General features: G+C 34.5%; 12 protein-coding genes and 1 pseudogene across 14 annotated transcripts; 6 read left to right on the top strand and 7 right to left on the bottom strand.

The window, feature by feature from the left end:
- Positions 1-5,255: 5,255 nt before the first annotated feature.
- Positions 5,256-8,937, bottom strand: LOC110702480 (uncharacterized protein At1g65710-like). Of its 2 annotated transcripts, none has more exons than XM_021880191.1 (2): positions 7,211-8,937; positions 5,256-6,771 (listed from the first exon to the last, which is right to left on the bottom strand). In XM_021880191.1, the coding sequence occupies exons 1-2, from the start codon at positions 8,450-8,452 to the stop codon at positions 5,749-5,751; spliced, it is 2,265 nt and encodes a 754-aa protein (XP_021735883.1). In that variant the 5' UTR covers positions 8,453-8,937; the 3' UTR covers positions 5,256-5,748. The 2 variants fall into 2 exon arrangements, with proteins under 2 accessions (XP_021735883.1, XP_021735884.1); XM_021880192.1 differs by having other exon boundaries at positions 5,256-6,768.
- Positions 8,938-10,285: 1,348 nt separating this feature from the next.
- Positions 10,286-13,897, top strand: LOC110702373 (annotated as a pseudogene).
- Positions 13,898-16,127: 2,230 nt separating this feature from the next.
- LOC110702372 (thaumatin-like protein 1) lies at positions 16,128-17,121 on the bottom strand. Its single transcript, XM_021880077.1, has one exon. It carries the CDS (start codon positions 16,973-16,975, stop codon positions 16,307-16,309), a length of 669 nt encoding a protein of 222 aa, XP_021735769.1. The 5' UTR covers positions 16,976-17,121; the 3' UTR covers positions 16,128-16,306.
- A 33,332-nt stretch (positions 17,122-50,453) lies between these two features.
- On the top strand, positions 50,454-51,465 carry LOC110702479 (pathogenesis-related protein-like). The gene has a single exon (XM_021880190.1). It carries the CDS (start codon positions 50,663-50,665, stop codon positions 51,347-51,349), a length of 687 nt encoding a protein of 228 aa, XP_021735882.1. The 5' UTR covers positions 50,454-50,662; the 3' UTR covers positions 51,350-51,465.
- Positions 51,466-53,922: 2,457 nt separating this feature from the next.
- Positions 53,923-57,395, top strand: LOC110702371 (pathogenesis-related protein-like). The gene is made up of 2 exons (XM_021880076.1): positions 53,923-54,665; positions 57,131-57,395. Exons 1-2 carry the CDS (start codon positions 54,238-54,240, stop codon positions 57,393-57,395), a joined length of 693 nt encoding a protein of 230 aa, XP_021735768.1. The 5' UTR covers positions 53,923-54,237.
- Positions 57,396-60,900: 3,505 nt separating this feature from the next.
- On the top strand, positions 60,901-61,862 carry LOC110702478 (alpha-amylase/trypsin inhibitor-like). The gene has a single exon (XM_021880189.1). It carries the CDS (start codon positions 61,092-61,094, stop codon positions 61,779-61,781), a length of 690 nt encoding a protein of 229 aa, XP_021735881.1. The 5' UTR covers positions 60,901-61,091; the 3' UTR covers positions 61,782-61,862.
- Positions 61,863-63,224: 1,362 nt separating this feature from the next.
- Positions 63,225-64,298, bottom strand: LOC110702477 (osmotin-like protein OSML13). The gene has a single exon (XM_021880188.1). The coding sequence runs from the start codon at positions 64,238-64,240 to the stop codon at positions 63,569-63,571; it is 672 nt and encodes a 223-aa protein (XP_021735880.1). The 5' UTR covers positions 64,241-64,298; the 3' UTR covers positions 63,225-63,568.
- Positions 64,299-69,942: 5,644 nt separating this feature from the next.
- Positions 69,943-70,867, bottom strand: LOC110702476 (osmotin-like protein OSML13). The gene has a single exon (XM_021880186.1). It carries the CDS (start codon positions 70,806-70,808, stop codon positions 70,140-70,142), a length of 669 nt encoding a protein of 222 aa, XP_021735878.1. The 5' UTR covers positions 70,809-70,867; the 3' UTR covers positions 69,943-70,139.
- Positions 70,868-88,524: 17,657 nt separating this feature from the next.
- LOC110702286 lies at positions 88,525-90,077 on the bottom strand. Its single transcript, XM_021879989.1, has 3 exons — positions 89,853-90,077; positions 89,397-89,765; positions 88,525-89,262 (listed from the first exon to the last, which is right to left on the bottom strand). The coding sequence occupies exons 1-3, from the start codon at positions 90,075-90,077 to the stop codon at positions 88,525-88,527; spliced, it is 1,332 nt and encodes a 443-aa protein (XP_021735681.1).
- A 2,897-nt stretch (positions 90,078-92,974) lies between these two features.
- Positions 92,975-97,487, top strand: LOC110702285 (probable LRR receptor-like serine/threonine-protein kinase At1g63430). Its single transcript, XM_021879988.1, has 12 exons — positions 92,975-92,983; positions 93,130-93,228; positions 93,825-93,973; positions 94,069-94,218; positions 94,894-95,010; positions 95,103-95,167; positions 95,582-95,740; positions 95,859-96,052; positions 96,134-96,266; positions 96,370-96,521; positions 96,692-96,907; positions 97,008-97,487. The coding sequence occupies exons 1-12, from the start codon at positions 92,975-92,977 to the stop codon at positions 97,278-97,280; spliced, it is 1,716 nt and encodes a 571-aa protein (XP_021735680.1). The 3' UTR covers positions 97,281-97,487.
- Positions 97,488-98,135: 648 nt separating this feature from the next.
- Positions 98,136-101,969, bottom strand: LOC110702475 (putative F-box protein At5g55150). Its single transcript, XM_021880185.1, has 2 exons — positions 101,517-101,969; positions 98,136-99,429 (listed from the first exon to the last, which is right to left on the bottom strand). The coding sequence occupies exon 2, from the start codon at positions 98,895-98,897 to the stop codon at positions 98,226-98,228; it is 672 nt and encodes a 223-aa protein (XP_021735877.1). The 5' UTR covers positions 98,898-99,429; positions 101,517-101,969; the 3' UTR covers positions 98,136-98,225.
- Positions 101,970-108,324: 6,355 nt separating this feature from the next.
- Positions 108,325-111,951, top strand: LOC110702474 (RNA-binding protein NOB1-like). The gene is made up of 5 exons (XM_021880184.1): positions 108,325-108,767; positions 109,625-110,645; positions 110,955-111,123; positions 111,458-111,571; positions 111,649-111,951. Exons 1-5 carry the CDS (start codon positions 108,425-108,427, stop codon positions 111,802-111,804), a joined length of 1,803 nt encoding a protein of 600 aa, XP_021735876.1. The 5' UTR covers positions 108,325-108,424; the 3' UTR covers positions 111,805-111,951.
- A 1,731-nt stretch (positions 111,952-113,682) lies between these two features.
- LOC110702472 (probable LRR receptor-like serine/threonine-protein kinase At1g63430) lies at positions 113,683-118,653 on the bottom strand. Of its 2 annotated transcripts, none has more exons than XM_021880182.1 (13): positions 118,133-118,653; positions 117,806-117,944; positions 117,651-117,722; positions 117,416-117,559; positions 117,180-117,329; positions 116,260-116,376; positions 116,105-116,169; positions 115,467-115,721; positions 115,144-115,352; positions 114,930-115,062; positions 114,669-114,838; positions 114,290-114,505; positions 113,683-114,182 (listed from the first exon to the last, which is right to left on the bottom strand). In XM_021880182.1, exons 1-13 carry the CDS (start codon positions 118,215-118,217, stop codon positions 113,937-113,939), a joined length of 2,001 nt encoding a protein of 666 aa, XP_021735874.1. In that variant the 5' UTR covers positions 118,218-118,653; the 3' UTR covers positions 113,683-113,936. The 2 variants fall into 2 exon arrangements, with proteins under 2 accessions (XP_021735874.1, XP_021735875.1); XM_021880183.1 differs by having other exon boundaries at positions 115,144-115,349; positions 118,133-118,652.
- Between the last annotated feature and the right edge of the window lie 23,721 nt (positions 118,654-142,374).

The raw sequence follows: 142,374 nt of genomic DNA, 5'->3' as shown, positions 1-142,374 counted from the left end.
CAGTTCAAGGTAATGCTCATCAAACTCAAGTACAAATCAATCATCTGCTCAAGGATATGTTGAAGGATTATAGTATTCCGAATTCAAGTTCAAGTTCAAGTTCTAGTTCCAGTTCGGATCCAGATCAAGATCTAGTTTCTTCCAAAATTAATAGGATGATATCAAAATTTAACAAGTGGCATGACGAATCAAGTGATAGTCGAAGATTTAAACGTGGTCAAATTCGACGAAGGATGGAGAATTGGATGATTGATGTCATGAACCAACACGTACTAGCAGCAATGTTACAGAAGCCGAGCTCGAGTACTAGTTCCGATGATGATGATGGGGACGAGGATGAAGTTAATGGGGTATACAAGTGAAAGGATTGATGAAGATTGACATTAGCGTACAACCAGTGAACCAGCAGTTCAATAACTAGAAATTATGTATTTGTGCATTATAGGGGAGCATATTTTTGGTCCTGTGAAAGTTTAGTTGAGATCCTTATGTAGCAACTTGGAACACCTGATGTATTAGTGTATTAGTCGGTCTATGTACTATGTAATATTGTAATCTATGCATTTGCTCAACATTTTTTACCTTTCACAAGTATTTTTGGCTTTATGGTTAAATTCATGATTGCAATTACAATTACAATTGTATAATTATGTATGATTCAAGATTTTCATCTCAAAAAATAAATGATTTATGACTATGTAATAGACTAATAATAGTAGTGTAGGTGTGTAGTAACAATTATTCTTTGATAATTATTGTAAAAAGACATGCCTTTTGGCAAGTTTGTCTACTTTCTTAAGCTGCTTCAGCTAAACAAGAGTGGGATTTCAAGCAAATAATTGACATCATAATAGTCGAGTATCATTGTATCAGCACCTACTGTCTTGATGGTGGAATTGGTGCTACTATCTGTTGAGTTTGGCTTTGTATCCCAAATTCCCAATACCGAGCTGATTTCTTTGATGTCTTAGTGTTATTGTAACGAACACTGTAAAGAATGTAGACTTGAAAAGTTAGTTTATTTGTGTTGGTGTCCGGAGGGGATATCACTAATTTCAATTGACCTTGGTTCACAAATCCTCATCAACCCTTTTTATTGAACTAAAATTTGTCGGTTAACACGAGAACCTTGCCTTGTGCAATGGGTACGAGTACAACTTGTACAACACATATTTACATAGATCTACAACAAAGCCTAACTGATGCTATCATGGTACTTAGCACTGAGCTCACAGCTTTTCCTCCAACACCCAAGATTTAACTCCACTGTTTTCCAACGGCCAAAAAACAAACATTGTTTTAAAATAAAATATCAACGGCTACATTTTCTCATTCTCAGTAATTTTTAAAAAAATCCACCTTCCTTTTTGTTTCAATCAGATATCCTACTCCCTGGATTCTGCTGCATTCTCACAAGCTCAGTCCAAATATTTTCCTCAATTCAGCTTACTCTTCATTGTTCATCCCCTAAACATGAATTCAAACAATCCGAATCCTCGAAACACTCCTAATCCACAAAGAACACCAAATATTTCCCAACCTAACCCAAATTTTAATCCACAACCAAATTTTCCAATGTATTTGCAGAATACTGGAAATCATCCCAATTTCAATCCCAATTATCCTCATTATCAAAACTCAATGTTTCCCAATAACTCCCAACCAAACCCAAATTTTATTTCCAATCCTAATTTTCAAATGTATATGCCTCCCTGGATTCTGCTGCATTCTCACAAGCTCAGTCCAAATATTTTCCTCAATTCAGCTTACTCTTCATTGTTCATCCCCTAAACATGAATTCAAACAATCCGAATCCTCGAAACACTCCTAATCCACAAAGAACACCAAATATTTCCCAACCTAACCCAAATTTTAATCCACAACCAAATTTTCCAATGTATTTGCAGAATACTGGAAATCATCCCAATTTCAATCCCAATTATCCTCATTATCAAAACTCAATGTTTCCCAATAACTCCCAACCAAACCCAAATTTTATTTCCAATCCTAATTTTCAAATGTATATGCCTCCTTATTATCCTTATTTTCCAAACCATCCAAACCAAACAAATCCGAATTATTCCCAACATAATCATAATTTTCCTAATCAGAATTTCACACATTATCATCCAAACCATATAAATCCAATTAATTTCAACCCAAGCCAAAATCTTCCCAATCCAAATTTCCAACATCATCCGAATCCAAATCAATTACATCTGAATAATTTCCAACCGAATCCAAATTTTACCAATCCTTATTTCCCACATAAGCCAATTAATTTCCATCCAAACCAAATAAATCCGAATAATTTCCAAACTAATCAGAATTTTAATTTCCCCCCAAATTTTCAAATGTATATACAAAATCCGAGAACTCGTCCGAATTTTCCAAATTATCCGAACCAAAGAAATCCAAGCCCACAACAAAATTCAAGCTCTTCAGTAAATGGGAATTTAATTACTCGTACTTGTTCTGAAAGTGTTGGTGTTCCTGAAAATTCAGAAGATTCTGAGAGCACTGAACCAAGTAATGTGGCCCATAAAAATGCGATTGAAAGTGGTCTAAGAAATATAGTTAAAACATATGGTGAGAAAACTCAAATCCTAACTAGTATGCTTGAATCCAAACTTGAAAGAATGCGTAACTACAACTACTCGTATAATTATGATAGTGATTCTATTTCAAGTTCGAGTTCGAGTTCGAGTTCGGATTTTATTTGGGATTTTATGGTGTACAATTATATTATGGATTCCCAGATTGATGAAATGATCACTGGTTTAGTTAAAGAACACGTGATACCGATGATCCAGCGGCGCGGTTCGGGCAACTCTGATGATGAAGACGAGGAGAACGATGAGGAAGACGAAGGCGAGGACGAGGACGAGGATGAGGATGAGGATGAGGATGAAGAGAACAATGAAGATAACGAGGATGAGAACAACGATGGAGATAATACTTCCTCCGTTACTAAATAATTACATGATTGATTCATTTCTATTTTGTGAAGGTCAAATTTTAAAAATATTGACCTACTAATGGTATGTAAGATTTTAGTATACTAATGGTAGATTGTTACTTACTCGTATCTAATTTAAAGGTTGTTTTGTATTGCCCCTATGTAATTTACTGATTTTTTTTTTTAAATAATGTAATTTACTGACTTTGTTTAGGGGAGTGTTAAATACCGCTATCCAAAATTATCAAAACCGCCAACATTTAGTGTGAATGGACAATCATGTCCTTAGTACTTCACTACTATCTTCCCTCTTGCCATCAATCACTAACACCTTGACACCACCATCCTAATTGACGACTAACACCACCACCACCCCCACCACACTGACCGACGACGATCACCACCGCACTAGCGACCGACCACCTTCCCTCTATTTTTTTTTTTAAATTTCAGATTTTCAGGCAATCGCGGTAACCAAAGCCCAAAATCAATTACCATGTATGGTAAACGGAGCCCAAAATCGGTTACCGTGCATGGTAACCGGAGCCCAAAACCGATTACCGTGCATGGTAACCGGTAGCCCAAAACTGGTTACCATCCACGGTAACCGATTTTGGGTTCCGGTTACCACGCACGGTAACTGGTTTTGGGCTCCGGTTACCACGGTTGCCTAAAATAAATATAAAAAACACCACCTTCACGCCGACCAGGGAAGGTGGTGGGTTGTCATAGAGGAGGGTGTGGTGGGTCGACAGTCAAAAGGGGGTGTGATCGCCGGTTGGAAGGGGTTGTGGGTTGCCGGAAGGATGAAGGGGTGGTGAAGTAGTAAGGGTATGATTGTCCATTCACACCAAATGTAGGCGGTGGTGATCATTTTTGAAGGTTGTTTTGTATTGCTCCTATGTAATTTACTGTTTTTTTTTTTTTTTTGAAATAATGTAATTTACTGACTTTGCTTAATCTCAAGGTTGTTTGGTTTACGAGATTATGGGCTTATTCACATTTACTTAATTGAGCTCAACTGAACTGAACTGATTGGAGCTGAATTGAACTGAACTGAACTGAATGTTTTATGAGAGAGGGAAATTAAGAGCTGAACTAAAGTGAAATGAATTGAACTGATTGGAGCTGAACTGAAATTAAGTAAATATGAACAGATCCTATGACTATATTATAGATTGGAAATGTGCACTATGAGTACCGAGTAATGTACAACAAAACTTAATTATATACCTACCTTGGATTGAGCCAGTTTAGTGGTAGGTTTACAAAGTAATTGACAAAATGATAACCTTCAACCATAAATCAACCCGTTTGTTAAATATGCAAATTAAACTAAAAATCAGCCTAGTTTCTATGCACTAAATTCAAGTCCAAACAAACTAAATACAGGGATTGCCGTGTTGTGCTGATAATATATCACAAAATTATTGGGTTGTCGTGTTGTGTTCAGGTTTAAAATTTACTTTGTATAAGTAGTTAAAACTTTGGTCCAAGCTAGTAAATTTCTCTCTTGGCAATTGCGTGGAGATATTTGGTTGAGAGTTCATAAATTAGACTACTAGAAGGATCAAATCAGTGTTGATTTTATATACGTAGTACTAGTATATCGGCTTGATTTTGGTGTCTAAAGTCGATTGGCTTTATGTAATGACTCAAAAATATTTGAGGTGAAAAGGACCACCTTTAAGCTCCTGGAGTCGTGCAACCTAGGAGATTACCATATTGAATACGCTCTTCATTCACAAGACTTTCGAGGTTGTACTTTGACCATTGATTACTCCTTTATATATTTTGATTATACAATATTATGAAAATGCCTTTAAACAGAACTTAACTGCTTAGTAATCTTGGTATGATTTTATTTTTAATACTTTACTGATTAGCATACATCTACGAGAGATTAGTAAACAAAATTTAATCTCGAAAGTCGAAAATTGTACATAACAATGTACTCAGTAACATCTACTACTACTAGTATTACGGGGTATGTTTCATGAAGGGTAATATTTATTACTGATAAAATGAGTATATAATGAACTGTTATAGAAAACACTGTCATTACTCTTATTAGATGACTTGATTAAGCATTGAAATAAAGAATGCAATTGTTATTCTTCTCATATATGGCTGATTTCATTGGAAAATAACCAACTTAAGAAACATATTGCTTCTAGTACTCAACTTCCTACAACAAGATGTTTCATGAAATTCATGCCTAATGTTAAGTTGTTCCAAACAGTCTGTCCTTTCTATATATTTGGAGCACTTCAAAACGACGATTTTATCTACAAATATTCTTCTTTGCCACCTGATCAGATGTATTGCATCTCCCTAGCAGCATACTACATATTTTTCAACCTATCTAAAGTACTTTATGTCCTCCTTTTAGCTTTATCTTGCATCTTTATACTGTCAAAAGATGTAAACATTTTGCTGCAGTCTGCATCTGTTTCTAATGGACCAGCTGACGAGCATTTATATTATCTAGCCTTTACTCAAAAACCCATTAATCATTCTTTCTACATGATACTGCTGCGAAATCTTACCAATATAACTCATAATTCTGTAAACTGTTTGTTCTTGTAATTATTGGTCATTTATTAATGACATTGAGAAATTCAAATTAATCCGGTGAAAGGCATAATTTGCAATACCGTAAAGAAAAATTTTCTCTAAACAATCTTGATAAGAAGCTGAAAGAAAAAGAAAAACGAGTTGCAAAGTATGCAACTACTTTACAAACATAATCTTACCCTACAATGAAACTAAAACACAAAACAAACAATTTACATTGAGGCAACAGCTGCTTTTGATGCTGATGCAGTAGGAGCTCTACTGGCAATTGTCCTAACACGAGTAGCTCCTCCGTTGCTGTATTTCTTCTCAGGTTCCTCATTGATTCCACAGGCAATTTCAGATGTAGCGTGTCTTTGAAATCTTGCAGGGTTCAACTCTTCTCGGCTGTAAGACTTTGAAGTCCAAGACTCCGTTGAATCAGCTGAAGTTGGCTCCCAAGTTGAAGATGAGAGCCAATTTTGCTGACTTCCACCCACATAGCTATTGCTACCAGAAGACTCCTCGTCGTTGAAGTCTCCACCCTTCATCCTTACTGTCACATACTTGTGTAAACTCGGCTCCATCAAATCATCACTTACTTTCACTTCTGATTCAACAAAGGGGTCCTTGGACTCTAAAACCTTCTTACTACTGTTGAAAGAGAAGTTGGTTTCCTTTGGGCTTTTTCGCCTGTCATCAGAGCCAGTCATGGAGTTAAGATCTGCCACAGCTTCAACAATTGAACATGCTTTGCTGACACATGGTGGGAGTTTGTATGAATTGCTCGCCTCCATGTTAGAACTTCCAGCATTATTACTGCTACTGACATTTGCATTAGCAGTAGCATTAGTATTAGCATTCGTGTTTGAGTTTTTCTTCTGGTGGAAATTCTGAATGTCTCGAAGCAGTAGAGAGTTATAGTCAGTAGCCGGGGTAGGGGCTAAAAGAGCCTCAACACTGATGTCCAGGTCTCGTGATCGCCTTGCAGACCTACTTCTCATCAATGTTTGTGGCAACTTGAGGGTCTCAGCACCCGAGACAACAACCGGAGTCACCATGGCATCATACTCAACTGTATCTAATTGCCCCCTCTTATCCTCAATCAATTGCTCAACATTCGGCGTCTGAAGCTCATTCACTCTGCAGTAATTAGTTTTTGTAACCTCATATCCTTCAGCCCCTCTGCTTCTGCTTCTTCTATGAGTCCCCTGAATAGATGCTTTAACATTGTTTGTCTCTGCATACTTGTTCTGCTGCATCACAATTCACAACAGCAGCAACCCAGCTTATACACATGATGCAATTAAAAACAGAAATATAAATCGCAATCTCGGTCACTCTAAGGCAAGTCAATCAGCACTGCACTGATGATTACTGCATCTAGGCCTAATTTTTCAAAATTGCCTATTAATTGTACAAACAAGTGAACCTAAAATATTTGTTACATACACCACCCAATTCATATCAAATAGTTTACCATTATACACGAATTTCAAAATGTCATTTGTAGAAACAAGTGAACCTAATATATTTCACAGAAATTGCAAATAAAAAACTTTATTGTGATTGCTGAGCTAATATGCAGTAAACTAGTCATGTAAATTAGCATAAAATAGCATGTCCAATCTACTAACAATCAACAACATTAAGCACAATTAAGAGGCTAACAAATAAAAAAATACAAAAAGTTACCTGAAATCCAGAATTAATAGGCTGCTTAACAAGCACAACATCCTCCTCAATTTCCTTCCCTTTACTAACAGGCCTCTTGTTAGAAAGCGGATGAAACGGAAGCGAATTAATATCAATCTCATTCAAAGGCGTTCTCCTAAACGGCGAATGCTCGGCTTTCCTTGACCCATTCCGGCTCAACGGAGCCGAAACCGGCTGCTGCTGCCCTCCACCATTCCCTTGATTACCACCCCTTACAGGTGAACTAGCCCTTGCAGGTGAAATAGCTCTAGCAGGTGACTGAGACCGCGGCGAACCCACATTTCTCTTCACTAAAACCCTCTTCACATTCCCATCATTTCCATTTCCAACACTACCCTTTTCAACAGACAGTGAAGTCACAGTTGCAGGAACAGACACTAATTTCCCAGGCCTAACAGTCCCATTACCATTACCATTACCATTACCATTGTGTGTTTGAGTTATTGGACTTTCGGACCGTCTTCCAGGAGACCTACTAACCCTTCTACCATTACTCTGTGATCTCTCTTTACTCCCTGACCTTAATTGTTGTTGGTCCCTCTCCCTACTCCTACTCGGAGTACTCCTCCTACGATTCGAACCCCGGGACTGTCGCCTCCTGGATCGTTCATCATCATCATTCAATTCATCTTCATTCCCATTTCTCTTGGAATCCTCAATAGTATCATTCTCTCTATCGAAATCGAAACTCCGTTTCGAACCCGAATACCTTCTTCCATGCCCATTCCCATTACCATTACCATTTCCATTCCCTTTACCAGATGAACTCCTACTAAGCCTACCACATTGAATCAAAATGGCATCAACTTCTTCCTTTGTACAACTTGAAGTTCTTACTGCTTGCCCATTTGCAGCAGCTGCTAGTATATTCCTACCAATCTCTTCGGACCCGGATCCTCTACTCGGGTCACTCGAATTCGATGAATTTGAAGCTGACCCATCTGTTTCCGGTCTATTATCATTACTTTTTCTGTGTTGAATTACAAAAACCTCCTTCTTCTTCTTTGTAAAAACCTCCTTTGTTTCACTTTCTATCTCTTTTGTGCTACATTCCGGTTTCGGGGCTGCCGCCTCGAAACCGGCTAATTGCTTCTTAGGGTGCTCTAATTTAACTGTAATAGGAACCGGAACCGGTACCGGAAGTTTCTTTTTTGTATCAGTTTGTTCGATTTGTGAATGTGAATTTGAACATGGGTCGTTCTTGCTCAAACAACAACCCATCTTTAATTTTGATGGGATTAAACTAAAAATCTGAAGGATTAAAGAGAAAGAGAAAGATAAAGATAAAGGGTTAATTAAAGTAGGTGGGAGGAGCAAAATGAGAGGTAGAGAAGAAAAAGATTTGAAATTTGAGGAATTTGGAGGAGAGAGAAAAGAAAACAGGGCACAGTTTTCAAAGAAAGAAAGAAATTCAAATTTTGGGGGAAGGGCGGGCGAATGTGGAAATGTAGCCGTTAAATTAAAAGTGGGTGATTTCTGATGTGTATGTTTTGGATTATTTGTTTTAAACTCACTTCACTACTGCAGTACAGTAAGAAATGACCTTTTGTTTGAAATTACTTACCCTTTTAATTTAGAATATTTAATGTGTATGTGAATCTTTTTTTGTCACATTATGGTTTGATTTGAAATTGGAAACGGCTACTTTGTGCTGTTATGCATGTTACATTGTTAGAAAATTTTGGATTTTGCTGCTACTAGCTTTTTTGTTTAGCAATTTTGGAAAGGAATTTATTGTTTGGATGTTACAAATAAATTGACTTAATCACGGATGTTAGAGATGGAATTAGTAATCTAGGAGACTAGGATTATTAGTTTAGGGATATACTCTGTATTTTTCTTGGTGCAAAGTTTACGGATAATCAGTATTAGTAATATTGACTAAGTATGCATAAATAAAAAAAAATTACTACTCCATTCATTTCATAATGTTAATCTCATCTATGCATATCGATGTAAAATTTTGAACGCAAATATCTTTAATCTCACATTAACAAAAATTATAAAAATTAGATATGTAGGAGTCTAGATAAACTATATGGTATTTATAGTCAGGGGAGGTTGAATATTATTCAAATTGGATATGAATTTAATATGAGTCTAAGCCTCATATTAGATTTCATTTACCGTAAACCTCCTTAAATATTGTGTAATAGAGTTGTATGGAAACTATTCGAATTGAGCCAAGATTTAGCTTGTTCGAGCTAAGCTTGATAATAGTTATTATTGTTCGACCTATCTCAAGTGTGAACGATCATGTAAAAATCTTGTTTGAGCTTAGTTCGTTAAGAATGTGGCTTGTTTAAACTTTATTTCACAAAAATGCATACTTGTTTTCATTTTGAGTTTCAGATCGTACTTGATTAAATAAATAAGTCCTAACTAGTTTATCATTAAAAAAATAATTTCAATAATTTTTAATCCATCCACTTAATTTTATTTTATTTATGTCTTCATTCTTTCTATAAAGAAAAGGGAAAAAAAAAACTGATGATCACATAAATCTGATTTAAAACTAAAATACTACGTATAATTAACATGGAAATTTATCTAGAATGACTATAACACCCTTACACCCTAGCTAAGTGCAAGCTACTGCAAATTAGGACTTAACAAAATAATGATGACATTAAATGTATATAAATGCAACCGCCAACCGTTGGTACGTATACGTAGTACTCGTACAAATTGTGACGATCGCTTGAGTCCTTAGACCCTTAAAACACTGGTGGGCGCATCAAGTCCATCAATATGCCGATAATTAGCTTCAAAATGTCCATTTTTTAAAAAAATTATACTCTGTGTGTTGTTAAAACTTTTAATTTAGTCTTGACTTTGCTTAACATGTGGATGTTATATTTTTATTTCATTCTATACAGTTATACTCGTTAATTTATTGTGTATGCAATAACATTTATGGTTAATAATGTACATGAATTATTGTTTAATGCGGAGTGTTGAAATAATTATTACACACGTATGAAATTAGCTTAAACTTGTAAGTTTGGTGAAATAAAATGTCCTGGTATTTCTACATTCTACCTAGGACTCCACCATTTTCCTTGGATGTTATGATCATTTGTGACTTTTCTTCCCTTCCTTTCCTATATAAACTCAAACAAAATCTCAACTAAGTACACAAACAATCAACAAATACAAACTCCAAACATTTTTCTTTTCAATTAATTTTTCCAACATGATCACCTTTAAATCTATCTTCATTTTCTGCATCTTCATAGTTTTTGCCTCCCTAATCTCCACTCCCACCCATGCAGCCACTTTCACAATAAGAAACAACTGCCCTTACACTATTTGGGCAGCCGCAGTACCCGGTGGTGGCCGACGTTTGAATACCACCCGGTGAAACATGGACTATCACAGCCAACCCTGGACAAGATCGTGGTCGCATTTGGCCCCGTACTGGGTGCACACCCAATGGGTCAAATGGGCTTAGGTGCATCACAGGAGACTGTGGTGGGGTACTCCAATGCACAAATTATGGGACACCCCCTAACACCTTAGCTGAGTATGCCCTAAGACAATATAACAACTTGGATTTCTTTGACATCTCTTTGGTTGATGGGTTCAATGTGCCCATGAGTTTCTTGCCTGTAAGCGGGTGTAGCAAAGGACCCTCTTGCACGACTGATCTTATCGGTCCGTGCCCTGATCGGCTTAAGGCACCGGGAGGGTGTAACAACCCGTGCACGACGCTCAAAGATGATAAATATTGTTGTATAAATAATTACAGGGATAACTGTGAAAATAATATAGTGCACCCGGGTGCACCACACCCGGAAAGAACATTAGGCATATTTTAAAGAAAATGGGAAAAAAAAGAACATGCTAGTGTGTGAAAAAGAACATACCTGTGTTTGACAAAAGAACATGTTTATGTTTGACAAGAACGTGACATTACAAAGAACATAAAGTCTGTAAAAAAAGAACATGTTATTTTTCATGGTTACTTGGGTGGTTGAACGTGTTTGAAAAAGAACATTATATTTGACAAAAAAGAACATGTTCGTGTTTGACAAAGATATAGGTGATCATTGGGCGGACCGGGGCAAGGTTAAAAAATCAGCTCACTTCTCGAGTTGGGCCAAGTTTTGGGCTGAAGTTTTTGTGCCCAAACCTGCCCAAAATGGTCCGGCCGTGCGGGCTTTTCGGGTTGAGTAAAAAAAATCAACTAAAATGCATAAAAACGCAATCCCAAACTCGCCCAAAAATTTAAATTTACGGGCTGGGTCCGACCCGATTTGGGGGCAAAAAAAATCTGCCCAAAACCCGTCCAAAATCAAGTCGGGTCAGTCTAAATTTGATCACCTCTAGCCAAAGAACATAAAGGCTTTACAAAAAGAACATGATAATAAAGTAAAGAACATGTTATTTTTTCTAGTTACTCGGGTGATTTTTTTTTAAATGTACATACATTAAAGAACATATTGTATAATGTATAGAACATATATTTCAAACTCAAAGAACATAATAATCAAATTTAAAGAACATATTATGCTCATGTTCTTTATAAATATCTATAATGTTCTTTTTTTCGCCCATGTTCTTTTAAATATACCTAATGTTCTTTCTGGGTGCACCATGCGCATGGTGCACCCGGGTGCACCAACCATACATTAGATAACTGCCCTCCAACAGATTACTCTCGCTATTTTAAGAGTAGATGTCCAGATGCTTACAGTTATCCTAAGGATGATGCTACTAGCCTTTACACTTGCCCTTTTGGTACCAATTATAGGGTTACATTTTGCCTTGATTTGTATAATACTCTTCAAATCTATCTAAAAATGTACTAGGATATACTTACAATAATACTCCCTTATAAATAAATGGGATGTTGTCCTAGTATAATAAATAATAAAACGCATGTGTATATTTTTTTATTATTGTAGTGTGTTTAAGAGTGCAATGTTGTGTTTTGACTTCCAGATATCTATTTTTAAAATCTAACAAATTGATGAATGCCTTTGAAAATTGACATTTTTTGTTCTATGAAATTTATTTTAATATTAATACCATTCAACAAACTCAAGGACACTATTTTATTAGGAAATGTCACATTTGATAACGATCTCACTTTGGACACACCTCTCCTTAGCTTTACACTATCATTGCATTTTTTTTTTGGGGTGAAAGAGAGGGGCAAAAGCCCCAAAGCTAACAAATTAAAACAACATAACTTATAGAAAACAAGCAACAGATCGAAACAAACAAACAAGCAAAAACTAAAATGCCAAACTTCTTAGCACTAGAAGGGACCATAAATAAGATTTGATGATGCCAATTTGTGCAATCCTTACGCAACTTTGTGCACTCGTGTCCAAAAAATAAGTTTTGTAATGTCACACATAAGTTCTATGAAGCTAGAGAAATCCACGAGTAGATTTATATATTTCATTTCATGGCTTTCACTTTACTTTGCAATTTTGAATGAGACTTTATTTCAAACAAAATGGACTTTGAACTTTTTTTTTGAAACAAATCAATTCATTAATAAAAAGCCATCCGGCATCTACAAATGAAACCTAAATTAACAAATACATAAAATTGAATCAAATTAGGTTTTCCTTCATCAGAGCTACGGTCGTTGAAAAGATCTTGCACTGTGGTACATCTCTCGCACACATCGCTGGAATATACAGCCTTTTCGGAGAGACGGTCTAACGATTTGTTGTAGCCGTAAGGATGATTCTCATCTGATTCGCCCGAACGCATTTGAAAATTTGACAACCGTTGCGATCCCGAACAAATCTTTACCAAAGAACTGACAATAGGGCAAAAGATGATTACTTTTTTGATGAACCCTAACACACAAACAAACCCTAAACAAAAACAAACAACTAAACTAACGAAAACTAACGACTCCACCATAGGGAGACACTCCACCATAGGGAAACGGACGAAAATCTACACTGCTTGTGTAGATTTATTGAAATTCAAATTGCAAAACTAAATAATATTAAAGGAAAAGGGTCGGAAATAGTCTAATTTCCGAAGAAATTAGACTATTTCCGGCCTAAACGGCCAAGATTTTGGAGAAACCCTAGAAGATAGAAGGAGAGGAGAGGAGATGAGAAATGGACTTTGAACTGTAGCAAAGGTTCTAATTGGATAGAAGGTTTTTTATTAGTTCTAATATCTATCTATTAGTGAGATGGTTAAGCTCAAAGAAAGTCTTAGTGAGAAGAAAAAATCATGAATGCTTGGATTACAAATAGACTTAAATTCCAATCCATAACCCTAGCTAGGCGCTTCAAGTCTTATATTAATTTCTCAACTATACTTATTAACTGAAGATATTTCCATTTTATTTGGAATATTAAGAAGTTGCTTAAATGTACAAATTCTTATCAGTTGAACAAAGTTGTTTATCTTTTGAGCTGTACCCAATTAATTATTTGGGGGTATAATCGTCTTTTCAAGTGTCAGTGGAGGGGTACATGCGTCTTTTCATGTATTAGTTGAGGGGTATATGTGAATTTTCTTACTAAACAGTAAAAGCAAGTTGCAAACAGTAATAGGACAACTCACCAAAAGTACTGAATAAATGACCACGCTTTTTCAATATATTTACAAAAATGCCACCAGATTAACAAAAATTAGTTTATTTGGCAAATAAACTTGTATTTTCCCTTGTCTTTTAGTTGAATGTTGACATGAATAATATTTGATCATCATTTGATACTTCAAACTTCACATATCATAAGAAAAATAGTTTGCTAAAGATTAACAAATCTATTTTTGAGAAATTCTGCAATTAGTGGTTCATACACCCAGGTGTACCATGCGGTGTACCATGTGCCTGGATTAAAGCGGAATGAACATCGTATATAGTTATAAAGAACATTATGAATTTATAAAAGAACAATTTTTTTTTTGGTGCAAATGAGGGGCTAGACCCCGAGAGAAAAACACAAAAAAACAAACAAGTAAAAAGAACTACGGTGGGATGAAACGCGGCATAGCCACACCCACTACATCATCATGTAAAATTCTCCCTAAAGCTAAAGGGGGAACTTGAATCAACTCTATATTGTTGTTCTGAATTACTCCTTGGTTTGCTAACAAGTCTGCAGCTCTATTTGCTTCCCTATAGATGTGATGAACCTCGACTTGCCAATTTGTTTCCTCTAGCAGCTTCTTACACCTCGAAATGATGTGAATAGCTACTCCTACATACGACTGATCATTCCTCAATACTAGAACTATTGCCTGACTATCCATTTGCACTTGTAGTTTACTTGGGCCTAGTCTAGCAGCTAGTTCCAGCCCATACTCTAAAGCTCTTGCTCCAGCAACAAAAGCATTACAAGACCCCAACTTCAACGAGTAAGCATACATAAACTTACCAGTGCTATCCCTGATTAGTCCACCTCCCCCTGCAGGACCAGGTGATCCCCTCGCTGCACCGTCCGTATTTAAAACCAGCCATCCAAATGGTGGAGCTAACCATCTTACATTGGCCTCAATCCTTTGTCTCCTGCTTGGATTCAAACTTTGATCAAGATCACCAAAAGATTTCCAAGTTTCCTCAAATTTTGCTAAGAGAATAAGCCTTATATCAATAGGATTTTCATCTCCTTTACCATACACTACATTATTTCGCCACCTCCATATCCACCAAATAGCAATAGCAAAATTGAGTTTTACCAAAAATTTAATGTCAGATCATTTCAAAATATTTAGATATCAAGAATTTCTCTATCTAAAATTATTTTCACTAAAAATATAATTCAAAATTTCATTTTTAAATTTCAAAAATTCAAAATTCAAAATTTTAAAAATACTTAATTTATATACCTTGAAAAATATTGTTTGTAATATAAAGAATCTATACTTAGGACTCAAAAAAACATATTGATTAGACTCCAAAACATATTTGATTCCATATAAAAAAATGATAAAAGAACATTCATCAGAATATGAAGATTATCATCTTCAACCTTTGAAAATATTACCAAAACAGAAAAATAGTAAAAAAAAAAATATTGAAAAATACTTCTCTTTAACAACGAATTCGTCAATTACACCTTTCAATTAAAGGATTCATGGGAATGGTAAAATCAACTCCGTAATTACCTTAAATTACTTCGAAATCCAAAATTTATCATGGCTTCTCTCTCAATAAAAACTTCATTTCTCTCTATTAACAAAAAAAATGAAATTCTATATACCAAAGTAATATTGAATGTAAATAATAAATCAATTTCATAAATCAAGGAATATAAATCACAAACCAATACCTTAAATCAAGGAGGGAATCGTTTTTATTTTTCACTCGTGTACTTTGTATTTGCACACGATGTTCTTTTTGTGTTTATATAACTCTTGTATTCTAAGTGGGTGTACCATGAGCATGGCACACCTAAGTGTATGATGAAAATTTCAAAATTCTTGATGGCAAGCCTAAGTTTTGAATATAAAGCTTTGGTAGTCAAATTAAATTTTACATTTCAGTGATACTCCTGCTTCATTTATATTCTCAAGTATAACCAAAAACAATTTTAAAAATATGGATTATCATTGAGAATTAAAATTAAGTTTGGCTATTAACGAGAAAAAAAAAAAAACAAAAAAAACATTGGGCAATTTACTGCTCCATTAAAACAAAAGTTATCTATGGGCTTAAAAATGCTTATTGGGCCTAGGACTGTTCTAAATTGGCATGGTCTATATTTTGGGCTACAGATATGGATTATTAGTCTAGTTTGGTCAATTGGATCTATGAGCTTAAAAAAAAAAAAAAAAATCAATGTTTTAAAGATCCTTTGGCACTACTAGTCAGATAAAAGCTTAAAAGTTAAAACACAATATGTAGACAAAGTATAGACAAAGAATGATAAATAAACACAACATAACATATTATTATTATGATCATTATTTTCAGCTGAAAATACAGAATGCTAGAGCTGAACATTAAGACCAACTAGCTCTAGCTTATTACACATATAGTTGAATTTCCATCAATCTATAGCTTTAATTTAGCATGTATATTATGAAGTATCATCACATGTATAAGTAATAACATATCATCCTTTGTTAGTTGTTCATCAACGTTCAAGGGCAGAAAGTGAGCCTATAATTAGTTCCAGAAGGACAAGAGAAAGTGCTAGTTGGATCATCATTAGGGTAACTATAAGCATCAGGGCACCTTTGTTTGTAAAACCTAGAGTCACCATTAGCACCACATGTTCCGATACCTTGCGACGTGCAAGGACTTTTACACCCGCCGGGAACCCTCCAGTTCTGGGGGCACTGCCCGTTAATGTCAGCCGTGCACCTAATTGTACGACAATTCCCACCAAGTGCACCGGAGTTGGAAGTGGGACTGAAGGAGATTGGGATATTGAAGCCTTCGATAAGGGATATATCGATGGTGTCGGTTGGATTATTTGGTTGTGCTAGAGTATACTCGAATAGAGTCTTTGGGATTGTACCCCAATTGCCCGGGTTACACACTAGTTTACCACACCCTCCGGTTTGACAATTGCCGTTGCCATTGCCATCAAAGTTGCACCCAGTTCGGCCCCAAATACGTGCCATTTTGGTCCCGGGTGCTGGGTTTAGGTTCCATGTGTTTCCTTTATTGAGTTGTCTACCGCCTCCTGGATCGGCGGCAGCCCACACGGTGTAGTCACAGTTGTTGACTACGGTGATGGTGGTTGCATGGGTGATTGTAATGATGGACAGTAGAATTGTAACAAGAGAAAAATATATAGGACTCATAATGATGAATGGTATATTTTGGTAATATATAGTTTTTGGGAGGATAGTTTTGATGTGAGGAAATGTAGAGATGAGGGGTGTTTATATAGAGTTTTGAGGGGGCTAATCTGATCTTCTTTGCGTGCATGTTTGGTGAATTATTGGTGCAATTGTAATCTGACGGACATCTTATGGTAACAAATTGTCAATGCCAAAGGGAGTCATCATTAGACTTTTACGCATATCAACTCACAGATTTAATCATTTATTTTTTAGACAACACAACTTTAATCATAGATTTGTTTTATTATAACTTTCTAGCTCATTGCTCATAATCACATATAATTGAAATGCCATTAATCTAAAGCCTTAATTAACATGGATTATCTATCTAGAATGACTTAATAACACCATGTTAACTACCAGACGTGCAATCTACCGGAAATTATGACTACATAATGGTACGTTATTACGGTAATGGCATTGAATAAATGAATTGAATGTAAACGCAACCGTAGTACGTTGTACAAGTTAACGATCGCCAAGGTCCTGCATCAATTGTGTCATCATGCTGATAGTTAGCTTCAAAGTGCCTACAGAGTATTTTAATAACATACTCTATTCATGAATGTTACTTAAAAAACGAAGGGAGTATATGTTATTAAAACTTGACTTAGTGTTTGTTACAAACTATTAGATACTTCGTATTATTTTTATTATTTCACTTTAGACGACTCAACTCGTTCCTTTAGTATATTGACACGAAGGTAACAATTGCTAAATAGAAACTGCTGTAGCATTGTAAACTATAACTTCTATTTGATTCTTATAATTAGGAAAACTTATAACATAGAGAATTCTTTGTGCATTCTCTGTTTTAACCTTAATGTATTACATACGGAGGACTAAATAATCTACATTGCAAAATCTAGATTGCAATTTTATTGTCTCTATTTTCCCTCCTTAAAATCTTGATTGTTGAATGTAAATTTGGCTTGACAATTACGCTCTATATATGCAGGTTAATGGATAGGATTCCGCATTTGCTGCAGAGTTTTTAATTTACTCCTGCTAGATTGTTGATTTCTGAAGTGGTTCATATAGTTCTGATGTCAAATGAATCACTAAAAATTTTTGTGTTGTTTTATTTGTTTTAATTAATACTACATTACTACGTATTTGTTTTAGTTAAATTGCTGCGTTGCAATTTTGCAAAGCTTGTAATTAATATTTGTTTTATTTCTGCATCTTTTAGCATACCGTATTATATTATAACCAAAGTATATGAACATAACTTAATGCAATGCCTAATTTTCCTAAGCTTATCAATATAATTAGGCTATTATATCTAATCCACTACGATTACTTTCTAATAACATCTTTAAATATTGAGAGCCATGCGCGATCCCACAAATTTTCATAAGAAAAATAATTTGGTGAGGATGAACTTTTTAAGAAATTCAAATGATAAGCCTAAGTTTTGAATGGTTTTCTTTGGTAGTCAAACAAAATTTTAATTTTAAATAATAGTCTCCTTCATCTACATTCTTAAGTATAACACACATACACACAAAAAAAAAAAAAAAGGATTATTATCTATTAATCCTTAAAATGGAAAGTGAAATTGTGAAAAGTTAACCACCAAACCAACTTCACATATTTGTTGTGATTATAGTGATGACAATTACATCATACCATTAAAGCGTTCTTATTATTACTCTCTTAAATAAAATCACAAAAAATAACAATTTAGACAGTCACTTGATGAAAATTAAAATTAGGTTTAACGACGACTACAAAGTTTTAGTCCCTAAATGATTTGAGGGTTCCATAAGATGTGACTACGTTTTGCGCTGGCCACCATTGACCTACCACAACTCTTCTTCTTAATCAGGGCTTGAGATCGACAGTGAATGCCACAAAGTGACACTCACTGGCGGTGAATCATAACACAAAGTAGTACTCGGGTGAATACCACAAAGTGACTAGTAAAAAAAATCCAAAATATTGAATTACTACAACAATAACAACAAAAACAAAGCCTTAGGACTGTTCTCATTAACTGAACTGAACTAAACTTATTAGAGCTAAACTAAATTGAATTTATTAGAGCTGAACTGAACTTATTAGAGTTGAATTAGCTGAATTAAACAAAAAAAAATCGTATGAGAACAGACCCTTAATCCCAAAATATTGGGTTACCAATTTACTATTGTGATAATAAATTCCCGCAACATCCTAGACAATCAACACATATTTGAGCCAACTTATTGGTTGTATAACTTGTATTTGTCCCAAATTAGGAAGTATAACCACTGGGCCTAATGGACTCAAGTGCAACATTTTGAGACTAGTGGGCTGATATATATTGTGCACGCAACAAATGGAACACCCTAAACCAATTTAGTAATTTCAATTTTCAACTGTTTCAAAATTTAAGTCAATTTATTGTGTTCGTAATATTTAATAAGGTCATTTAAATTTATTTTTTTTGTGGTTCCACCCGGTTCACCCTCTGGGCTAATTCGGATTCGGAGATCAGTTCTGGGTGGTTAGGCTCCAATCCCCTCCCGATTGTTGTTGCGGGGGATCGAACACGAGTCCTCCCTACCAAGTGTAGTCCCAATCACCACTACACCAACAACCAATTGGTGTCATTTTAAAATTAATTGGTTATAGATAGAGTAGCTATTAAACATCACCCTCAATTTTTTTTAAGAGTTGGTAAATTGATTGCCGATCAAGATATCACCCTAATTTATTTATTTACTAGATATAAGCCCGTGCGATGCACGGTTTTTAAATATTTCATTTTGTATATTTTTTTTGTAATTTCTTAATATTTTTTATTTTCTATTCTATTATTTTAACATTAATTTAAGGTAAAATATTTTGTTAAGTTTTAAATTATTCTTATTCAAATTTTACGTATATAGAACTTGAATTTATAAATTGAAATAAATATTATCTCATTCATCGGATAGTTAGATAAAATCATTAAATCAAAATATATTTTTTAATTTCTAATTATTTGTTAAAATAATATAAATCCTAATGTAAAAGATAATTTTTGTTTTTTTTTCATAATTTAAATCTTAAATTACTATTTTTTTTGTTTTCAATTCTCAAATTTCATTTGTTAAATTTTTCTTAAATAGCGATGAAAATTTAAATTCTAAATTAATATATAAATCTAATTTTTCATTGGTCGAAATATTACTTTTGCTTATGTGGCGTGCGATGCACGATTTTTTATATACATTTTGTATATAAATATTTTTTTTGGTGATCTCTTAATTTTTTTTTCTTTCATTATAAGTTTTAAAATTTTGTATGAAAATATCATATCATCAGATATTTACATAAAACCATTAACATCAAATAATAATTTATATTTTTTAAATATCAAAATATAATTTTAGTTTTTTAAATAATATAAATCCTAATATCTAAAGATAATTGTTAGTTTTGTAACAAATAAAAATGATAAAATTTAGTATTCTTAAATAATTGAAATCTTAATAAATTACTATTCGTCGTTTTTACCTACGTGGCAAAAATTTAAAATTTTATTCGTCACTTTTGTTTAGGTGGCGAGCGATTTTTTTAATTCTAAAATAAAATAGATATCTAATTTTAATTGGTCGAAAATATACCTTTTCTTATGTGGAGCTCCCAATGCTCTCCAAAAATGCCTACTTTATTTATATATATTAGTTTTTTTTTAGAGAAAGGGATAGGATCCTTTGGGAGGAAAACTCTAACCATCTGATAAGGAAATTACTATGGGATCACATCTTTGCAATTCGTGTGAGCCTCATACTCCGTAATTGTAATAACAAAATTATATACTTTGGGCCTGTTCACATTTACTTATTTTCAATTAAGTTCAACTTTAATAAGTTTAGTCCAGATCCTAGTTTTTCTCTCTCCAATAATATTCATTTAAGCTCAGTTCAGTTCAGTTCAGTTCCAATTAGTTCAGATCAGTTCAGTTCAGCTCAATTCAGTAAATGTGAACAAATCTTTAATCCTTCAAACAAAAATAATGTACTTTATTTATCTATTTATTACTATTATTATTATTATTATTTTTGAAGAAATTATTATTATTATTATTATTATTATTATTATTATTATTATTATATCTCAAAAACAAAAGTCATACAACCTACAATAAATTAGTGGAAAGCCGAGATACAATCTGGGCCCCCACTCCTCTAGCAATAGCAAAGCCTACCATAGTGAATATATTATTATTATTATTATTATTATTATTATTATTATTATTATTATTATTATTATTTGAAACCATTATTAATTCTCCCTGTTATTTTATTTCTGTTTATAATTTTGCAACTATTCATAATATGAGAAAATCAACTAAGGTATTCTCTACATAAAAAAAAAATCATAATCGTGTAATGAATTACTTGATTCATCTCAATCGGTGTTTGGTTCATGGAGGCGTATGTACCAAGCATGATACATACCAGTGGCGGATCTTGAAGTTTTTTCTTTCGGGGGCTAATAAATACTAGCTTAAATGTACATCTAAGACAAGCATTTGAAAGAAAAAATTTATTATATTGGGATGGAGGCAGTATTTTTAATCAAAAGTTAATTGAGTTATTTATTAACCTTGATAACGTCTTGTCGCTTAAAATTATCAATTTGTTTTTTAGAATAGGAGAACCTGCTCTAATATCATGTTAGGATTGATCAATGAATGAGAAGGGCAACCAATTGAGCAGAGCAGGTTTGACCAATTTAAAAATCTAATTTGGGTTTTTGGTAAATAACTTATTAAAAGAACTTTTTGGTTCCAAAAAGCTCTTTTTGAAAAAGCTCATTTTAAGAGCTTTTTACAATTAGCTTATTGAAGAATTAGCTTTTTGGGTATAAATACATTGAAACAGCTAATAATAAATAGATATTTACCAAACACTTTTACACAATCAGTTATTTACAACTAGCTAGTCAAATAAGCTAATATAACTAGCTAGTCAAATCAGTTAATATAATCAGGTATATCAATTAGCTAAAAGCTAATTACCAAACAGGGCCTAGTATAGTTGAGTACGAGTATATGATATTGTTCACTTGTTCTTGGAATTTGCTCCGCCTTGTAACAATACATTGATTGAATAAACGTACAAGTATTAAAACAAGGGAAAAGGGTTGTGGGTTGTATTTAGCTTTACGCTGCTAGGAAAAGTAATTAAGAAAAGCAATTACGTACTATGTAGGTTTTTTTTTTTATTTTATTTTAATTTTTATTTTTTTATGGACCTTTACACATAATAAGGTGTTGTTTGGTTCATTTGGGAATTAGAACTTCCCATGAATTGTAAATTTATGGGAATTAAATTCCTACAATCTAAATTTATGGGAATTTTATAAAATTGTTTGGTTAACAATGAGGGAAGTAACTTCCATGGGAATTTCCACTTACCTAGGGGGGGGGGGGTTAGGTAAGTAAGTTCCTACATTTTGTGGGAACTCAAAATTCCTAGGAAATTCCACTTCCCCTATTCAACTAAATTATTGTCAACCAAACAACACACTAAAATTACAATTCCTAGGAAGTCTCACTTCCCATGTTTTTTTATGTCAAACAAACAACCCCTAAATGTAATTTTTTTTATCTCAAAAGTTATCAAGGGCCAAGCCCGGTTCAGCCTACACTATAGTACGCCCCTAATACATACGTTTCCTTAAAAAGAAAAAAGCGAAAAGAACATATTATAGAAATGTAATGAACATATAGTTACAGTGAAAAGAATTTTCTCACATATTGGGATTTGTTAAACATCGCCCACAAATTACTACATAAAGCCCACAAAATTCACTTGGTTTGCCAAAATTGCCCTTGACCTTAAAAAAAAACACTCACACTCTCATCACTCACACTCTCATTGCTCATCTTCTTTCAACCTCTCTAAATTTTTTTTTTTTTTCAAATAACGGCAATGTCGAGGCGGCAAGGCAAGGAATTGGCGGCGGCGGCGGAGGGAAGGATGTCCCAAGGAGAAAAGGTACATTTTGTTTTTTAAAAAAAAAAAAGGGAAAAACCGCCGTGACCGCGGTGGGGCGCCCTGGCTGGACGCCCAGCCAGCGGTGGTGGCGCCAGCTGCAGACGCCGCCACCAGTTGGCTGGCGCCTGGGCTTGACGCCACAGCCACGGTTGTGGCATTTATTCAAGGCGCCGCAGCCGTGGCTGTGGCGTCCAGCCCAGGCGCCAGCCAACTGGTGGCGGCGTCTGCAGCTGGCGCCACCACCGCTGGCTGGGCGTCCAGCCAGGGCGCCCCCCCCCATTTTTTTTTTTTTTTTTTTTATTTTTTAAAAAAATTGTTTTTAATTTTTTTTTTTTTGTAATATAATTTTGAATTGTTTTTATATTTTGTTGTTTATTTTTATAAATTTTTTCAATTTCGTTGTATTTTTTCTACGTTTATATTTTGTTTACAATTATTTGTATGTTTTTAGTTTATTTGATTTGCGATGATGATTATTTATCGTATAAATTTTTGTATGTTTATATATTTTAAAATTTTGTGTAGAATTCACTGGGTCGTCATGGTGCGGGGAATAATATAGAGCTTCTTAGTAGAAGTTATTCAGTGGAGAGGTCGGGGCATAGACATGTTAGATCCCGTGGTATTTCGGCCTCAGTTCGTAGAGAACGGATCCACCGTCGGGATGAGGATGACGATGACGATGATGATGTTGAGGAGGGTGACCAGGAGGAGGAGCAGGAGGAGGGCGCAGATGAGGATGAGGATGTGGACGATGGCAGTGGACCGTATGATGATTACGGTCCATTCAGTCAGAGGGTTGATGACATGTACGAGACGCATATGGTGGAGGTGCGTAAGGGTAGGGGTGGTAGGTTTGTTAGTAGATCTGGCACATCATCTGCGTCCACTGTATCTGGGGCAAGCAGGAAACGGTCGAGGGCCGGTAATGATTCTTGGGTTGTTAGGATTGAGGTGCCCGGTGGGCCTGTTGACGGGAGTGTGATTCCTAGCTTTCTAGGACACATAGCTGCCCGTATTTGGGAGGACCAGGAGAGGCCTTCAGTTACGGGGTTGTTGAAATGTCATACCAGGGAAAAGACTTGTAGCTTTTTGCGTACATGGGCTGAGGCCTGGCCGGCGGAGAGCGAGATGTTCGAGCGGCACTGGGGTGAAGCACGTTCCTGCCACCATGCACGATAAGATTGACAGTACGCTGATCACGGCTTTCATTGAGCGATGGCAGCCTGATACAAACTCTTTCCACCTTCCGTTCGGTGAGATGACGATCATGTTACATGACTTCGAGGCCATTCTGGGGATTCGTGTTGAGGGTAAACGACTTTGTGCTGTGGCTGATGCGGATCAGGCAGATTCGCTGGCGGAGTTGTTGGCGGTGGACAGGGCTGCACTGTACACCGAGGCGCTAGGTGTTTGGGAACACGGAGGTGTGAAGATCGCATCCGTGTTGCAGCGGTGTTTGTACCCGAGTGCACGTAGGACGCCCGACGCACAGCTGAGTGCTTATGTTTTTCTACTCCTCGGATGTACCTTGTTTCCGGATAAGAGCGGCGGAAACAAGCTCAGGCCACGCGACATCGTAGAGGCGTGTGACCCCGACAGTGTAGGCCAGTTTTCCTGGGGATCGGCTACGTTGGCGTATTTGTATCGCCAACTAGGATTTGCGAGTCGGGCTGACGCGGCAGGTATCACTGGGTGTTTGACTCTATTGCAGACCTGGATATACGAGTACTTTCCTGCATTGCGACCACATCGTGACCCAGTTCCTATTGATGAGGGGATGCCGCGTGCTTGTGCGTGGAGTCCGCGCTCGGAGAAGAAGTCCGTTGACCGCCTCCGATCGATATGGTTATTGCTGGACAGGCTGTCCCCCTTAGAGGTAACGTTTATTTATAGAGTCTACATTTTATTATTTGCACATATTATATTCATGTTATTAAATTTTATATGTTGTTATTGTACAGGTGAACTGGATGCCTTTCGGCCCGAACCCTAGTGTTAGGGTACCCAGGACCCTGTACACGGGACTCATTCAGTATCGTGACATCGTCGAGGCGTACATGCCCCAGCGTTGTCTTCGCCAGCTTGGATTTGTCCAAGTTGTCCCTCCTCCCCCGGCGTGCCCGATGAAGGCGGTCCGACCTGCATCGTCGAGGGACTACGTCGTGGAATGGCCGGATATCATGACCGGGACGTGGGACCAGTTTCCGATGGTGGCCCGCTTATGGACTGCGGAGTTGCAGCGGCCGCCCTCTAGGGTTACTCCCATGTGTGACCATTACTACATGGAATGGTTCAACCGGTATTCGCACCCGAGGTTGATCGCTGATCTCGACCACAACGATGATGATTATGTGCCACCGCCTACTGCCACGGAAGCGGTATGTCTTTTATTATATTTATCGTTGTCTTTTAATTAAGTTTTATTTGTTGTTATTGTATTTCATCTTCTGTTTTTTGTTGTATGCAGTGGATGGGAAAGATAATGCAGGACGTACAGAAACTCTCTCTTGAGAAGGACATCATGAGTGCAACAGGGAGAGCTGTTGTTGATAGTCTGGAACAGACCCTTGCGCAGTGGGAGTCGTCGTCGAGGAGGGATTACTGATGGTTATTGTATTTTATTTATAGAGCATTATGTTGGACATTATGTTGTAAAATTGTAACATTTTAGATTGTTCTTTTAGCTTCCAACTTAAACATATTATCAGTGCTATTTTTAAAGTTTGATATAACCGTTCGTGGATCCGCGCAACTTACCCATGCAACATATAGAATGCAGTAAGCAATACAATATAAAATATTAATGTTCTCATTAAAAGAGCAACGTACAAATAAGATTACAAATAAAGAATGTAAACATGAAAAACTAAAATGCAGCTAGGGTGTTCCATTCGTGGATCCGGTCATTATATAGCGCATCCCAACCCTCTACGCTCGCTGTGCGAATGTTGTACCACCGAGGTATAATCGGTGGCACCGGAAAATCGGTTGACATGTCTAGTCGGATGAAATGTCTGTATGACGACCCAAGAAACGCAATAGCTAGCTCTCTGACCGGTGTGGTGACAGTCTCACGCGACCGCCAAGGGAGAACCGTGGTACAAGGATAATAAGCTTGACTATGCACTCCCAGGCCGAAATGCATGACTGCGCATTTGTAAATGTTTGCAACGGCAAACAGATCTAGGGGCGCGTCAAAATAATGATTTTCGCCGCAAGGTCCACCTCCCCACCGGATACGCCGCAGAGCGCCATCCAAGTCATCCTGGTACACATGACGATAAACATTTCGGTCAGAGGCAATTTCGCTGTACATCAACTCACGCACCAAACCGTAGTTGTCTTCGCCCATTTGAAAAACATCAGCCACGACCCGGAATCCGCAGTTACCATCTCCGATTACATCATTCCACCCTTCCAAGTACGACATGATGATCGCAGGTATCCTTTCCTTGTACGGAAACTGATCAACATCGTTTCTTCCTATTTACCATATAATTATAGACAGTTAAGAAGGCAGGAGTAATACTTTAAAACTATGTGCAATAAAAACAACCAAAACGTACCAGTTCTCAGGGGCATATTCACAGACGATGAAGATTGACTACGACTAGATGACGATGTCCGACCACGAGAACGACCACGACCAAGACCACGGATATACTCAAACGCACTCCTGTTCCGCCGTTGTCGACCTCGAGGACGGTCAACTCCTTCGGGTTCCTCATAATCTAAGTTAGACGGGTGGAACATGTCATGAAGTACATGAGTAGCGTCACGAATAATAGAAGGATGGATGGAGGACACTCGGTCGTACATCGAACGGAACTGCTCCAACTCCTCCTGTTCACGGTCGGCCGTTTGATTGTCTGCATGCTCACCAATAACAAGCGTCCTCCAGAATGAATGGACCTGATCAACATGTAACGACGCCCTTTCTTCTGTAATAACGCGGTGAATGGTGCATGCGCAAGGTAATCCATGAGTTACTGAAATAGTACACCCACACCGAGTATACACTTCGTCAGCCAAGTCCCTCACCCTGTTCAGCTCAGTGAGAATCAACCCCAAGCAGTAGTGCGACACACGACCTTGGAGAATCTTAAATATAAAATGGCTATACATCGTACCATGTCGTCGTCTGGAGTACTCTAGAGAGTTCCTGATGTCGTTCTTCTGAGTTTCAATTGACTTGTTCAGTCTAGCGAACAGTGTATCCAAAGCAGCGGTCGATGAATCAATCCAGTCCTTGGTAGCTCTATGAGCGCTCTCAACTCTACATGTTGTAGTGTTCCCAAAATGAAGTACCTGGTTTGTCCAATATTTGACAAAATTTTCCCTGTGAGGGACCCATTGATGCATCACATAGTCCACCAGTGTCGGACACCACTGGTACGAATCCCTGAAGTTAGCCAATGCTCGCTCATACGCTTCCTCTGTGGTAGCCTGTAGGATCTTCCGCCACTTACCATTCACCAATCTCTCTGCCATTTCCAAATTCTTCTTGAAAAGGTTGTAGGCTTTCACTTTCACGCAGTTGTTGATGTGCCATGTGCACAATAAGTGGTTCGATTCGGGAAACAGCTCTGCTATGGGGGCAAAGAGACCTCCCTCACAGTCGCTGACGATGGATGCTGGATGAACATTAGGCCCGATGTAGTTTCTCAGCTTCTCCAACACCCAATAATAACTTGGAGCCGTCTCATCCCTGATGATTGCATGACCAATCAGAAAGTTCTGGTTCGTTGGAGCCATCCCAACCATCTCAACCAGAGGGAACTTGTACTTGTTTGTCTTGTACGTTGAGTCGATCAAAATCACAAATGGCCAAGACTTGATCATATCAGCACAATCAGGATGCACAAGGAAAAGATGAGTCACCTCCGCTGTATCTTCATCAGAATCAAACCAGAACAGGTAACCACGTGATTGTGCCTGGTGTAGCAGCTGCTGTATAGGGTTCCTTCCCTCTGACCGTTCAAACCTGAGTTGCTGTCTGACGTTGTAGATGTGTCTTCGGTTTGGATGGTCTTCTGGAAATTTCTCTAACACAGATGCTAATATTTTAGCAGGCTTCACTTGAGCATCACTCATTTCTTTCACAACTAGTTTCGCAGCAGGACTTAAGCCGCTCAGTTGTCGATGACCCTCTTCATATACTATCATCTCATGGTTGTGATACCCCCATTTAGAGTAACCTATCACTTCCCAACCGTCACGACTCCGTAGTTGTCGAACCTTTACTCTGAACTCACACCCACAACCTTTCCGCTTTGTGTCAAACCGAGTGGCTGTACGAAAATCTCTTTCTTCTCTTTTGCGATAACGGTCACATCTCAAAATGCGATCCATTCTACCATCCCGTTGAGATTTATGAGGCGCTACTACCAAGCAAAATCCAGCTGCAATTGCAACCTGTTTTGCCCAATCAATCGCCTGTTGAGCTTCTTCGAATGGACCATCATGTCCAAATATCCCACTGTAATCATTTCCGTCTCCACCATATTCCTGCATCAATTATATATTACAATAAATACATTTAACGGATAATACATTTAATTTCTATATTTACACAGAATTAACACAAAAAAAACATAATTATATATAATCAAACTTAATTTTTATAAAAACCCAATTCGAATTTTCAAACTAAATTTAAAAATATACCATTTCGAATTTTCAAATTTAATTTTAAAAAAACCTATTTCGAATTTTCAAATTTAATTTACAAAAAACCCATTTCGAATTTTTTTAAAAAATCATTTTCGATTTTTTTTTTAAAAATTAAATAAAAAACAACAACAAAATCAAAAAAGAAAAAAAAAATTAATTATTAAAGGTGGCGTCTGCCAGGGCTGCCACAGCCACTGGACTGGCGCCTGGCAGGGCCGCCTCACCCAGTGGAGTGGCGTCTGCCCAGGACGCCAGTCTGGTGGTCTGGGCGTCTGGGCTGGACGCCACTCTGGTGGTTCTGGCGTCTGGCTTGGACGTCCAAGCTTCGGTTTGGGCGTCCACCCTAGGCGCCGGAGCCACTCCGACGGTAAACCGTGAATTTTAACGGTGACTTACCTCGTTTTCCGTCAACGACGACGTACCTCCGGCGTCCCCCGCATCTCCGGCCTGCCCTCCGGTCTCCCCGGGCGAGCCAGTACGACTCCACATTTTTTACACCGAGATTATTTCAATTTTAGAAAAAGGGCATAATGGTCAAATCATATCATATTTGTGGGCTTTATATGGTAAATTGCGGGCGATGTTTAGCGTTTCACATATTAAAATGTAACGAACATATACCTCGAGTGAAAATAGCATATTGTTAAATAATGTTATTTGAATGTCAGTGTAATGTATTTTTATTTGTGACATAATATTCATTGTTTATGTGAAATGTTTTTTTTTAATTTTTTCTTTTGGTTATGGTGGGTGAATATGAATAATGTTCGTTACATAATATTATCATATTTGTTTCGGGGTTTTCTGATGTCCTGCGGGAGAGTTACAATTTCGAGACTGGATCCGTGCGCCTGTACCTGCAAAACAAACGGAGACTCCTTGTGGTAGGAGATCCGCCTCCGACGATCAAGTTAGTACTTGCTTGAGGAGTGAATAGTGCGGAAAAGTAAAGGTTGGAAGATCTGGTTCCTCTAGGTGAGGAGTGATCAATGTGTTTTGGTTTTCTCTAGGTGAGAGTCATTAATTGCTGAATCCCCTTTAATGAGGATTAATTAAGTATTTATAGTCTTGAGAAGCGTGCCAATCCTAGGTTTTGGTTAACCAGGGCAAATTGGGCTTCTCTCGGACTTTGGGCCTTGGTGGCCATTTTGCCTATTTGGCATATGGGTGGCCACGTGAAGTGGCCTGATTAGTCCATGTTGGACCTCTTAGGGTGACAAGTGGCGGACGCTGATTGGCCCACGTGGTGGACACGTGGCAGGTCCGGATTGGTCCATTTGTCATGGGTAATTTTTACCCTAAACAATATTCTTTATTAATATTACAGATGCTCTTTAGATATACAAAAAGAAGATAAAGTTGGATGTTCTTTATAAAACAACTATATGTTATTTACAAAACAACTATATATATACTTGTATGTTCATTTTTTTTTTATTTATTTAAAAAAAAATTAAAAAGGTATCATGCTTGGTACATACCCTGATACGCCTCTACGAAGAAAATTTCACCTCTCAATACCTACCGGTGTTTTATGTTTACTACGGAGCAGGTTTAAATATTGTTATATATATATATATATAGAATGTATATAATCAAATGTAACTTATTTAATAAAAAACCATTAACTTTTGGTGGGACTCGTGCCACCTAGACCTCCTTATAAATTCATCCATGCTTTTGTTATTGCCAATTACAAGTATTATAAGACCAAATAAGTGCATCAAACTAAAACTTAATGATAGATAAAGGAAAAATTGCTAAAAATAATTTAATCCTAACTTTCACGTATTCGTATTAAATAATCCCAACTTTGGGGTCATTCGCTCAAAACAATCTCATGTGACCGCTAAGCTGTTAAACAAGTATTTTTTTAAAAAAAATTAATTAACACGTGTCATCGCGTTATTGATTGAAAATATATTTAAAAAATTAAACAAAAACTAAAAACAAAGAACCCAACCCCAAGCCCTTAACCCACGACAACCATGCAACAACTAGCGTCGAACCTTCCACCCGGCCTAGCCCAAGTCCGTGGCCTTAGCTTGCTGTGGCCAGACCCCCTACCCCACGCTGCCACGCCGGCATTGCCCTAACCGGCGCCCCTTTCCCTCAAACACCAATTCCTCATGCAACCCTCGCCTGAAATCCTTGAACTACCATCCCCACCACATAAAACCTCAGCCGTCCCTCCACCACCATTAAAACCCTAGTGCTAGATTTTGGGTGGTCGTGGGTAGGATTTCAGGGGTTTTGGGCTACGGGATTGGTGGATTTGGGGGAAAGGGAGCTACCGGGGAAGAGGGTTCTCGCCGTCGCGTGAGTGGGGAAGGGGGTTTCAGTCGTCGTAGCTTTTATGGCGAACGTGGTTCGTGGGTGGTGGCTGGGTTATTATTATTTTTATTTCAATTTTTAAGTTTTTTTTATTAATATTTTAAATTTATCAACCAATTGCATGGTGACATCACCTTAACCATTTATAACAGGTAAGTAATCGGTTAGGGATTGTTTTGAGCGAATACACCCCAAAGTTGAGATTGTTTAATAATAATTCAAAGTTGGGATTATTCAAAGCGAATAAGAGAAAGTTGGGATAATTTTAACAATTTTTCCTAATATCAATCATCCTTAAGTGTATACACTTGTGCAAAAATCTAGCCGCAAATACTTTTTAAATATGTAAATTTAAAAACAATTTCATAGGAGAAAATGACAATTGATCTTCGTTCCGCTTTCGTTAACAATAATTACAAGAAGAAGTGAGGAATAGTCTAAGAGTCCTTCATTCAAGGGCACTGATCATTCGATTACGTGGATAAATCACACCGCGCCCAAACACAAGTTTCTTGTTTTCCTGTGAGTCCTAAAGTCCTGTTGTTTGGATTGGCTTTGGTTTTAGAGGTCCTATGCAAACTCTTAAACGTAAAATGTACGCATTAGCTATGAGAAGATTCAAACTTGAGACATTCGTGATATAATATTGAGTCCTTTACATGGAAGATCTTACTACATGAGACCAACTTAATTTTCTTGATTTGCATGTAATGAATATAATTAGATTAAATTTTAAGCCATTTTTAAAGGACTTATGCAGCTACCCGCCCCGTATAGGTCATGGATCGTCTTTGAACTTCACTTAATTGGGATATTTATTTACATACAAAATACAATGTTGGTTGTGGAATCACTTAAAAGAGCAAGTATTTTTATAACTATAATAATGTAATCTAGTTGATTTTATAGCTAGATAGCCAAGATAGGTTTGTATTACTCTTTGGTTTATAGTGACAAAAAAAATCATTCACTGGTCATTACATTCGAATTGTTGATCATATATAATGGAATGACTAATTAATTATTTTTTTAAAAAAGTATTTACTACAAAAATAAATAGTATCAACATTACAAGGTTTGTTTTCAATTGTTAAAATTCAAACTATACACCATTTTTCCAAATGCAGTGGAAAAAAAACCCTAGACTTTTACACCATATACATTTTAAAAAAAGGAAAAATTAGAAATAATAATCCTAACTTTCACATATTTTGTATCAATAATCCCAACTTTGGATTATTCTAGAATAGTCCGAACTTTGGGGTTGTTGATTTTCTTCAATCCCAAATATCGGTTACCTGTTGAACGGGTATTTTTTTATTTTTCTTTATATGACACTTATCGCAACATAATTGGTTAAAAAATTAAAAAAAAACAAAAATTGATTAAAACAGTAATTAAAAAAAAATTAAAAAAAACCCACCCTCCTCTCACGGTTCTCATACCAACGACCAAACCCCAACCCTAACTCCCGACGCCGGCTACCCTAACGCCTGACGCCGTCCATCCTATCATTGATGCCCGACGCTGGACGAATGATAGCCGGCCAACAATACCCCTCCATTCCCCCACCACCTCTCCTCCACGCCGATAAACCACAACCTCTTCCCATCCTTCGAAATTGCAGCCCCCCTCCTATACCTCGAAACCACCTAAACAAAAAGGGAAACCATTCTAACCCCCACCTAGGAGCAACTGGTGGCGATTTTTTGCAGTTGCGAGTTGGCTGGCGGTGGCGTGTTGTCTTTGTTGCGATTACGAGTTGGTTAGGGTGGCGGTTTAGGGTTTTTGAGAGTGGAAGAGGGGTTTTCTTGGCGGTTGTGCGCGGGAATGAGAGGGGGTTTCGGGAAGAGAAGCCAAACCGACAGCGCTAAGGGTGGGGGAGAGGCGGTGAGCCGGCGAGAGAAGGGTGTCGGGCTGGCAGCGGGGGTGGGGGAAAGGGAAGGAGCTAGTGTTTTTGTTTTTGTTTTGTTTTGTTTAATAATTTTTACTAGATTAGTACTCGTGCGATGCACGATTTAATTAGAATTAAAAAAAAAATCAATAAGAGAGTGTAAAATAATCAACCACAAAATGAGGGTTTTTGAAAAGAGAAAAGTCATTAATATGTTTTTGATTAATTGATGTCCACTCTTTTATTTATTTTTAAGAATTAGTTTTTTCGATCTTGAATTTCGAAAGACGAAAATAGGAAAAAAAAAATGATGATGTCATAAGCAAATTGGAGGGAAATTTTTTTAAATAATCCCAACTTTGGGGTCATTCGCTCAAAACAATCTCATGTGACCGCTAAGCTGTTAAACAAGTATTTTTTTTAAAAAAATTAATTAACACGTGTCATCGCGTTATTGATTGAAAATATATTTAAAAAATTAAACAAAAACTAAAAACAAAGAACCCAACCCCAAGCCCTTAACCCACGACAACCATGCAACAACTAGCGTCGAACCTTCCACCCGGCCTAGCCCAAGTCCGTGGCCTTAGCTTGCTGTGGCCAGACCCCCTACCCCACGCTGCCACGCCGGCATTGCCCTAACCGACGCCCCTTTCCCTCAAACACCAATTCCTCATGCAACCCTCGCCTGAAATCCTTGAACTACCATCCCCACCACATAAAACCTCAGCCGTCCCTCCACCACCATTAAAACCCTAGTGCTAGATTTTGGGTGGTCGTGGGTAGGATTTCAGGGGTTTTGGGCTACGGGATTGGTGGATTTGGGGGAAAGGGAGCTACCGGGGAAGAGGGTTCTCGCCGTCGCGTGAGTGGGGAAGGGGGTTTCAGTCGTCGTAGCTTTTATGGCGAACGTGGTTCGTGGGTGGTGGCTGGGTTATTATTATTTTTATTTCAATTTTTAAGTTTTTTTTATTAATATTTTAAATTTATCAACCAATTGCATGGTGACATCACCTTAACCATTTATAACAGGTAAGTAATCGGTTAGGGATTGTTTTGAGCGAATACACCCCAAAGTTGAGATTGTTTAATAATAATTCAAAGTTGGGATTATTCAAAGCGAATAAGAGAAAGTTGGGATAATTTTAACAATTTTTCCTAATATCACTCATCCTTAAGTGTATACACTTGTGCAAAAATCTAGCCGCAAATACTTTTTAAATATGTAAATTTAAAAACAATTTCATAGGAGAAAATGACAATTGATCTTCGTTCTGCTTTCGTTAACAATAATTACAAGAAGAAGTGAGGAATAGTCTAAGAGTCCTTCATTCAAGGGCACTGATCATTCGATTACGTGGATAAATCACACCGCGCCCAAACACAAGTTTCTTGTTTTCCTGTGAGTCCTAAAGTCCTGTTGTTTGGATTGGCTTTGGTTTTAGAGGTCCTATGCAAACTCTTAAACGTAAAATGTACGCATTAGCTATGAGAAGATTCAAACTTGAGACATTCGTGATATAATATTGAGTCCTTTACATGGAAGATCTTACTACATGAGACCAACTTAATTTTCTTGATTTGCATGTAATGAATATAATTAGATTAAATTTTAAGCCATTTTTAAAGGACTTATGCAGCTACCCGCCCCGTATAGGTCATGGATCGTCTTTGAACTTCACTTAATTGGGATATTTATTTACATACAAAATACAATGTTGGTTGTGGAATCACTTAAAAGAGCAAGTATTTTTATAACTATAATAATGTAATCTAGTTGATTTTATAGCTAGATAGCCAAGATAGGTTTGTATTACTCTTTGGTTTATAGTGACAAAAAAAATCATTCACTGGTCATTACATTCGAATTGTTGATCATATATAATGGAATGACTAATTAATTATTTTTTTAAAAAAGTATTTACTACAAAAATAAATAGTATCAACATTACAAGGTTTGTTTTCAATTGTTAAAATTCAAACTATACACCATTTTTCCAAATGCAGTGGAAAAAAAACCCTAGACTTTTACACCATATACATTTTAAAAAAAGGAAAAATTAGAAATAATAATCCTAACTTTCACATATTTTGTATCAATAATCCCAACTTTGGATTATTCTAGAATAGTCCGAACTTTGGGGTTGTTGATTTTCTTCAATCCCAAATATCGGTTACCTGTTGAACGGGTATTTTTTTATTTTTCTTTATATGACACTTATCGCAACATAATTGGTTAAAAAATTAAAAAAAAACAAAAATTGATTAAAAAAGTAATTAAAAAAAAATTAAAAAAAACCCACCCTCCTCTCACGGTTCTCATACCAACGACCAAACCCCAACCCTAACTCCCGACGCCGGCTACCCTAACGCCTGACGCCGTCCATCCTATCATTGATGCCCGACGCTGGACGAATGATAGCCGGCCAACAATACCCCTCCATTCCCCCACCACCTCTCCTCCACGCCGATAAACCACAACCTCTTCCCATCCTTCGAAATTGCAGCCCCCCTCCTATACCTCGAAACCACCTAAACAAAAAGGGAAACCATTCTAACCCCCACCTAGGAGCAACTGGTGGCGATTTTTTGCAGTTGCGAGTTGGCTGGCGGTGGCGTGTTGTCTTTGTTGCGATTACGAGTTGGTTAGGGTGGCGGTTTAGGGTTTTTGAGAGTGGAAGAGGGGTTTTCTTGGCGGTTGTGCGCGGGAATGAGAGGGGGTTTCGGGAAGAGAAGCCAAACCGACAGCGCTAAGGGTGGGGGAGAGGCGGTGAGCCGGCGAGAGAAGGGTGTCGGGCTGGCAGCGGGGGTGGGGGAAAGGGAAGGAGCTAGTGTTTTTGTTTTTGTTTTGTTTTGTTTAATAATTTTTACTAGATTAGTACTCGTGCGATGCACGATTTAATTAGAATTAAAAAAAAAATCAATAAGAGAGTGTAAAATAATCAACCACAAAATGAGGGTTTTTGAAAAGAGAAAAGTCATTAATATGTTTTTGATTAATTGATGTCCACTCTTTTATTTATTTTTAAGAATTAGTTTTTTCGATCTTGAATTTCGAAAGACGAAAATAGGAAAAAAAAATGATGATGTCATAAGCAAATTGGAGGGAAATTTTTTTAAATAATCCCAACTTTGGGGTCATTCGCTCAAAACAATCTCATGTGACCGCTAAGCTGTTAAACAAGTATTTTTTTAAAAAAAATTAATTAACACGTGTCATCGCGTTATTGATTGAAAATATATTTAAAAAATTAAACAAAAACTAAAAACAAAGAACCCAACCCCAAGCCCTTAACCCACGACAACCATGCAACAACTAGCGTCGAACCTTCCACCCGGCCTAGCCCAAGTCCGTGGCCTTAGCTTGCTGTGGCCAGACCCCCTACCCCACGCTGCCACGCCGGCATTGCCCTAACCGACGCCCCTTTCCCTCAAACACCAATTCCTCATGCAACCCTCGCCTGAAATCCTTGAACTACCATCCCCACCACATAAAACCTCAGCCGTCCCTCCACCACCATTAAAACCCTAGTGCTAGATTTTGGGTGGTCGTGGGTAGGATTTCAGGGGTTTTGGGCTACGGGATTGGTGGATTTGGGGGAAAGGGAGCTACCGGGGAAGAGGGTTCTCGCCGTCGCGTGAGTGGGGAAGGGGGTTTCAGTCGTCGTAGCTTTTATGGCGAACGTGGTTCGTGGGTGGTGGCTGGGTTATTATTATTTTTATTTCAATTTTTAAGTTTTTTTTATTAATATTTTAAATTTATCAACCAATTGCATGGTGACATCACCTTAACCATTTATAACAGGTAAGTAATCGGTTAGGGATTGTTTTGAGCGAATACACCCCAAAGTTGAGATTGTTTAATAATAATTCAAAGTTGGGATTATTCAAAGCGAATAAGAGAAAGTTGGGATAATTTTAACAATTTTTCCTAATATCACTCATCCTTAAGTGTATACACTTGTGCAAAAATCTAGCCGCAAATACTTTTTAAATATGTAAATTTAAAAACAATTTCATAGGAGAAAATGACAATTGATCTTCGTTCTGCTTTCGTTAACAATAATTACAAGAAGAAGTGAGGAATAGTCTAAGAGTCCTTCATTCAAGGGCACTGATCATTCGATTACGTGGATAAATCACACCGCGCCCAAACACAAGTTTCTTGTTTTCCTGTGAGTCCTAAAGTCCTGTTGTTTGGATTGGCTTTGGTTTTAGAGGTCCTATGCAAACTCTTAAACGTAAAATGTACGCATTAGCTATGAGAAGATTCAAACTTGAGACATTCGTGATATAATATTGAGTCCTTTACATGGAAGATCTTACTACATGAGACCAACTTAATTTTCTTGATTTGCATGTAATGAATATAATTAGATTAAATTTTAAGCCATTTTTAAAGGACTTATGCAGCTACCCGCCCCGTATAGGTCATGGATCGTCTTTGAACTTCACTTAATTGGGATATTTATTTACATACAAAATACAATGTTGGTTGTGGAATCACTTAAAAGAGCAAGTATTTTTATAACTATAATAATGTAATCTAGTTGATTTTATAGCTAGATAGCCAAGATAGGTTTGTATTACTCTTTGGTTTATAGTGACAAAAAAAATCATTCACTGGTCATTACATTCGAATTGTTGATCATATATAATGGAATGACTAATTAATTATTTTTTTAAAAAAGTATTTACTACAAAAATAAATAGTATCAACATTACAAGGTTTGTTTTCAATTGTTAAAATTCAAACTATACACCATTTTTCCAAATGCAGTGGAAAAAAAACCCTAGACTTTTACACCATATACATTTTAAAAAAAGGAAAAATTAGAAATAATAATCCTAACTTTCACATATTTTGTATCAATAATCCCAACTTTGGATTATTCTAGAATAGTCCGAACTTTGGGGTTGTTGATTTTCTTCAATCCCAAATATCGGTTACCTGTTGAACGGGTATTTTTTTATTTTTCTTTATATGACACTTATCGCAACATAATTGGTTAAAAAATTAAAAAAAAACAAAAATTGATTAAAACAGTAATTAAAAAAAAATTAAAAAAAACCCACCCTCCTCTCACGGTTCTCATACCAACGACCAAACCCCAACCCTAACTCCCGACGCCGGCTACCCTAACGCCTGACGCCGTCCATCCTATCATTGATGCCCGACGCTGGACGAATGATAGCCGGCCAACAATACCCCTCCATTCCCCCACCACCTCTCCTCCACGCCGATAAACCACAACCTCTTCCCATCCTTCGAAATTGCAGCCCCCCTCCTATACCTCGAAACCACCTAAACAAAAAGGGAAACCATTCTAACCCCCACCTAGGAGCAACTGGTGGCGATTTTTTGCAGTTGCGAGTTGGCTGGCGGTGGCGTGTTGTCTTTGTTGCGATTACGAGTTGGTTAGGGTGGCGGTTTAGGGTTTTTGAGAGTGGAAGAGGGGTTTTCTTGGCGATTGTGCGCGGGAATGAGAGGGGGTTTCGGGAAGAGAAGCCAAACCGACAGCGCTAAGGGTGGGGGAGAGGCGGTGAGCCGGCGAGAGAAGGGTGTCGGGCTGGCAGCGGGGGTGGGGGAAAGGGAAGGAGCTAGTGTTTTTGTTTTTGTTTTGTTTTGTTTAATAATTTTTACTAGATTAGTACTCGTGCGATGCACGATTTAATTAGAATTAAAAAAAAATCAATAAGAGAGTGTAAAATAATCAACCACAAAATGAGGGTTTTTGAAAAGAGAAAAGTCATTAATATGTTTTTGATTAATTGATGTCCACTCTTTTATTTATTTTTAAGAATTAGTTTTTTCGATCTTGAATTTCGAAAGACGAAAATAGGAAAAAAAAATGATGATGTCATAAGCAAATTGGAGGGAAATTTTTTTAAATAATCCCAACTTTGGGGTCATTCGCTCAAAACAATCTCATGTGACCGCTAAGCTGTTAAACAAGTATTTTTTAAAAAAAAATTAATTAACACGTGTCATCGCGTTATTGATTGAAAATATATTTAAAAAATTAAACAAAAACTAAAAACAAAGAACCCAACCCCAAGCCCTTAACCCACGACAACCATGCAACAACTAGCGTCGAACCTTCCACCCGGCCTAGCCCAAGTCCGTGGCCTTAGCTTGCTGTGGCCAGACCCCCTACCCCACGCTGCCACGCCGGCATTGCCCTAACCGGCGCCCCTTTCCCTCAAACACCAATTCCTCATGCAACCCTCGCCTGAAATCCTTGAACTACCATCCCCACCACATAAAACCTCAGCCGTCCCTCCACCACCATTAAAACCCTAGTGCTAGATTTTGGGTGGTCGTGGGTAGGATTTCAGGGGTTTTGGGCTACGGGATTGGTGGATTTGGGGGAAAGGGAGCTACCGGGGAAGAGGGTTCTCGCCGTCGCGTGAGTGGGGAAGGGGGTTTCAGTCGTCGTAGCTTTTATGGCGAACGTGGTTCGTGGGTGGTGGCTGGGTTATTATTATTTTTATTTCAATTTTTAAGTTTTTTTTATTAATATTTTAAATTTATCAACCAATTGCATGGTGACATCACCTTAACCATTTATAACAGGTAAGTAATCGGTTAGGGATTGTTTTGAGCGAATACACCCCAAAGTTGAGATTGTTTAATAATAATTCAAAGTTGGGATTATTCAAAGCGAATAAGAGAAAGTTGGGATAATTTTAACAATTTTTCCTAATATCAATCATCCTTAAGTGTATACACTTGTGCAAAAATCTAGCCGCAAATACTTTTTAAATATGTAAATTTAAAAACAATTTCATAGGAGAAAATGACAATTGATCTTCGTTCCGCTTTCGTTAACAATAATTACAAGAAGAAGTGAGGAATAGTCTAAGAGTCCTTCATTCAAGGGCACTGATCATTCGATTACGTGGATAAATCACACCGCGCCCAAACACAAGTTTCTTGTTTTCCTGTGAGTCCTAAAGTCCTGTTGTTTGGATTGGCTTTGGTTTTAGAGGTCCTATGCAAACTCTTAAACGTAAAATGTACGCATTAGCTATGAGAAGATTCAAACTTGAGACATTCGTGATATAATATTGAGTCCTTTACATGGAAGATCTTACTACATGAGACCAACTTAATTTTCTTGATTTGCATGTAATGAATATAATTAGATTAAATTTTAAGCCATTTTTAAAGGACTTATGCAGCTACCCGCCCCGTATAGGTCATGGATCGTCTTTGAACTTCACTTAATTGGGATATTTATTTACATACAAAATACAATGTTGGTTGTGGAATCACTTAAAAGAGCAAGTATTTTTATAACTATAATAATGTAATCTAGTTGATTTTATAGCTAGATAGCCAAGATAGGTTTGTATTACTCTTTGGTTTATAGTGACAAAAAAAATCATTCACTGGTCATTACATTCGAATTGTTGATCATATATAATGGAATGACTAATTAATTATTTTTTTAAAAAAGTATTTACTACAAAAATAAATAGTATCAACATTACAAGGTTTGTTTTCAATTGTTAAAATTCAAACTATACACCATTTTTCCAAATGCAGTGGAAAAAAAACCCTAGACTTTTACACCATATACATTTTAAAAAAAGGAAAAATTAGAAATAATAATCCTAACTTTCACATATTTTGTATCAATAATCCCAACTTTGGATTATTCTAGAATAGTCCGAACTTTGGGGTTGTTGATTTTCTTCAATCCCAAATATCGGTTACCTGTTGAACGGTATTTTTTTATTTTTCTTTATATGACACTTATCGCAACATAATTGGTTAAAAAATTAAAAAAAAACAAAAATTGATTAAAACAGTAATTAAAAAAAAATTAAAAAAAACCCACCCTCCTCTCACGGTTCTCATACCAACGACCAAACCCCAACCCTAACTCCCGACGCCGGCTACCCTAACGCCTGACGCCGTCCATCCTATCATTGATGCCCGACGCTGGACGAATGATAGCCGGCCAACAATACCCCTCCATTCCCCCACCACCTCTCCTCCACGCCGATAAACCACAACCTCTTCCCATCCTTCGAAATTGCAGCCCCCCTCCTATACCTCGAAACCACCTAAACAAAAAGGGAAACCATTCTAACCCCCACCTAGGAGCAACTGGTGGCGATTTTTTGCAGTTGCGAGTTGGCTGGCGGTGGCGTGTTGTCTTTGTTGCGATTACGAGTTGGTTAGGGTGGCGGTTTAGGGTTTTTGAGAGTGGAAGAGGGGTTTTCTTGGCGGTTGTGCGCGGGAATGAGAGGGGGTTTCGGGAAGAGAAGCCAAACCGACAGCGCTAAGGGTGGGGGAGAGGCGGTGAGCCGGCGAGAGAAGGGTGTCGGGCTGGCAGCGGGGGTGGGGGAAAGGGAAGGAGCTAGTGTTTTTGTTTTTGTTTTGTTTTGTTTAATAATTTTTACTAGATTAGTACTCGTGCGATGCACGATTTAATTAGAATTAAAAAAAAATCAATAAGAGAGTGTAAAATAATCAACCACAAAATGAGGGTTTTTGAAAAGAGAAAAGTCATTAATATGTTTTTGATTAATTGATGTCCACTCTTTTATTTATTTTTAAGAATTAGTTTTTTCGATCTTGAATTTCGAAAGACGAAAATAGGAAAAAAAAATGATGATGTCATAAGCAAATTGGAGGGAAATTTTTTTAAATAATCCCAACTTTGGGGTCATTCGCTCAAAACAATCTCATGTGACCGCTAAGCTGTTAAACAAGTATTTTTTAAAAAAAAATTAATTAACACGTGTCATCGCGTTATTGATTGAAAATATATTTAAAAAATTAAACAAAAACTAAAAACAAAGAACCCAACCCCAAGCCCTTAACCCACGACAACCATGCAACAACTAGCGTCGAACCTTCCACCCGGCCTAGCCCAAGTCCGTGGCCTTAGCTTGCTGTGGCCAGACCCCCTACCCCACGCTGCCACGCCGGCATTGCCCTAACCGGCGCCCCTTTCCCTCAAACACCAATTCCTCATGCAACCCTCGCCTGAAATCCTTGAACTACCATCCCCACCACATAAAACCTCAGCCGTCCCTCCACCACCATTAAAACCCTAGTGCTAGATTTTGGGTGGTCGTGGGTAGGATTTCAGGGGTTTTGGGCTACGGGATTGGTGGATTTGGGGGAAAGGGAGCTACCGGGGAAGAGGGTTCTCGCCGTCGCGTGAGTGGGGAAGGGGGTTTCAGTCGTCGTAGCTTTTATGGCGAACGTGGTTCGTGGGTGGTGGCTGGGTTATTATTATTTTTATTTCAATTTTTAAGTTTTTTTTATTAATATTTTAAATTTATCAACCAATTGCATGGTGACATCACCTTAACCATTTATAACAGGTAAGTAATCGGTTAGGGATTGTTTTGAGCGAATACACCCCAAAGTTGAGATTGTTTAATAATAATTCAAAGTTGGGATTATTCAAAGCGAATAAGAGAAAGTTGGGATAATTTTAACAATTTTTCCTAATATCAATCATCCTTAAGTGTATACACTTGTGCAAAAATCTAGCCGCAAATACTTTTTAAATATGTAAATTTAAAAACAATTTCATAGGAGAAAATGACAATTGATCTTCGTTCCGCTTTCGTTAACAATAATTACAAGAAGAAGTGAGGAATAGTCTAAGAGTCCTTCATTCAAGGGCACTGATCATTCGATTACGTGGATAAATCACACCGCGCCCAAACACAAGTTTCTTGTTTTCCTGTGAGTCCTAAAGTCCTGTTGTTTGGATTGGCTTTGGTTTTAGAGGTCCTATGCAAACTCTTAAACGTAAAATGTACGCATTAGCTATGAGAAGATTCAAACTTGAGACATTCGTGATATAATATTGAGTCCTTTACATGGAAGATCTTACTACATGAGACCAACTTAATTTTCTTGATTTGCATGTAATGAATATAATTAGATTAAATTTTAAGCCATTTTTAAAGGACTTATGCAGCTACCCGCCCCGTATAGGTCATGGATCGTCTTTGAACTTCACTTAATTGGGATATTTATTTACATACAAAATACAATGTTGGTTGTGGAATCACTTAAAAGAGCAAGTATTTTTATAACTATAATAATGTAATCTAGTTGATTTTATAGCTAGATAGCCAAGATAGGTTTGTATTACTCTTTGGTTTATAGTGACAAAAAAAATCATTCACTGGTCATTACATTCGAATTGTTGATCATATATAATGGAATGACTAATTAATTATTTTTTTTAAAAAAGTATTTACTACAAAAATAAATAGTATCAACATTACAAGGTTTGTTTTCAATTGTTAAAATTCAAACTATACACCATTTTTCCAAATGCAGTGGAAAAAAAAACCCTAGACTTTTACACCATATACATTTTAAAAAAAGGAAAAATTAGAAATAATAATCCTAACTTTCACATATTTTGTATCAATAATCCCAACTTTGGATTATTCTAGAATAGTCCGAACTTTGGGGTTGTTGATTTTCTTCAATCCCAAATATCGGTTACCTGTTGAACGGGTATTTTTTTATTTTTCTTTATATGACACTTATCGCAACATAATTGGTTAAAAAATTAAAAAAAAACAAAAATTGATTAAAACAGTAATTAAAAAAAAATTAAAAAAAACCCACCCTCCTCTCACGGTTCTCATACCAACGACCAAACCCCAACCCTAACTCCCGACGCCGGCTACCCTAACGCCTGACGCCGTCCATCCTATCATTGATGCCCGACGCTGGACGAATGATAGCCGGCCAACAATACCCCTCCATTCCCCCACCACCTCTCCTCCACGCCGATAAACCACAACCTCTTCCCATCCTTCGAAATTGCAGCCCCCCTCCTATACCTCGAAACCACCTAAACAAAAAGGGAAACCATTCTAACCCCCACCTAGGAGCAACTGGTGGCGATTTTTTGCAGTTGCGAGTTGGCTGGCGGTGGCGTGTTGTCTTTGTTGCGATTACGAGTTGGTTAGGGTGGCGGTTTAGGGTTTTTGAGAGTGGAAGAGGGGTTTTCTTGGCGGTTGTGCGCGGGAATGAGAGGGGGTTTCGGGAAGAGAAGCCAAACCGACAGCGCTAAGGGTGGGGGAGAGGCGGTGAGCCGGCGAGAGAAGGGTGTCGGGCTGGCAGCGGGGGTGGGGGAAAGGGAAGGAGCTAGTGTTTTTGTTTTTGTTTTGTTTTGTTTAATAATTTTTACTAGATTAGTACTCGTGCGATGCACGATTTAATTAGAATTAAAAAAAAATCAATAAGAGAGTGTAAAATAATCAACCACAAAATGAGGGTTTTTGAAAAGAGAAAAGTCATTAATATGTTTTTGATTAATTGATGTCCACTCTTTTATTTATTTTTAAGAATTAGTTTTTTCGATCTTGAATTTCGAAAGACGAAAATAGGAAAAAAAAATGATGATGTCATAAGCAAATTGGAGGGAAATTTTTTTAAATAATCCCAACTTTGGGGTCATTCGCTCAAAACAATCTCATGTGACCGCTAAGCTGTTAAACAAGTATTTTTTTAAAAAAAATTAATTAACACGTGTCATCGCGTTATTGATTGAAAATATATTTAAAAAATTAAACAAAAACTAAAAACAAAGAACCCAACCCCAAGCCCTTAACCCACGACAACCATGCAACAACTAGCGTCGAACCTTCCACCCGGCCTAGCCCAAGTCCGTGGCCTTAGCTTGCTGTGGCCAGACCCCCTACCCCACGCTGCCACGCCGGCATTGCCCTAACCGGCGCCCCTTTCCCTCAAACACCAATTCCTCATGCAACCCTCGCCTGAAATCCTTGAACTACCATCCCCACCACATAAAACCTCAGCCGTCCCTCCACCACCATTAAAACCCTAGTGCTAGATTTTGGGTGGTCGTGGGTAGGATTTCAGGGGTTTTGGGCTACGGGATTGGTGGATTTGGGGGAAAGGGAGCTACCGGGGAAGAGGGTTCTCGCCGTCGCGTGAGTGGGGAAGGGGGTTTCAGTCGTCGTAGCTTTTATGGCGAACGTGGTTCGTGGGTGGTGGCTGGGTTATTATTATTTTTATTTCAATTTTTAAGTTTTTTTTATTAATATTTTAAATTTATCAACCAATTGCATGGTGACATCACCTTAACCATTTATAACAGGTAAGTAATCGGTTAGGGATTGTTTTGAGCGAATACACCCCAAAGTTGAGATTGTTTAATAATAATTCAAAGTTGGGATTATTCAAAGCGAATAAGAGAAAGTTGGGATAATTTTAACAACTTTTCCTAATATCAATCATCCTTAAGTGTATACACTTGTGCAAAAATCTAGCCGCAAATACTTTTTAAATATGTAAATTTAAAAACAATTTCATAGGAGAAAATGACAATTGATCTTTGTTCCGCTTTCGTTAACAATAATTACAAGAAGAAGTGAGGAATAGTCTAAGAGTCCTTCATTCAAGGGCACTGATCATTCGATTACGTGGATAAATCACACCGCGCCCAAACACAAGTTTCTTGTTTTCCTGTGAGTCCTAAAGTCCTGTTGTTTGGATTGGCTTTGGTTTTAGAGGTCCTATGCAAACTCTTAAACGTAAAATGTACGCATTAGCTATGAGAAGATTCAAACTTGAGACATTCGTGATATAATATTGAGTCCTTTACATGGAAGATCTTACTACATGAGACCAACTTAATTTTCTTGATTTGCATGTAATGAATATAATTAGATTAAATTTTAAGCCATTTTTAAAGGACTTATGCAGCTACCCGCCCCGTATAGGTCATGGATCGTCTTTGAACTTCACTTAATTGGGATATTTATTTACATACAAAATACAATGTTGGTTGTGGAATCACTTAAAAGAGCAAGTATTTTTATAACTATAATAATGTAATCTAGTTGATTTTATAGCTAGATAGCCAAGATAGGTTTGTATTACTCTTTGGTTTATAGTGACAAAAAAAATCATTCACTGGTCATTACATTCGAATTGTTGATCATATATAATGGAATGACTAATTAATTATTTTTTTAAAAAAGTATTTACTACAAAAATAAATAGTATCAACATTACAAGGTTTGTTTTCAATTGTTAAAATTCAAACTATACACCATTTTTCCAAATGCAGTGGAAAAAAAACCCTAGACTTTTACACCATATACATTTTAAAAAAAGGAAAAATTAGAAATAATAATCCTAACTTTCACATATTTTGTATCAATAATCCCAGCTTTGGATTATTCTAGAATAGTCCGAACTTTGGGGTTGTTGATTTTCTTCAATCCCAAATATCGGTTACCTGTTGAACGGGTATTTTTTTATTTTTCTTTATATGACACTTATCGCAACATAATTGGTTAAAAAATTAAAAAAAAAAACAAAAATTGATTAAAACAGTAATTAAAAAAAAATTAAAAAAAACCCACCCTCCTCTCACGGTTCTCATACCAACGACCAAACCCCAACCCTAACTCCCGACGCCGGCTACCCTAACGCCTGACGCCGTCCATCCTATCATTGATGCCCGACGCTGGACGAATGATAGCCGGCCAACAATACCCCTCCATTCCCCCACCACCTCTCCTCCACGCCGATAAACCACAACCTCTTCCCATCCTTCGAAATTGCAGCCCCCCTCCTATACCTCGAAACCACCTAAACAAAAAGGGAAACCATTCTAACCCCCACCTAGGAGCAACTGGTGGCGATTTTTTGCAGTTGCGAGTTGGCTGGCGGTGGCGTGTTGTCTTTGTTGCGATTACGAGTTGGTTAGGGTGGCGGTTTAGGGTTTTTGAGAGTGGAAGAGGGGTTTTCTTGGCGGTTGTGCGCGGGAATGAGAGGGGGTTTCGGGAAGAGAAGCCAAACCGACAGCGCTAAGGGTGGGGGAGAGGCGGTGAGCCGGCGAGAGAAGGGTGTCGGGCTGGCAGCGGGGGTGGGGGAAAGGGAAGGAGCTAGTGTTTTTGTTTTTGTTTTGTTTTGTTTAATAATTTTTACTAGATTAGTACTCGTGCGATGCACGATTTAATTAGAATTAAAAAAAAATCAATAAGAGAGTGTAAAATAATCAACCACAAAATGAGGGTTTTTGAAAAGAGAAAAGTCATTAATATGTTTTTGATTAATTGATGTCCACTCTTTTATTTATTTTTAAGAATTAGTTTTTTCGATCTTGAATTTCGAAAGACGAAAATAGGAAAAAAAAATGATGATGTCATAAGCAAATTGGAGGGAAATTTTTTTAAATAATCCCAACTTTGGGGTCATTCACTCAAAACAATCTCATGTGACCGCTAAGCTGTTAAACAAGTATTTTTTTAAAAAAAAATTAATTAACACGTGTCATCGCGTTATTGATTGAAAATATATTTAAAAAATTAAACAAAAACTAAAAACAAAGAACCCAACCCCAAGCCCTTAACCCACGACAACCATGCAACAACTAGCGTCGAACCTTCCACCCGGCCTAGCCCAAGTCCGTGGCCTTAGCTTGCTGTGGCCAGACCCCCTACCCCACGCTGCCACGCCGGCATTGCCCTAACCGGCGCCCCTTTCCCTCAAACACCAATTCCTCATGCAACCCTCGCCTGAAATCCTTGAACTACCATCCCCACCACATAAAACCTCAGCCGTCCCTCCACCACCATTAAAACCCTAGTGCTAGATTTTGGGTGGTCGTGGGTAGGATTTCAGGGGTTTTGGGCTACGGGATTGGTGGATTTGGGGGAAAGGGAGCTACCGGGGAAGAGGGTTCTCGCCGTCGCGTGAGTGGGGAAGGGGGTTTCAGTCGTCGTAGCTTTTATGGCGAACGTGGTTCGTGGGTGGTGGCTGGGTTATTATTATTTTTATTTCAATTTTTAAGTTTTTTTTATTAATATTTTAAATTTATCAACCAATTGCATGGTGACATCACCTTAACCATTTATAACAGGTAAGTAATCGGTTAGGGATTGTTTTGAGCGAATACACCCCAAAGTTGAGATTGTTTAATAATAATTCAAAGTTGGGATTATTCAAAGCGAATAAGAGAAAGTTGGGATAATTTTAACAATTTTTCCTAATATCAATCATCCTTAAGTGTATACACTTGTGCAAAAATCTAGCCGCAAATACTTTTTAAATATGTAAATTTAAAAACAATTTCATAGGAGAAAATGACAATTGATCTTCGTTCCGCTTTCGTTAACAATAATTACAAGAAGAAGTGAGGAATAGTCTAAGAGTCCTTCATTCAAGGGCACTGATCATTCGATTACGTGGATAAATCACACCGCGCCCAAACACAAGTTTCTTGTTTTCCTGTGAGTCCTAAAGTCCTGTTGTTTGGATTGGCTTTGGTTTTAGAGGTCCTATGCAAACTCTTAAACGTAAAATGTACGCATTAGCTATGAGAAGATTCAAACTTGAGACATTCGTGATATAATATTGAGTCCTTTACATGGAAGATCTTACTACATGAGACCAACTTAATTTTCTTGATTTGCATGTAATGAATATAATTAGATTAAATTTTAAGCCATTTTTAAAGGACTTATGCAGCTACCCGCCCCGTATAGGTCATGGATCGTCTTTGAACTTCACTTAATTGGGATATTTATTTACATACAAAATACAATGTTGGTTGTGGAATCACTTAAAAGAGCAAGTATTTTTTATAACTATAATAATGTAATCTAGTTGATTTTATAGCTAGATAGCCAAGATAGGTTTGTATTACTCTTTGGTTTATAGTGACAAAAAAAATCATTCACTGGTCATTACATTCGAATTGTTGATCATATATAATGGAATGACTAATTAATTATTTTTTTAAAAAAGTATTTACTACAAAAATAAATAGTATCAACATTACAAGGTTTGTTTTCAATTGTTAAAATTCAAACTATACACCATTTTTCCAAATGCAGTGGAAAAAAAAAAACCCTAGACTTTTACACCATATACATTTTAAAAAAAGGAAAAATTAGAAATAATAATCCTAACTTTCACATATTTTGTATCAATAATCCCAACTTTGGATTATTCTAGAATAGTCCAAACTTTGGGGTTGTTGATTTTCTTCAATCCCAAATATCGGTTACCTGTTGAACGAGTATTTTTTTATTTTTCTTTATATGACACTTATCGCAACATAATTGGTTAAAAAAATTAAAAAGAAAACAAAAATTGATTAAAAAAGTAATTAAAAAAAAATTAAAAAAAACCCACCCTCCTCTCACGGTTCTCATACCAACGACCAAACCCCAACCCTTTCTCCCGACGCCGGCTACCCTATCCCTGACGCCTGACGCCGGCCATCCTATCATTGATGCCCGACGCTGGACGATTGATAGCCGGCCAACAATACCCCTCCATTCCCCCACCACCTCTCCTCCACGCCGATAAACCACAGCCTCTTCCCATCCTTCGGAATTGCAGCCCCCCTCCTATACCTCGAAACCACCTAAACAAAAAGGGAAACCATTCTAACCCCCACCTAGGAGCAACTGGTGGCGATTTTTTGCAGTTGCGAGTTGGCTGGCGGTGGCGTGTTGTCATTGTTGCGATTACGAGTTGGTTAGGGTGGCGGTTTAGGGTTTTTGAGAGTGGAAGAGGGGTTTTCTTGGTGGTTGTGCGCGGGAATGAGAGGGGGTTTCGGGAAGAGAAGCCAAACCGACAACGCTAAGGGTGGGGGAGAGGCGGTGAGCCGGCGAGAGAAGGGTGTCGGGCTGGCAGCGGGGGTGGGGGAAAGGGAAGGAGCTAGTGTTTTTGTTTTTGTTTTGTTTTGTTTAATAATTTTTACTAGATTAGTACTCGTGCGATGCACGATTTAATTAGAATTAAAAAAAAAATCAATAAGAGAGTGTAAAATAATCAACCACAAAATGAGGGTTTTTGAAAAGAGAAAAGTCATTAATATGTTTTTGATTAATTGATGTCTACTCTTTTATTTATTTTTAAGAATTAGTTCTTTCGATCTTGAATTTCGAAAGACGAAAATAGGAAAAAAAAATGATGATGTCATAAGCAAATTGGAGGAAAATTTTTTAATGATAAAATGACATGTGTACACAGCTGATGTAAGCGGTTTTTTCTTTAGTTATAGTTATAGATTTATTTAATTTTTTTGGACCAATCAGGGCTTGACACAAATCAAGTGACTTGATATAATAGGTCATTGATGACCGGTTTGGGATTGAAGAAAGTAAACATCCCATAAAGTTCATATTATTCCAAAATAATTCAAATTTGGAATTATTAAAAGAAAATCCAGCAAAGTTGGGATATGATTATTATTTCCACACAAAGTCTTATATGTAGCTGGCCATATGGTGTGATTATTCATTATAAGGGCTACTTCATTAGTGTTATAGGGGTTACTCATTCAATTTTTTAGGGGTTACTTTGTCAGTGTTATCAAGGTTACTTAGGAGTTACTTGGTCAATGTTACAAGGGTTACCGGGTCAGTGTTAGAGGAGTTACTGTGTTTTTTAATAAGTGGACACATGGTGTGGTAACCCAAACACAAAACGCATCTGCTATTTTTAATATTTTCTTTAAAAAAATAGTAATAAACCATTTGAAATATCTAGATAGAGTCCATAAAGAAGAAAAACTCAAATTAAACTTTGATCGCATTTTCCATTTTTCATACACTAATGTATTTGGAAAAAAATAAGATCAAATTTGTGACCTTTACACAGTACAATCTCTTATTACTTTTCTTCCCGCCTTTTCTATATAAACCCAATCATCTCAATCTTAAAACACACTCAAAAAATCAAAAATCCAAACTTCATTCATAAGCAAGCCTTCCAAGATGATCACTTCTTCCTTAAAATCCCTCCTCATTTCCTGCGTCCTAATCGTCGGAATTTCAGCACCCATCCACGCAACCACATTTACAGTTGTAAACAACTGTGGCTACACCGTGTGGGGTGCTGCTACACCCGGTGGTGCAAAGGAATTGCCCTCCAACGGTGGCTCATGGACTTTCGATGTCAATCCCAACACAGCTGGTGGCCGTGTTTGGGGTCGTACCGGATGCACGTCCAGTGGGTCCAACAGCCTTAAGTGCACCACAGGAGATTGTGGTGATGGGCTATTCGACTGTGGTACAAACTCGGGGAAACCCCCATTTACCATAGCTGAGTATACTTTAACAAACACACAGGATAGCATTGATGTGTCCTTGGTTGATGGTTTTAATGTACCCATGAATTTTAAGGCTGCTAGTGGATGCGACAAAATCCCCTCTTGCGCTGCAAATGTCAACGACGAGTGTCCTTCCGACCTTAAGGTTGATGGTGGGTGTTTAAGCGCTTGCAATAAGTACAATACTGATGAATATTGTTGTAGGAACCAATATGAAAATAATTGTCCCCCAAATAACTACTCCATGATTTTTAAGAATTTGTGCCCTCAAGCTTATAGTTATGCTAAGGATGATATAAACACCTTGTCTTGCCCTCATGGTGCCAACTATGTAGTTACATTTTGTCCTTGAAGTATTATAATTAATTTAAGGGGGTATGTACTCCTTATATAGTTTATCTAGTATATATGTTGTACTATATCTATATTAAATGAATGAATAAGTGGAATGTTTTCCTATTGTATTAACCTTGGTTTCGATAATGTGTCTCTAAAGTGAAGCTCTTGTATATTAAGAACGAATTTAACTAAGTTTTTGTTTTTCATTTAAACATGTTGCTATTGGTTCGGGACGAATTATTACATGATGCTCACTAGTTGAGAATTAAAATTAAGTTTGTTATTAAAGATATAAATCCAAAAAAACTTTGGCCATTGAGATGAATTTTGCCAACATCTAGACAACCGACATAGATTGGAGCAAACTTATTGGTCGTATTTGTCCCAAAATGGGAGAACATTTTATATACACATGGGTGCATATAGACTGTTAAATTTCGAGATGATATGAAATGGGCCTGGGCAATACATTGGGGTTCCAACACTCCTCCTCACTTGTGAGTGTCTTTAGAATTAGATCACGCCGAAAGATACAATATAAATTCACTTTGGGAATGAACATCCAATAAAGGCCCCTTGACAAATACCCAGTTATGAATGACCCAACAAACCTGGGCTCTAATACCATGTTAAATATAATATGAAATGGGCATGGATAACCCGAATAAGAAGGTGGAGAGTTTGGTCCACAAACTAGGCTTAGGAGCTTCCATACTAAAACCAATTGACAATAATAGTAAGAGTTACTCCTTTACCTTATACCACCTCTCCTAATTCTCCAATATAGGACACTTACAAGTGAGATATGTTGGAGTTCCAACATAGACATATGTGGTTATGTGCACCCAAATTAAAGGTGAATTTTTACTCTTTTAGATTTTAAAATGAGCAAATAAAATATATCAAATGAGTAAAATACACTTAGATACACCTTACATCCGGATGGATGTATGTATATAAATGTACGAGTAACAACTAGCACCAAAATGGGATGTATAACCACCGGGCCTAATGGACTCAAGTGCAACACTAGAGACTACTGGGCTGATACATATTTGGGTGCTAATGGATCACTCAGCTTCAAATTTTCAGTCACTTTATTCGTCCATAACATCTAACAAGGTTCATCTTAAAATTAATTGCCTATGAAGGTGGAGTAGCAAATTAGCAATTAAACATGTTTTAGTTACCCTTCCCCTTATTGAAGAGTTTTAAGTATGTAAAGGGTGATTTTTCTGTGTGGCTGACCATACCGTATGACAAGGGTTTCTCGATAAGGGGTTACTTGAGTTACTCTTGACTGAGTAATTTAACCCCCCAAGTAACCGCTAATCTAGTAACCCTTCCGAGTAACCCCTTCAATAACCCTGATTGAGTATCGATCTCATTCAAGAACCCCTGATCGAATCCCTCGGGTAACCCTAATCGAGCCCCTCAAGTAACCCCTGATCGAACCTCTTAAATAACCCATGATCGAACCTCTTAAGTAACCCATAATCGAGTAACTCGAGTATCTCTAGCCACACAGTGTACTGTCACTGTGTGGCTAGCCACATAAAAAAATTTAGTAACGTATCAAGTTGACTCTAATTTGCATTTTTTTTTCCTTTCTAATGTGTAAATCGATTGTTGATCAAGAATTTACTATCAGGTCACGATATTTATTGGCAATTCATGTAAGCCTCATATGTGTAATATACAAACTAATAATAACAAACTAAATGTACTTTGTTACGAAGTGTTATTTGTTAAGCCATTACTATCCCTATTTTTTTTAATCACTATTTACAATTTAAGGGAATCGTTTAAATTTTTCTCAGCATAGAAGTTAAAAAAAAAAAAAAAAAAAAAATTAAAAATCATGTAAAGTATTGTTTGATTCATCTCAATAAAATAATTAATTAACATATAATCTAAAATAGGACTCGTAGTCGTAGTAAGTTTTTCTTTTAACTTAAATAATACTCTGTAGTATTAAGTGTAAAATGCATGCCAAAATCACGTGTTATTTATTCTATTTAGTGTTTATTTTATTATAAAATTTTCACTTTTAATTCTCTTAACTAACGCCCCATCTTGACAATGCTCGTTAGTTTTTTTCTTTGATAAAACCAAATTTTGGTGGGACTCAAGCCACCCATGCCCCACTATAAATTCATCCACGTCTATGTCATTCTCAATTACAAGTATTATAAAATCAAACAAGTATATCAAATTAAAAAGACAAAAGCTAACGAACGCTCTACGGGTATTGGATAAGCTAGCTAAAAATAGAAATATTAAATTAAAATGAACATTAATTACACCGATTGATGCATAATGTTGTCATGCTTTCCCGAATTTATATCACTTTTTGTAACTATTTTAAATACTTAGCAAGATCCTATTAAAAATTAATGATAATATCAATCATCCATAAATTAAGTGTATATATAATTTTACATTTGTGCAAAAATCTAGTTACACATACTTAATTTTGAAAATAATTTCATAGGAAGAAATGACAATTGATCTTCGTTCCGCTATCGTTTAGAATAATTACAAGAAGTGAGGAATTGTCTCGGAGTCCTTCATTCAAGGGCACTGATCATTCGATTATGTGGGCAAGTCGCCGCACCCACACTAGTTTCTTGTTTGGCTTTGGCTTCGATTTTGGAGGTCCCATGCAAACTCTTAAACGTAACATGTACGCATAACATTTAAACTTTGATCGCATTTTCAATTTTTCATACACTATGTATTTAGAAAAAATACGAACAAATTTGTGACTTTTACCCAATCTTTTATGACTTTTCTTCCCCTCTTTTCCTATATAAACCAAATTATTTCAACTATCTTAAACACACCATCAACAAATAAAAAATACAAACTTCTATTTATTCAATAAACAAGTCTTCCAAGATGAGCCCCTCCGTAAGACCCCTCCTCATTTCTTGCCTCGTAATCATCCTAGCTTCCGCAATCTCCACACCTACCCGCGCAACCACCTTTACAGTTAAAAACCAATGTAGCTACACCGTGTGGGGCGCTGCACTACCCGGTGGTGCAGAAGAAATGCCCTCCGGTGACACATGGAATTTCGATGTCGATCCCAGCACGTCCGCTGGTCGTGTTTGGGGTCGCACCGGATGCACCTCCGGTGGGTCCAACAGCCTTAAGTGCACCACAGGAGACTGTGGTGGTGGGCTATTCGACTGCGGTACAAACTCTGGGGCACCCCCACTTACCATAGCAGAGTATACTTTAACAAATACACAAGACACCATAGATATATCTTTGGTTGATGGGTTTAATGTACCCATGAGTTTTAAGGCGGCTAGTGGATGCGACAATACCCCCTAGGGTTGGGACTTTTCAAACCGAACCGTGAAACCGCCCGTTATCGAACTGAACCATCACGGACCGATCCGTTTATAAACCGATAAATTTAAACTGAAAACCGAACTGAACCGTTCAATATCAAACCAAAACCGAATCGAACCGCTCAATGTCAACCCGTTACGGACCGTAAACCGATAACAAACCAAACTGCTCAAATCCGAACCGAAACGAAACCGAACCGAATGGTTTATAAACCCGTTAATGACCCGAACCATTTATAAACCGAAACCGTTTAAACCGTAAAAAAAAACCGTTTAAACCGAACCATTTGTAACCCGCTAACCGTTTATACCGACCCGTTTATGAACCGAAACCGTTTAAATCGCAGGAAAAACTGTATAAACCGAACCGTTATAATCTGCTAACCGTCTAAACTGAACTGCTATAACCCGTTAAACCGTTAAAATCGAACTGTTTTCGAATCGCAACCTGTTTAAACTGATCCGATTACAAACTGCTTAATTCAAATTGAATTATTTACAACCTAAATGGCTAAATACAATTAATGTTAATAAATGTAGATCTAATCAAACGGCTTAGTTTTATACAAAGGTTTATATCACCTAGACCTAGTCAAATGGCATTATTAATGTCGTTTTAGATTACTTATTTATTTTAATTAATATCAAATGTAACATACTAGTATTATTAATTTATTATATATTTATATATATACTTTAATTTAACAAAGGTAACAATAAATATAAATTTTAAAATATATACAATAAACATTACTAAATGTAGATCTAATTAAACGACTTAGGTTTATACAACGGTTTATATCACCTAATCCAACGACATTATTAATGTGAATATTGTCGTTTTAGATTACTTATAATTTTAATTAATATCAAATGTGAAATGTAACATACTAGTATTATAATATATATTATATATACTTTAATTTAACAAAGGTAACAATAAATATAAATTAAAATTAAATAACTTTAATTATTCCAAAAAAATACATTTCATCTACATTTTACATTAAAAATAAATAAGTTAAGGATTTACATTTTACATATGATCATAAATTATCCTAATAACAAAATTTAACCTAAAAAAACATTCCTAAAAACAAAAGGCAGCAGAATCTTGAAGCAGCAGCACAACACAGAGGAAATAGCAACAACAAGCAGGAACCAGCTCACGCAATAACAGATCAGCAACTTATCAAAAGCAAGGAACAATATAAGCAGAAGGGACTCAGCAGGAACTAATTTTTGTTTTTCAAAATTGCTCTCAGATTTACGTTTATCGTATCATCACTGAGCAATGGCTGTTTTAACTTAAAACTTGAAAAATGCTGCCAGCAAGTACGTATACATTGAAGTCTCAACATAAATGACAAGGGCAACGGTGATTCAAGAAAAATTAAAACAGCAAGCATAAGAAACAGCAACAACAAAACTTATCATAAATTCATAACACAAAAGGCAGCAACAATACTGAAGCAGCAACACAGCACCTCAAGCTGGCAGGAGGCAGGAACCAGCTCAGGCAGGCAACAATATAGGCAAAAACAACTCAGTAGGGACAACAACCAAAAGGCAAAAGCACTACCAGCAGCTCAAAACAAGTTCAAGCAACTTCAAAACTAATTTTTGTTTTTTAAAATTGCTCTCAGATTTACATCACTGAGCAATGGTTGTTTTAACACAAAACTTGAGAAATGCTGCCAGCAAGTACGAATGTACGATTGGTATCATACTATCATTGGCTCATTGCCTCATTGAATCATTGGTATGTAAGTAATTAAGTATGAAACTATGTAACTATGTACGTATAATCGATAAACATATATGTTAAAACTTAAAAGTTTAAAACATTTGTTAATCGATCTAATTGAGTACTTGTACTTCCTTAATTATCGATTTATTGTATTCTAAGTATCAACTCATTAAATCATGGTCATGACGCGATCTTTAAAACAATCATGATCCATGACTTCATGACCCAAACCGCTTATAAACCGAACCAGCATGATCCGAACCGTTTATAAACCGAACCGACATTGGACTGGGTAAACCCGCCCCTAAACCGGCCCATTTCAAACCGAACCGATATGATCCGTACCGTTTATAAACCGAACCAACAGTGACCCGGGTAAACCCGCCCCTAAACCGACCCGTTTCAAACCAAACCGGCATGATCCAAACTGTTTGTAAACCAAACCGACATCAACCTGGGTAAACCCGCCCCCTAAACCGACCCGTTTCAAACTGAACCGGCATGATCCGAATTGTTTATAAACCGACCCGCTTATGACCCAAACCGAATTTAAACCGTAAAGAAATAAACCGAAACCGAACCGACCCGTCAGCTAAATCAAACTGTTTCAACCCGAACCGCTCCAAATCGAAACCTACTCACACCGAGGTCAAACCGAACCGCCAAACCGAAGTCCCACCCCTAATACCCCCTCTTGCGCAGCTAATGTTCTCGATTCGTGTCCTTCCGACCTTAAGGTTGACGGCGGGTGTTTAAGCGCTTGCAATAAGTACAATACTGATGAATATTGTTGTAGGAACCAATATGAAACAAATTGTCCTCCAAATAACTACTCCATGATTTTTAAGAATTTGTGCCCTCAAGCTTATAGTTATGCTAAGGATGATCAAACTAGCACCTTTGTTTGCCCTCATGGTACCAACTATGTAGTTACATTTTGTCCTTGATGTATAATATAAGGGCTTTTGTACTTCTTATATAGTTTATCTATATAGTATATACAGTATGTTGTTGTACTATATATTAAATGAATAAATGGAATGCTATCCTATTGTATTAATCTTGTATTCAATAATGTGTCTCTAAAGTATAGCTCATGTATATCAATTGTATAAAGAACTCCCCACCCTCCAGTGGTAAGAAACAAATTCTCTAAGTTGCTTCAAGGTCATTAGGTGAAACTAGCATTATCGAGTTTTCGACGTAAACTATATATGAAATTGTTTGTTATTGACCCAATTCATGGGAAATTAAACCGGTCAGAAATCACCAATTGGAAATTTGAAATTGAATCGACCTGAATTTTTATTGGACTGTATGCAATGTGACTTGTACCCAATGCTGAGCTGGCCTTAGCTTGACAACTCAATGCTAAAACGAAATAAACTGAATCCGACCTTGAATTACTTAAATTGAGGAAAAATAAGTTTGAACCGATTTGTCAAAAATCCGTGACCCATTCATTATACACACACCATATATCTATAACCCGTGACTCGTTTAACACGAGTCGTTTACAACCTATAAACATATTTGAATCAACCTAAAGCTCAGTAAAGCCCGACCCAAGTTAAATACATTAAGGCACAAAAGCCCCAAATTATGCCTTACACAATATACAGTTATACTTATACTAGTACTTGACTTCCAATAATCTGTGCATCTACTTTAATAAGTCCCCATAAGTTCCAGGCTTCCAGCATTTGATTCGGAGCATTTTTTACTTAAGTTATCAATAGTTATAATACAGTAAATTAGTAATGTCCATTGGCATTAAGCCATTAATTTATGCTTAGATGATTTATGATAAATATACCAAAATACTAATTCATTAGTACCAATAAATGCAAAAATAAGAATTTTATTTTTGTTGGTATTAATATTAATATTAACTCTATAGATACAACTTATCATCAACATTATTATTCCATTAATGATTAAGCTATTATAGGCTCAGAATTTCTCTTTTATACTCCACCAAATGTTGAATACTTCAATACTACGTATTTATTTTGTAGTGAGCTACTGAGCGTGTTTCTTTCTTCACCTCAAAATTTTAGATATATACTGAAATTTTTATTGAAACTAGTGGTGATTAAAATAAATTGATTGAATTTAATGGATATATATCAACTGCTAATTCCATTTTTTAATTTAGGATCGTGACATCTTGTTAAATTCATTTAATTGTATATTTATAAATTTCAATAATGGTTCACATAGGTTAGGAAGGTTCGTTATAAATTTCAAATAGAGTATTTTTTTAATTACTTTGACATAAAATTATATTAACCCACATTTATGTTAGCAATACAAGCGATACTTCAATAAAAAAATATAAAATATCAATTTTTGATCAGGGGTTGAGTCAAATAATTAACCAACAAAATGGTGTAAACAATGTCTTGTTTTCCCTAATCCATTTTTAATTATTTTCTCTTGGAATGTCGTCTAATTTTCAATGTAAATAAAGCTTATCTTGCCTTGTCACATTTGAAACTTCATATCAATCAATTTACATTTTAACAAATTTTTATATGTGGCTAGTCATATGGTGTGACCACTTCGCAATAAGTTAATTATTAAGTAATAGAGAGTTATGGTGATGAGCAAATGAGTACCTTGAGGTATGTGAATTACTTAAATGAAAAAAGGGGAAAATTTCTTACATGAGTGGAATTTTTCTTTCAATTTTAAAACAAAAAAAAATAAGAGTTACTCTAATGAAAAAATGGAGTTACTTATTTCTAAATTAGTTGATATTACTTGTATAATGAATTGGAGTTACTTTGATGGATAAAATGAGGTTAACCCTATAAATAAATAGGATTATTCATATATATAAATAAGAATTATTCTTATAAATTAATATGGATATACTGTGTGATAGCCACATACACGACTTACTCTTATGTTATAGCCTTATAGGTAAACATCAACAAATGAACAATTTGTTGAATAGTTGTATCCATAATTATTCTTGTCATCTCATCTGACCCGCTTTTTACTTCAATCGTCATACTTTCATACATATGTGTATGTACTTCTTAGTTCTTACATTCTTTCACATTGAATAAAAAGCATAACTGTTGATATCTTTAACTATGGAGTATACATTATTAAAAATAATATAACATTAATATTTTGAAAATATAAGTTAATTATACGGGAAGTAGATCAATTTCGACCAATCCAACAGCATTACACTCCCTTCTATTGTTTTTTTTTTCTTCCAACAACCTTATACTTTTACTAATCCAGGCTAATAATCCAACAATTTTAGATAACAAATGAGTATGCTCAATCAAGATTAAGAGAGAAACGATTAGAGAGAGAAATTAAAACTCCGTATTACACAAAGAAACTTCCAATAAACTATCTTGATATCTGGGCTTGTAACAAACTCACAAATATCTAGTTAGCAAATCATCATATATTATAAATAGCTTAACAAAGTACTCGTATTACAGTAGGAAAATATGAATTTGTGAGTCAAATTAAAGTATAATAGCGTAAATAATATCAAATCGTTAAAATAATGAAGAACACATCACTTTCATTCTATAATTTTTTTTCTTAAGAACTAGGTCTAGCTTGTCATAATGTAATTGAATTGCCTTAAGTCTGATCTGTAGCTTAAATTAACATATAGTATCTATCTAGGATGACTTTAGAACACCCTAGTCACAACTTACGAAGTTATGAGTAGTAGTGCAAGCTACCAGAAATGATGACTATAATATGATAATGGTAGCATTAATAATTGAATATAACGTAGTATAAACGATCCATCGCTAAAGTCTAGTCAATACTGGTGAGCGCATCAAGTCGGTATGCCCATAATTAGCTTCAAACTGTCCATCACACAATTGTACAGTATGTTGCTAAAACAACCTTTAATTTGACCTTGACTTCATGCTAAATCGATCTTTCACAAAAACAAAAAAAATTAAATAAAAAATAAATAAATAATACGCACTGCACCTATTATGTACTTTTTCCATTCTTTTTTATTTGATCCGATTTGACTTTTACACTATTCACCACTCCTCCTTTGACCATCTTGTGTGAATGATATATAAGGTAAAATATATTCACGTGGGATCTTTTTGATTTCGTCTCAATAAGTACAATCATAATATACCCAACTTTTATAATTTTTTACCTATAGATAATTAAACTTATTGATTGCTAAAGTTTTGCATTGACAAAGATAATAAAAGAAACAGGTCAAGTAATTAAAAAAGAAGAGGAAGTTTATGAGTATATCTACACATAGACCTCACCAACAAAAGTTGGCTCAAGTAGTAAGCAACTTGATGGAGGTCTCAAGTTCGAGTCTCACCAGATGCAGAAAACTCTTGGTGGAAGACTCACCCACTGTAAGCTAAAGTGTGCAATTCGGGTCAGATCCGGATATACTCGGGGCTATATTCTGGTGAACGGGATGAGACAAACTCAGAAAAAAAAAAGTAATCTACACAGGCCTCCACAATTTTCCTTGGATATTACGATCAGTTGTGACTTATCTTCCCTTCTTTTCCTATATAAACTAAAACAACCTCAAACTAAATCAATCTCAACCAAATACACACAATCAACAAATAAAAAATCCAAAGACATTTCTTTTCAATCTTTCCATCATGATCCCCTCGAAATCACTCTCCATTTTCTGCCTCTTCGTAGTCCTTGTTACCCTTATCTCCACATCCACCCATGCAGCCACCTTTACAGTACAGAACAATTGCCCTTACACTATTTGGGCCGGCGCAGTACCCGGTGGTGGCAAACGTATGAATACCGGTGACACGTGGATTGTCACCGCCAACCCTGGCCAAACCGGTGGACGAATTTGGCCCCGTACTGGATGCACACCTAATGGAGCCAACGGGCTCAAGTGTATCACAGGAGACTGTGGTGGGGTACTCCAATGCACAGCTTATGGTACACCCCCTAACACCTTAGCCGAATATGGCTTAAAACAATTTAACAACTTGGATTTCTTTGACATTTCCTTGGTTGATGGGTTTAATGTACCCATGAGTTTCTTGCCCGTAAATGGTTGTAGCAAAGGACCTACTTGCAGGGGTGACCTTATCGGCCCATGCCCGGCTCAACTTAAGGCCGCAGGTGGGTGTAACAACCCGTGCACCGCCCTCAAAGATGATAAATATTGTTGTTTAAATAATTTCAAAGATAACTGCCCTGCAACAGATTTATCTAGGTATTTTAAGGGTAAGTGTCCAGATGCTTACAGTTATCCTAAGGACGATGCTACTAGCACTTATACTTGCCCTTCTGGTACCAATTACAAGGTTACATTTTGTCCTTGATTCAAGCTAAAAGTGTTGTACACTTGTACTATCATGAATAAATAATGGAATGTTATCCTAATTAATAAGTAGTTTTATTCACAATGCATTAACCGTTCTGATTTTCACAATAACCAACTAATCATCACTAATGATTTTCTAAAAAAAATTTATTTAGCCATTATTTTGAAGTATTAAATTATATAAATGAACGATCCAAATAATTACATAACTATTTTTTTTTTCATCCGATTCACTCTTTAGGCTAATCCAGATTTGAGGATCTGTTGTGGGTAGGTAGGTTCTAGTACCCTCCCATTTGTTGTTGCGGGGGACTAAATTAAGTACTATGAAGTATGAACAATTGAACATGCATCAATTAAATAACCTATAAACGTTAGTTGTTTAATTTATATGCTGGCCACAACCGAGTACATCATACTATCATAACATTATTGGCTTAGGATGAACTTAAGTGCTAGATGGGCATGCTGTGCTGCCTGTGCAGTAGCCACCATAACCTTTTTTTTTTTTTTTCTTTTTTTTTTTTTTTTTTTTTTTTGAGATTAAATGATATCAATAACTAAAATTTATGCGTTAAATGTTCTTTGTGTGAAATGTCTTACATACTACAGTACATGATATCTTGTTATATTTGTTTCATTATATGGAGGTTTTTTTTTTTTTTTTTGTTTAATTTTAATAACTTTTTGGTATGGAAATGAAAATAATTAATGGTTATACTTCTAATACAAACCTATCAAAATTTAACTAGAGTAAATTGTTTAGTTATTTGACATAATTTTTTCTTTTTAAAAAAAAAAATTAGCTGTAGATTAAAAAAATAATAATAACTGTAGATACTTATATATATATATATATATATATATATATATATATATATATATGTATCCTCTATGAATTAGGGAGTGTGTCAATTCAATCAATAATATCTTGTTTCCCTTAAATAATGCACACTTATATTTCTCTTGTATGTCTATTTTTCCTTGTAAATAAAGTTGTGTATTTTATTTGACAAATTCAATGTAAAGCTTATCTTGCCATGCATGTGACATTTATTATCCATCAATTTATAGCAAGTGATCAGAACAACTGAACAAGTGAACAATCTCCTATATAGTTGTATGGATCAATGTGGATTCTTGTCATCTCATCAAGCCTATCTTATTACTTCAATCATCGATGTACTGCTTTCGTTTCATATTATTATTTGGCAGTAGTATAAAATATTTCACACTAACACTAACATTACGAAGAAAATATAGTTTTTATTGTGAAAATGACTAAACAAGTACGAATTAGTCAACCACCATGACATACATCCTCCTTTTTAAAAAAACTAACTTTGTATAACAATCTTTCTTACTTGATATAGCATAAAAACCATCAAAAACTGTAACTATATATTATTAAATTAAATAGATAAAGATTATATATATGTTGAACAATCCAACAACCTTAAATATTTTTATTAATAAAGAAATAGTGGCCATAAACAACATATTGTCGCACTTAAAACTCAATAGACAAAGTATAGAATAGACGAACAAGGATAAACAAACAACACAACATTGCATTATTATTTCTTCGTATTACTATGACCATTGATTATTTCCAGCTAAAATTACAGAATGCTAGAGCTGAACATAGAAGAGCAACTTGCAAATAGCTCTAGCTTATTGCACATGTAGTTGAATTTCCATCAACCTATAACTTTAATATAACACAAGTAATATTAAAAGCGAAAATCTTGCATTTTATAAGACAGACCATAGTTGATGGAATGTTCAAGGACAGAAAGTGAGCCTGTAATTAGTACCAGATGGACAAGCAAAAGTGCTACTTTGATCATCCTTAGGGAAACTATAAGCATCAGGGCACCTTTGCTTGTAGAACTTAGAGTCACCATTAGCACCACACGTTCCGATACCTTGGGTCGTGCAAGGGTTGTGACACCCACCAGGAACCTTCCAGTTTCGCGGGCACTGCCCGTTAATATCAGCCGTGCACCTAAGTGTACGACACTTCCCACTGAGTGAACCGGAGTTGGAAGTGGGGCTGAAGGAGATAGGGATATTGAAGCCTTCAATAAGGGAGATATCAATGGTGTCGGTTGGATTATTGGGTTGTGCTAGAGCATACTCGAATAGAGTCTTTGGGATTGTACCCCAATTGCCCGGGTTACACACTAGTTTACCACACCCTCCGGTCTGGCAATTGCCGTTGCCATTGCCATCAAAGTTGCACCCAGTTCGGCCCCAAATACGTGCCATTTTGGTCCCGGGTGCTGGGTTTACGTTCCAGGTGTTTCCTTTATCGAGTCGCTTACCACCTCCTGGATCGGCGGCAGCCCACACGGTGTAGTCACAGTTGTTGACTACGGTGATGGTGGTTGCATGGGAGATTGTGATGATGGATAGTAAAAATAATGTAACGAGGGAAGCAGATAAAGTGGTCATGATGAAATGAAATTGTAATGGTGTATTAAATTATGTGGGAAATGATGAGATGATGAGGGGTGTTTATATAGAGATTAGAGGCGGCCAATTTGTTCTTGTTTGCGTAAGTTTTGGGGTAAATGATGATAATTTATTAAATTGTATCGAGTCGTCAAAGATTTGGCACATTAGCAGTTTAGCACATTGTTGACTTGGCTCACTTGGGAGTTGGGACTATGGAAATTTGTCTTTGAATAATTTCCGTGGGAAAATTGTGCATGAATTATCTATAATTAGTCTCTCAAAACAGAGAAAAAGTGGATAGCATAAGAAAGGGTGGACAGAAAAAATGAAAATTTAGTGAGTAAGATAGGAGAGGACGGAAGATAATAACAAGATAATAACCTGTCGATCAAAACATCAGCGCAGATTGTAGAGGTCTTAACTTGAAAAGATGCAAAGACATCGAAAATCATTGCTCGAGTCAAGCTTGAAGCGGTGGAGTATGAGTTGTGCCAAATATGCAAATTAGTTATGATTTTGATTGTAAAAGTTATGATACTTTCTCTAAATCTGTGGTTTACAGATTTTTATTATTGTAGATGTCATATGGCGGCTTTTATTTAATGATATTATTCTTCCCGTTCAAAAAAAAAAGATAAGGAAAGGAAGGAAGATAATAACAAGATTTTGCAAAAAATAATATAAAAGTATGAAGTGAAACTTTTTTTTTTCGTACAATAAGTACTAATAAAGAATTGAACTATTGAAAACAAAATCGACCAACAAACTAAACTATATATGCCAAAACACTTGCGAGCAAACTTTATTCGAGCCAAGTTGGAGTGCTTGAAATCCACACTAGGCCTGCGATCACGCTTTGCACCGATGGGGCCACCCGACAACCTGTAATGCTTGATCTAAGTCAATCCACCAAAAAACTTATATTTCTAAACCGTAGATGAGAAATAGATCATTGGCGGCAAAGTGGTTGACCGGTAGACTTAGCACTTAAATGCAAAGTGGGGAGCTAAAAATTGAATTCACTAACCATTAATGAAATAAAACGAACTTTTGATAACGGATAGTGTATATTAGTAGGCATTGTCACAACTTTCATATAGTCGTAGTATATATTGTGCAAATGAGTACGGAGTAGTCAATTGGCACCATTACATACATCTATCGATCTTCCATTCTCATAGAATTACTTTGCAATTTTTTTATTTTAAATTAGGTAACATATTTTGTTGAGTTCATGAGTAAACCCAGATATGAATGAAAGTTTTGTCCAACATTGAAAAGGTATAAAAGTGTTGAAAATTATATCCCACGATAAAGAAATAAAAAAAGTTGGATCCACTTTATAAATACAAATTTTTGTATGTGGCTGGCCACATGGTGCGGCAAGGGTTACTTGTAGGGTGTTACTGGTTTTGTCAGGAGTTACTTGTAGGTGTTACTTATATTCTGGGGTTACTTGTATGGGTGTTACTAGTTTTGGTCGGGGTTACTTATAGGGTGTTACTGGTTTTGTCAGGGGTTACTTGTAGGTGTTACTTGTATTCTGGGGTTACTTGTATGGGTGTTATTGGTTTTGGTCGGGGTTACTTGTAGGGTGTTACTGGTTTTGTCAGATGTTACTTGTATTCTAGGGTTACTTATATGGCTGTTATTGGTTTTGATCAGGGGTTACTTGTAGGGTGTTACTGGTTTGGTATGAGATTTTGGTATGGAGTTACTCAGAATACAAGTAACTCTACGATACAAGTAACCCATACAAGTAACCTCATAATACAAGTAACCCCAGAATACAAGTAACCTAATATACAAGTAACCGTGTCGCACCATGTGGCGTGCCGCACCATGTGGCTTGCCGCACTGAAAAACCTCTGCTTTATAAAAGGTTAAGGGGCTACTCCCCTCATTGTCATATTGTTTTATAACCCAACTGCAGTTGTATGCGAGGTAGGTCGTATCCAAGGGAGATATGGTATTCATGGGATCTGGATGGTTATATAAGTTTGGTAAGACAATATATAATGCATTTAGGAAAGATGTTCGAAATCAAAATTCTCATAATTAATTACGAACCCAATAAAATCACCATATTCTATAATTGCTTCATTCAATTGCATTTCAAGTATAATTGCTTTTTTTTTTTTTCACTCTACATTTCCCCAAAAATTCATTAATTTTTCCTCGAACTTTTCTCTTAATAATTCTTACTAAATTCACGAAAAGTAAATTTAATTTTCGAATAAATTTCAATTATATTTCAAGCTCCGATTCTTAGAAATAAACTATTTTTTCAACATATCAAAGACGTACATAATCGAAATGATTAGAATATTAATAAATAGAGTATAAAAGTAAATTTCATGAACTGTTTATAAATTGAAAGCCAATGATCAATGAAATTGGATTTAATTGCTTGATTCCAAACATTCATATACTACGTATTTCTTATAAGTCAATCTTCACTTTACTCTCACGTTTGACTCAACTTCCTCCTCTTTAATAACAACAGCACAATCTCATCATCAAACACCGACTTTCACCATCAAACACTGATGGTCTCACCATCAATGTGTAAACAATGCATTTTTTTTATTTTTTTTTTTCATGTAACAAACCATTTAACATCAAACGATTTGACATTCACAATGAAAGCATTCACCGATTTAAGGTTTGCAAGACATTGTTTAAGAAACTTATTAATGTTCTAAAGCATGAAACCTAGGTTTAATATTGAATTATTCATTTTTGTCAAATTATTTATTTATTCATTCATTATAAAATTTTTATTTTGGTTGTGTTTTGTAAGTATAACTAGCCTTCTGACCCGTGCAATGCACGGTTTGTTAATAGAAAATTGCATTGAGAGATGAGTGAGGAAATACCAATAAATAATTGTGAGTGTAATATGTAAATGAAAACATAATTAAAGAAATAAAAATTTTGGGACTATAATTTGAAATGAAACTTAATAGAAAGAAGTTGGAGGGACTAAAATCAAAGAGAGAAAATAAAAAGGTTGAATTAAAGAGGGGAGATGATGATGAAGTGTTTAATGAAAGAGTTAAGAAAAATTGTATAATTAAAAATAAAAAATGTAAAACGACATGTGGCACATTGAGTTGAAAAGGAAGATAGGAAAGTGTAATTAGAATGATGACATATGTCTTTTTTGGTTTTCTTTTTTAAATACTAAGTAAAGATATGTCTGAATTAGAAATGTGATTAATTATAATTTGTTCGATTCTAGTTTGGATAATTAGTGCAAAACTATAAGTTAATTTAATATGTAGTATCATGAAGCTATATAGGAAATCAGTAATTTAATATGTGGTATCATAATAATTAGGAGAATGATAAATGCAAGATAAGTAGTAAGAGAATAATCACTATTTATAATTGCCGTAAGGAAGTGGAAGAAGTGTGATCTTTAAATTGCCACATAAATCTTGAATCTTCAAGATCATTCACCAATTCTAGATTATTGTTCCACAATTCCCCATCAATTCCACAATATGAGGGAATAATCTAGAAATTTTTTGCATGCCTTGAGTGATAATTAGTCAGGCTTATAAAATTTAAGCGACACTAACCCAACAATTTCAATCGTTATTGTTTTTTTTTTTTAACAAAATAAATCGTTATTTCCAGTAACACAAATCTTATACTCCCTCCGTTACGAATTACTCGCAACAATTACTAAAATAGTCGTTATATAATACTTGCAACAAACTTATTTTTTCCTTTTATAGTAAATTTTTATATGTGATTTTACAAATTACCCTTACTTTTTTTTAAACACCTTAATTAATTAAACTCCTTATTTTAACTTATTAGCTTAAATCCTAACATTGATTAACTTAATTGTTTCCACCAAAATCAAACCCCTTCCATCTATATTCATTCTCACCACCACCACCAATCACCAGAAATTTTGTTCTTTGTTCATCTCCCCTCTATTCGACCACAACATACTATGGAGACACCATCATCGCTTGAAGTCACTATCATCGTCCTTTTTGTTGTGGCCGCCTCCGTTTTCTCTCTCTTCCTCAGCTTGTTGTTTTTCCATTGCCGGTGAAGCACATATTTGAAGGTTTTATGGTCAAATTTAACCATGAAAACTCTAAATCTGGAGTTTTAATGGTTAAATTTGACCAATTAAAGCTTTAATCGATGATAGAGTTGTGGGTTTTAGATTTTGGGTTTCTGGGTTTGAGTTCGAGTTTTGGGTTTGTGGGTTGTGAGTTTCGGGGTTGTGGGTGGTGGATCTGGGTTTGTGGGTTGTGCGTTTCGGGGTTGTGGGTGGTGGGGTTTGGGGTTGTGGGTATGGGTTCGTGGGTGTGGGTTTCGGGGTGGGTGGTGGTGGGTTGTAGTGGGTTCGGTGGCTTTGCAGCTTCACGAAGGGCTCGCAAGTGGTGGTGGTGTTGGTTCGTTGATCGTGGGTTCGCGAAGGGTTCGTGTTGGGTTCGTTGAATTGGGTTCATTGATCAAGGGTTCACTAGGTTCGTTAGTGGTGTTGGGCTCATTGGTGGTTTGTTGGGTGGTGGTGTTTTCGTGGTTGTGGTTGTGGTTTTGCCAGGTGATGGTGGTTGTGGTGATTGGTGTTTAGTGTTTATTTTTTTTTTTTTAATTGGATTAATACTAAGTACATCCCCTTATTTTTCAATAATTACACTTAAGATATTTTGCATAGGAGCCCGCAAACTATCTCTTTGTTGCATCTCTTTGTTGCGAGTAACTTGTAACGGAGGGTATGTGGCTGGCTACACGGTATTATGGCCATCCATCATGAGGGTTACTTCGTTAGTGTCACAGGGGTTACTCATTCAGTTTCACAGGGGTTATTACTTCTTCGTCAGTGTTATAAAGATTACTTAAGGGTTACTCGCGATCGGCCAATATTATAGAGGTTACTCATTTAGTATTATAAGGGTTATTTTGTTTTTTCTCAAGTGGTCACATGGTGGCCAGCCGCACACAAGACGCATTGTTCCAATAATATTTATCATTTATGGGTCATCTTTGAAAGGATTTATTGCCCTTAGAAAAAGTAAAAGAGAACCAATGATATTATGAAAAATGCTATAATAATAATCTAATCAACTTGTTACCCCTTATTCATTATAGGAAATATATAGTCTGAAAAAGCTAACTTACTTTTAGGTAAACAAAGGGTTTATTCTTGGCCCTTTTTGGTAGTAAGCTTATTGGGGGTATATTAGCTTATTTGACTAACTTTAGCTGATTGACTAGTCAAACAATCTAATACAAGTGTTTGGTAGTAAGCTTATTCCACTAAATAAGCTCTTTTTGAAAAATCTCATTTTAGGAGCCTTTTCAATTAGCTTATTCATTAATTATTGTGAAATGACACTTATAACCTCATATAAATTAAAATCCTATCTAAACTACCTACCCCACAATTAGCTTATTGGTCATTTCACATACTCAATCACCTTTAAGCTATCAACTATTTACCAAACACTTTTATATAACCAGTTAATACAATAAGTTAGTCAAATCAGTTAATAAAATCAGCTAGTCAAAATCAAATAACTCAATCAGCTTCAGCTTTCAGCTTTCTACCAAATAGGGCCCTTATATTTTTTGGGTTAACCAGATAACGGTTTGCTTAAAATTTGACAAAATTTCCAACAAATAATGGTATAGAAGAATAGAGTATAGAAAAGACAAACGAGGAATAAGCACAACAATACATATTATTATTATGATCATTTTATTATTTTCAGCTGAAAATACAGAATTTCAGAGCCAAACTTATAAGAACATTTAGCTCTAGATTATTACAAATATAGTTAAATTTCCATCAATCTATAACTTTAATTCAACATTTCATGTACTCATGTTACGACACCCTTTATTAGTTGTTCATCAACGTTCAAGGGCAGAAAGTGAGCCTGTAATTAGTTCCAGAAGGACAAGCGAAAGTGCTGCTTTGATCATCTTCAGGGAAACTGTAAGCATCAGGGCACCTTTGCTTGTAAAATGTAGAGTCACCACTAGCACCACACGATCCGATCCCTTGTGTCGTGCAAGGACTGTTACATCCTCCCGGAACCTTCCAGTTCTGAGGGCACTGCCCGTTAATATCAGCCGTGCAACTAATTGTACGACACTTCCCATCAAGTGCACCGGAGTTGGAAGTGGGAGTGAAGGAGATAGGGATATTGAAGCCTTCAATTAGTGAGATATCGATGGTGTCGGTTGGGTTATTGGGTTGTGCTAGTGCATACTCAAACAGAGTCTTTGGGATAGTACCCCAATTACCCGGGTCACACACTAGTTTTCCACAGCCTCCAGTCTGGCAATTGCCATTACCATTGCCATCAAAGTTGCACCCGGTACGACCCCAAATACGTGCCATTTTAGTCCCGGGTGCTGGGTTTACGTCCCAGGTGTTTCCTTTAGCGAGTTGCTGACCGCCTCCTGGATCGGCAGCAGCCCACACGGTGAAGTCACAGTTGTTGACTACGGTGATGGTGGTTGCATGGGTGATGGTGATGATGGAAAGTAGCAATGTAACAAGAGAAGCAGATATAGGACTCATAATGAAATGGTGTGTTTAAATAATAATTATTGTATGTAGTTTTGATGTGAGGAAATGTAGAGATGATGAGGGGTGTTTATATAGAGTTTTGAGGCGGCTAATCTGACAATTTTTTATTTGACGGGAGGCTGATCTAATCTAGTTTCTTTGCGTGTTCTGGTGCATTATTGTTCTAGACTTGATAATACTGAATGGAAGAAATAGTCAAAGCAAGAGGCAGTCAATGAAGAGCTATATTTTTATTTTTTTATTAATTTATTTATTTTTTTGAATAGTAATGTAGAGCTATATATGCATAACATGATAATGTTCTCGATTGGCAGGGGTTGTTCTTAAATACATGGAATAATATTTCTTAATTTCTATGTCTTTCAACTCTAAACTTTAATCATTAATACTCTGTATTTTTTTAATAACTGTTTGATGTATAAGTAATGAAAAAATGTAAATAAATATAAGACACGTGAAGTAATTAGTATGTGGATAACATAACAGAAAGCGGACATATAAATGTAATAAAGTGGGATAAAAGGGGAAAGAATGAATATAAATTGAAGTAATAAAGGGGTTGCAAAATATAAAACTTCATAAAACTAAGTCCATCAAACCTTTGAGAATGGATATAGGGTATATTTCTTCAAGGAGTAGTTATGCCATACAAGATTTTAAGAGCATGCATGGTAAGCTAATTAGCAAATTAGCTTGTTATGCCATACAAGATTATAAGCTAATTATAACTTCTTTTGTCTTTTTTTTTTAAAAAAAAAGCTAACTTCTTTTGTATAGTAGCTACTTTGTGCTCAAATGGTTAACTAGTAGCTTGTGATTTGATTGAGCCTAAATTTAATTAGCTTTGTACATTTAATTTCATTAATGTATCAACCTATCTTTTTGGCAAGTTAATTCTCAAGTAAATTAGCTTAGCTAAGCTAATTTGCTTGACCAAGCTAATCTAATTTTTTAAATACAATGGTTAAGCTGATAGCTAGGATATTTTCTAAATTGCAAGCAAGTTCTTAGATACAACCATTGGAATTACTTAAATGTAATGTATAAATTGTGCAAAAATTGAAAGTGTTAAAGAGAAATGAGATAAATATAAAAATTGTTTGAATAAAAAAAATCATACACACTCGACCATAAATAAAGGCGACATTTCTCAAAAACCTCATTGTTTAAAGTCTACATTAGTGAGTAGCCCGAGCATTGTCCGGGGTTACTCATTTTATAGTTGTGCAACTGTTAATTTTTAGGAGCATCCAATAGTTTGCACGTACGTATGTAATATGTCTTCAATACTTTGTAGTATAATATTATTTATTGTACAAGGTTAAAGCATAATTGATAATTAGCTAAGATGGTTAAACAATAATTTTTCTTCTACGAGGTCAGGTGTTCGAAGTTTCTTATATATATATATATTGTGGGAATGATCATCTACTAATTTTTTTTTTTTTCAATTTAATTAACAAAAAGCCCCTCTAGTCCCTACTATATTTTCTCCGACTTTCCCCATAACATTAATACGTAGTATAAGTGTATAACCAATTCATGTTACCTTCTTTGTATAAAACTTTAATTAACAATATTCTACAAGTATCATTAATTTATAATTGCTCTCATATTCTACAAGTATTGTAAATTCCAACATGATAGTGACAAATCATCCATTTTGAAATTGCTAACCCACCTATTGTAGGTGGGTATATTCTACAAGTATTGTTAAACGAGGGTCGGAGTCATGAACAATAAAGTGGTCATTTTAATTAATTTGGTGTTGAAATAGTGCAACTTGTTTGTGGGGGGTGCAATAACTTTGCTGAATGAATTAATGGTTTACAAAATTGCAAGGCCTACTTCTTGTTATTATCGTGACATCATATAAATTGGTGTCCTTGGATGTTTTCAGTTTGTTATTTGATGTTCTTCTACTTTTATCGAAATTTTAGATGATATATGGATTGCCCGAGTCATGGTCAATTCAATACATTTTTTTCTTTTCTTTTTTTTTTTTTTTTTTTTAAATTTCTGTAAGTTAAGGAGATTACCTTACGAATTCAAAACCTAACACAAGTTAATTTAACCTGAATCATATCAATCCTTAAATTGCTCATATAGCTCGTAGCTCTAGTTATTTTCAGTTAAAATGTGGGTGCTAAGTTAGTGTAAATCTGGTTTCCACCTTAGAATGAAACATCCTGGTTTAGAGGCGCCTAATTAATTAATCTAATTTTCATTACATGTTTTGTTGCAATTGCATTAGACGTGATAATGGTAAGAATTGTCAAAGTAAGATTTTTATGTGATACGTTATATTGATTATTCTATTGTATTTTTATTCCAAAATTTATAGTTTAATTTTCAAAGGAATACGATAAGAAAAACAAGGTGTTTGGATGATTAGTTAGGAAATTTTGGTGCTATAATTGTCTTTTTTTTAAGGAATTGTCAAAATTTTGTGAGATGTTGTCATCTTTCCATGTGGCCTGTGGAAAAAGGCTATTAAATGCCAGAATTTAAAATTGATTGACTGAAATACTTGAATTCTTTACGTACACTTCAATTTCTAGCCGCCGCGTTGCCGGTGCAACAAGGAAATAACTAAGCTAAATACTGTACTTCATATTTAAGAATTTAAGATTTTTCTTGAGCCTTTGAGAGGAATTGCATTTATTTATTTAATTATTTTTGCTTTTTTGATCGGCCTTCAAAATATCGTCATGTCTCTTCTTTTGCATTTTTTCAACCATCAATTAAAGAACTGAATTTTTCTTCAAAAAAAAAAAAAAACCTGAATCTCACTCAATTTATATAAAAACATTGCCTTAAAAAAATATTAAAACATTTGCATTTAATTTAAACTAAATATTAGCCCGTGCAATGCACGGTTCTAGTAAATCTTTTTAATTAATTTAAGATTTTTTTTTATATAAAGATCATTCATTGGATATTTGAATATAATTCCTAATATCATAAGATAATTTTTTTTTAACTTTAAGCTTGAATTTAAAATCTCAAACCTTATTCTTTAATTTTGCTTAATAAAAAGACAAATCATTTTATTTATTGATTAAAATAAGTCTTTTGCAAATGCGTTTTTTTATCACGGTTGCTAAATACAACCCCTATTTACTCTAAAACACCCTTCTAAAAAACAAAATACGACCCTCCTTCCTCATTCTTTCCTTGATATTCTCCTCTCTCTGTAAAATTCCAAAAACCTAATATACGTTTCGAATTTCCAAATCAATTGATTCGTCAATTTTTGTGAGCAGAAAAATTTATATGTAATTCATCAAATTCATAGCTCCAATTCAATATTCTTAATAGTTTGAATTATTAAATATTATTATTGATAATTATTATTAATAATTATTACGAGTATTATGATTAATTATTATTATGATTAACAAATATTAATTATTATTAATATTAATAATTATTATAAAAAAAATATTCAAAATAATAAATTATTATCATCAATATAATATTAATTATTATTATTGAATATTAATTATTATTGTTGTTATTATTAATTATCATATGAAAATAGAGCAGAGCAGAGTAGAACAGATTTCTTTTGAGTAGAGCAGAGCAGAGAAGATTTGATTTGAGCTGAGCAGCTCTAAAGAACAGGGCCTAAGTAGATAGAATTAGATACGAAGTAATAGTATATTACTATATTTTAGGCAACTGTCATCAGATTTGTATGCTGACTATGCTCTAAGCTAGGCCCACTTTAAAAGGTCACCAAGCATGCATTATTAGCGTACTTTATACAGTTATACTACCTCCGCTCCACTTTACTCGCAACTATTTCCTTTTTGGGATGATCCAATTTACTCGCAACTTTCCCATTTCTTTCCTTTTTTAGTAAAAATGTTTTATGTAAAATTACCATTGTACCCTTATTTTTTTAATAATTCAACTTAGTTATATTACTAACCTTATCTGATTAATAAAGAAGACTGATTAATTAAATTAATCATTCCCACCAAAATTATACCCCAACCCTTCAAATTCATCAACTCCCCAACTGCCTCAATTGAATGCTCCTCATTCAATTCATCTGATGAATTGGTTGGAGTTCATTTATTCTGGAGAATTCTCCATAATAAATCCCTCCCACCTAAACCCTAGTTCTTACTTTCTCTCTCTTCTCTCGCCGAATCGATTCCTCTCTCTCTCTCTCTCTCTCTCTCTCTCTCTCTGTACTCCTTTGTTGGTTTTCTCTCAATTCCTCTGTCAATGGCTTCCTGTAGTGACAAAAACCTAGATCTAACTTGCCATGAAACCCTTGAAACAAGTGCTTCCAGTCGCCGATCTGGTAGCGTTACCTACAAACCCCGCCGTGGAACGGGTGTCCTGAAACCCATTCGTCGTGGTATTAAAATACTTATTAAAGTGTAATTATTATTGATGATATGTTTAATGATTAAAACTTGTAAAAAAATGATTAAAAAATTAGACATATTAACGAGAGTAAACATATTAATGAGGGTAAAAAAGTAAATATATATTTTTGTACATATTTTTTAGGGTATAATTGGTAGCACACTATACCTAAGAGTTATGTTCTAATTTTTTATAAGGTAAGGATACGGAGGGAGTACCAAACAATAAAACATGCATTCTAGCATACTTTGTATTTTAATTAAGAGGTGATCAATGGGTGAGGCGGGTCGGGTTTGGGTCGAGCTGAGGTTAAAAATTTTGTCAATTTCTCGGGCCGGGCCAAACTTTGGGCCGGAAAACGTGTGCCCAAAGCCTCCCGAACTAGTCAGGCCATACAGGCTTTTCGAGCCAATTTTGAGTCGGGCCCAAAAATTAATTAAAAATGCAAAAAAAATCCATTTCCCAAACCCATCCAAACTTTGTAAAAATCGGGCCCGACCCGATTTCGGGCCGGAAAATTCTGCCCAAAATCAGGCCGGGCTCAGTGTGATCAGCTCTAATTTTAATATGGGGAATAAAATGTTGTAAAAAAATAAATATATATAGGGAACAAAAGGCTTGCAACAATATAATCCTGAATATGAATAAACATTCATATTAAAATAATAACTAGCTTAGTGCCCGTGCGATGTACGGTTTAATAAAACTACGCATTCGATATAAGTTATTAAACAATTTAACTATATATACATTTTGATAGGTTTATATCTTTCATATTAACAAAAATTTACAAATGTTAGTTATTATTATATTTTGAAAAAAAAATTTAGACTTTGGAGTTTTGTATAAGATAGATAGGATAAGTTAATTCCCGTCATATATGCATTGAGTTTTGGGTGTTCTATCCGGTTCACCCTTTGGGCTAATCCAGATTTGAGGATCTGTTTTAGGCTATTAGGTTCCACTCCCCTTCCGATTGTTGTTGCAGCGGAGCGAACACAGGTCCTCCCTACCAAGTGTAGTCTCAATCACCACTACACCAACAACCAAACACTTTGTATGGAGGACACGTGTTATAAAATATTATATTATATACATATATTTTTTATATTATAAAAAATATTATATTATATACACATACTATTATAGTTAAAAGTATTATTATGTATAAAACAACATAAATTATTGCTCATGATTGTTGTATATCTAGTATAGTACATGAGCAATGCACAATTTTTAAATCAAAATGTTAGTTTTTCTAAAAAAAATTCATAAGTAATAGCATTGTTAATATGAATATTACAATTTAAAACACGAGTAATAGTTATAATACATTTTATATCTATCCCTTTTCCGTCAAATGTCTAATTCAATTTAACTTTTATTCTTCTTGTTTTGATTGGTTATTGGTTCAGTTTTTTTTTTAATTTATTTTTTTTAATTTTTTTATGCAAGAAAAACAAATAGTCATTGTAAAAGACATTGTATAGAAAATGAAAGGCCGATTAAAATTAAATTTATGTTCAAGATTATGTATTTTTTTCCAAGACAACATTTCGGCTCAGCATTCAGTATTTGTCAAGGAGCACAACAAACGATAAAAGTAATTTTTACACTATTTGGTATCTTTATCAAAAACGCTTGTCTTTTAGTATAATACGAATATTACAATTTAAAACACGAGTAATAGTTATAATACATTTTATATCTATCCCTTTTCTGTCAAATGTCTAATTCAATTTAACTTTTATTCTTCTTGTTTTGATTGGTTATTGGTTCAGTTTTTTTTTAATTTATTTTTTTTAATTTTTTTATTCAAGAAAAACAAAAGGTCGTTGTAAAAGACATTGTATAGAAAATGAAAGGCCGATTAAAATTAAATTTATGTTCAAGATTATGTATTTTTTTCCAAGACAACATTTCGGCTCAGCATTCAGTATTTGTCAAGGAGCACAACAAACGATAAAAGTAATTTTTACACTATTTGGTATCTTTATCAAAAACGCTTGTCTTTTAGTATAATACGAATATTACAATTTAAAACACGAGTAATAGTTATAATACATTTTATATCTATCCCTTTTCTGTCAAATGTCTAATTCAATTTAACTTTTTTTCTTCTTGTTTTGATTGGTTATTGGTTCAGTTTTTTTTTTAATTTATTTTTTTTAATTTTTTTATTCAAGAAAAACAAAAGGTCATTGTAAAAGACATTGTATAGAAAATGAAAGGCCGATTAAAATTAAATTTATGTTCAAGATTATGTATTTTTTTCCAAGACAACATTTCGGCTCAGCATGCAGTATTTGTCAAGGAGCACAACAAACGATAAAAGTAATTTTTACACTATTTGGTATCTTTATCAAAAACGCTTGTCTTTTAGTATAATACGAATATTACAATTTAAAACACGAGTAATAGTTATACTACATTTTATATCTATCCCTTTTCCGTCAAATGTCTAATTCAATTTAACTTTTATTCTTCTTGTTTTGATTGGTTATTGGTTCAGTTTTTTTTTTTTAATTTATTTTTTTTTAATTTTTTTATGCAAGAAAAACAAAAGGTCATTGTAAAAGACATTGTATAGAAAATGAAAGGCCGATAAAAATTAAATTTTTGTTCAAGATTATGTATTTTTTTCCAAGACAACATTTCGGCTCAGCATTCAGTATTTGTCAAGGAGCACAACAAACGATAAAAGTAATTTTTACACTATTTGGTATTTTTATCAAAAACGCTTGTCTTTTAGTATAATACGAATATTACAATTTAAAACACGAGTAATAGTTATAAATACATTTTATATCTATCTCTTTTCCGTCAAATGTCTAATTCAATTTAACTTTTATTCTTCTTGTTTTGATTGGTTATTGGTTCAGTTTTTTTTTAATTTATTTTTTTTAATTTTTTTATGCAAGAAAAACAAAAGGTCATTGTAAAAGACATTGTATAGAAAATGAAAGGCCGATAAAAATTAAATTTATGTTCAAGATTATGTATTTTTTTCCAAGACAACATTTCGGCTCAGCATTCAGTATTTGTCAAGGAGCACAACAAACGATAAAAGTAATTTTTACACTATTTGATATCTTTATCAAAAACTTTTGTATTCATCCGATTACTTGAATTGAATTTAGGATAATTTGTAGACTATTTTGGGTAACTTTTATCAATAAAGCATAAATAACTTTCATTCATTACAGGGTAGCTTTTATAATAGGTGCACAATATTTTATTGTACATCTGATTTTTTTAAATGTTTGTATTGATTTCATAATTGACGTCAAACTAAATTCTTATCGATTTTATTTAATTTTCATAAAAAAAAAATAAAAAAATTAGCCTTTTAAAATACGAAATATTTGTTTCCTTAATTATGCCACTTTAATCATATTGCTTCAAATTAGTTATTATTCTTTAACTTGGCTATAAATAAAGATTGGAAAAACTTTATGGATTATTTGTAGTATTGAAAAGTATATATTTATTATAAAAAAATTAAATCAATATTTATGTTAGAAAATCATGAAAATCTTATGCATGTATAGAAACTTGCTTTTATTGTTTGAAGTTTAACAAAAATAACTATGCTTGAATATGTAAACATTAATTATATAGATATATTTAATACTTAAGATAAGCCAATGAGAGAGTAACATTTGTCATCCTCACATTGAGGCGCTTGTCTTTTAGTATAATATATAGATAGATAGAATAGATATATAGATAAACTAGTTTTGTGCCCGTGCGATACCCGGGTTGTTTATTGAATTTTAAGATAAATTTTTAATCTATATGTCAAATTTTAAAACATATCACTGATACAAAATTAGTTAAAAATTGATGTGTTTTTGTGATGATTTAAACTATATAGTAGGCATGTAATGACTAATAATAATAACATTGGTGAAAAACATTTCTTGACCCGTAACCTGAAATAATGACCCTGTCCGAAATGACTCGTGACCCGACCCGATTGACAGGTTTAAACACAGAAAAATTATATTAGATTGTAAAGCATATTGTTTTGATTTATTAGAATATATTATAAATAATGGATGTGGTGCATTCTGAGATAATTCCTTCGCTCCAAAAAAATACTATGATACAAAAAATAAATTTATATGATAATTTATGAGTGTTATAATTTTTTCTAATAAAATTATAAATAAAACTCTAAATTAACAATTTTATCCTAAAATTCTATCCAAATTTGATTGAAAATAGAATTCTAAATTAACTTTTTTATCCTACAAATTGAATTCTATATAACTCTATCCTACGTGGCGTAAATTGAATTTTATTTTGTTAAAACGCTAAAAATATTTTGTTCGATGAAGCATCAGAGAAAGATGTATTAGATACCAATAGTTGGTGATAGAAGAAAAATAAATAAATTAAAGAGTATAGATAAATTGAGAGGAATAAATTAAATTTGAAACCAATGAAAATATAATGACGTCGGAATTTTATTTACGCGGGAAATTTTTTTATAAAGCTGCCACGTGGACAATATGATGTCAGCGGTTATTCCTTGTTTATTTATAAAATAAATATATAGATAAATAGATATAGATGTGAGTGATGAATAATTCAAGTGGTTAGATGTGCTTCCCCCGTCCTTTGTGGCTCTCATAACACCAAAAGATTTGGATAATAATGACTCAATAATAACATTATTTTGTTTCTTTTTGTTGTGTATCTACTAGTGTAACTAGTAATCTTATGGAGTACTTGCACATAATAGATACATTAATGGTTGAATTGTGTTAATCTGTGAGAATTTCTTATGGCTTCTTTGGCATTGTTTTTGGTTTTCAGTTTTCAGTTTTTTTGAAAACAAAAAATCAAAAAAAGGAAACAAGAAAAATGTGTTTTCACTTTTCTGTTGTCAGTTTTCAAAATTAGCATGATTTTAATAAGTTTGATTAAATTTTTTATTCATTATATGACATATGTCATACACTTTTAAAATACAAAAAACTAAAAACCGCAACAACGCCAAATGAACCCTAACTTTAAGATTTAGGTTTTTCTGTTTTTATTTTCCCCTAAATTGTATAAAAACCAAAGCTTAGGGAGCTTAATTCAACGAATTGAATTTAATGTTGGGGTGATAGTTTGAAATAAACAGTAAATCGGGTGGTTGAATTGTGTTTGTAGGGAGTAAAATACAAAATTTTGTTATTCAAGACTAATTTTAACTATATTTTTTTACTACTATTCATTTATACTTGTATATAAAAAACAATGTACTCCCTTCATTTCATAATGTTAGTCCCATATACTATTTTGGGCGTTTCAAAAATATCTACCCATATTGAATATATTTCATTTATAACTCGATTTTTTTTTTTTTTTGAATTAATTGATTGTGTATTGATGACATGACTTTAAGTTAGGAAATTTTTACCTTCTTATTTTATGTGACTGATTTCATATGAGACTAACATTATGAAACGGAGGGAGTATAATGTTATTAACTTAAAAATATTTATTTTCTTTTCTTTATTTTTTTTTCGTCAATACTACCAGGTTATCTAGAAGTACTCTCCTCCCTTGAACTTATTGCTTGCGTCTCAAGCCTCCTAGATCAATTAGAAACAAAACAAATCTAACAATGTAATTATGGAAGATTAAATTTTGTAAAATAGACACCTTTGTTTATACCAAGAATTATGACAAACATTATCTCTTTAATACAATGTAAATTTATAATACTTGTAAGTAATAACTAAAAAATAAGAGAGTGAGGGATAACTCAAGTGGTTAGAGTTTTCCTCCCGACTATAGGAGATTCTGGATCGATTCTCATCCCCGCCCTCATGACTTTCTAAACACCAACAAAAGAAAAAAAAATAACTACAAAATAACAAATTACTCTTATATATTGTACAATACAAAGACAATACGTCTTTAGAGGTATATTTTACCTAGTCACATGTTCTATATATCAATGAACACGAATTGGCCAATTAATGAATCCAACTTATCTTAATCAAACCAAACTTGATCAAACCGAAATCATCCAAATTGAAATCAATCCTATCCGAAATTAACCCGTTTTGAATACGATCTGAATTTATCCGAACCAAATATCATGACCCAAATTTGACCTGATTCGAATTAAAAAAATAATTTGAACCCTAACAAATCCAACCCGAGTAAATCTAACACAAATTCCGTTGGATTATATGAAGTGACACCTCTAATCACGTGTTTAATATTTTCCTTACAAAACAATAACAAATTCCATATATTTGGATATTCCTAAACTAACATCACATCACATCCACATGTAAGGCACGCTTTCAAGAAAAAGTGGAGCTTGAAGAACTTGAGAGAACTCAACATCCACGGCGAAATCGCCAATGAATTGGGTCTACGACTACTAGTTTACTTTCAAGAACTGTATGTTGTTCAATTTTCTAATAATTATTGAATTCGTTCGTTATGAAATTGGGTTTATGTTGTGAATTGTTGATCAAATTTCATTTCAGAACTCTTCAGGGTAATCTTTTGATTGGGTTTATACCTAAACAAATTGGATTATTGAAGAATCTTAGGAATAAATGTTGATTATATGAATTTTAAACGTCGTTGTATAATATAATGTATGTTTGTGTGTGTTTCTGCAAGGATCCGACAACCCGGTAAGCTCCTATCGGCCAGACGAGAACCTACACAAAGAGAAAGGATTAGCTAACCCTGGGGTGTTTCAGGGATAACCACTCCGATGACAAAGTCAGTTTGTGATGATGAAGAAAGAGAAATTAGAGAGAGAAAGAGAAAGAGAAAGAGAAAGAGAGAGAGAGAGTGATTAATTACCCTCATTAATGACTCCTAACCTACTATTTATAATAAATATCAAGACAGGTGGCTACAAAGCATGCAAAGCTTTTCCTGCCAAGTGTCAAACTGTTGTTGCCACATGCCGAATACCGACAGGTCGATATGTCTGCTTTATCGAACATATTTGCGCATTTATCAGCTCTGCTGGGTTGAGATCCATATTTGTAAAAGATATCGGACCATTTTACATATCTTCCCATACAACTAGCCCCCCAAGTGAGGACGTTCGACTACAGGTCGACGTTCACACTTTTAGAACATGTAGTATACTTATTTTTAGTTTACGCTATAATCGTTTATGATATGTTCAGGCTTTCATTTCTTGCGCTCTGTCAAGCATTTTATAAAGATCATGTATTTGGTTATTCAGGATACTATGTTGGATTGTATTATGTAATAATTTAGTGTTGTTCTTTGGTATGTATATCGGTAACGTTATATTTAAAATTTTGAGTGTATTCTCCCCCGAGTGACCTTGTGTGCCGTAAGCATACAAGGTCTACTTTAGAAAAATAAATTGGGAGCTGAAAAAAACTCCGTTTTCTCCCCCAAGTGACCTTGTGTGCCGTAAGCGTACAAGGTCTACTTTAGTAAAATAAATTGGGAGCAGAAAAAACTCTGTTTTCTCCCCCAAGTGACCTTGTGTGCCGTAAGCATACAAGGTCTACTTTAATAAAATAAATTGGGAGCAGAAAAAACTCCGTTTTCTCCCCCAAGTGACCTTGTTTGCCGTAAGCATACAAGGTCTACTTTAGTAAAATAAATTGGGAGCAGAAAAAACTCCGTTTTCTCCCCCAAGTGACCTTGTTTGCCGTAAGCATACAAGGTCTACTTTAGTAAAATAAATTGGGAGCAGAAAAAACTCCGTTTTCTCCCCCAAGTGACCTTGTGTGTCGTAAGCATACAAGGTCTACTTTAGTAAAATAAATTGGGAGCAGAAAAAACTCCGTTTTCTCCCCCAAGTGACCTTGTGTGCCGTAAGCATACAAGGTCTACTTTAGTAAAATAAATTGGGAGCAGAAAAAACTCCGTTTTCTCCCCCAAGTGACCTTGTGTGTCGTAAGCATACAAGGTCTACTTTAGTAAAATAAATTGGGAGCAGAAAAAGTTCCGTTTTCTCCCCCAAGTGACCTTGTGTGCCGTAAGCATACAAGGTCAGTTAAGTAAATGAAGTGTCTATTAGAAAAATAAGCGGGAAATAGCTATTAAAGACAAACACATGTCACCAATTTGTTAATCTGCTATTTTAATTTTTAAATTTTTGAACCGTTAGATTTCTGACACGGTCGTCACATCAACCGTTTTATTTATTTATTTATTTATTTTTACATATTATGTACTTAATAATTAATTCGCAACTTCTCCTATTCATCTCACTTACTTTTTTTGCCATTTCCTGAAAAACAAGAAAATTTCTTGAGAAAACATTTCGACAAAAGGGATTTACGATTTAGAATAACTTCCTTGCAATCACCTGTCTTCCGCGTTAGTTCTATCGACACCACTGATTTGTTGGAGCGCTCCATTGTTGGCGAGTAGTTTAAGGTATTCACAAAACTCTGATCCCAATTGTCTGATTTTGATTTCGAGTTCTTGATTATTTTTATAATTATTTTTTCTCTTTTTTTTAAAAAAGGCCAAATTGCATGTTTTAAATTTTGTTTTCTTTCACTTTGAGGTCTGTAAACCAAGAATTAGATGTCCAACAGTAGTATTGAAGAAGAACAACCTACCCTTAACACTTCTAGGCGCCGACTTATTAGACAATCTTTAGGAAAAGACCTTGGTCGAACTGGAGAAACCACTTCTTCACTTTCTGACAACATTGACGACCCTTTTCAACCGTTATCTGTAGAAGAACAAAAGAAGGTCTTTTACCGTCATAAATTATTAGCCAAGTGTGAAAAAGCAAACCGTCCTGTTAACCCTAACATACCGGGAGATACTGAAATCCTTGAGGTTGAACCGGTCAGTATTCGTTATCATTTGAGGAGTTTTGCTAATACTCATTTTGACCAATACGGCTCAAACGTGGGGCATATAGGTATAAATACTATGCCAAGAGTTAAGCGTACCAGCTATCAGCCTGAAGTTGCTGCTCGTGATGCTGCTGAAGAGGTCGAGTCAAGCAAAAAGGCTAAAGAAGATCAGGTTGCTAGCTCTTCCGAATCTGATGATATGGAAACCCCTCCAAACGCTGAGAGAAATCAGCAATCTCCAGTCCATGAATCGGCCGTTAACTCTGTTTTGGGTGATGACGATACTCAAGAGGATAGTGTTAATACTGATAGTAGGAACGACATAATCGATATGACGGCTGAAATTATTCAAGAAGAGAATCTTGACGAAGGTTATAACTCTGAGACCGACGGGGCTGAATTTCGGCAGCCTATTGTTTTAGCTGCTAAAGGCAAAGTCGCAGAAGCTAAGATAAGCGACAAGTTTAGGCAAATGGCTTTGGAAAAAGATTATTGCCAGCATGCCAAACAATTTTATAAACTTCCGGACGGGTATGACCTTTGTCTTCCGCCTTCTGGATCTTAAGTGCTCGACTGCCCAGATGGCCATGTTGCCATTTACCTTAAGCACTTTGATTTCGGCCTTTGATTCCCCCTTCATCCTTTTGTGGCCAAAATTCTGAAGACCTAGAACGTTTGTCTTGTACAGCTTACCCCTCCCACCATTCGTGTCGTTATTGCCCTTATTTGGGTTCTGCTTCATAGAAATTATCCGTTAACCCTTAATGCATTCAGGCGGCTGTTAACTTTAAAGAGGGATGGCCAATCGGATGGGTGGTGGTCTTTATATACCCAACCTCACAAATATACCGTTCACCCTAAATTATCAAGCTGCAAAGGGTGGCAAGACAAGTTCTTTTTTATGTCGGTTCCTGATGATTTCCCACTCAGGAGGACATTCTTCCGGCCCCATCCAAGGTTTGAATCTATTCCCGAGAGAAATCTCGGCAAACATGAGCGTAGGGCCCTTTTATCTCACGTTGGTCTTTGCTGGACCGACCACTATGGTATTAACTTACTTATTAGTAATTAGCTTTTTCCACTGTGTTGTCTTCTTGTTAAGCCCCTCTTTTTCTTTATATACATGTTCATAATATGATTCTGACGTTATGCAAATTGTCCTTGCAGGTGTTGATAAGTTAGATAATAAATTACTAGGGCTCTCTGCTGACGTCAAGAGAGTTATCAGACGGTGCCCTAAGGCTACAAAGCCTTTGTACGATATCCTCACTACTCATTGTAGCCGCACTCCAACCGTCAGCGCCAAAAGAAAATCTGAGAAGATGGCTGACGAAAATGCCAAGAAAAGGAAACTAACCTCTCTTGCCAATCGACGGGGTAGTTTTCCCAGATCTGGCATTACTCGGCAACCTGAAGATCGCAGCAAGAAGAGTCAGGCCGAGAATAAGGATAAACCTCCTTCTCCAAGGGTTCAGGTGAAAACGGTTATTCAAAGTTCTGAACCAATCGTCAAAAAGGTGGTTGACATAATTGACGTTGAGGATCTTACCAACATTGAATCTCCTATCCCACCTCAACCTAACATACCTGACCGAACAGCTGCTCAAACTGTCATCACTACTGCTGGTGGTTCCGACACAAGCGCTCCTAGTCTTATCTACCAATCCAATCAATGGATCGAGCGCCCCAATAAGAGGATACCTGAGGTCGTTCTCAATGGATTCTCTGTCCCTCCCGGCCATTCTGAGGATAAATGGCAACCTACCATAGATGCATGTCGGAACAAGTCAATGATTACCGATGACCCTATGCTAGGTGGAACTCTAGGTTACCATCTTTTAAGCAATCTGACCCTCCCAATGGACAGGCCTGCTGGTGTCATCGACCCTTTGGCTGCTAGGCACATGCACAACATGATGAAGGTTCTCGCCCTTTAATTTTATAGCCTTTATTACACTTTGATATTTTTTATCATTATGTATATATCTTTTTACTGACTTTTCGCCTTTATTACTTCACAGGCTGTTATGTCTGGCACTGAGCTTGTTGAAATGTACCGGTTTTACCAAGAACAGCACCATCAAGCCTCTGCTAGCCAAAACGCACTCCAAACAGCCTTAGATAACGCTGATAAGGCTCTGCAGAACTTAAAGGAGGCAAAAGAAATAGACGATCTTGAGATGTCATCTCTCAGGGATAGAGCCTCTAAGGCTAAGGATCTTGAGCTGGAAGTGCAACAATTAAAGACCCAAATTACTGAGAAGAACAAAGTTATCAGCCGTGTCCCTACTCTTGAGAAGGATCTCGAGGCTGCCAAGGCCTCCATTCATGATCTTCAAGAAAAAGTCAATAAATTGGAAGAAGATAAGCCTGGAGTCCGGCAAAGGGCAGTTAAACGCTTCTTGACATCTCAGGAGTTTTGCACACGGCTTCAGAACCGCTTTGACGGGGGATGGACCGCTGCCCAAAGATGTATCGCCCATGTTGTCGGTTGGAAGAAAGAGGATTGGACTGCCGTTGAAAAGGCCTTTAACGAGGAAGTTTTCAAGATTCCATCTAGCTTTGAGGAGCAAGAGTTTGCATACGAAGATCTTTTCAACCTTGCTCCAGCAGACGATGAGGGTGTTTCAGATCCCAGCATCTTGGACTCTCCAGCTTCCGGCGGTACACAAGCTTAAAGGGGCGGGCAGTCATCACTGGCATCTTCTTGCGGGTCTTGCGTTTTTGGGCCTTATCAGCTTTGAATTAAATCCTATATTTATTTGCTTTTATTAGACTTTGTATCTGTAATGTTGTTATATCGGCATATGCCCTTTTTTGTGGTGATGCCTGTCGACTATTGCGTCTAACTACTTTGATCGTTTCATATCATCCTGAACATGTCACACTTACTTAAAACTTTTAATATATCATGCATTTTTACATTCGCCTTATCGTCTTTAAATAATTTTTATCAACTATCAGCTTTCTTTTTATATCTGCTTCACCGCCTTATGATTATCAGATTTTACAATTGATTTTATTAGTTATCAGCAATTTTATCATGGTTAAAGAAAAAACTTATGCATTTAAAAAATAATTCAAACACAAACTTATACGTAGATGTTATATCCATTTTACTCCCACAGTGTATATAGTTAAGAAATAACTTTATACACTTCTTGCTGGTTCATTGCATAGCCTTGATCACTTACTGCGCTATAGTTGTAGCCAGTGAAGTATCCTTTCGGCGATCGTATTCAAAGCTACGCTTCAATTCAGCATATACTTGCATCGATTTAACCGGTATTACACATTGAACCAGCAACCTCGCGAATCAATGTTTATAACTGATCAGGTTATAAGCTCATTGACTTCGCGGAAGTGGTTATTAGTTGTCCATCCTACATAACGATATTATGTTAAGTAGAGGATGCCTATATCATGAAAATTTGTCTTTGAAACTGATTATATTTATTGTTGATATTTTTCTGAACACTTAACATTGCTTATATTTCCAAGTATAACATATTACTCATAATATTTCTTTAATACAGCTGTGTTCCAAACATTTTTTAATGGCTTTCCATCCATTGCTTCTAAGTAATATGAACCATGCATTACCATATCTTTAATACGATATGGTCCTTCCCAATTTGTTGTTAACTTTCTGTCTTTGTTCCCTTTCCCGGTTGCAGCTGTTCTTCGTAGTACCATATCTCCTACAGCTAGAGGTCGGTGATTGACACGTTTGTTGTAAGCCTTTGTCTTTCTGTTCTTATATGCAGCTAATCTAATTGCTGCCTTTTCACGTACTTTCGGTAGGAAATCTAGTTGTTGTCGTAATAAAAGATCGTTCTGCTCTTCACAATAGTGCTGAATTCTAAATGTCGGCAATCCTACCTCTACCGGTACTACTGCTTCTGTCCCAAAAACCAATGTATGTAAAAGGCGATTCACCTGTTGCTTCTTTGGCCGTTGTTCTATTAGCCCACAATATTTCTGGCACCAAGTCAGCCCACAACCCCTTTGCATCTTCTATCTTCTTTTTAATTGTCGTTACTAGTTGTTTGTTAGACGCTTCCGCCTGTCCATTCGATTGCGGATGACACACCGCCGCATATGCAAACTTAACTTTGTACATTGATAAGAGCTATTTTACTAGCTTACAATCAAATTGAGATCCATGGTCGAAAACCATAGCCATCGGCAATCCAAACCTTGTGAAAATGTTCTTCCAAATGTATTTTTTTACCTCTGCTGCTGTTATCTTTGCTACCGGCTCAGCTTCAATCCATTTTGTGAAATAATCAACGGCTACTAATAAAAATTTCCTGCTGCCTGTTGCTGATGGAAATGGCCCTACTATATCCATCCCCCCATTGCGCGAAAGGAACTGGATTCAATATCGGTGTTAAATCATTTGGGGGGAGGTTGATAGCTGGCGCGAACTTTTGGCATTTTTCACACGCTTTTACATATCGAACTGCGTCTTCATTCATGGTCGGCTAGTAGTAGCCTCTTCTCATTGCTTCTCTTGATAGAAATCTCGGCCCGAGGTGATTACCACATGTACCTTCGTGTATTTCTTCAATCAACCTTTTTGACTCAAGATCACTTATGCACCTCATTAGTGGCAATGAAAAGCTTCTTTTATACAACTGCCCTTGGTGCATAATGAACCATACACTATCCTTCCGCAAATTTCGTGATTCCCCTTTATCTGCCGGTAACACCCCATGGATGAGATATGCTAGTATGTCATCATACCATTGGGCGGCCCTATCAACACAAAGTATTTGTTCTGGTGCTTCATTTATGTTATTCTCATCCAGAATTTCAACCATCACAGTTCTTTCTAAGTTATTAAAGCTCGAACTTGCCAACCTTGTCAAAGCATCTGCTTGCGCATTTTGAGCTCTCGGCACCAGCTTTACCTCAAAATACTGCAGCTGTGCTGTTAACTGCTTTACCTTTTCCAGGTATTTAATCATTGCTGGATCCCGTGTCTCATACTCTCCATTATATTGACTTGACACGAGTTGGGAATCAGTTATAAGTATTAGACGCTTTGCCTCAGCCGCAAGAGATAACTGGATTCCTGCCACCGCTGCTTCGTATTCAGCTTCATTGTTCGTTGCTCTGAATTTGAATTTTACTGCATATTCAAATACTTGCCCATCTGGTGACGTTATGACTATGCCAGCCCCTGACCCCATTGATGTCGCAGATCCATCCACAGATACCTGTGACATTATATGTTGGCAACAATAAACATGTCATAAGATAAATATGTATTTGATTTCTCTGTATATAAAAAGAAGAGAAAACACCAAAAACTTTATTAAATTTTGGTCATTAAATTACAAACTATTGAAACCTTCCAAGTGCCTATATCTTCTTCTTCATCCGTATATGAAGCCTCTACTATGAAGTCAGACAAGGCCTGTGCCTTTATTGATACCCTGGGCTTATAATGTATCTCATACTTCGATAATTCCACAGCCCATTTCAGCAATCTTCCTGATGTATCCATCTTGTGCAATGATTTCTCCAATGGATAATTCGTTAGAACATCTATCGGATGTGCATCAAAGTAGGGCCTTAACTTCCTTGCCGCAACCACCACTGCCAACGCCATTTTCTCAATTATTGGATACCGGCGCTCTGCCGCATTCAGTACATGACTAAAAAAGTATATCGGCATTTGTTGCTTCTTCCTCTCCACTACCAACACTGCAGCTATCGTCTTTGGAGACGTTGAGATGTATAATTACAACTGTTCCCCCCTTTCCGGCCTTGCAACCGTCGAGAGAGATTTCAAGTGATTTCGTACCACCTCTAGCGCGTCCCGCTGTTCTTTTCCCCATTCAAACACCTTGTTCTTCCGTAGAACCACAAAAAAGGGAAGTGCCTTATCAGCTGATTTGCTGATAAAACGAGTTAACCCTGCCATTCGGCCAGTCAATCTTTGTATATCTCGGATTGTCTTTGGCTGCTTCTTCTCAAGCACCGCATTCACCTTATCAGGACTTGCATCTATTCCCCGTTCGCTAACCATGAAGCCCAAAAACTTCCCTGATCAGACTCCGAATACACACTTCTCGGGATTCAATTTCATCTGATATTTTCGTAAAGTTTCAAATGTCTCCCTCAAGTCTGCTATGTGATCCTGCTTTTTCTTACTTTTAACAATTGTGTCATCTACATACACCTCCACGTTCTGGCCCTTTTGTCTCTCAAAAACCTTGTCAACCAACTTCTGATATGTTTCCCCAGCATTCTTTAACCCAAACGGCATGGCTTTATAGCAAAATATCCCAGCATTCGTTATGAAGGTCGTTTTCGATATGTCGGCTTTATGAAGGCTGACCTGATGATACCCTGAAAACGCATCTAAAAAGCTGAGCATCTCATGACCAGAAGTAGAATCCACCAGTCTGTCTATCTGGGGCAATGGATAACAATCCTTAGGACATGCCCTATTCAAATCGGTAAAGTCGACACACATTCGCCATTTTCCTGTCGGCTTTCTTACCATAACAACATTTGTCAACCACTCCGGATATGTGCACGGCTCAATAAAACCCGCCGCTAAGAGCTTGTTAACCTCAGCCTGTATAGCTTCTATCTTCTCAGTAGAGAAGTTCCGCTTTTCTGTCTTACCGGCCTGAACCCCCTGTTGACATTCAATTTATGTTCCATCACCCCTGGGTGTATTCTTGGCATTTCACTCGCTGAGAAAGCAAAGACATCTGCATTTTCGCGCAACAGGCTTATCAGATTACACCTCATGTCAACATCCATATCGGCTCCAACCCTAACCGTTATGCTGGAGTCACCCGGCTGCAACTCAACCTGCACCATTTCCCTTCCTGGTAACGGTCTCGGAGCTGTTTCCGGCCTTGTATCAAAGTTACCCATGGATAAGTTACGTACTGTGGGCTCCAGCTCCTTTTTAGGATTACTCGGTACTGATCCATCTCCAACCGGATTCTTCAAAGCCGTTAAATAACAAGACTTCGCCATAACTTGCCCTCCATGAACCTTTTCCACAGCTCCCAAATTTGACACATAAGCTATTGTCAAATGGTATGTTGATACAACAGCTTGGATATCGTGAATTATCGGCCTTCCAATAATCGCATTATAAGCCGATGGAACATTGACTACCAAAAACTCTTCCATCACATCTCTCGCTGTAGGCCCATCACCCAGTCGTACTGGCAAGACTATGCTCCCCTCTGGCCGTACTGAAGACCCATTAAATCCAATAACTGGGTACGATACCGGCGTCAGGTATTGCCTTCCTATCATCATCTCATTAAAGGCCTTCATAAAAAGAACATTAGCTGAACTTCCTCCATCTACCAGAACTCTTTTTATGTCAGCTCCGTTAATCTTTGTTATCAGCACCAGCGGGTCATCATGCGGAAAGACTATCCCCCTTTTATCCTCTTCAGTGAACACAACATCTGGGATTGAAGTTGGCCTAGGGCGGCTATCGGTATCCAGGGCATTAATTATATGGCGGTGCTCTGATAAGTGCTTCTTTGCTCCACTGATCGTCCCTCCATGCACCAGCCCTTCGATTATCACATCAACTCCTCTACCCGTTGATAACGGCGGCATTCCTCTACCTCCCTGTCGGATCACACTACCCTGCGGCCTTTCTGGCCTTACCTCAAGTTGCTGCCTTTCAAATTGCCGGGGTGGCGGCTAGTTTCCACTCGCATTTAGCCGGTACTGAGATAAATGACCCTTTCTTATCAGCTCTTCTATGTTATCCTTCCGCTGCGTACATTCCTCTGTATAGTGACCCACATCTCTATGAAACATGCAATATTTTTTGGCATCTCTGGGTTTAGCCTTCATTGGAATCGGCCTCGTCCATCCTTCCCTACTCTGATTTACTGCGTAGATTGTCGCCCTTGGTGTATTAAGGGGGTATATGAACTGTATCGCATTGGTTGTTTTGCTGCCCTTGCCTCCTGACGACTTCCACCCCTTCCCGGGGCATGAACTCTTGATCTCACACTTCCGGAGGTTGCTCCCTCAGCCTGATACCTTCCAGCTGATATACCCTTACTGCTTGTCTTCATCAACTCTTCACATTTTATGTAATCATGTGCCTTGCTGAAGGCGGCTGCCAACGTACGAAAATTCTTTCTTGTGAGATATCTCTTGAACTCAGAATCATTCAAGCCATTCATGAGAGCCATTACAGATGTTTCTTGTTGCAATTTTGGGATTGTGTTTGCCTCATTATTAAACCGTCTGATATAGTCTCTCAAAGATTCATTCGGTCATTGTTCTACTGCCATTAATTCCCCCGAAGTCCTTTGTCTCACACTGTTGCTGATATATTGCCCAACAAACATCTCTGTCAATTTTTTTAAAGCTGTCTATAGTTCCATTTCCTAGGTTGTTAAACCAATTTGCCGCTGCCCCCGTCAAAGTAGTCGGAAAAACTTTGCACCATGCAGCGTCCGAATTTGTATACAAGATCATGTGCCCTTCATAAGAGGTTATATACCGGCCTGGATCCCCTCTTCCATCATATCAACATGTTGGCATCTTTATCTTTTCCATAGGCTGGTCTAAGATCCCTTGTGTAAATGGCGATGCCCTCAACTGGACTATCGTTCGCACTGCCCCTTGCTGCTGATTTTCGGTGCTTATAACGGGACCTGTAGATTGAACTTCTGACTCCCATTGAGTCGGCTGTGATCTTATCGGCGACTTGTCATGTCGACGCCTCTGCGAATTACCGGCCCGATTTGATTGGTTTCCATGACCAGATAGTGGCACCCCTTCCCCATCTTTGGTTGCCCTAGCCTCCTTCCTTTTTCTACTCATGGCACTCATTACCCTCGCTGTTGTTTCAAGTTCTTCTGGCTTGAACTCAGCCATTGGATCCTGATCCCCTTCTCCTTGACCTTCTGGGGTTAACGGCATATGGAAATGGTTACCTTCTAAAGTATGGGTTTCATCTTCAATTTCAATTTCCGGATTCGGCACCCCAGTTCCCACTCTAATTGTCCGATTAACTACCTTCTCGGCTATCGGCGTACTCTGGTTTTCAGGATTTTTTTTTTTTTTTTTTGTTTTAGGTTGTGAGGTTCTTAGGCGATAGAAGCAATTATGCTGCTTCTCCTCCTTCTAGCGCAAATTGTTTCTGCAAGGATCCGACAACCCGGTCCAAAGCACGAGTATGTAACCCATTAAGCTCCTATCGGCCAGACGAGAACCTACACAAAGAGAAAGGATTAGCTAACCCTGGGGTGTTCCAGGGATAACCACTCCGATGACAAAGTCAATTTGTGATGATGAAGAAAGAGAAATTAGAGAGAGAAAGAGAAAGAGAAAGAGAGAGAGAGAGAGAGAGTGATTAATTACCCTCATTAATGACTCCTAACCTACTATTTATAATAAATATCAAGACAGGTGGCTACAAAACATGCAAAGCTTTTCCTGCCAAGTGTCAAACTGTTGTTGCCACGTGCCGAATACCGACAGGCCGATATGTCTGCTTTATCGAACATATCTGCCCATTTATCAGCTTTGCTGGGTTGAGATCCATATTTGTAAAAGATGTCGGTCCATTTTACATATCTTCCCATACAGTGTGTTGTGTATTTAAAGAATTTTTCTGGGTCTTTTTTTTTTTTTTTTTTGAAAAAAGTTTTCTGGGTCATTTTTAATGGGTAAATATTTTTTTAATTGTATGTTGTTTATTCGATAATTACTAGTGAATTTGTTTTTGATGAAATTAGGGTTATGTTTAAAATGATGAATATATTTCATTTTCAGAACTCTTCCTGGTAATCTTGTTGTTGGGATTATACTTAAAGAAATGGGATTATTGAAGAATCTTACTGTGTTGGATCTTGGAGCGAATCAGTTATTCAGGCCGATTTCTCGTGAGATAGGAAATTTGAGTATCGTTAAGAATATGTATGAAGATTATTTGGTGTCATTGCTTGTAGTTTGCTGTGTTTTTATTTGATTTTGTTTCTAAAATTAGCCCTTTTTTTTTTTTTTTTTTGTAGTAATCTACTGTCAAATGGATCGACTGGAATGCTATATCATGAGCTTGGCCACTTGAAGTCTCTTCAGGAGCTTCCCTTGGACAGAAATAAGCTCCTTGGAACTGTGCCTGGTGCTGCCACTGCAGATTACAAACCCAACATGCACGGAATGTAAGTGCAACGCAAAATTTAACAGGAATCTTCTATAGAAAACCATGGCTTGTCAAATAATTTTCTGATTTTTGTAGTGAATCTTTCAATAGCTTTTGTCTGTAATTGTCAATTAGTTGATATTCGTTCAGAGCATCTCAATTAATCTGTTCCTCAAAGAGTATAGATTAGAATTTATTGTAGGATGATGTAGTTCTGGTGAATGCTGGCAACTTCCCTTAAAATTCTGTAGTCCTTTCTCCTGGTGGGTCTTTAAAAAAAAAAAAGGTTTTAGAAGCTTATCAAAAATGCAGGGACTGAACTTAGTTATACTTTTCTTCGCTAGAATTTAGAAGCCCTGTTGAGTTTATTGAGAAGGTTTCCAGTGATTATAAAGTCCTGAGTAGCTTCAACTATTACAATATCCCACTGTTTTTTGAGAAGAGAGAATCTGCAGATCATGTGCCTTTGGCTTCTTTCAAACCATGCTATAGTTGACATAAAACAGAAAGCATATGATTGATACCAATAGTTTGTAACTAACAGTTAATCTAACTGATTTCTAAAAGTTGTGATAATGATGATTAGGGAGTATAGGGACTCTTGGGATAGCCCCTTATTATCTTAAACATTCTTTGCTTTCTTTTAATGTGCGAAATTTAGTGCTGTGTTGTTAATTTGGTTTGGAATTTTCAGGTATGCAACCGATGGGAATGCTACAGGTCTTTGTCACTTGTCTCAGCTACAAGTTGCTGAACTCTCATATAACTTTTTTGGTGGAAACATCCTGAAATGCTTGCCACATCTGCCAAGGTTGGTTTAGAAATGATATGCTCTTCTGTGCTACCACATTTTGTCATGCTCTCATGCATGCAAATGCTGACTTTGTTTTACATCTTCTGCAGCGCAAGCTTTCAGGGTAACTGTCTTGAGGGCAGGGGTTTGAAGCAGCACTCGGATGCACAATGTGGTAAGTAGAATTTAGACTCGAACATTATCTGCTCAATCTATTTCTCTTGCTTTATCCAATCAAGACTAGGAAGGTGGAAGAAAAGGAACTTTAAAAGGCTTTTTAAAATAAGAATTTATACTGACCTTCTAGGTCAGTCCAATCAGTCTTCAGAAAGAGTCAAAAAAAGGAAAAAACATAAACACTACTTGTATAATTCTTCAAAAAAAAAAAAAATACACACTATGAATGTCTATGATATCAGTTTAGAACTAACAATAGGTAAGAGCTGATTTTCTTTGGGAAACACTTAATAATGCAAATTTTATAACCTCTTTATAAGGTGGCTAACTCTGGTAATAGCATATGGATGATTTTATTTTTAAAACATGCTTCGACACGGAGGGGCCATGATTTATATTGTGCCTATCACAGGATCTTCTATATCTGCCAAATCTCATTCAAATTCCAATGCCAACGCAACGCATATAAAGAAATCAACATCATCTCTGATAACTACTTACTATAAATCATCTATAATCATCCCTTGGAAGAAATCTGGAAGTGATAAAGAACGCTTGGCGGTATATACTGGTAAGTTTTCCCTCTATCAACTATGCTCTGCGGTTACCTAAATAACATACATTAAAGCTATATTTTCTGATCAATTGTTTGCTCCTGATTTTTCTGTTCATTAAAATTTAATCATCAGATTCTGAGTTGTTGAAAGATATACAAAGATTCAACAGACAAGACCTTGAAGTAGCATGCAATATCATTGGATCTTCCTCTGATAGTATGATTTACAAAGGCACTACGAAAGGTGGATCTGAGATTGCAGTGATATCCTTCTGCGTCAAAGAAGAGCAGTGGACTGGCTATCATGAGCTTTATTTCCAGAGAAAGGTACTGCTGAAGTATTCTGTTTTGGCCCTGAGATAGTTTTGAGATTTTGATTCTTACTTGTTCAAACTATACCGTGATTAGGTGGCAGATTTAGCAAGATTAAATCATGAGAATGCTGCTAAGCTTCTGGGTTATTGCCGAGAGACTCCTCCTTTCACACGGATGCTTGTTTTTGAATATGCGTGTAATGGAACTCTGTATGAACACCTGCATTGTAAGTGAATTGTCCGCTTTCTCAATTAGTTGTGTCTGTCTTGCTCTTAAGTAACAGAAGTACTGATCCTGTGTTGAAATTGAAATTGAAATTGAAATTGTAGCCATGTTTGCGGATGGAGAGGGCTGCCAGCTGTCCTGGACTCGGCGTATGAAAATCATAAAAGGCATCGCCCGTGGATTGAGATATCTTCATACAGAACTTCACCCTCCATTCACTAGTGCTGTATATCTTACTGAAGATTTTTCACCCGAGGTTAGATACATAATTTTCTATTTTTTGTTTCTTTTCAAGCACTCTTTTGCGTTTTGGTTGAATATTTTATAACATTATAAATTACGAGTGGATGATATTTAAGTTATATGCTTGATATTATGATAATTGATCCAAGAACTATTGAATCAAACTTGAAACGTTTCTTGCAGCTGGTTGATTTTGAAAGCTGGAATACTATCATTGCAAGATCAGAGAAAAATTCTTCTGCCATAGATAGTAATGGTGCTATCTGTGTTCTGCCACATTCAATTGAGGCACATCATTTAGACATAAGGGGTAACGTTTATGCATTTGGAGTACTCCTGCTCGAGATAGTCAGTGGCAGACCTCCCTTCTTCAAAGACACAGGAAGCTTGGTAGATTGGGTATGAAACCTGGATTGCTGTTCTTTTGCAGTTATTATAAACTGCATTTAGTAAAAGCAAAGAAAAAAAGTTTGAATTAATAGTTTGTTTTTTGCTTCAGGCTAGGGAATATCTTGAAGTGCCTGAAGTAATGCCCTATACTGTAGAGAAACAATTGAAGCATTCTGAATATGAGGACCTCAAAGCGGTTTGTGAGGCAGCAAGACTTTGCCTGAATCCTGATCCTGTCAAGCGACCATGGACATGTTACGTCCTGTGCACTTTGCTGGAGAGCTGGATTGATCTCTTTATGTCAGCTGAGCTCAGATCATCTTCTTTGACATGGGGACTGTGGGCAGAACTAGCTCTCTTGACATGTTACAGTTCAAATTAATATACTGACAAACACATTCTGTATAGCTAGCTTAAAAGATGTTATGATGATACCTCTCTGGATTTTTTCATTCTTGAAGATCATGTAAAGCTGTTTTCGGCTTCTGGCTTAGGAAAATATATACTACTTATGGATAGGAAAACTTTGTGGGATGCCATAGGTGCTCCTGCCTAGAATGTACTGAGTATCTTACTAGTAGATTGATATTGCCAGAGTAAATGAAAATCACTTTGTCGTATTTCAGTGTCCCCTTGTTCAGTTGCAAGGTGAGCATTAAGGAAGTTGATGAGCTGATGATACATGTGAAAAACAAGAATTTGTCACACTTTGTAGATTGGACTTCGACCAATGTCAAGTCCACCGTACTGTACTGTCTGTGACATCCTGCAATAGGCTTTAATATGACATTCTGCCATACATTACCATGTTTTGCAGGAAGGCTTTCTTGTATAAAACTATAAAAGGTCTCTAATTCCTTAGGACTATATATTTGTAATGCTACCTTCCTAAAAGCTACAATGAGAATTGGCACTAAGAAGCGGCAGTCACCACTTTTCCTAATATTTTTATCCCATCGGGAGCAGGAACAGCTATAATGCAAACAAATTTACGGGTATATATGTTCTGAACCCTAACAAATGTAGTATTAATACTATGTAGAACATCAAGCATGAAAATTTTTAAAAAAAAATCAATAGCAACATAATAAATAAGACAATCGTGTAAGAGACTAACGAAACTTCTCTTTTGAGGAACAAAAATGAATTTGGAAAGTTATAAGAAAAACCAATCTTTTTTTCTTTAATCTCTAGTATAGTTCAAAAGAATTTGTTCAAAACTCAATAAATTGATACCTTCATTATAACTACATGATATTATAAAAGAATCAAATTATTTTGCTTTCACAATACATAAATTAATAATTTCCCTAATAAGATGTTATGTCTAATAATGAGGGCGTTCCACCCAAATAGGTGGAGTAATAAAACAAAACTGTGATGGACCTTTATAAAATCGATCAATGATTTTCTCATCCAATCTGTATACACCCATATCGCTTCCTCCTCCCAACTTAGAACTACAATAAGCCTCTATGTTGTCATCAGTAAAATAGATACAATTAGCCTTACAACCGCATTTATCCAAAGATGCATCTACAGAGAAGGTAGAAGATCCTAAGCCGACAAAGATGGCTCGTTTGCCCACACCCTCAACTTCTTTAGCTTTCCAGTTGTCAACATCCAACTCATATATCTCAAATTTAGTAGTCCTATAATGCGCTTCATCTATTTTCGGATAGTCCGGTTCATCATCATCTCCAGCTAAATGCACATACCTATGTATCACCAATAATGTACTTTCCGCTTCCACTAGGTATAACTGTCCTGTTGATTGTCTTAATAAAACACCTTGATCAATTAAGTCTACTACGGTTCCTGGTGGTTGTTTTGCTACCTCAACTCCAAAGGCTATAATCTTACCTAAATGATCAATGGCGTATAATTCCCCTTTGAAAAAACACACATCAAAAATCCAATTATTCGTTGTTGGAATAACAGTCCACTTGTGTTCCCCAGGTTTCCAAATAGCCAAACGTTGCGTTATGTCGAATATCATTGCAACTGCAACATCATCATCACAACAAGATGGTCACCCTGTTAGAATAAATTTGAAAAACTGGTATGTATAGCTTTCATCGTCCCATGGCTCGTCCCGTCGTAGCATGCAAAGTGGAAGACTTGGTGGCTTTATGACTTTTCCAGAAACGGGATCAAAAAGGGTGATGTTGCGGTTTCTCCTACTCACAGCAATAAGCCACCCCTTGGAAGAAAAAAATCTGTGGTGGTCATCATCTTCTAGTTGGGGAAGATCGAATTTTCGAAACATGCGTTTGGAGAGGCTGTAAAGTCTATGGTATGAAGAGGTAGGAGGGTCAACTAACATTAACCAAGGGTGTTGTGTGTTTTTAGACGGGCAGAAATTGACACCCTTCGTTGCATCTCTCCACTTGGAAGAAACCTCCGAAAGAGTTTCGAAATCTTCCAAAGATTCAACATGTTCTGTAGCAATCTTTCTAGCAATGTCTTGAGGGATATCACTCCAATTTGCCATACCAAATATTTGAAGTCAAAATCCAACTTGAGCAGACCTTCAGGATAAAACACAAAAAATAAGAATAAGAACAATTAAAACATAGTACCACTTGTGAAATAAAACATAGTACTTTGTCTAAAGTACAAAAAAACAAAACTTTGAAACAATGTAAAACAAGAATTTAAATAAAGCATTTAAACTATACCTTATCCACGTATCTTAGTGACAATCTTTTAATATTCATAATAATAAAAAAAAATTTGAAGCTACAATACAACTCTAGATGAAAAAACCCAATTAATATAGTCTAATTGATAAACCCAACTAATGATCGTTAATTCTAAGCTTCTAACAAATTGGCTATACTAATTTTAAATATGGAGTACCCGTACAACTTATTTTAATTTTAAATAAATTATTCAAGGAAAAACTCTGATAAGAACAGCTTCAAAACCAAACAGGCCATTAGCAAATTTTGTAAACAACTACCATTTAAATGATCACTTTTGAGACCAATTGGATGCCGGTGTAGTGGTGACACTTAATAAGAGAACCAGTATTCGATTTTCTGCAACAATAATTGAGAGGGGACTAAAACCTAACCAGTCAAAACTGATCCTGAATTCGAATTAGCCCAAAAGGTGAACCGGCTAGAACACCAAAAAAGAATGATCACTATAATTTTAAGAACAACTACCTATTAATTTTTTAAAAAAAAAAAAAAAAACTATCACAAAAACACAAGGTTACCACATTTTGTGTTCCGACAATAATCTCCGATTAAGTAACCTTAATTTATAACAAAATTGTAACCCTAAATTTTGTATTATAATTCAATTGCACCAAATCTCCCAATTTTGTAAAACCCTAAATTGAATATTTTGACATAACCCCTAATTTTAATATTCATTTGAGAAATTAAATCATCTATAATGAGAAATTAAATACAATTAACCTATAATTGTGTCTGTGTTCGTGCATTGAATTCCATTGTTATTTCTACCAATAAAGTAAACCCCATCAACCGGAGATTTTTGCCGGAAAACCAAAAGCGGTAATGCTAGTTAAAGGCTTATTTGGCATCATTTTTGGATTTTGGAAACAAAAAAAATAAGAAATAAGAAAAAAGGTGTTTCCACTTTTTTGTTGTCGGCTTTCAAAATTATTATGATTTTAATAAGTTTAAATAATTTTAATTCATTATATGACATATATCATATACTTTTATGCAATAAAAAACCAAAAAACAGATAACCAAAGTAATGTCAAACGAACTCTAAACTTTTTGTGTTTTTATTGTAGTTCTTTCATAAAACATCTAATTTAATAGGTAATTATTTTCAAAAGTGGTTATTTAAATGGTAGTTATTATTGAAAAATTTTCCAACCATTTAAAAGTTGAAAAATAAATAAATAAGCTTGAAATTCAACCAAAAAGCTTTATATCAATATCAGTTCGTGTTCAAATTTTGGCTGATGTTGATTTAATAAATTGATTCCCCGTGTTTGTCAACATATCAGTTCGTCTAATTCTGAATGTAAATTAAAAATATATCAAACTTCAATCCAACCAATTAAACTTTTATCAATATCAATTCATCTAATTCTGAACGCAAATTATAAAATAATAATAATTATTATAATACATCAAACTTCAAATCCAACAAATTATCACTATCAATTTGCCTAATTCTGAATAATAAAAAATTAAGAAAAAAACCTTCAAATCCAATCGATTAAATAAAAAATGAATCTCAGTTCGTCTAATTCTGAAAGCAAATAAAATAAAAATCAATTCTTATAATTCTGTATACATAAAAAAAAAAATAAAAAAAAAAAAAAACCTTCAAATCCAACCAATTAAACTTATTTCAATTTGTTTGATTCCGAATAAAAAAAAAATTAAACATTAAATCCAACCAATTAAACTAATATCAACATCAGATCGTCTGATTCTGAATGAAAAAAAAAAAAAAAAAAAACACTTGAAATCCGACCAATTAAAGCAAATCAATATTAATTCGTCTAATTATAAATACAAGAAAATAAATTATGTGGTATAAACAAAATTAAGAAATCGATATTTACAACAAAAAAAAAATACAGTATTAAAAAAAGAGTAAATTGGAAGAGAGAACAAACCTTAGGAATAGAGTGCAGCAGCCAAAAGTATTGAAGATGGAGAGTTTTTTTTTACTCCGTATTAATTTTTTTTTTTTTTTTTGTTATAAATAAGATGAGGGAGATCGAAGAAGAGTATACGAGGTAATTTTTTTTAAAAAAAATAATAAAAAATAAAAAAGAGTATATGAAGACAAAGAGGACAAGAGGTACCGTATATATATAATTATAAAAATACATTAGTATACTTCGCATAGGAGTAAACTTTTTTTTTTTTTTTTTTTTTTTTTGAGAAATAAAACTTTCCTATTTCTAGTTTTCTACTCTGCGTTAAAAGGGGATTTTTCCTCCAAAAAAAAAATTAAAAAATTTGAAGCGGTTTAATAGGCGTTAAGTTTGAGATCAAAAGCAGTTGGCGAAGTAATCAGTTGGAATTTGAAAGTCTTAAAAGAGTTAGAAGTCTTAGAACTTAGGGTAAGTTTATGGCAAGTCTTGAGCAAAGTCTCGATATAAGTCTTACTCGACATTCTTGTAATAAACTCATCTAAGATTCATGTGAGTCTTACTAGGAGTTTGGAAAATCCAATCTCATGTCAAGAGTCAAGATTTTGTAAGGCCAATGAAAATTAGTCACCTCATCAACTAACCAAAAGTTTACAATAATTTTTTAAAAAATAAAAAAAGTGTTGAAAAATAAACCTCTCAAGTGTCACCACATGTAAGTGTCCCACATTGGTTAAAGAAGAGAGAATTAAACACTTTATAAGGTTAAGGGGATACTTCTCCTATCGTCATATGGTTTTGGGATGAAACCTCCTTTGGACTTGTGATATAGACTCTCTCTCTTGGTTTGAGGGGTGCGGCCTAGGCCCGCGTTTATCATGGCCCAGAATACGTTAAAATGAACATACGTTTTTTTTTCTTCCTTATATCTTAATTCTCTTTCTTCTTCTTCTTCTTTAGCTCTATTATTTTTCTCTCTCTTCAGTTTTCTTCTCAATTTAACATTTTCTCTCTCCTCTTTACCTCATTTCCCTTCAATCTTTAAAGTTTTCTTCTTCTTTATATAAATTTTTGAGTTACTAATTCGTGTTTTGATGAGTATACTTTTTTCTTTCTAAATCTATGAGTTTCAGATTCAATCATTTGGCTTTATCAAAGAGGAAAGAAAAAAATAAAGGAGAGAGAAAGTTGAAGGTCAAAGAAAACAATGGAGGTTAGATTTTATCAATTTGTAATTGTATTTTGTATGATTTCGTTGACCATGCATGATGATTTATTTTTTGATTGTTTGAAATTATTATGAGTTTGTGATGAATATCAATTAAATTGCTTAATTGTTAATGAATATCAATTGTATTGCTTAATTTGTAGTTATTTTCTCTCTCTATCTATCTCTTTCTTTTGATTTTTTTTTTCTTTTGATTTCTAATCATGTTACAAATCAATAATTAATTTCTCTATGATGAATCAAGATTAAATTTAAGGTGTATATTCAATTTTTTAGAGTTTCAATAATTACAATCGATCTTGAATGTAATTTCTGTAAAAAAAAAATGAACACGTAGGAATTTAAAAATGAACAACTTTTACAAAATGAGCATTTGGTACACCGAAAATGAATATTAAATACATAAAAAATGAACATATTTCAACAATTTATTTTATCATTATTTTTCATTAATAATTATATACAATGAATTTGAACTTTTATGAAAATCATGTTTATTTTAGTATCCTAAATGTTCATAACTTTTTGTTACATGTTCATTTTATAAGTGTTTATTTTTTAATACTAAATGTTCGTTTTTATTAAGTTGAAAGTAAAATATAATACGTTGAAAGTTAAATTATCTGAACATTTAGTGTTGAAATTCTGAACAATTTATTATGAATATATATGTTTCGTTATTCATTACGAACATATCTATTATTGATTATGAATACATATGACATATAGAGTGATAATTATTTATATTTTTAACTTTTGTATTGATGATTATATATTATGAACATTCTAAATAATTATTATGAACATATGTTGTGATGGTTATGAATTTTGATTATTTGTTATATTTTAGTGAGTACAGATTAATTGTATTTGTAGAAGACAAAGACTCTGAATTAGTGAAGAAACAAGTAAGAAGTGATGAAGAAGTATATGATATTACAATGAATTTGCCTTTAAGTTGGAGAATTTCTGATGTATATGATCCCAATTTTATGGTTGTATGATAAATGTTCATTTCTAATATATTAAATGTTCATTTTTGTACGTGTTCATTTTTATTACTGAATATTCTTTTTTTTTATGTGTTCATTTTTCTAACTAATTGTTCATTTTAAAGGTCGTGGTCTAGCAAATTTATGATTATATGATAATCAGATTCATTTTTAATAAATGATCATTTCCTTGTAACATATAAACTTTTTAATATTAAATGTTCATTTTTTTTTACGTGTTCATTTTTTGTTATTAAATATTCATTTTTTTCATGTTCATATTTTTTAACTAAATGTTCATTTTTTATTTGGGCCGCGCGTTTAGGGCCTCACTTGTCAAGACCAATTGCTTAATGCCATTAAAGGTCCCAAAGTTTGGGCCTGGCAATATACTCTAACCTTTAGAGGTCCCATACTGTGGGTCTGGCTCTAATACCATGACAGCTTAACAAAAAGACATTTTACAAAAAAAAAAAAATATATTTTGAAGAGGATTAAGTGAGTTTGGAGTAAGTATTGAGATAATGTGTAAATTTAGAGAAAGTCTTGTATGAATCTGAATAATATAAAAATATTTTAAAGTTAGTGGAAAGCTGATGTGACAAAGTATTTTAAACTAGTGTCAACTATCATTTGTCTAGAAGGTTTTTTTTTTGGTAAATCCATCACTTTATAATACTATAAGAATTTTCTTTTTTTTTAAAAAAAAAAAGGAAATAATATTCATTAATTGCATGGAATTACACATAATTTTGTCATTAATCCGATAAAGTTTCATTTCTAATTAAATACAAGAAAATGCTAACTTATCAGCTAAAAGTCCCTAAACATTGACTTAAAAATTACACTTATAAATTATTTGCCACATGTATTCTGAAGTCCCTAAATTTGTTGATTGTGTTGTATTGTATCGGAAAAGTGATCATTGGTGGTTGAGACTAGCATTATAATGAAGACATACTTCAACCATTTTGCCTCATTTAAAAGTTAAGAGACTACATGGTTCCTTCACTATTAAATCTGCTTATCATGCCTCCACTACTCCTCCATCCAACCCTTACAAGTTCCAACTCCTTTTCTCCTTAATTTTCCATGGTCTGTCTTATGGTAAATTAACACCCCTTTCAAATATTAAATGTTGCTTTGGAACATAGCTAGGGGAATTCTACCAATTGGTGACGTCCTAGCTAGAAAATTCCCAAATTTGCACTAGGTGTTATGCTCCTAATGAAGACATGATTCAACAGTTATATTGTTCCGTGACTGCCCAAACTACTCTACTTTTAAGAGTCTTATTTTTAAGAACCATCTTCTTAAAAAATTTAATCTTCCTAATATTTACAACTGTGATTTTCAAGCTTAGCTTACACTAGGTGAAAAAACAAAATTGGCACCGGTTCAAAACCCCTCAATGCCACCGGTTTTGAACCGGTGCCAATTTGGGGGGTGCCAATAAGTGCATGAAAAAGCCACCAGTTTGAACCAATGGCAAAACTCGGAATTGGCATCGGTAAGCCCAAAAAAAATTAATTCAATGTTTTTGACACCGGTTAACCGGTGCCAAAAGTGTAAAAAAAAAATCATTTTTTTTGGTCTTTTTTCACTTAAAAATTAAATAAACTAAAATAAATAAGAACATCAAAATAAAAATCGGATATCAATCAATATAATCGAAAATTTACAATATATAATCAAAAAAATTTTACAATATAGATCAATAACAACATATAAATAAAAAAAAATACAATATAAATCAAAAAAAAAATTACAACATCACAATCAAAAAAACCCCATACAACATCTAAATCAATATTCTTGCATCTTGATTCTTGCATCAATATACCTGCACCAATTAAAACAAACAAAAAGAAAATCGATTAAAATAAATTAGTTGCGAAAAAATATAATAAAAAAACCCAGAAAATAAAAAAAAAATCGAATTAAAATCGATTAAAATTTTTTTTGATTTAAATAAAAACAAAAATAAAAAATCAATTAAAAACCCAGAAAATTAAAAAAAAAAAAAAAAAAATCACTTCAGAAAGGTCTTGACATTACCACTTCATTATCACTTCTTCTCTCCACCAACTCACCAAGTCTGACTACCTCCTACACTAAGGAGTTAACCAATACCTTGCCCTTGGTGAATGGCTCCAACTGATGTGCTGTTTCTTGAGAAAGGTCTTGACAGGACCTCCCAACTAATATTGCTACGTACTATCTTGTTTAATTTTGCTACGTACTATCTTGGTTAATAAAAAAAATTACCTTCACTGCTTCCTTAGTTTAATTTTCCTTGTTCTTAATGCTTTTAGTGGGGCACTTCAGTCTTCACACTTGGATGAGCTTGTGCGGTGGTGCTCTGGCGTTGACTATCACGTGTTAGTCACCTAACGTATTTTAAAAATAAAAAAAAATTCCAAATTTTCCTCCTTTCTCGACCTAACCCTTTCATAGTATTCTCACGGAGGTCGGAAAATGAGGGAAATTTGGGGATTTTTTTAAATAAATCACGTCACTAACACGTGATAGTTAATGCTAGAGCTCCGACGTTGACCACCACGCAAGCTCACCCAAGTATCCCATACAAACAAAATGCAACTTAAAACTTTTTCACAAGTTTTCACTTAAAAGATCCTTTTTCAAAAAGTCGACCACTTAAGGTCTTTTTTCACAATTTCCTCAATATATATTTACTTAAGGTTTTTTTTTTATTATTTTGGTGTTTCACCCGATTCACCCTTTGGGTTAATCCGGATTCAGGGGTTGGTTGTGGGTGGTTAGGTACCAGTCCCCTCCCAATTGTTGTTGCGAGGGATCGAATACGAGTCCTCTCTACCAAATGTAGTCTTATTGGTACTTAGTAAGGTAAAATTATAATTGCTTTAATTTGCAGTGAGTTATAATATTGTGTATATTCAAAACCATTGCATTAATATATTAAAATCAAACTTGGACTATTTTTTTTTAAGTGAAGAAAACATGTCCTTTAATTAGTTTGACCTTTGCATTATTAAGGTAAAAATGCATGTAAAGAGATTCAAACCTAAACTTCATTGAATGAAAACCACATGCATTACCATCTTAGCTAGAATTAAATTATAATCTATTTATCCACATTTATGTATAAATACATGTAGTACAAGTATTATAATGTAATATAGAAACAAAAAAAAAATTCCAAAATGAGTAATTGTTGTCATTGTTTTCAAATTTACCACGTAAAAAAATTATGAAGTACGTCTTTTAAAGCGTTTAATAGGCAAAGCCCGGGGCACACTAGCAATGACACATGTCATTTTCTAATGTGTCTTTCAGTTTTTTTTTTTGAATAAATTTCAATTAAAGAAACAAATCTTATTTACAAATATTTCCTAACCTTACACAATATTAAAAACACATTCTTAACATAATTTTGCTCATTTTCTACATCAGTTAATATCTAACACATTAGGTGGTCCCTACGTACGCCGGTACCAAGCACCATACCGCCTCTCCTTTGATTAATAAAAAGGCGGAAAGAACATATACTATGAAACAAAATAACATGGTTGTTTAAAAGAACATTCCTCTAGTTTATAAAGAACGCGAACAAGTAAGTCAGTTTTTTTTTAAAAAAAAGGCAAGAGGTAAAAAGTAAATTTTTTTTTACTGATATAGTACTTTCTCTAGACATTTACCAAAACAAAACTTCCTCTCTCTAAAATTTTTCTCACTCTAAAAGTTTTCTCTCTCAAAAAGTAAAAAAAAAAATCCAAAAAACCAGTCGAATTTCAAACTTCAAAACCTTATGCAATTTTTGAAGAAATTTGTAGTTCTAAATCCAAAATTCTTGAATATGGGGGACAAAAACAATATGTAAGTATAATTTTCAACATGCCTTAGTGTTTATTTTGGAATTTGATCGGGTTTCTTTTTTTTTTTTTTTTTTTTTTTTTGCAATTCATACGAAAAATTGTTTCTTCGACTTTGTTAATTTTATTGTCGTTTGATTTTCGATTTTTTTGCAATTCATTTGATATTTTTTATGATTTTGGGTTCATTTGTTTGTGCTCCATTTCATGAAAAGAACATATTTACATACAAAAAAAGAGTGAAAAGAACATATATTCATGTTCTTTGATTATCAATATAATGTGCTTTTATTTGTGCCATAAAACTCATTGCATATTATTAAATGTTCTTTGAATTTTGTCTTTAAATTATGGTGGGTATATATAGATAATGTTCATTACATAATATCATCATGTTTTTTATTAATATTACAGATGTTCTTTAGAATAAAAAAAAAATTAAATATTTTTTTACAAAACAGCTATATGTTCTTTACAAAACAGTTGCATGTTCATTTCAAAACAGCTACATGTTCATTCCGCATTTTTTGTCTGTACCTTAAAATTTTCATATCTAACATATCTTTCATAATCATTTATTTTCCTCAAAATTTGTCAACTATATTTTTAGAACTTTTTGTTTATAAAAACTAATTATAATGATAGTCTAATAATGGTTATTAAAGATTATCGTGCATGGCACGGAAAATACCCTAGTTCCGTATTAAAATAGGGTGTGTATGGGGAAAATTAGAATAATGAAAAACGACGTCGTCATTTGGCGAATTCTTAGGGTTTATGTTTATCACCCTTTTCTCGTCACATCCACTGTTCCACTCTCCTCTCCTTCTCTCTTGCCTCAAACTCTAAGCAATGGACTCACCGCCGGAATCCACCGCACCACCTCCACCGGAATCAGCCGCACCATGTTGGGCGAACATAGTGAAGCAAACCCCAGAACCAACCCCAGCACAACAACCTCAAACACCCACACAACTCTTCGAAACCTGCAAATCAAACAAAGGCATAGCAGTTGCCATTGTTGATGCTAACGCTATCATTCAAGGAGGAGAGAGACTCCCTTCTTTAGCTGACAAATTTGTATCTGTTTCTGAAGTTATCAATGAAATTCGTGACCCCACTTCTCGTCATCGTCTCTCTTTTTTGCCTTTCACTGTTGATACGTTGGAACCTTCTCCTGAATCTCTTAAAAAAGGTCTGTTTCTATCTCTCTTTTTTGTTTTGGATTTAATTTGATGGTTGAATTTGTGGGGTTTGTTCAATTTGGGTTGTTTTGTGTTATTATTGATTGATTGAGTTGAATTTCAATTGGGCGTTTTTTAATTGTGCTGTTGAATTGTTTTGACGTTTGTACTGCGCTTAAGTTATTGTGAAAAAGTTTGTATCTTGCTCATTGGTTGTGATCTAATGAATAATTCTTGACAATAGTAAGACCTTAGGTATAACTGTATTAAAGATTATTGATTTATGGGAGTAAACTAGTAATAGCTGCCAATACATGATGGAGATTGTCTTCGTAATTTTGTGTTTACTGTTATGTATTTTGCTTGTGGTTTATGTACTACAGTATACTTGTGTAAGAGCTTTTTTGGCATTCTTCTGCACGTTCTTGTTATTAGTTTCATGAAATGAGGGATTTGCTACTTGTTAAATCTTTGCTTGCTGTTTATTGGGCAGGATAGGGTAGTCATTTGTTGATGAATCTTTATTTAGCTAAAGTGATTACTTCATATAGTTTTGATAGCTGCCATACCATTCAGTTACATGTTATCAATTAAAGAATTGGAGCTACTGAAAATATTATGGTAATTGTTTTCTCTAGTACGAGGACTTTTTTCCCGAGTATTAAATGTCATGTGTCAGTATTCTATGATTTATGAAGATTGAAGTATTAGGACAACTCAATTATGGAGGCACTTAACAGAAAAATCATTATATTTGTACTGAATGTGTTAGCTTGTGTTTGATACATTGTATTGAGGGTTTGGAGAATTCGTTCTGTTTTACTATAATTAGCATACAAATTGACCTGTGTCTATGGATTATTGACAGTTGTCAGCTTTGCTAGAGCAACTGGTGATCTGCAGACTCTTTCTGATGTTGATCTTAAGCTCATTGCTTTAACTTACACATTGGAGGCTCAAATTCATGGTATTAGTCATCTTAGAGACAGCCCTCCCCCTATCCATGTTTTGAACGTACGGAGATTGCCTGAGAAGGACTTGCCTGGTTGGGGTTCCAATGTTCCTAATCTTGAGGAGTGGGAAGCTTTAGAAGGTGCGACAGACAGTGGTCCAGATCCTAATTCTAAAATTCTTCCGTTGAAGGATATAACGTTAAATATCCCTGTTGAGGACCAAATGAGTTTGAAAGATGGCTCTGTTGGAAATGGTAGTGAAGATCATGATGGTGCTGGCCTGACTGCAAGGAGACACAGAAGATACCCTCCCAAAAAGAGGGAGGTAAAAATTGACGGGAAAAAAATGGTGGCTGATGGGATTGATGCATCTCAAGGACAACATGATGATGGTGATTGGCGCCCTGCTGTCAGTCGAGGCACCCATAGAAGGTTTCTCAGAAGAAAGGCTCGCCGTGATATGTACGAGGCATCTTTAAAAGATGATGAGCATCAAGAAGTCAATAAAAATACTGAAGAGGAAGTTGATAAAGGAACATCTGATGATAAAATGGACACTGATGAGACAAATGGTACTGAGGAAATTTCCTCAATTTTGGAACAGATTAGACTTGAAGAAGATGCTTTGGAAACTCATGAAGAACAGAATGAGCAAATTGATTCTCATTTGGAAGTTCAATCGGTAGATGGTCACTCAGTAAGTGCTCATTCTGGGGGTGAAGGGGATGACAATGAAGGATTAGATCATGTGGAGAATGGAAGTGTTGATACCTCATATGCAGAGGATGATGGCAGTGAACAGAGCTGGATGCTGAGGTCTTTATCTGATTCAAGTGTTGCTTGTATCACTGGAGACTTTGCTATGCAAAATGTTATTCTTCAGATGGGTTTACGTTTGCTAGCCCCTGGAGGAATGCAGATACGTGAGTTGCACAGGTAATATAACTCCTTAATAACATTTCCATGTTCCCACTTAAGGTACTTAATAGTCGCATGATATAGCAACATAATCTGAACTTCTGAAGTTTAGTGAGACTTGATTAAAACATAGTGTACATTGTTCTCTCATCTGGAGGAATGTATGTCAAACACCAACTATCAGCTCTATCACCTGCTAATAATTTTGTCAGTAATGGGTAGGGTGGGCGACCTTTATACTTGAATGAGTTATAATTCCTTGTAGTCTTGTACGTAGTGATTTTATATATGATTGTCAGAAGTTCTGATTTTGGGGTGATTGTCTAGGTGGGTACTAAAATGTCATGCCTGCCAGCATGTCACCGCTGAAGTTGGTAGAATCTTTTGTCCAAAGTGTGGCAATGGTGGTACCTTAAGGAAGGTGGCTGTTACAGTAGGCGAGAATGGTGTTGTGCTACAAGCTCGAAGGCATCGTTACTCCTTGCGTGGCACAAAGGTACAGTTTCTTATATGTTTTGCTCTTATCAGTCTTGGGCTCTAGGCAGTAGTTAATACTTATGCATTTGATCTTGCTAGTGAGTTACTGCTATGAGGCTGTTATTCAATTGATTTTTTAGTATTGACATCTACTCTAAATGTTGCTTTTGTTCAGTAATCCCCTTCCTAGTTTGCCTATTTTGTCATACATTGAGGACTTTATTACCTAGGCTCCTCAACAAATGGCTGATGTATATGCATCCTTTTAAGAGGACAAAATACGTAGCTGTGATGCAATGTTTATCTTCAGATAAATTTGCCCATCCTGTTGGCTAATTATTCATCTTTTGCAGTTTTCACTCCCTTTGCCCCAAGGAGGAAGAGATTCCATGACTAAGAATCCCATATTACGGGAAGATCAGATCCCACAGAAGTTCTTATACCCCAGGACAAAGAAAAAGTCTAAGGTTACTTTCTCCCTTACGCTCTTTGTTTCATGTAATTTAATCTTTAAATTAACACGGTTATTTCAAATGTTATGTAGGATGATGATATATTTGCTGGGGATAGCGTCTTTGGTCATCAGACTCATCACACTGATAAGAAAGCTTATAACAGGCCTCCTGTGAGACAAGCATTAGCAGTGTTCAGTGGTAAAAGAAATCCCAATGACAACCATTTCTCTCGTGCAAAGCATTGAGGCAATTTTGCTTGCAAATTTTGGTAGCTGTTAGATGTTCCTTTTTTAAAAAAAAAAATATTGTGATTCGGTTTCTAAATTATCCTCCATTATTTTGTATCGAACAAAAATTTGAATATTTACTTATATCTTAATCATTCTTGTTAAGAATGATGCGTCGAATATGTTTTAATATGGCTTCACTATTGGAAAGAGTTACTAATTCATGTATCTACATTTTCTGCATCAGTCATTTGAATATATCCTGAATCAATGAAATTACATACAGTATATTTTAGTAGCGACTCTATGTAACTTACCTAACTTGATTGGCAGGGTTACAAGATGAGAGGAAAAAAAATACTTCATACTTTTTCAGTAGTGTAATTTACTAATCTGATCAACAATTAACTTCGTATTAGACGACTAGGTAATATTTACTAATCTGATCAACAATTTACTAGAGGTAATATTTACTAATCTGATCAACAATTTACTAGGTAATATTTACTAATCTGATCAACAATTTACTAGGTAATATTTGTCTTATAGAGTATAAATTGAGGTAAAATAATGGTTAACTTAAAAATTTTAGACAATGATACAAGATTAACGGATATCAATATTATGAAAGTATGATTTGTACCAGAATGAGGTAAATCATGTGGTTCCAACTGTTGAGATTAGTACTCCTAGAAATAAAGCTCAAAAACTAGCAAAGTTGGTACTTGGTAGTAGTTAGCTTAACTTTTCTTCATTTTTTGTTAAAAGGGTATGAAATCCAACCAATGATGTTTTAGAAGAAATATTTCTGTTACACTGACCTACCTTAATTTGATGCAATTAAAAAAGAATTCCCCAACACTTACCTAATATATGCCGTGAAAGATCTTTCGAGGAAATTCATGATTTCCAAAATTATTTTTTAAAAATGAAAAAAAATTAGTTTTAAGAAATATAATAAACAACTCTCTTAGAATAGATATCTTATTCCTTTCTAAATGATAGTACTTCGTAATAATGTAATATGTACCTCATATGTATGTATACAACATTATCGATAATTCAACATATTTGAAGTATTTTGGGCGTTTTTGAAAGATAATCTGAAAATAGTCGAATATTTCTAAACTTCCTACACGTACTTCGTATGTAAATCCAAGTACATTGCCTTTGATGACACAAAATTGTAGCACAACATCGTCATGTCAAGTCTGTGGAGGGCTTTAACTTTTCTTACTAGTTAAAGTAGTTATTACCAACACCAAGATGTACAAATAATACAATGCTTAAGAGTAGAGAGTCCTCTCTTGACCCACAAAAAGAGATGGGATTGTATTGTTAGAGTCTATTCCTTTGAGTAACAAGGAAGCAAAATCATAGCATTGCTTTAAAATAGCTTTAATTAGTAATACTTCCATTGCATTTTCCTCGTTCTCCATTAGTTTCAGGGTCCTACGGACTAGGGATACCAAATTACCAACTCCTAGTTCTCCAACTATATTGGATATTTATGTCTTCAAATTCAGTCTTTGGATGAATGAAGGAAAAAAAATAAATAAATAAAAAAACTTAGCCATTACTCCGTACCACAAGACTAACTAATATTATCATGTACTCGGAATAAAATAAAACGAATTTTTTATAAAAATTATTTTAGTTGTATGTTGAAACTTAGATAAGCTAGATGAACAAAATAGGGGTTCGTAAAGTTATCAAATTGTTTCTAACATTACATGTAATTCTGATTAATTAAAGTGTACCATAAAATCATACTATTATTTTTTAAAAATAAAATAAAATAAGTGGTTATTATATTAATGAAATATTTTAACTGGTATCATCAAAACTATTATTTTTACTCCATTATATCAATCCACTAGCAAACAGTTTTGGAGAGACTGAGATAAAGCAAAGAGATCTTCATTAACTTTAGTAATATCAATCTACTAGCAAGATACTCAGTGTACATTCATGGCATCCATAAAACTTTCCTATATATATTCCTAAGCCAGAAGCTGAAAAAAACTTTACATGATCTTCAGGGATGAAAACCAGATGAGAGATGGGGAGAAGAGTGGGGAAAGAATCGAGAGAGGTATCATCAAAACTATAATTTGCTTTACAGTTAAGTATGTTAGTTTCAACTATGATCATGTAGAAAGTGCCAGTTCTGCCCACGCCAAAGAAGATGATCTGAGCTCAGCTGACATAGAGAGATCAATGCGGCTCTCCAGTAAAGTGCACAAGTCGTGCATCAATGGTCGCTTGACAGGATCAGGATTCAGGCAAAGACTTGCTGCCTCACAAACCGCTTTGAGGTCCTCATATTCAAAATGCTTCAATTGTTTCTCTACGATATAGGGCATAACTTCAGGTACCTCAAGATATTCCCTAGCCTGAAACAAGAAACTAACTATTAATGCAAACTAATTTAAATTTTCTTTCTTTGTTTTTACTAAACAGTCCATAATAACTTCAAAGAACATAAATCCAGATTTCATACCCAATCTACCAAGCTTCCTGTGTCTTTGGAGAAGGGTGGTCTGCCGCTGACTATCTCGAGCAAAAGTACTCCAAATGCATAAACGTTACCCTTTATGTCTAAATGACGTGCCTCAATTGAACGTGGCAGAACACAGATAGCACCATTACTATCTATGGCAGAAGAATTTTTCTCCGATCTTGCAATGATAGTCTTCCAGCTTTCAAAATCAACCAGCTGCAAGAAATGTTTCAGGTTGGATTCAATTGGATCAAGTATCATAATATCAAGCATACAACCAAAATATCATCAACTCGTAATTGATATTGTTATAAGATATCCAACCAAAACGCAAAAGAGTGCTTAAGAAAGAAACAAAAAATAGAAAATCATATCTAACCTTGGGTGAAAAATCTTCAGTAAGATATACAGCACTAGAATTCAGCTCAGATATAGTGAATGGAGGGTTAAGTTCTGTATGAAGATATCTCAATCCACGGGCGATGCCTATTATGATTTTCATACGCCGTGTCCAGGACAGCTGGCAGCCTTCTCCATCAGCAAACATGGCTACAATTTCAATTTCAACACAGCATCAATACTTCTGTTACTTATGAGTAAGACTGACACAATTAACTGAGACAGAGGACAATTCACTTACAATGCAGGTGTTCATACAGAGTTCCATTACACGCATATTCAAAAACAAGCATCCGTGTGAAAGGAGGAGTCTCTCGGCAATAACCCAGCAGCTTAGCAGCATTCTCATGATTTAGTCTTGCTAAATCTGCCACCTAATCACGGTATAGTTTGAAAAAGTAAGAATTAAATTTTCAAAACTATCCCAGGACCAAAACAGAATACTTCAACAGTACCTCTCTCTGGAAATAAAGCTCATGATAGCCAGTCCACTGCTCTTCTTTGATGCAGAAGGATATCACTGCAATCTCAGATCCACCTTTCATAATGCCTTTGTAAATCATACTATCAGAGGAAGATCCAATGATATTGCTAAAATCTTCACAAGCTACTTCAAGGTCTTGCCTGTTGAACTTTTGTATATCTCTCAACAACTCAGAATCTGCTGATGAGATTATTAATGAACAGAAAAATTAGGAGCAAATAATTAATCGCAAATATAACTTTAATGTATGTTATTTAGGAAACCAGAGAGCATAGTTGATAGAGGGAAATTTACCAATATATACTGCCAAGCGTTCTTTGTCACTTCCAGATTTCTTCCAAGGGATGATCATAGATGATTTACTGTTGCACCTTTTGTATGTAGTTATCAGAGCAGTGATCAAGAGAATGCCAACCATGGTACCAGTCACAATTTCTAAAGCTAAAAGCCAAGTAGGTCTCGATCTCCGGTGCTTGGCTTCATCTTCTGAAGACTTGTGTTTTGTGCTGGCATTGGAATTTGAATGAGATTTGGCATTTATAGAAGATCCTGTGATAAGCACAATATAAATCATGGCCCCTCCATACTGAAGCATTTAACAAAATGGAATCATCCATATTCTAATACCAGAGTTAGCCGCCTCAAAAGGAGGCTCTAAAATTGGTGCATATTTGCATTAAGACTTTAGAGTGTTTCCCAAAGAACATCAACTCTTCCACACTGTTAGTTCTAGCAAGCGCATAAACTGATATCATAGACATTCATAGTGTTTATCTTATTTCCTTTTTTTCACTCTTTTCTAACGACTGTGATTGGACTTAGCAAGAGAAACAGGCTTTCAAAGTTCCTATTCTTCCACCTTCCTAGTCTTGCTTGGATAAAGCAAGAGACACAGATCGAGCAGATAATGTTCCAGATTAGCTTCTACTTACCACATTGTGCATCTGAGCGCTGTTTCAAACCCCTGCCCTCAAGACAATTACCCTGAAAGCTTGCACTGCAGAAGATGTAAAACAAAGTTAGCATTTGCATGCAAGAGGCCATTGAGATGTGGGAGCTCTGAATAGCATATCATTTCTAAACCAACCTTGGCAGATGTAGCAAACATTTTGGGATGCTTCCACCAAAGAAGTTATATGAGAAATCAGCAACTTTTAGCTGAGGCAAGCGACAAAGACCTGTAGCATTCCCATTGGTTGCATACCTGAAAATTCCAAACTAAATTAGCAACACAGCTAATGGTTGACAACTTTAAGAATATAAGCACTATCCCAAGAGTCTCTATACTCCCTAATCATCATTGGCACAACTTCTAGAAAGCATTTAAATTAACTGTTATTGACAACTATTGGTGGAAATCATATGCTTTCTGTTTCAAGTCAACTATAACATGGTTTAATTAAAGAAGCGAAGGCACATGATCTGCAAGCTTCTTCCTTCTCAAAACATGACTTCAAAAACCAGAGGGATCTTGTAATGATTGAAGCTACTCATGACTTTACTACCACTGGAAACCTTCTCGATAAACTCAACAGGGCTTCCAAATTCTAGCGAAGAAAAGTATAATTAAGTTCAGACGTTCAGTCCCTGCATTTTTTATTAGCTTCTTAAACCATTTTACAAAAATATAAAATAAATTAGACCTACCACGAGAAAGGACTATGGAATTTATAGGGAAGTTTTCAGCATCACTCAAACTAAATCATCCTACAATAAATTCTAATATTTTCCAATTTCCATAGATACGCTTTGAGGAACGGATTAATTGATATGCTCTTAACGAATATCAACTAATTGAAAATTAAAGACAAAAGCTTCTACAGTCATAGACTCTAGTCCATACATACAAAGACATAACAATTGCAAGTTTTGTTATCACACTAAGCAACTATTGAAAGTAATACATGTCAAGAAAATTCACTACAAAAAGCAACAACTTTTTTCAAAGGATTAGATTTATAGACATTATTTAACAAGCCATACATGGGTTGTGTGAACGACACTTACATTCCGTGCATGTTGGGTTTAAATTCCGGAGTGGCAGCACCAGGCACGGTTCCTTGGAGCTTATTTCTGTCCAAGTGAAGCTCCTGAAGAAACTTCAAATCTCCAAGCTCATGAGGTAGCATTCCAGTCAATCCATTTGACTGTAAATTACTGCATATATCAAAGGTCTAAACTTAGAAACAAAATCAAACAAAAACACAACAAACTACAAGTAATGATACCAAATTTATTCATACATCTTCTTAATGCTACTCAAATTTCCTATCTCATGAGGAATCGGCCCAGATAACTGATTTGCTCCAAGATCCAACACTGTAAGATTCTTCAACAACCCGATTTCTTTAGGTATTATCCCAATCAAATGATTACCATGAAGAGTTCTGAAAATGAAATTAATTCATCAATTCAAACATAAACACAATTCATCAAAAACAAATTCAACAGTAATTATCAAACAAACAAACAACATACAGTTCTTGTAAGTAATTCAGTAGACCCAATTCAGGGGCAATAAATCCCTTCAAAGATGACCCAGAAATATTCCTGAAATACACAAATCATACATTATATTATACCATAATAATTGAAATTCCATAAGATTATAAATTTAATTAAAATTAACTTACAGCTTAACAACATGATCTTTGGCAACTGAACAAGTAACACCAGACCATTGACAAGGGGTTACATCTAACCCATTCCAATCAGCCAATACCAGATATGGGTCTTCATATATGGCTTCTTTAAAAGCAGTAAGTGCCCAAACTAAAATCCAACAAAAAATAAATAAATAAATTAAGCACATTTCTAAATCAGGATAAAATTAACACCCCAAATATAGGAAGCAAAATCAAGAAATACCCAGAACAATAAAAATTCCCAGAAAAATTCGACTAAATCTTGGCAAAAATGATGATTAAAATCGAAGATCTAAGAGAGTAAAAAAGGATTACCTTCAACAGATACAAATGAGTCGCAAGTTACACTTAAAGCTCCAAAAATGGTGAATTGAAGCAGAACCCAAGTTAATGCACCCATTTTTTTTACTAACCCACTTAATTCGGGGAGCAAATTTTTACAAGAAACACGCCAATAAAAGAACTCATTCAAATAGTAAGAAGAACAGGGAAAAAAAAAAAAATTGTGGAGCAAAAACAATGAAACGACAGGAATTTCACTAACTTGGAGAAGTGGGAATTTCGAGGAGAAATTAACAAAAATAAAATTTGACACAAAGTTCAATGAATTATTAGTCACTGAAATTAGAGTAACGGTAAGTATATGAATGAGTAATAATAAAATCCAGAAGAAAAAAAATGGAAGAAAATGGAAGAAGTGGGCAGTTAAAAAAGTGATGAAAAATGGCTTAGATTCAAAGTGAGGCTTTGGTTGCTGCTAGGTGAGAGAGAGAGAGAATATAGGGTGTTGTTAGGAGAGAGAAAATAAGGACAAAAAAATTGAATTAATTGGATAAATTAATTAAAGAAATTATTATTAAAAAGAAAAAAAAAATTTAAAAAGGAAAAAGAAAGATGAAGGTGGCAAAAAGATTTTACAGAATGTTTTTGAATGATAGGTTGATGAGATGTTTTAATTCCGCGTTTTTGGTTTCCTTTTTTTTTTTGCGCTCTTTTTTGAAAAACAAAAAATCGATTGTTGATGAAAATCAAGTGGAGATAGTTTCTAATAAGACGGTTTGACTAAAACTAATAATTTTTCTTTACTTGTTTTACTAATGTACCATTCTTTTTTTTCCTTTACTTTTATATATACAAGCTAAGAGGTACACGCTACGCATGTACACTATAATTATCTTTTTGTTGTATACGCGTAGCGTGTGCCTCTTAGCTTGTGTAGTATAAAGTGAGAATTGAAAATTATTTATACATACCATTTCACGAAGAACCATTTTCGCCCATATTTTCCTTTATCATTTATGATAGGTTGAATATCATACAATTTGATTATTTAGGCATTTGAAACGGGGTTCAAATAATGGAAAGGAGAAGATGAATTTGATATTTTGCAATAAAAAATAAAAAATTTGTACTGGTTTACATAAAATAAAAACATGATCCTAATTATAATCACAAAAACTAATATCATGCAATCACGTTGTTTTTTTTAATCATCAAACAAACTATAGAATCTGTGAATCAATGGCAGATAATTTTATTTTTTACATACACTAAAAGTAAAAAAAATATTTACCTTTTTGAAGATAATGTCACTCCATCCAAAAGTAAACGAATGTTCATATGATTTTGTATTCTTTGTTGAGTCCGATGTCAACCAATCAAACAATCAACAATTCCTGCAAATTCAACTAATAATTATATCATATATACGAAACAATGAAAATAATCAAATTAATCCGAAATAGATGAATACTTGAAATAAAAGATGGTTTCTAAATAAAAGATAGTGGGCGTGTTCGGCGTTAGCTTTTGAGTAGCTTTTAGTGATTTGACCAAGTCAAACCACTACTTAACAAAAAATGTGAGTGTTTGGCAAAGTAGTGATTATGGTAGCTTTTAGTGGTGGAGGTAGCTTTTGTAAAAAGTTAAAAAGATTAGCTTTTGAAATTAGAGGTAGTTTTTCAGGTATTTGTTGAAAATTTAATCTATAGTTTTAAAAATAAAATATTGATTTTTATATGTAACAGCTAGTCAACCACTACTTTACCGAACACTCATATCTAAATTATTTATCCTCACAGCTAACAGCTTGTTGACAGCTAACAGCTACCTACCCAGTTACAGCTACCTTCACAGCTATATTTTGCCGAACACGCCCAGTTTCTTAAAATATGACAATCGACTTTAATGGTTTATTATTAGACGAAATAATAAATTTTTGGGGTTAATCAAATTTTTTGTGAAAGGTTAATGAGGCAAGTATAATTAAAGAGCAATTATGGTGTTACAGATTTTGAGTATTGGAGATTTGTTCAGAGGAAAAAAAAAATTGTCAAATGCTTAGTAGTTAGTGAAATATGACATAGTACATTATATTTTTTTTATTACTCGTATTAGGATAAACATGCATATATATTAGCAGTTAACAGTTAGCAATGATATGCTTAATGCTTTTTTTTTCTCGTCAATTTTGTTCATCCATTACAGTTAAGTGATTAACTCCATGTTTCACGTAAAAGAGCAGTTATGCCGTATGCCTTTTTTTTTACAAAAGCAGTTGTGCATTTTTGAGGTAATTTTAAAGATTGAGAAGGGCATTTTGGGAAAAGCCAAATTTATCACCCAAAACGCCCTTTCTCTTTATATTATATATATATATATATATATATATATATATATATATATATATATATATTTATATTGTTTCTTACCTTTGTTTTACTCTAACAATGATTTCATTTTTAGTAACTACTTTTGATGTTTAAATAATATAAGTTTCAAGGTTTATTCGAGGTAGTTATAGCTGATCTACCTCTAATCAGAGTCAATCCGGTCCAATGAGGTAATACAGTAATAAATTTATTGTGATGTAAGTTTTGCAAGAACGCACCCTTAATAGAGTTACTTTCTTTGTTCTTTGCTAAAATTATAATGTTGGTATTTGTGTGGTATAGAGTGGAGATAGATATATAAAGAGTAAAAAAAAAAAAAAAAAAGATATATTCATGTGATATACATATAAAGAGAATTGTTATTAATTAAATTACGAAAAAATGTAATCATATCCCCTAAGGCACTAGGACTATATATATATAACATTCAAGAGTGATTTTATGCATTCTTGAATATACTTTTTTTTTTTTTTTTTAACGGCCTCTTCTTTTTTACTTGCAGCACTTTCTTTGGTGAAAATATTTTACATTACTTTTTTACATAGATTATACCTATTTGCACTATGTGTTCACTCCTGTACAACTAACACTTTTTTTTTCCTTTTGACAATTAATTAAAGATTTTATTAATCATCAAGGAACTCACACTTCTTCTTTTTTTTTTCTTTTTTTTTTTGGCAAGACTCACAATTTTTTAATAAATATTGTTTTTTTCACTCACATCCAGTTTTAAAAACTTCACCTATTATCACTTTCAATATTTTAATTAATTCAGCTCAATCACATAAAATTTCACACGGATCAAAGTATTGCATTTAAAAAATGGGCTACAAATACTTACTAGCCCTTATTAGAACTTATTTTAGTTATAAATTGGACTTGAGTAGCTTTGATTAACCCTTATCACAACTTATTTGAACTTATTCCTAAACTTATCTTATCTGAACTTATTAATTAGCCTTTATCTGAACTTATTTTTCTTTAAAAAAAAAAAAAGTGGAAGTAAGGTGAACACAACAGGGCCTAAGATCGTGCTCTCTTCACCTAATAGTTTTAATTAAGGTCTAAAATATGTTCATATATGTTTTGATTATTTTCAATCAGGTCGATCTACTAAGTTTAATTAGGTTTAAAACATTTCAATAAGTTCAATTAGGTCTTATAAGTTCTAATAAGTTCAAACAAGCGAATCAAGTCTAATCTAATTATATTAAACTAGTTATGTTCCCCGTACGATGCCCGGGTTGTTTATTGAAGATAAATTTTTAATCTATATGTCAAATTTTCAAATATATCATTGATACAAAATTAGTTAGGAATTGATGTGCTTTTATGACGATTAGCTATATTTTATCGAATATTTTTTAACAAAATTATAATTCAATTTGTACCTCTGAAATATTGGTATTTTATTGAAAATAAACTCTAAAATAACAATTTTATCCTAAAATTATACCCAAATAAAATTTTAAATTAACTTTTTAATCGTTTCGCCAAATGTCGATGCCTCGTGACCTGGCTAAAATTTTAGCTTTATATATTAGTTGTATGATACTACTCCTTTTGTCCCTTAATTAGATTCCTACTTCTTTCTATTATGTGAGGAATAAATGCTATAAATAAGATTCTAATAAAGGGACGAAGGGAGTACTTTTTTAATAATAAGATAATAAATATTACGATAATATTTATTATTACTTTTATCACTTTATGGATATTAATAATTTATTGTTAATTATTATCGCAAATTTTACAATGATTTTCTTAAAAAGAATTAATATAGGATTTAAAAAAAAAACAATTAATATAACGTTTTAATCTTAGCCATCCATTTTCAACATTGAATCTCAATCATTCGTAATCCCTATTTTTTAAAATATTCAATTGATTTCATTGTAATTTTTTATCACGAAAATTTGCAAATCCTGCAAATTGCCAACCAATTCAAATTTTTTTAATCGACTTTTATGTCGAAAAAATTTCATCGAGGTTTTAGAGGTCATTCAAGTTCTTAAGGTCCAAATTGAGCTCAGGATTGAAGAAAAAAACAAAAACTAATGTCTCGTTTTCACGTCAAAAATAGTTGCAAATTTTTTATATGCAAAACGAGGCACTTATATTAGTCTTTTGTTAATTCCTAGCTCAATTTGGTTTCTTGAGATCTAAAATGACCTCAAAAACCTCTACGAAACACTTTACATCACACATATCGAGGAAAAAAATTAATTTGGGTGGCAATTAACAAGTTATTAGTACTTTTAGGTTGTAATTTGCATAATTTTTTACATGGCTGCAATTTGCAAAGTACAAATTTTAAATGGCTGCAATTGGCAAAAAAAAAAAATTATTATGAAACAAATGTTTTTACACACCAACAAAAAATATACTGTTAACTGTCAATTTATACTTCGGGCCTGTTCTCATTGATTGAACTGAGTTGAACTGAACTGAACTGAAAATAATATGATGAGAACATGGCTTTCTTCGTTTGGTATCTCTATAGTTTTCTTTTTTTGCTTTTTTTTCTTTTTTAAAATAATGTGATATGTCATTTAATAAAACAAAAATTGGTCAAACTTATTGAAATCAAGACAATGATAAAAACTAGCAATAGAAAGTGGAAACAACTTATTCTAGTTTTCTATTTTTGGCTTTTTATCTTATTTATTTATAAAAAAATTTAAAACAAAAAACAATCTCAAACAAGCCATTAATTATGATAGGGATTACCAAGTATGGTTTAGATTACTCGTGTACAACCTTGTAAATTTTAAATCATTTCTTAATTACCAAATACGAGCTTTAATTTTTGTAAATTAAGTGTTCGTATAGCTTTTCTATATACACAATATACATACTATTATGCAAAATATTACACATTATGTCATTTTTTGATAATTACTAAATTTTAATTACCTAAGGGTTCGTTTGGCATTGATGTGGTTTTTTGTTTTTTGGTTTTTTGTTTTCTAAAAGTATATGATACGACTCCCGTAATGAATCAAAAATTATAGTACTTATAAACTTATTAAAATTATGATAATTTTGAAAACTGAAAACAGAAAAGTGGAAACACATTTTTCTTATTTTCTGTTTTTGGTTTTTGGTTTTCAAAAAAACAGGAAACTAAAAACCAAAACTGATGTCAAACAAGCCCTAAATTATATGTTTAATTACCGTGTTCTGCTTGCTTAAGGGTTTTCGATGGGGATATTTTTGGGGATCATGCAGTGTCCTATGCTAGGATGATGGGTATTAAACATCGACATAATATTGTTCGCAATATCCTTGTTGATATTTGTTTTCAGTCTAAAAATTCTGCAAGAAAAGAGGTTAACGTTGGGTTGACTGGAGGGAACAATGGGGCACTACGACCTGCAGATGTGCTACTTTATTCTTGGGACATAGGCTTTGATGTGTGTGTTGATTTGACGGGGTCTTCACCTTTAACACAATCTGGGTTGTCTGACTTCGTTCCAAGTCGTATTGTGTCGGTTGCTTCTCAGCGGAAGCGGAACAAGTATAGGGCGCGTTGCAGGGCTATTGGCTATGGTTTTCGTCCTTTTTTCATTGGGGGAATTAGATAAGGATGATGTTGCATTGCTGAAGCATGTTATTCTCTAAGACTTTGTATTTTGGTGCGCAAGCAGCTGGTCACATCTTCAGTATGATCGGGTTCGCTATACCTAGAGGGGTGGGGGCCAAGATTGTATCTCGACTCCCCACTAATTTCTTGTAATTTATTTAACTTTGAAGGTTTTTGCTTTATTCTTGGGATAGAGGCCTTGATGTGTGTGTTGACTTGACGGGGTCTTTTCCTTTGACACAATCAGGGTTGTCCACTACTAAAATTCGGCTAAATTGCGACCGTTTTTCTACGATTGTCTGAAAAATGGTCGCAAAATATGAAATTTGCGGCTGTTTTTTATGCGGTCGCAATATTACGACTGATTCGACAACGGTCGCAAATTTGCGACCGTTTTCAGCCTTTTAGACGGTTGCTAGGATGTTTTAACAATTAAAAATATTTCTAAATTAAAATAAATCGTTTGCGACCGTCAAAGACGGTCGTAAATGTCGTAATCTGCGACCATCCAAGAGACGGTCATAAATGTCATAATCTGCGACCGTCCAAGAGACGGTCCTAAATGTCATAATCTGCGACCGTCCAAGAGACGGTCCTAAATGTCATAATCTGCGACCGTCCAAGACTGTCGTAAATGTCATAATCTGCGACCGTCCAAAAAGGTCGCAAAAAGCTTCTTTTTTTTATAAAAAAAAATCGGGTATAAATACTCACCCATCTCACCTCAACCCTAATATTGTTGAACCGCCGCTCCATCTCTCCTCTTTCCTTTCTCTCTCTTCCTTTTCCTTTCTTTCTCTTCTCCCGCTTCTCCTCCTCCCTGTTCTACTCTCTATCTTCTTTTTTTCTTTCTTTTCTCTTACCTCTTTTCCTTCTCTTTCTCTGAATTTCCGCCTATTCTCCCTCTCGTACTCTTACCTCTTTTCCTTCTCGTTCTCTTTCCTCTTCTGATCTACTTTTTGAAAGTTTTCTGTCAACTTCGTTGGTGTTGGTGGTCCTAATTCTCTTGGTTCAATGCTTAGGTGGTGGTGGTAAGCAAGTTAATTAATGGTTTTTAAGGTCAAATTCGACCATGAAAACTCTAGATCTAGACTTTCATGGTCGAATTTGGCCTTACTAAACCAAATTCGAAGTCAATTCAAGGCTTGAGGTATGTTTTCGTGTTTTTAATTACTTTGTTCTAATTTTGTTTGATTTTTAGTTGATTTTTTATTCGAGTTTTCCATGTTCAAATGTTGATTTTTTTAATTGATTTTTGTTGAGTATGGGTTTGAAACCGATTTTGATTTTTTGTTAATTTTGGGATTAATTTGATTGAGTTTTTGTTCGAATTTCGTTTATTTTGGGTTTGATTTTGAGTTTTCGTTGGTTTTGTTCGATTTTTTAAGGATGAGTTAAGGTGTTTTTGTTGATTTTGTCTTCGAATTTCCTGGTTTATATTCTTTAAGGGTTTTCGTTGATTTTGTATTCCTTGGTTTTGTTCTTATTTTTAGGGTGGATTAAATTTTGCTGATATTATTCGATTTTTAATTTTTTAATCTGGGTTATTGTGGGTTGACGACGGCGGTGGTTAAGGGTTTTCAGGGTGGTCGGCGGTGGAGAAGTTTTAAGTACGAGTGGGCGGTGGGTAGGTGTTTGGTGGAAAATGGTAGTAGGGTTGGGTAGGCAGTAGGATGCATTCGTTTTGATTTTTTTTTTATTTCTTCAAAAATTTTAGCGACCGCTTTTGGCCGTCGCAATTTATTAAAATTGCAACCGGTACTAAAACAGTCGCAATTGCTACTATTTGCGACCGTTTTACAACCGGTCGTTGAAAATATAGAAAACAGTCGCAAAAAAAATTGCGACCGTCATCCAGTCGTAATTATGATTTTTTGCGACTGGGTGAATAACGACCGCTCGTTGCGACTGGTGGCGGTCGCAATTATTATCAAGCTACTGTTTTTGATATTTTTTGCGACGGTCGCAGAAACCTTCATTTTAAGTAGTGGTCTGACTTTATTCTTGATCGTGTTGCATTGATTGCTGCTCAATAGAAACGAGACAAGTATGGGGCGCGTTGCAGGGCAATTTGGTTATGGTTTTCTTCCCTTCTCTGATCCTTTTCTTCTTTGGGGGAATTAGAAAAGGAAGTTTTTGTAGGTTTAGGTGTTTGCAAGGACTCAGGACATAGGTGCTCATGCAGCTGCTCACATCTTCAGCAAGATTGATTTTGCTATAAGTAAAGGAGTGGGAGACCCAGATTGTATCTCGGCTCCCCACTAATTTTTTGTAAATTGATTGAATTTGTAGGTTTTTGTTAATAATAATAATAATAATATAGCTTCATCCTTTAGCTATCCTTGTACAAAAGTATTATACTTGTATATAATTGATAAGTATAATTTCAATTCTGATAAGATCAAGAAAAATAGTTTTACATCTATATTTAATTAATTTAGATAATAAGATAAGTTTAAATAAGTAAAGATTAGGTGAATAGAAGACAACCTAATTTATAATTTTAAAAAAAGTTTTAAGTTATATCTTGAGCATTGCAATAGGAAGTTGATTTATTTATGTGATAGAAAGTTGATTGACAAATGGGAGGCTAAAAGAGACTCCTTTGATTGACAAAACAGTTGCTAATCATTATTACAAAATAGCTAGAAAGGGGAGTACCTTAAAATCTTTAGTAGCATGATTAACTAACACAATTAGCTTGCCATTAAAAATGTTTTAAGTTATTATTGTACTTCTTATAAACTTATATATTTTGCTTCTATTGTTGAAAGTTTATAGAAGGATACAAATTTTAAGACACGTCTAGTTGTATAGACATTTAGTAGTTACTCTTGGTTCTTAGAACACAAAATGTATGAAGTTTTAAATAATTGAATTATTGCTAGATTTTTATAATTATTTTGTTTGATAAGAAATTATCGAGAAGAGTTTATTTGTATAAAATAGAATAAATATATACAAACTCAAATTATAGAAAAAGAAAAAGTCTAAAAAAAATCAAAGATAATAATGGAAATATATGGATGATGGTGGTAAGTGGGTTCCACAAAATTTGATGAAACTGACCCGAATTTCGTGGCAGTAATTTTGTGCCGCATTCTCGGTGCAATTCAACTATGAGTACGCCCACCCGCTCGAGTTAGTTGCAGTTGGGACCTCAATTAGTCCGTGCAAGAATTGATCTTTACTTACACTTCAAAAACCTAATTAATTATTGGAAAAACATACTTTAATAATCTCAACTATTGTCGATTTACCAACAATAATTTCAACTAAGGTCTGTTTACTTTTACTTAATTTCAGTTCATTTCAGTTCAACTCCTAATTTTCCCTCTATCATAAAATATTCATTTCAACTCAGTTCAGTTTAGCTCCAATCAGTTCAATTTAGTTCAGTTCAGCTTCAATCAGTTTAGTTCAGTTCAGCTCCAATTAGTTCAGTTCAGTAAATATGAACAGACCCTAACATTTACTATGTATTTTTTTTTAATAATACTAAGCATGCATCCAGTTTTCCTAGAGCAAAGCCAAAAACCAATTACCTACTGAAAGAGTATTTTTTTTATAAATTCCATATGACTGGCTTAATATTAGAAAAAATAAAAATTTAAAAATGAAAAAAATAACAAAAAATATCCCAGAATCGCAACCACCCCCCAGGCCAATCCCCAAAACCACCGGCCACCTCAAAACCACCAGTTGACACCCCTCCCAACCCCCAAAACCACCAATCGGCCTCCCAACCCTCAAAACCCCCAGCCACTAACACAATAAAAGCTCCTCCCGCAGACTCGCATCGCCAACAACGACCCTCACAATCCCTAAAACGACCAACCACAATCCACCCCACACGGGTAATTGCTCGCCGCGTGTTCGATGGACTCGCCCCAACAACAGCTACAACTACAGCATCGCCAGCGACGTCCACACAGTGGCCACCAACATTTCAACCACCACGAAACATCAATTCGACCTCCAACAACCGTCGCAAGGGAGGTTGGGGTGTTTTGCTTGCGGATCTAGACAGAAAAGGAGATAAGGAAGGAGGTTGGGTGGTTTTGCGATTGGATCTACACGGAAAAAGGAGAGAGGTTATGGTGGTTTCGTGAGCGTGATGGTGGTTTCACGAATGGCTAGGATTAGTTTAAGGCAATTTTGGAGGGGGGAGGCAGGGGGCAGTTTTGGGGGTGGGGCTGTGGAAGGTGGTTGATTTCGGTGGAGTGAAGGGCAAAGGGGAGGTTTTCGACGAGGTGGCGTGATGGAATCTGATTAGGTTAGCGGGGCGAGGATGGTTGGTAGGAAGGGAGTTTTTTATTTTAAAAAAAATAAATAAAAATTTAACCACGTGTTGTCACGTGTCAGAGCAACCTGTTATATTAGGTTGATGATCGGCTGGGTCTACTCTAGAAAAACTGAGTGCATAGTTAGGATTATTAAAAAAATAAACTTAGTTGAGATTATTGAAGGTAAACCGACAATAATTGGGATTATTAAAGTGTATTTTCCGACCCTTTATTATTTTGTACTGTAATTACACTATAGACAATAAAATTAACCATTAGCGATGAAGATTAGATTATACAGTAGGGTACAACTTTGGTAGTGGTTCTAGTCAAATATAATCCTATGGTTAAAAATTAGAGCTGATCAAAACAAGCCCGGCCTACTGGCCTGGCCCGACCCGTCCCGATTTTGGGCGGGTTTTGGGCAACATTTTCCGGCCCGACCCAATTTTTTTATTTTTTTGGGCGGGCTTGGGAATGCATTTTTAAGCTATTTTAGTTCATTTTTTTTGGCTCGGCCCGAAAAGTCCGCACGGCCCGTCCATTTTGGGCGGGTTTGGGCATGAAAATTTTGGCCCGAAGCTAGGTCCGAGAAACGGGCTGATTTTTAATGCCTTGGCCCGCCCATTGATTAGGTATATTAAAATATAGGTATATTTTTAATTTTCATCTAATTTTCACTTACTTCAAGTCTAATAAGTTTAGAAAAAAAAATAGTATGATAAGGATTACTCAATTAAGTTCAAATGGCAATTACTTATCTGAGGTACATATAATATCTTTTTTTTTAAGCAAATTAATTAATTAATAAAAAGCCATACAACATCAACAAGTGAAATCTAAATTAACAAATACATGAAATTGAATCAAATAAGGGCTTCCTTCATCAATGCTACGATCATTGGATAGATCTTGCACTTTGTCACATCTCGCGCACACATCGCTGGAATATATAGCTTTTTCTGAAAAACAGTCTACCGATTTGTTGTAGCTGTAAGGATGTTGATGAATTTCGTTTAATTCACTTGAACACATTTAGAAATTGACAATCGTTGCAAACCCGAACAAATCTTTACCAACAAATTGATAATAGCGCAAAAGATGATTACCTTTTTGATAAACCCTACGCAAAAAAAAAAAAAAAAGCCAAATAACAACATAAACTAATGACTCCTTAATAGGGAGACGTATGAACATCTACACAACTCGTGTACATGCATAACGGACACCTACATGTCAAAATTTAAGAGAATTAAGGAAAAAGGGGTGGAAATATTCTAATTCGACCTAAACGGTTAAAAGTTTTATAAAACCCTAGAAGAGAGGAAGGGAGGAGGAGAGAAGAGGAGAATTTTTTTTAGGTACTTTAGATATTCAAATAAGAGAAGTTCAGGAAAAATAAGTGCCGATAAGAGTTAACTAAATAAGTTTTGACAATATTTGATCTATTCATACTTGTATTTATCGTATCCATATCTAAACTTAGTATTTAAAAAGACAAACCACAATCACCTATATGACACATGTCATCATAATTCACCCATATGCCACATAATACATCCATTAATATTTCCTCTTTATACTCCCTTTTAAACTTAAGGATTTTTTGTAAATTACCACCCCAAAATGTATCCTGTATTGAAATAATCACCCATTATTTTACAAAAAATGTAGATTTTACCACCCGACCTATACTCCGACCAGTTTTTTGAGCATGGGCCCCATATAACGGCTGTTTTTTATTTTATAAAAGTTGTTTCTCGATTTATTTCTTCCCTTGTTTCACAAACTACTCCTAAACTTAAAATTCTTCATTTTCCCCACAAATTCTACCAATTTTTACTCCAAGTTTTGCAAATTGACAAGCGAATCCTTTGAAGAACGCACTTAAATTTTTGTACACCAATTTGTACAGCAAGGTAATTGAAGACTGCACTTAATTTTTATCATTTTATTATTTTTTAGTTATTTTGCAATGTTTTAATGAAGTAGAATTCAAGTTATACGTTATTTTTTGTTTGGAATGTGTTTTATTAGGAATTTAATGATGTAATCGTTGTTTGATTCATTCAATTTATATAACTTGAATTAAAAATTAGGGTTGTTCATAATGAAATTGTGGGCCGGGGCACATGCTCGGAAAACTGGCTGGAGTATAGTTAGAGGCGGTAAAACCTACAGTTTTGTAAAATATGGGTGGTTATTTTTAATTTCAACAAAATGGGTGGTTATTTCAACACATGTTAAATTTTAGGGTGGTAATTTACAAAAAATCGTAAAGTTAAAGGTAAAATAAAATGTTATTGAATGCTAAAGTCTTTATGCATTCCTAACTCACAAATTTGAGTAAGAAAATGGAGTGTTCCATTTTCACTATATATATAAAAAAAAAAGTTGTACTCCTCTCTATACCCCTTTTAATGTAAAGTTAAAATAACAAATTATTTAATGTTAAAATCTTTATGTATTCTTAACTTGCAAATTATAAGTAAGAAAATTAAGCAAATTATAACAAAAAATCACAGACACATACAACACAAATAAGCAACACATTTCAAGAAAAATAAAATGAGCTACAACCCGTTCGTTGAACGGGCCAGAATGCTAGTTTATTGTAAATTAACTTACCCCTTATTAAATTACAAAGTAACATCTCAATTTATCTTTTTTTTTATTTAACTTATTATTTATGAAATAAGGTGAACAAAACAATGCCTAAGTACATAATAACTAGATGAAATGCATCCTTAATCCTTATTAACATTTTTTTAAAGACTTATTAACATTATTGATTTGACCTTTTTTTTTATAAAAAAAATAAAAATTAATTAGTGGAGATAAGATGAACATAACAAGTAGTAAACAAAAATACAAAATTAATTTATCTTATTTTATAATGATGAACTTAGACATACTTAACTTATTGGAAGATATTCTAGATGTATGTAAATTAATTTTTTTTCCCAACATTTTATTTAAAATATTTTTTTAAAAAAAAAAACTTTTTTTAAAAATTTTTCTTACCAAAACTTTATTAATCGATTAGAACTTATTAAGAGTTTCATTTGATTTTTATTTAACTAAATCTATCAATATAATACTTATTTGTCCTAAAACAAGTGAAAATTGAGTGAATAGATTTGACCACAACCCTTTTTCAATATTACTTAAAAAAAAAATCTATTTTATAATTTTCACTACAAATGTATGATTCAAGTCTAGAGATACTTATATCAGGTTCCTTTTAGGGTTTCTCCATTGAAAGGGTTTTCCTGGCTTCCATTGCTAAATTTATTTATTTATTTTTCTTTAAAGGTTTTCCAACACTCTTCTCCATTTTTTTTATTTTCAATTCTCTTTCATTTCTTTTCTTTTGGTCTCTTTTGTAAATCTTTGTAGAGGCTTCCATCGGTGTTTTTACCGGTGGTAAGCCCCAAAAAACATTTTAATTGCTTTTAATAAATGGATCCCATCTTTGAAATGGTGGTTTTTCTACTAGGGTTAATTTCTTTTTTGGTTTAATTTGTCTGTGAAAGATTGAAGAATTAGGGTTTCATAATCTTCAAAATTATCTAGAAGACCATATAAGTATTTTCACTCAAACAACTATTCAACAGTGGATCTCAAGTTGAATCAATGCTAACTCACAGATTGTCATGCTTCGAATGAAGTATTTTATTATCGGAAAATTACTTGTGATGGAATTCTAATTTTTCAAAGAATTGTTTGTAAGTGCCGTTTGGCTATATTTCATCAATGGAATCCTTTTTCTTCTTGTAAAAAATAAAAAAATGAAAAATATTATATTAAATTTATGTTGCATGAAATATTAAAAATTATTTGTAAGTACTGTTTGGCTATATTTCATTAATGAAATCCTTTTTCTTCTTGTAAAAAAAAATTGATAAATATTATATTAAATTTATGTTGCGTGAATTATGTAAATAAAACATAAAAATCATAAAAAAATTTAACAACCGGAACCTATTTTTGAACATTTATTACTAAATTAAAATATAGATAAAACATTTCTAATATATATATAGATAAAATAATAAGACGAATAATATAGTTTTGGCTTAAGTTTAAGAAAAACTACCCAATTGCAATTCACTACTATATTAAGTTATGCTCCTTTTTCTTCTTTTTATCCTTTATCACTATCTTCTTAAAATTATTAGAGTATATCCAATGGTTGCCCATTTTGGGTGGGCATGAAAAGAGAGAAAAATAGATTAAGCTTAAAAATTGAAAAAGTTGTACTTTTGGTGAAAAATGGTTCATGGTCAAGTCATGACCATGACCATTTGTTGAGGAGAAAATACAAGTTTATCAATATGATAAACAAAATTTGTTTATCAAATGACAAAATTGTAAATAAATCAACAACTTTTTAGTAAATATGGGTCCCACTGTTTTTGATATATTTATGAAAATGTCATGATGACTGGACATTTATGTTGTTTTATTTACCATTTTGCCATTTGATAAACAATTTTTTTTATCATATTGATTAATTGGGGCTTCCTCATTGTTGAGTGTGAGCATTTAGTGGTATTTCCCTACTTGTACAATAAAGAAAGATGGTTTATTTATTTATTTATTTATTATTATTATTATTTTATTATTATTAAATGATGGGGGCTCATGTGGAAAATGGAAGGAAAGGAGAACCAATGCCCACAAAATTGGAGGGCAACCAATGCGACTATGTGAGTGTATGGGGCTATGGGCATAGGAGTTGGGCATAAATGAGGTGGAAGAGGGAGAAAGTAATAAAAAAATATGATGACTACCACTAGTTTGGGCATCCATTGGTTCTTATGGTCTCCACTTTTTTAAGGTAAGTAGAATTCCCTTGCAAATTGGGGGGTGGAGGGGAATAAGGGATTCAACTTGTTTGGGGTGAGGATCGAACCCCTCTCACAGGGGTGAAAGGAGGGTTTCCAACCACTAAGTCAACCTTGATTCTCATCTATCACGCTCATATACATTAGACAATTGTAAATAGAGGAGAGAGGTAAAAGGAAATTCTCCTTATACTTGTATTTCTAATAGCTAAAAGCCTAAAATAATTGGATTCAAGTCATTCAACTTGAACAAATAAATATGGAGGCATTGAGCCAAGTTGTCTCATATTTGTAACTAAAGTGACAAAAGCAAAAATGGAAATACAAGCACATGATTGAGACATAAAGAATTAAATAAAACTATGTTTGGTGTAGAAAGTATATAATATCTTAATTTAGGCCACAAAATATAAACTATACAAGAGTATAATTATATTTAAACCTTTTTCTGACAACAAGTAGTTAAATTTGTATAGTATTATTAATCGTATATTTTGCGACATGGGATAGTGACACAAAACAGGGGATTTGTTTATCCATATAAAAAGCTCCAGATAATACTTCCAAGCAAAGTATGACAATCAACTGAGTGTCTTTTACGAACTGTACTTTATTGTATGAAAGGGAGGTTTAGTCAAGTGAAAATCAAACAATATGTCATTTTCTTCTAAGATAGACTTCCTCTTACGTTTATATTGTAACAATAATGTATGTTAAGCTTTAAGAGAAAAACCTTTCAAAGACGGGGATGTTTGTATATAACGGTATATTACTTGATATACTATGTATTAATACTATATATTAATTCGTATTAATACGGAGTATTAGTATAAAATCACATAAAAAATTCAATCAAATTATGTAATATTTGATATAATAATAGTAGTAATAATAATAATAATAATTTATTGTATGTTGCATGACTATTGTTTTTGAGATTTAATAAATAATAATAATAATAATAATAATAAATGAGTGAAATTTTAAATCGGTACCAACAGATTACTGTGAACCATATTATTTCTAGATTTTAATTATTTATATTGAATCCAAAAACCACGATCAAATGCCCCTAACAATTTAATTATCCATTTTATAAATTATAATCTTTAAGAATTTGTTCGAAAATCTTTTATACGGAGTATTCAATCTCTTTAATGCGGTAACTTATATGATGGTTCGTTAATGCCTTGATGGGCAAACTCATGATTGATGCTTGTCATCAAAGCTTAGCTTTAAGCCTTTAACATATTGATAGTAAAACAAAAGCCCTTTTTTTTATATAAAGTAAAAAATATCGGTATATATATATAAATAGAGGACCCAATATTGTTTGTTTGTCGAAGAAGTATTTAAAATTGAGAACGTAATTCCTTCATTTTGGCAACACACAGCTCCATGCATTTCTTTGTCCCACACACTTCAATTCACTAGAATTATAAGAGCTAGCGTATATTGCCTTTGGACATTTTGGTTTCCCCATTTATTAAAATAATTATTATTCCATATTTATTTACAAATTTTGTTACGTGATAGTGATGTATCGCAGTATCGTTACTTATGTCAAATTTCATCTATTAATTAAAATATACATTATTAAGCGCTAAATCTTACTCATAAAAACGTTAGATAAATGATTTATTATAACAAAAAAGTAATATGGTAGATGGAAATGATCTACCAATTGACGTTGGAGAGATGACATACACTAATTTGGGATGTTATTTTTGGGTTAAGTGGTAGCAGATATTCTGTCACCTTCATCATTCAATTGTGGATTCAACATGAAGCGTTTTCGTACACTTTGATGGATATGGACTGTATTCTATTAACGGATTTAGTCATCAAGCTAACTTTAAACTATAATTCAACCTTGTTTATATTTGTTGGATTTCATGAAAACTCTTTAATTTGGAGTGTGGACAAATATTATCATAACTATAATATTTATCAATATTAAATCCTTTTTTTTATATATCATTTTGAGTTTTAATACTATTTATTATTATTGACTGTATTTGAAAACTAATATTCATAAACACTACAAGAAAAATGTCTTTTCGTAGCGATTATTTCGTAGTGATTGTACATTCGCTTCAATATGCAAGTCTGTTTGTGAATTAATTAAGGAAGTCACATCATTTTACAATTGCCATGGTTTTCCCATATAAAATCGATACGGAAAACATAATAATACATATCCACACTATTTTTACACATTTATATAATTTTGAGAAATCGTATTATTTACAACCGCCACTAAATCCTAAAAATCGATACGAAAAGTCTTTTCAACACTAGACATATAAATATTGTTTGACAAAGAATACATAAAAATATGTCATAGCTTATTAGTGAAACATTTAATATAAGAGTTTGAGGTTGCATGTTCGAATCTCGTAAAGATCATATGCATGTTTTTTTTTTTTGAAGAAAATGAGTTAATCATTTATAGCGATTGTAATCGCTACAATAATCACCATGATTGGATGTAGTTTTTCGTATCGATTATTGAGGCCAACCCCAGCGATATTGAAAACCACTACTGAAGGCTAAGGCAACGGGGGATATTGTATCGAATGACCATTCGTTGGGAAAGCTTTTTGTTGCAATTAAAATCGATACTAAAGGTTAAAATAATCGCTACGAAAAGATTATTTTCTTGTAGTGAAAAAATAAAATTTATTTTAGTAATTGTTGTTGAGTTGATTTTAATCTATACTGTATTTTAACAATGTTGCCATATTTTTTACTTGTAAAGATATTAATGATGAGTTAAAATGAATTAGCCGCAATTCACTTCACCTTATTTTTTCCGAGCTGAATATATTTTTACTGAACTAAAATTATTTTTACTGAATTTCTATTATATTTCTTCTTTAAAGTTACTGATTTTTATTGAACTAAAATTAATTTTAGTGAACTGGAATTATTTTTACTAAACTGGATTTATTTTACTGAACTGAAATTATATTTACTGAATACTCCATATTATTTTTTTTAAGGTGAAGTTAACAAGGTCTTAATACATTAACAAATACAACCAGCCCAAATGGTGCATATATAATATGAAACAGATTAGTCTGTTGCTTGTTTTTAATTATTTGACCTATAGAAGATATATGTTTAAGAATACATTTGTACTCGAATCTAAGGGCCTGTTCACATTTACTTAATTTCAGTTCAGTTAGTACAGTTTAGCTCCAATCAGTTCAGTTCAGTTCAGCTCCTAATTTCCCTCTCTCACAAAATATTCATTTCAGCTCAGTTCAGTTTAGTTCAGCTCCAATCTATTCAGTTTAGTTTAGCTCAGCTCAGCTCAGTTCAGTAAATATGAACAGACCCTAAGTATTTGATTATTGATCAAAAAAAGAATTAATTGACATGATCTGCCATAACTATAAATCAACAAAATATTATGGAGTAATTGATTTTAAATAATCCCCTGTAAGGATGCCAACATGACTACTCATAGCATTGATTAATTAATTGTTTTTCACGTAATTAGAACATCCTGAATCACATTAAAGAGATTCATACACAATTTAAATGACCAACATCATTAACCTAGCTACTACTATAATAGAGTTAGTTTTTGAGAGTGTGGTCTAAACTGTTAACTAAATTGTTGTTGTGATTTGACATTTTGACATAGCTTGTAGTATCAAAATCATAATCCAGTTTGAAGTCTAGTCAAAACTACGATTAATGGCATAGGAGCAATTTCCCAACAATTATACGAATTAGATTAGATTAAGAGCCTGTTTACATTTACTGAGCTGAAACGACCGAGTTTAGCTGAACTGAGCTGAATTGAACTGATTGGAGCTGAACTGAACTGAACTGAATATTTAATGAGAAAAGGAAATTAGGAGCTGAAATGAACTGAATTGTTTGGAGTTGAACTAAACAGAAATTAAGTTCAAGTGAACAAAACCCTAAATACTATCATAATACGTTGTTACATACACAAATAAAGGATAGTGTAATTGTTTAGATTAGATCAAATACTATCATAATACGTTATTAGTTTATTACATACACAAGTTAAGGATATTTATTTGGTCCATAATAACTAACTGAACAAAATGATCAATATTCAATATGCGTATTACGTACAAGCATAGTGTTATAATCAAAACCTAAATAAATGATTGTTTGAAATTAGTGGCAAGAAAAAGGGTTGATCCACGACTTATATAAGAGATTAATATCTAAAATATGTTCAATCTATCTAATTTGTCTTGTACTCTATCACATTAAGAAGAATTCTTATACAATTTGTCCTGGTCTCTAATGATCATTACCGTACATCCGTACGTATGGAACCATTACAAAATTTTATGTATGGAGTACAAATAAGGTCTTAGAAACAATCTAAGCCTAGTCTTCTGTAATGATTAATTCAAACTTAAAGCTTCTTTAAAGAATTGATAGAGACCTAGATATGCATAAAGCCATCTACTTTAGAAGTTTAGATCATGGTTGCATTACTTGCACATACATTAGTATATAGTGGCAATTCTGGCAAACCTATGCACATACACAAATTAGCTAGGTTTCAATTGGTAACCAATTTTTCTATGAAATAATAATACCTTCAGTTTGATCCTTAGAAATAATTTTGACACATTCTATTGTTGCAAGTACATACTAATATACTACTTCATATGATATTGAGTTATTGTAACCTATAATATATATGAAATAACAAGGCCTGTCCTTGGTTTCATTTTGAATAAATTGTGAGCCTTTTATATTCCAATAATTGCAAATAAAAAAATACAATACTCCGTAATTAACATACAATTTTTTTTTTACTATTTAAATTTGTCATTAATCAATTTTAAAACCCCCCAAAACAATTATGCATGCATCACAACATCTATTCGTACTTAGTATAGTATATACATAATTACATATAGATATAGATGCCTATGCTTGGAATAAAATATAGGTCTTTGGATTATTCTCTTTGTTGGTAAGAAGACATAAGATATTCTAGGAATTAAATACATTTCTTCCTTGTCTCCTTCATATTATAATGTATAAAAAAATCCAAAAAAAAAAAAAAAAAAAAAAAGGACGAACCTCACTATCCTATTGTATATTTTTACAACTGTTAACAAATTAAATAATCCATGTCTTCATAATAGTTGTATCTTTCTTTATACTTCTGTTGACTTGAGTAGTCAAATTAAGATCATTTAATTTATTGTTCGACCTTAGAGCAAGTCTTTCTTATTTTGCAAGTCTAACATCCTGGATACACAGTTTAAAAGTATCCTAAGCTTTCACTCAATTAATAAATAAAATCTGTGAAGCATTCTTGATGCACTGGTGACCGGTAGATCGAGATACTTATTTCCAACATTATGTGTCTTCTTTCGTATGGGTGCGTATTGCATCTTATCCTATGTAGCTATAATTTTATTGTGTCAATCAGAGATTTTAGAGGCGGATCTAAGTTTATCAAGGTGATAGAGCACTTTTAATCGTCAAATGCATGCTTATTTTATCTTCTATTTTTCGTAATGAATTATAACACATGATGTACCGGTTCAGATCAGCAAAAATAAGGTAAACCAAACAATCCCTAAATTGCATATAATTAGCTCCTTGTTAACTCTTTTTAGGTTGGAATTATATACGTAATTATATAATTTCACATGAGACATCAGGATATTATAATATACTAATAACCTAATAGGTTAGTACGTACCAATCTTGATCAATCATTCAATCAATCATATGGAAATAATGTCAAACAAATTAAAGTAATCTATGCTAGTTTAGTAGGTAATTAACATACGTAGTTTAATTAGGAGATAAAATATGAATAAAGGGTGACTCACAACTTCACAAGTTACTCAAGCTCAGCTCACTCTGCCTTTAGTAAAAAATCAACTCCTTCGGGAGCCAAGCCAAAGCCGAGCCAAGCTAAGATTGATTGCATAGGCTCAACCAAAAGCGCTTATGAACTAGAAATAGCTTGAAGTATAATTTTTGGTATAATGAATTTTAGAAACAATTATGCTTGTATGATGATACTCCATAGTCCGTATTAGTGTACTACTCTACCACCTATTTTCTGTTAGGATATAGAAGCATCAAGTATTCAAGTATGTTTGATGTTTGAAATAATAGGAGCAAATTTCATAAAAGGTGGACTTACTAACAAAAATGAAAAGATAAGATGTAACATTCTATATGAATTAATGCACCTTTATTAGCCCACTAGCCCAAACCCAACACTATTGATGATCCATTCCATTTTTCCCGTCTTTGTTTTAAATTTGAGCCCAATTCAATGATTAGAATATGCCAATGAGAAAATATGAATAAATGATAGGCTTGTTAAAATAGTACTCCGTAGAGAATTTTTTTTTTTTTTTTCCTTTAAATGCACAATTTATAGTTGATATTAAATTATATAGTTAATGCAGCTCTATCTTAAAAAAAAATGTATTTTTACTTATCATATTTTTAAAGGTAATGTACTATGTGGAAATAAATATACGTGAAGAATATAATCTAGAGCTGTCCGAATAGGTCAAAGAAGCAGGCCTGTAATCAATTCTGGAGTATCAATAGGGGTGCAAAGCATCACCTGATGGGCAAATCATCATTTAAATTTCTCTTGAAACTACATATATAAATTCATTACTCGTACTAATAGGTGATATTAAATTATATAATGATCATACATATTATTGTTAGAAAATTGTTCATGTTAATGCACAACTCCAAAATAAAAGTATCTTTACTTATCATATATATATATATCTTTAGAGCTATCCGAATAGGTCAAAGAAGCAGGTTGAGACGAATAGGCCCAACCTGTAATCAATTCTGGAACATCAATAGAGATACAAATCATCACCTAATAGCCAGATCATTATTTAAATTTCTCTTAAAATAACAGATAAATTCATTACTCGTACTAGTTATACATCATTTATTAATTATTGTCTTCCTATACTAACATGCAGTCAAAGTTATCACCATCTATATAAACAAGAAATTAGATTAAATTGGAATATATAAAAATGAACATAGCAAATATTGGTATATTTATTGGTACATAGCAAATATACAAATTGCTCAAAAACAAATCATTCTTGATGTTATTCTTTCAATTATAGGTGGCTTGGACCCCCATAATGGTCCTTTACAAGACCATCAAATCCAATAAAATAAAATATGGATTGAACAACCAATAATACATCTACATTTTGAGGTAGAACTAATCTCTAATTATAGTCCAAAAAACAAGTATTGTGTTAGATCAAAACAATTATATTGGGTTTGGTGGTTTATTACTAGACATAATGACCTATGATTGAGAAATTTTAAGGGACAAAGTTGGAGAGAGAAAATAATATATATGGCCTTAACATTAAAGGATTATCGAAGGTTAATTTGTAGGGACATTTAATGGCCTAAATTATAGAGGTCTTTTTTATGTCTCTTGGGCCCTTAGACATGGTTCAAACAACAATTTTCTCTTGAAAGTGATTTTTAAATAGGTAGTTTCATTGTCTAAGTAATTTTTATTTAGGGTTACCTTATTTTTGTACTCCACAATTTTTTTCTACTTTTTCTTTTTCTATTGTATTATTGCATATATTGCTCATCGATATTTTTGCTAATTGCATGGGCCGGTGACCTCTTTTGTTCATCCTTTAGTGGGGTGGACCGGTACTAGATGCAGATGTCGTTGATACTTTGCCGGATTTTTTTTTAAATCTATTTCTAGTGGAAAATTTATACTCCCATAGTATTTTCTAAGTTTTGATACACAATTATTTTATTAGGTTTGAAAATGCAATATATTTAATCAACCATATATTTCCGATTTTCAATTAGAAAATTATAAAAAGTTGATATTTTTGAAAAAAAAAATTGATATTTCTAAAATACACATACGTTGAGAGAAAAATACCACAAGATACATAAGTTTTAATTTATGAAGTATTAGAGTAGAGTTTGTTAATAATGTTAAAAGACAAAACGTTTCAACTAATTTGAAACAAAGAAAGGACATTAACAGTGTGTTTTCCCACAAAATTAAAAATGTTAATGGAATGTTAGTCTATGTATACATTTGCTTATTTTGGCCCAATATGCCATAGAGTTTGCCATTCTAATCTTGCTAGTGAGTTTGAATCAATGACTAGTATAACTCGACGACAAGCTACAACAAATTAAAGTGTACATGGACAATTCACACGATAAATTAGAACACTATTATTTATTAATTTATTTATTTTGGCTCATTTGAAATCATCTGAAATGAATAAAAAAAAAAAGGGTAATCTGATTGTACCGAATAAATTGCTATAGAATTTGCCAACATCCTCATATTTTATTCTTCAAGTCTTCACATAGGAAGAATCATCATCTGGTTTGAGGCCAACTATCTCCAAATCCACATTTATTGAATTTTGTAGTATTAAGATAATATTGAGTGCTTAATCATTGACTAATATTTCTCCAATCCAACTCATGTGTTGATAATTACAAAATAAACAGAAACAAAAAGTAATCTCCTTTTTCCTTAAATGTGTTGTTATTCTTGCAACAACTTTCACCAAATTGAGTTAAACTTGACCTGAACAATGTTTACAGACGTTACAATATTAATGCAATAATAAATTTTGGACATAAAAAGCTTATTCTCTTACATATTTTTATCGACAAAAATTAGTAGAAAAAATAAATTAAAAAACATGAGGCCCATGACAAAAATAAAGTCCCAGTTATCCAAAATTACAAATCATATCCAATACGTATATTAAAACAATTTAGAAAAGAATTTGCTTATATCAAAATATGGACCCTAACATCTTCTAGAGTTTTAGCTACATACTGTATATACGTGAATAACATAAATTGTTCCGTCGCAATTATTGCAGATTCTACAAATCCACCACTTCACTATCTTAGCCAAAACTTTGGAAGTTTGGAGTATAATTATATTTTTTTGGCAAGATTATTATAATTATACGGAGTATTATTTATGTATAATAATATAATCATCATGTGGTAGGTCGTATACTCGTATACACTTTCCATAATTAAGACGCATCTTTTATACAATTATCTGAACAAGGGGGAGGGATCTTGCAGAATACTTATAAATAATTATACGCATATTTTA

This window comes from Chenopodium quinoa, unplaced genomic scaffold, assembly GCF_001683475.1.
Source record: "Chenopodium quinoa cultivar QQ74 unplaced genomic scaffold, ASM168347v1, whole genome shotgun sequence".
NCBI classification, from domain to species: Eukaryota; Viridiplantae; Streptophyta; class Magnoliopsida; order Caryophyllales; family Amaranthaceae; genus Chenopodium; species Chenopodium quinoa.
The sequence above is the reverse complement of the archived record's forward strand: the minus strand, read 5'-3'. Positions and strand labels throughout refer to the sequence as shown.

Excerpts from the sequence above, each read along its gene's own strand:
- LOC110702480 (XM_021880191.1), bottom strand. The coding sequence starts at position 8,452 with ATGGGTTGTTGTTTGAGCAAGAACGACCCATGTTCAAATTCACATTCA. Across the intron at positions 6,772-7,210 it reads CTATTAATTCTGGATTTCAG|CAGAACAAGTATGCAGAGAC; the intron begins GTAACTTTTTGT and ends ATTGTGATGCAG.
- LOC110702372 (XM_021880077.1), bottom strand. The coding sequence starts at position 16,975 with ATGAGTCCTATATATTTTTCTCTTGTTACAATTCTACTGTCCATCATT.
- LOC110702479 (XM_021880190.1), top strand. The coding sequence starts at position 50,663 with ATGATCACTTCTTCCTTAAAATCCCTCCTCATTTCCTGCGTCCTAATC.
- LOC110702371 (XM_021880076.1), top strand. The coding sequence starts at position 54,238 with ATGAGCCCCTCCGTAAGACCCCTCCTCATTTCTTGCCTCGTAATCATC. Across the intron at positions 54,666-57,130 it reads AAGGCGGCTAGTGGATGCGA|TAATACCCCCTCTTGCGCAG; the intron begins CAATACCCCCTA and ends AAGTCCCACCCC.
- LOC110702478 (XM_021880189.1), top strand. The coding sequence starts at position 61,092 with ATGATCCCCTCGAAATCACTCTCCATTTTCTGCCTCTTCGTAGTCCTT.
- LOC110702477 (XM_021880188.1), bottom strand. The coding sequence starts at position 64,240 with ATGACCACTTTATCTGCTTCCCTCGTTACATTATTTTTACTATCCATC.
- LOC110702476 (XM_021880186.1), bottom strand. The coding sequence starts at position 70,808 with ATGAGTCCTATATCTGCTTCTCTTGTTACATTGCTACTTTCCATCATC.
- LOC110702286 (XM_021879989.1), bottom strand. The coding sequence starts at position 90,077 with ATGGTTAGCGAACGGGGAATAGATGCAAGTCCTGATAAGGTGAATGCG. Across the intron at positions 89,766-89,852 it reads AGCGGGACGCGCTAGAGGTG|ACGATAGCTGCAGTGTTGGT; the intron begins GTACGAAATCAC and ends ACGTCTCCAAAG. Across the intron at positions 89,263-89,396 it reads AAGATATAGGCACTTGGAAG|GTATCTGTGGATGGATCTGC; the intron begins GTTTCAATAGTT and ends ATAATGTCACAG.
- LOC110702285 (XM_021879988.1), top strand. Across the intron at positions 94,219-94,893 it reads AAACCCAACATGCACGGAAT|GTATGCAACCGATGGGAATG; the intron begins GTAAGTGCAACG and ends TGGAATTTTCAG. Across the intron at positions 96,908-97,007 it reads CAGGAAGCTTGGTAGATTGG|GCTAGGGAATATCTTGAAGT; the intron begins GTATGAAACCTG and ends TTTTTGCTTCAG.
- LOC110702475 (XM_021880185.1), bottom strand. The coding sequence starts at position 98,897 with ATGATATTCGACATAACGCAACGTTTGGCTATTTGGAAACCTGGGGAA.
- LOC110702474 (XM_021880184.1), top strand. The coding sequence starts at position 108,425 with ATGGACTCACCGCCGGAATCCACCGCACCACCTCCACCGGAATCAGCC. Across the intron at positions 111,124-111,457 it reads ACTCCTTGCGTGGCACAAAG|TTTTCACTCCCTTTGCCCCA; the intron begins GTACAGTTTCTT and ends CATCTTTTGCAG. Across the intron at positions 111,572-111,648 it reads GGACAAAGAAAAAGTCTAAG|GATGATGATATATTTGCTGG; the intron begins GTTACTTTCTCC and ends AATGTTATGTAG.
- LOC110702472 (XM_021880182.1), bottom strand. The coding sequence starts at position 118,217 with ATGGGTGCATTAACTTGGGTTCTGCTTCAATTCACCATTTTTGGAGCT. Across the intron at positions 115,353-115,466 it reads ACGCTTGGCAGTATATATTG|CAGATTCTGAGTTGTTGAGA; the intron begins GTAAATTTCCCT and ends TAATCTCATCAG. Across the intron at positions 115,063-115,143 it reads AGCTTTATTTCCAGAGAGAG|GTGGCAGATTTAGCAAGACT; the intron begins GTACTGTTGAAG and ends TACCGTGATTAG.